At 46.6% G+C, this 121,830-nt stretch overlaps 2 protein-coding genes, 2 long non-coding RNA genes and 1 pseudogene across 9 annotated transcripts; 2 read left to right on the forward strand and 3 right to left on the reverse strand.

The window, feature by feature from the left end:
- Positions 1-18,172: 18,172 nt before the first annotated feature.
- On the reverse strand, positions 18,173-30,034 carry LOC105472328 (uncharacterized). Of its 4 annotated transcripts, none has more exons than XR_981528.3 (4): positions 29,356-30,031; positions 28,193-28,819; positions 23,488-23,620; positions 18,173-18,591 (listed from the first exon to the last, which is right to left on the reverse strand). It is a non-coding gene; the product is annotated as an uncharacterized lncRNA (long non-coding RNA). The 4 variants fall into 4 exon arrangements; XR_981527.3 differs by lacking the exon at positions 18,173-18,591 and adding an exon at positions 18,601-18,902 and having other exon boundaries at positions 23,488-23,719; positions 29,356-30,034; XR_981526.3 differs by lacking the exon at positions 18,173-18,591 and adding an exon at positions 18,601-18,902 and having other exon boundaries at positions 29,356-30,030.
- A 3,941-nt stretch (positions 30,035-33,975) lies between these two features.
- On the forward strand, positions 33,976-38,347 carry LOC105472326 (homeobox B13). 3 transcript variants are annotated; one of them, XM_011725461.2, is made up of 4 exons: positions 33,976-34,818; positions 35,051-35,182; positions 35,757-35,986; positions 36,605-38,347. In XM_011725461.2, the coding sequence occupies exons 1-4, from the start codon at positions 34,218-34,220 to the stop codon at positions 36,638-36,640; spliced, it is 999 nt and encodes a 332-aa protein (XP_011723763.2). In that variant the 5' UTR covers positions 33,976-34,217; the 3' UTR covers positions 36,641-38,347. The 3 variants fall into 3 exon arrangements, with proteins under 3 accessions (XP_011723763.2, XP_011723764.2, XP_011723765.2); XM_011725462.2 differs by lacking the exon at positions 35,051-35,182; XM_011725463.2 differs by lacking the exons at positions 35,051-35,182; positions 36,605-38,347 and having other exon boundaries at positions 35,757-36,404.
- On the reverse strand, positions 38,078-38,987 carry LOC105472327 (PRAC2 small nuclear protein). The gene is given in 2 exon segments (XM_011725464.3): positions 38,078-38,237; positions 38,240-38,987. Coding segments are annotated over 2 exon segments (273 nt in total). The 5' UTR covers positions 38,417-38,987; the 3' UTR covers positions 38,078-38,141.
- Positions 38,988-55,921: 16,934 nt separating this feature from the next.
- LOC105472428 (uncharacterized) lies at positions 55,922-111,557 on the reverse strand. Its single transcript, XR_011615779.1, has 7 exons — positions 108,989-111,557; positions 106,655-106,708; positions 106,114-106,217; positions 88,541-89,207; positions 80,948-81,114; positions 76,544-76,592; positions 55,922-57,203 (listed from the first exon to the last, which is right to left on the reverse strand). It is a non-coding gene; the product is annotated as an uncharacterized lncRNA (long non-coding RNA).
- On the forward strand, positions 71,730-72,306 carry LOC112424981 (large ribosomal subunit protein uL6 pseudogene; annotated as a pseudogene).
- Positions 111,558-121,830: the final 10,273 nt, after the last annotated feature.

The raw sequence follows: 121,830 nt of genomic DNA on the forward strand, positions 1-121,830 counted from the left end.
AAAATATGTCAGGAACCTTTGAAGACTTTCTTGGGACAAGTGGTCTACAGTAAGCCCTGCCCTCTTTACTAGGAGCCCAGGGCCTGCTGTTGCCCTCTCTGGGGCACTCTGACTCCTCCAACTGTGCCCAACAGGGCCTGGCCAGACCCCAGGCATAACATCTTTCCTTATCTGCCAGCTCACTCTCTGCCCTTTCCAGGAATGTGATCCATTTTGCTTCATTCGCTCTTCCTGAGTCCGTTCCCTGGTGAGACCTTTGGGGTGTGTGGGGCAGAGGTGGAAGAAGTAACTTCTGAAGACAAGCACTTGCTTCACAGTGTTGACCCGGCTTTGCCTTAAGGATTTCCAATAGAATGAATTTCTGGCCTCAAGAATGTCAGGGAAACCTGGGATGCTTGAAACCCACAGTACCCTTCAGGCAAATGACCTTAATTATCCAAGATATTGAATGGAGACGTTAGACTCAAGTCATTTGTGTCCAGCTCTGAAACACACATGTGTACACGTCATCCCCATGTGGGCCTGGTTTTCAGGGATTCCGGGATAGTGTTCTTTTTAGTAAGTAGTCAAGGCCCACCAGGATGGCAAAAGAAGCCAAGGCCTGGTTATCCCAGCAGACAAGTAAAAACTTAATTGCCATCCCAGCCTCCACAAGCCCATTCCTGACGCCATTCAGAAGGCTCAAAACAGACTGATGTGAGGCCACTTTTCCCATTGTTCTCATCAGGTTGTCAGAGATCATAGCCTGGCCCAAGCAAAAGATGTAAGACTTGCTGAAAAGGGGCTTCCTGGAATCTCTACATCTCTCCCCTTTTCTCCCTGGTCACCAGTTCCAGCCAGTCAAGGTTCCTGAGCTGATAAAAAGGGAGTCTCTTAATAAGATGATGCCAGAATTATTTGGCTTTCTATGGGACACTGTGGTGCCAGCACCTTTGCTCCTAGAGACAGGGCATGCAATCTGTGCAGTCGCACAGGGTCCTGCACTTAGAAAAGCCCTGTGTTTGGCTTAAGGCCTTATTGCCACCATCTTGAAATTCTGAATCATTTTTGAACACGGAACTCTGCGTTTTCATTTTGCAGTAGGCCTGCCAAATTGTGTAGCACATCTTGTCTAGAGGCTTTAACAGCTCAGGTTATCCAATGAGAAGGCGCAATGTCAGGCTGCCTTCCCAGCCCCACCCACTTCCTGCCTGTTCATAGGGCTGTGCAGAGCAACTGTCTACTGAGTGCTTCTGCCAGACAGAAAAATGCTGTGGCAGTTCCTGCTCCCGAAGTGTGTGCAGTGGAGGAAGGTGGGTACGCAGATAACTAGCCTGAGTTAAGTGCCACTAAAAAAGAGTGTCAGTAGATGAGAAGGAAACACCCTCACACCTAGTTGGGAGGACTAAGTCCACTTCATTGGAGGAGGCGATATTTGAGGTGGCAGAAAAAGATAAAGAGGACTTTATTTTATTTTTTGAGATGGAGTCTCACTCTGTCGCCAGGCTGGAGTGCCGTGGTGTGATTTCAGCTCACTGCAGCCTCCCCCTCCCGGGTTCAAGTTATTCTCCTGCCTCAGCCTCCCGAGTAACTGGGATTACAGGCGTGCGCCACCACACCCGGCTAATTTTTGTATTTTTAGTAGAGACGGGGTTTCACCATGTTGGCCAGGATGGTCTCGATTTCTTGACCTCGTGATCCGCCTGCCTCAACCTCCCAAAGTGCTGGGATTACAGGCGTGAGCCACCGTACCTGGCTGATAAATAGAATTTTAAAAGGTGGAAGTAAGATATGGACTGAGGTATAGAGGCCTGGAAGAAACTAAAAACCTTGCACATGATCAAGAGGTAACGTCTAGGCTGGGCATGGTGGCTCACGCTTGTAATCCCAGCACTTTGGGAGGCCGAGGAGTGTGAATCACCTGAGGTCAGGAGTTTGAGACCAGCTTGGCCAACATGGCAAAACCTTGTCTCTACTAAAAATACAAAAATTAGCCAAGTGTGGTGGCGGGTGCCTGTAATCCCAGTTACTTGGGAGGCTGAGGCAGGAGAATTGCTTGAACCCAAGAAATGGAGGTTGCAGTGATCTGAGATCACGCCACTGCACTCTAGCCAGGGCAACAAGAGCAAAACTCCATCTCAAAACAAACAAACAAAAAAACAAAACAAACAAAAAAGTAAGGTCTAGTCCATTTTGGCTGAATCAGAAAGGAAACTGTGAGATGAAGGTGGAAAGATAGATTAAGAGACCATATTGGAAACCCAGGGACCCTTTGTTTGTATTACCATTATTGCACTCCTCATGATAATGAATTTGTGCAACTGTCTGTCCACTGGAATGTACCATGTCTCTACATCTTTATATTCTCTACTTTTAGTTTAGTACCTAGGACATAATAGGAATTCAGTAAATATTTGCTGAATGAATAAATATTGCAGAGGATCTAAACTGTTATCCTGGGTAGTGTTTACCTTATTCAGCAGGCAGTGAGAAACTGCTGAAGGTTTTTGAGTGGGAGATTTTATTTAGCGTTAGGAAGATGAATCTGGTAGTAAATGGTAGAATGGCTTGGCAAGGGGAGGGACCCAAAGGTGGGAGAGGGCTTGGGAGTCTCATACAGTGGTCCAGGATTCAAGCTCTTGCAGCCTCTATCAGGATGGCTGGCTGGGGGAAAGAAAAGGAGGCAGATATACCTCGATAAGCTGGAAGAAAAAAAAAGAGGTAAGTGAGAAAAATATCATAGAGCTGGGACTTAGCAGCTGACTGTGTGGCAGAGGATAAAGTAAAAATAAAGACGGTTTCAGAGAAACTGAGTTCCCTGAAAGAAATTGGGAACATTAGGAGAAGGAGCTTTGGGAAGATAGAGATCAAGGAATCTGCTCATAAAGCAGTTGGATGAACTCCTGTCCCCAGACAGATTTACGAAAGCAACACTGAAGGAAAAGTTTCCAAGTGCAAAAGTGACGTTCCTGAAGACCAAGTTGTTAAAAATAGCCATCTTGGATGGGGCAAGTTTTCTCATCTCCAGGCTCAGAGATATCTGGGCAGTTGTAAGGACCTGTGGTTCTCCCTAGACTTTATTAGTCACTTCGGAGCAAGGGTGAGGTCAACTTGGATTTAAAAAACTCTGCCTGGCTGAGCGCGGTGGCTCACACCTATAATCCCAGCACTTTGGGAGGTCGAGGCAGGCAGATCACCTGAGGTCGGGAGTTTGAGACCAGCCTGACCAACATGGAGAAACCCCGTCTCTACTAAAAATACAAAATTAGCCGGGCGTGGTGGCAGGCACCTGTAATCCCAGCTATTCAGGAGGCTGATGCAGGAGAATCACTTGAATCTGGGAGGCGGAGGTTGTGGTGAGCCAAGATCATGCCATTGTGCTCTAGCCTGGGCAAGAGCGAAACTCTGTCTCTAAATAAATAAATTAAATAAAATTTAAAAAAATGAAAAGATCTGCCAGGGAGTTCTGATGCTTAGCCAGGTTTGGGAACCACTTGTCTGGCTTACCCCACAATGGATTAGGCTACTTTAGACAGCATGGGTAACTCTTACTAACCATAAAGGGTGCCTTCAGGCTGGGTGTGTGGCTCACACCTGTAATTCCAGCACTTTGGGAGGCTGAGGTGGGAGGATCACTTGAGCCTAGGAGTCTGAGACCAGCTTAGGCAACATAGCAACCTCGTCTCTACTAAACAACAACAGCAGCAACAAAATTTGCCAGGCATGGTGAGGCACACCTGTAGTCCCAGCTACTCGGGAGACTGAGGTGGGAGGATTGCTTGAGCTCATGAGGTGGAGGCTACAGTGAGCTATGATCGTGCCACTATACTCCAGCCTGGGTGACAGAGGGCGACCCTGTTTAAAAAAAAGTGATTTTAGATTCCAGCTTTCCTTCCATCCTGGCAGAGAGTGTAAGCAAGGCAGACTGGCAGCTGTTGCAGGCTCCCTCCCCGTTCTCATCCTGGATGATTACATGAACTGAATGAATCATTCACAACCCTTGCCTTTACAGCTGGCATGTCACTTAGCTTAATTACAGCATGCAGTGGTATTTCAACTCGAGGAATCTAAAAAAGCAATAAAAAGAGTTTTGCAAATTGTTAGGAAGGCAATGAAGACCTTGAAACTGCAATTTACTAAGCATTGCTTTCAATTATTTTGCATTCTCCAGCCATGACTAAGTTATTCACTAGCAGCCTAGAGCCAAGCAGGTAGTGTGTCATATGGAGGGTATTTCATGTCTCCTGAATGCCCACTGTGTGCTGGGGAGGTGGCTGGAGGCTCTGGGAGTTGCCTTGGGTATGGGAGAGGACGTGATTATTCTGAACACATGCTCTTCCCATCAGGTACATGATAATCATGCTTCCTCCAAGACTCTCCAAACGTGGGCTCTGGCTGGTCTGGGGTGACCTTCAGCAAGGGGCTCCCTTCTCCTTTACTCCCCACTATCTACTATTGTCCCCAGAAAGCAAGAGGAAAGAAGTGTGGAAACCAAAGCAAGTGCTTTAAAGATCTAGGGTTTGTGCCTGTTTTTTTTTTTTTTCTGGCTGGCTGTCTCATTTCTTTTCCTGGCATACTTCCTGATTCATCTTAGTCCTTGAGTATGTACTTCTTGGGGAGCCATTTGAAAGGGAAAGTCTGTGGCCTCTTTTCACCACCCTGCTTTCTCAAGCATAGGAGTCTTGTGACAATCATAACAAAATAGGACCCCATCCGTCTGAGAAAGGGGAAACAGCAGCAGCAGGAAGTCTCAGCCAGCATGATAAGTAGTAGCAGAATGCCAGCTGCCTTAGCAGCCATGCCAGGCGGGAGAGCAAACACCTAAATCCTGTTGGCAAAGTCAGCAAGACACCATCACACTGCAGCCAAAGCAAACAGGAGCTGAGACAGGCCCACTGTAATGGATTCTCACTTCCCCCTGGATCTGGCAGAGGGTGAGACTAAGCCGCTGAGCCCACGTGACAGGGCATCAAGTAGCCATGGGGATGTTCACACCCATCCCTGAGCTGGGGCCCAAGCTGGACCCTTGCCTTCTTTGCCATGGACTCTTTCTTTTCTTTTTTTTCTCTTTTCCTTTCGTCCTTTCTTCCTCATTCTCTTTCTCTCTTTCCTTTCTTTTTTTTTCTTTTTTTTTTTTTCAGTGTCTTGCTTTGTCACCCAGGCTGGAGAGCAGTGTCTAGATCATGGTTCACTGCAGCATTGACCTCCTGGGCTCAGTGATCCTCCCAACTCTCCCCGCTGAGGAGCTGGGACTGCAGGCATGCACCACCATGCCTGGCTATTTATTTATTTATTAAGATATAGAGTCTCACTATGTTGCTGAGGCTGGTCTCAAACTCCTGGGCTCAAGGGATATTCCTGCCTCGGCCTCCTAAAGCACTAGGATTAGAGGCTTGATCCAAGCCACCTCGCCTGGCCCACAGTCTCCTTTCAGTTTGATCCAGGCCAAGGAAAGGCTGATAATGAAAAAGTATTGTCACATATATTATGTTGTTGATTCTTCACAGCAGTTCTGTGAGATCAATATTATCCTTATCTTATAGATGTGAACATTGAGGCTTGGGGATATCAAGGACACAGAGCCAGGCCTTAGTCTCAGGCCTCTGACTCAGTGTCTGCTGCATCTCATTTCCTCCACCCTTCCACCTCTCCACCCCAAACTCTCCATGTCAATTCCCACAGTCCCTTCATGGGCCGAGCTCCCACAGTCTAAATGGGACTTGAGTTCTTTTTTTCCATTTCGTAGTTGAGAAGCAGACTCCAGAGTGGGGGTGGGGCTGGGGGTATTTTTTGTTTCTAAACCAGGAAACAGCTTGTTGACTTACTTGATTCTGTCTACCACACCCACCAACATGAATGGAGGTCCAGTGAGAAGTATATGTTTACAAATATTTTCAATCATTTTGCTTTATCAGCAGCATCCCCCTCCCTTATTAAAACATGAAAGATCTGAATCAAGACCTCTTGTTTCTGATGCCATAATTTGGTTGTCCTTGGACATAGTCTGAATAGACCCCCTTATGACCTGAAGCTCCTTGGTGTCTCTAGGGCCCAATGTACCTATGAAAATTCATATCCCTCACCACCTAGTTGAGAAACTTATATTTATTAATGGAGAAATGCACAGTAGCTATATTCATATCTAAAGGAAAGACTGGGCTTCTATTGAGAGAAGAAAAGCCAACTGTTGGATAGCACATTCCCTTCTGGTTCTCCATTTCCCAGCAGATTTGCTGATCATTGAAACGTTTCTCAATCGCTCTGTTGAAAGGGAAAGGACCGGAGAAGGAAAGAGGAATCGTTTATTGGACTCAGAGCCAATTCACCGGTTCTTTTTTTTTTTTTTTTCTTAGCCTTTTCTTTTGTTCTGCTTCTAGGGGCCCTAAAGGAAAATACCATTCAACAGAAGGGGCCGTGGAAACTGTAGGTGGAGGGCATGATTGGAAATCTCCTCCATTCCCCCATACCTGAAGTGGGTAGTTATAGGGCAGGTGGGGATTCCGCAGGAGGGAGCGAGGAATGCGTGCGTGAGGCTGGCTTGGAGGTCCTGTTGGAGAAGGCGCGCTCGGGAAGGTTCTTAGCGAATTTGCCTGGAATTGGAGTAGGACGCACAGAGAGGAAAAACCTTGCACCCCACAGCCCAGTCCGGAGTCCTTGAGCCCCGCTCTCCTTGGCGGAAAAAGATCCTGGGTCGACGAGAAAAGTGCTCCCAGCCGCTGAGTCTCGCAGGCGGGGCCCAGGCACCCAGGCTCCAGCGCAGAGCCCGAACCCGCACCGCGGCCACGTGCAACGCAGGGCCAAAGGGCCTTCGCCCCAGCTGGGGCAGAGAGAAATCCACCGGAGGCTGGAAGAAGCAGGACCGGGGTCTCAGCAGAAATGCTCAGGGCAGGGCGGGACCAGCCCGTTCCTTCTCGCCCTTCTGCTCGCTTCGCCCAAGCGGCTCCAGCTCTGAAGCCCCAAAGCCTCAGAGGTGAATTCGGTTCCAGAATGAGCGTGGAATCGGATTCCTCCGGTTCCTGCGTGTACACGACGTTGTTAATGTAGCGCGTGTGATGTGCCAAGCACTGGGGCAAAGCGCTTTTACAAGCTTTATTATCCCCAAAACCACTTCCTGAGGGGGATACCAGCCCCATTTACAGATAAGGAAACTGAACCCGAGAGATAGTGTAAACCCAGTATGTGTCCCGAGCAAGACTGGATGAGGCCGGTGGCTCCACGGCCACGCGGGACCTCTGTAGCCCTTCCCCGACCACAGTAGTTTGAACTTGAACTGCAGAAACGGAATTCTAGTGTGGAGATCAGTGTGAAGCCACGGAGGGGAACAGCGCTTCGGGTTCCAGCGTGGTCACCTTCATTCCGTCACTGTTCCCATTAGGACTCCAGAGGAAGACTGGCAGGGAATAGTGGTTACTCCAATTTTACAGTGTAGGAAACGGGTTTACTATGTCCAGGTCATAGCTACTCCAGAGACAAGATCCCATCCCGGGAAGGTCTTCTGATGTCCCAAACCCAGGAAGAGCTTCAGCCAGGGCATTCATCCTGAATTTTTCATGTGCCACCTAAGTGGGGTGCTGAAACAGGCCCTGAGGAGTGTTGCTGCCACCGCGCCTGGCCCTCCTCAGAGCCCTTAGGTCTCCTGGTGTGGAGGACCACCAGGTGAACCACGAAAGGGAACTGAGCTCTCCCTTCTTCCCTTCCTCCCTTCCTTCTTTCCTTCCTTCCTTCTGCTCACCTGCTGTGGAGCAGAGTGGGCTTAGGTGATTTTCCTTTGATTCAATTCCCAGTCATCCTGGTCACTGGGCTGAGACGGGCAGAGGTCAAGTGTCCGAAGGTTTTTCTCTGGGACACGCACTGTTTGGCCTTGGCAAAAATCCTAGAGGAAGATGAGGCAGGCAGGACATTATTTTGGTCACTAAGCACGGGGCTCTGCAGCGCTGGGCTCGCCACTGCATTGATTTAATTCCAGCATCAACTCTGCAGTTATTTTACCTATAAGGAGACTGTGCTCTGGGAGATGAAGACCGTTCCTCCGGCCTGAAGCTGCTGGGGAATAGGACTGGGGTCTAAGCTGGGTCTATGTAACCTCATAGCTTTGCCCTGTCCTGCTGTGCCTTGCCAGTGGCCCAAGAATGGAAATAGGAGTCAAAACAACCTCCCTCCACACCATCAACATTAAAAATGACAGCCATGAGATTCTTTCTTCTCTTCTTTTTGACGAGAGTCTCGCTATATTGCCTAGGCTAGAACTCCTGGCCTCAATCGATGCTCCCACTTCCATCTACCAAAACGTCAGGATTACAGGCATAAGTAACCAAGCTCAGCCCTGTAACCATTTTCTTAAAGTTCAGTGACAAAGTCCCTCTCCAAGGAGTATGATTTCCACTCTTGTGCTAGGGAAAGTTGACAGTATGTGCCCGTAACCCTTCACAGATGCCCGCTCTCCCTTCAGAGACACATCCTTCAGGTGATTCTTAACAAACGGGATTCTGGAAGCTGTGCCCTCCAGCTTCCCCCGCCACCCAGCCCTTCCAGCTTCGTCGTCATTTCCATAGTCGCATTCCCCAGGCCCGCGTGAGCCGTTCTTTAGCCTGAGAGAAACCACGCCCCATGTGATTGATGCTCCTGCTTTGGTCTCAAGCAGGCAGCCTAGCTGCCGGATCGGAAGGCCGCCCTGGTTTTCTGGCAGGAGAGAGGATTTCAGAACGTCTCCTCCGTTCAGAATCCCTCCCTTCCCCGTCCGTCTCCCTGCCGCCCCCTCCCTCTCCCTGCCGCCCCCTCCCTCTCCCTGCCGCCCCCTCCCTCTCCCTGCCGCCCCCTCCCTCTCCCTGCCGCCCCCTCCCTCTCCCTGCCGCCCCCTCCCTCTCCCTGCCGCCCCCTCCCTCTCCCTGCCGCCCCCTCCCTCTCCCTGCCGCCCCCTGTTTTCTAGTCCCACCAGTTTCCAAAGCGCAGAGGATGTTTACCCTGCGGAGCGAGGCCTGGACGGCCTGAGGTCACAAGCCTGATTCACCGCAGGGAGGCCCCCGAGCCTGCCCCCACCCGGTGTCCCCGGCTCTGCCAGGGCGAGGAGATCACGCTTGGAAGCCCCACCCTACCGGGCCAAGAAACGCCCCCGCCACTCCCCAGCCTCCCAGGCATCCCTACTGCGCCCAGGCCCTTCCTCCCAAAGGCGCTCGCCAGGCCCAGATGCGCGAAACCGTGGGAGAACCCGGAGGGAGCCCTGGGCGCTCTTCCACCCCACCCCATAACTGCCCGTCGCTGCCAAAGATTGAGGGTCGGGGCGGAAGAGAGGGTAATGCGCTCCATTTCACCTCCGAGTCATTTTAAGACTCTCGTGAACCAGGCTGGGGCATTCCCCGACGAATGACTAGAGGTTTCCGGTTTATCCCCAAACCGGGCTGAGAGACTCTCCTTCAGGCTTGGAGACGGGTGCTGGAGGCAGAGACAACTTGCTCTGTTTCACCAGCCTGTAGATAGGAGTTCAGGGGATTTCCAAGGGAATCTCAGGATGAAGGGACGTTTGTCTTCTCACTGTGTCCTCTAAGGATGTTCCCCTTCCCTTCAGAACCCTGAGGGGGTTAATGTTTCACCAGTCACTCCCTTCCTCCCTTTCCTCTCACCTGGGGGCTCCAAGATGCACCCCAGTCCCTAATCCAGCCACTACCTTGTCCCAGGTTGGGTCAGTGGAGCGGGCTGTCCCCCAAGCAGCCCCTCTTCATCCGCACCGTCCCAGCCCCCGCTGGCGACTGCCTGAGCTTGTCGCCTCGGCCCCCACCTGACCCCGACGCACTGATAAGACCTCAGACAGCCAAACATCGTTAACTTCTTTGCCTTTCTAGACTTCTCAGCCTGTCCTTTTCCCGACCCCAGGCTGCGGGGTCGCCTGGAGGTGCGTCTGTGCTTTCCTAGGCAGTGGACTCCACCACACCACCGTTGTCTTTCACCATACACTCCTCCACCCCAGCCCCCATCCCTCCTTTAAGCTTCTTGACTGCAGCAAACTTTCTGTGACACCCAGGTGGTCTAACTGTGTCCTCTCACCCTCTACTGCGCCACACCCAGGTGGTCTAACAGTGACCTCTCACCCTCTACTCCGACACGACTCGCTTGCCTGCCTAGACAGTGACTGCCTCAGAAGAGTTCCAGGAAACAGTAAAACTAAAGAGAAAGAAAGGGGAAAGTGATGTCAGGTGCAGTGGCACCCACCAGGGAGGGTAGAAGGTCAACATGATTTCAGAAATTGAAGCTTAAAATTATTCCCCCCCTCCCCTGAATATGAGGGGAAGAGGGAAGAATTGAGTTGTCCACTCAGACTGTTAATATTAAGACATATTCTCATCTTCTTATTTCCGTTTGCTTTTAAAGATCTTGCCCACAAATGGGATCAGACTGATAGGAGACAGCATCTTCAGTGAAACAACCAGTTGATGTGAAGCATCGGGATGATTTTGGCTTCCCCCTGGTATCAGGGAGTGTGGACAAAGCCTGTGTGAGTTAAGGCCCCAGGTTCGCAGACTATCTGTCCAGGGTGGAGGGAGCTGCCATTATAAATCCGGTCTTTCTTGCTGCAGCTGCTTGCTTCGGGCACCCCCACTGCCACCACCGTGCAACACTAACTCCACCCTTAGATTCTTCCCCAGCTCTTTCCCCGACACTCTGGAAGACAAGCTGCGGACAGAGAGGCAGAGTGGAAGCATGGGGAATGGCATCCATGCACACCTGAGGGCACTGGCACCTGCAAGGGAGGGCAGAAATGTGTGTGTTGTAGGGATGGGAGCTTTTCTTTCCTGGAAGGACCACCTCCCTTTCTAGACAGGAGCAGACATCTTAAGCACAAGTGTTCAGTTTACACTAACTCGCGCAATTGTTTGGACAAACCTTTTTTTCACCTGAAATAACCTGATAATGGGACCAAAAAGTTAAATGTTGTTTGGTCAGAAATCAGATAAGAAAGCCCTTCGGGCCACACCTGGCAGAGGACTTTTGGCAAAATAATTATAATAATTCATTATCTGAATAAATCATTATCTGAATAATTGTTTGTTTGTTGGTTTGTTTTTGAGACAGTCTCCCCATGTCATATAGCCTGGAGTGCAGTGGCTATTCACAAATGTGATCATAGCTCTCTGCAGCCTCCACCTCCTGGGCTTAAGCAATCCTCCCACCTCAGCCTCCCAAGTAGCTGGGACTACAGGCAAGTGCCACCACCCCAGCTAATAATTTTTGCTTTGTTGGCCAGGCTTGTCTCTAACTCCTGGCTTCAAGTGATCCTTCAGCCTCAGCCTCCCAAAGTGCTAGGATTACAGGCGTGAACCACCGCACCAGGCCAAAAATGATTTTTAAATAAAAACTTAAAAATTTAATTTACCAAATCCTGTACTCCGCGTCCAATAATTCTGAGGGGGTAAAACTTATTAACAAACCCTTGGGGGAAAGTCTATCTCTATTTCAAACTTTAAACGCTGCGGTGAGGCGTTTGAGGCTGACTGAAGCCCCTTCCACCTTGGAATCTGCTGGCAAGTTCCTAACACACAGAGCATGCTCAGGAAATGGGAGTGATTTCCTCTCCTGGATTAGGTAGACCAGGCTCGGGGCCATGGAACTCTGTAAGGCCGACTTCTCTCTGCCTTTCCTCTAAAAATCTGCCTTCATTTTTTGTCCGTTTCTTGTCTGTGCTCCAGGTAGGATACACGGGCACAAACCATTCTGTCTTCCAAATAATTCATGGAAGTGACTGGAATGCGGGGTTGAGGCATAAACCCCGGCAAAATGCTGGCGATGGCGGCTTTTCACACCAGGGGAAATTCGGTGGGGTTGAAAGGGCTGCTTTTGCGACCAAGACTGGGAATGCCGAGCCCCCGCCTGGAGACTTTGGGGCGATTGGCTGAGCGCGGGGGTCCGGAGAAAGATGCGGTGCCTCTTGAAAGAGCCAGAGTGGCCTCTGAGGTCCCTAGGATCGATCCTTTCGACCCCTGGCTTTCCTACCTGGCCCCCAACTCCTGCCCCGCCAGCCCTCCCGACCCCAGCCTAGTCCTTACTGTCCCACTCCTAAGCAGCCGCTTGTCCTCCAGGGAACATACATAAGCTCATGGCGATCACCAGGTCCCAGGAGCTGAGAGTGGGGACCGGCTACTTTCTCTCAGTTCACTGGGAACTGGAGGCCAAGGCGATCGACACCCCTCTGCCTGGGAGGAAGGGGTAATGTCAACAAGCCAGCTGCCTGGAGGGGCTACAGCTTAGACCCTAACCTCCTTTTCTTCTAGTGGTTTTCCGTGAGGCTCCGGCGTCGGAGGCTGATAACCTGCGGAGGGGAGCTTGCTCTAGGCTGAGGCTTAGAGCGAAAGAGGCTGCCGGGGCGGAGATGGGGACGCCAGGACTGAGATCTTTGTTCTGCAGTGATCCAGCCTTTTCCATCCCGGTCCAACGTGGAACTTTTCCGTGTCTTCTAACCTTAAAGACAGTCAGAGATGGCGAAAAAATGATTAAGAAACAAAGCAAACCTCTCCCCATCTTTTTCAATAAGGTCGGAATTCCATGAGAGAAAAAAATCTAAGCTGACGATAGTCCACATTCGGCATCCCCTCCATTTTGTCCTCCCTCTCCGGGAAAAATTGTCGGGAAAATTCCAATAAGTATAGACGGATAGACTTTGCATTAGTCACGAGCATAACTTTTATTGACAAAACCAAACCGAAACACAATCTCACATTTTAGCAAAATACCATAAAAACAAATTATGAGAACAACGAAACGCAAAATACAATAAAGACAAATCATGAGAACAATGGAAAACAACAGAAAATGGGAAAACATGAACAAAGTTTTCTGGAAAAGAACATACAAATTGCTTGTAATTCGGAAAATATGTTCAACTACTTCAAAACTTAAAAATGCACAAGTCCTTTGAGATCACCCATTTCTAAGAATATATCATACAGTTATACTTCCATATACACAGAATAGTGTATATTGTGTGCACCACCCGAAAAAAGAAGCAAATAAAATTGGAAACAATCTAAATATTTCTCAATTGTTATCTAGTTACATAAACTAAAATATATTCAGAATACAAAATGGAACCATTATCAAGGAAGAGACCGTAGTAAAGGTACAAAATCATCATTAAGATGCACTGAGTTTTCAAAATACAAGGCAAAATATAAAGCACGATATATGGAATGTTGTCATTTGTGTTAAAAATTTTTATTTATACACATTTCTGTAAGGATACTATGGGAATAGTAGTTGCTTTTCAGAAGGGAAGCTGGGATAAGAGGTGAGAGGAAGACTTATTTTGCTTTTTAATGTATATCCCCAATGTAACTTATGACGCTTTCCTTTAGCATACATTACCTATTTTTTCTTTTTCTCTATTTTATTTTAAAAAATAGAGACGGGGGTTCTCACTCTAATGCCCAGGCTGGTCTCGAACTCCTGGCCTCAAGAGATCCTCCAGTCTCAGCCTCCCAAAGTGCTGGGATTACAGATGTGAGCCACTACACTGGCCCCTATTTTTTAAAGATAGATCAAAATCGGGAAATTATTTTAGTAGTGCTTGTTTTTATATATGTAGGTAATAAAACTACTATGGACAATTTTGAAAATGTGAAAAATTTTAAATTAATTACATTTCTGCTTATTAAGGTCTGGTCTACATACTGTTTATCACAACTAAAAGGCAGAGTTTTCTCAGATAATTAAAACCAATGAAAATCAGACTGCTGACCTAGTAATTCATTTTTTAAAATAAAAACTTTTTTCTGAGGCACGCTTTCAGAGCTTAATTCAACAAGAACGATATCTAAGCAGTTGCTTAAGCTGGTAGCCCGGGTTAAAAAAAAATTGTTGGAAGGGGTTGGGGAGGAATAGATACTAATTTCCTTTCAGCTCGCAGAGCAGCTCTATGCAGCTGAGATCAACTGAAGAGTGAAGAGGAGAAATTATTTGCACCATTCACACCAAAAACTAAGCCAAACTGAAACCTATTTGTCGTTGCTGGGCTTCCCGAGTTCTCCAGTTCTTTCTGGCAGTGTAGATCTTCGGACCTTTTCGCCCTGGGACCCAGTGGAGCCCGCTCTAGGAGATCCTGTTTCGGCGGGACTTGGCTGGCGGGAGTCAACGCGCAGCACTGGGGCTGCTGCTTCTGGGTGGACGCCTTTGGAGGAACCAAGGGGGCCCTGGGAGTGGAGCGTGGGCCGAGATGGCATTCACCATGCCCCAATGGGAATAGATACTCCTGGAGGGCAATGCCTCCCTCTGCTCCCCTCTGCGCCCCTCTGCGCCCCGCTTCTGCTCGGGTAGGCGATGGGTGACCGAGCAGCCGGAGGAAGGAAATGGGGAGACCCTCTTTCTCTAGACCTACACTCTCGACCGCTGGGCCCCGCTTCGGGCCATCTAGCTGGATTGGACTGTCGCCGGTGCGTTACGCAAAACACAGCCGGCCCTCTGTGCCTGCGTCAGTTCTCAGGGATTTGGTGAGGAAGCTCGCAGGCCGAGAACTCTCACGCTCTCTCCATGGAGCTGGAGGCCCAGGAAAAACATGGGGCGGGAGCGGGGAGGCGGCTGGAGGCCCCTGTGGGTCTGCTGCTTCCCGCTGGACCGCGGCGCGGGCTCTCGGCGGTGCGGGCTCTCGATGTTCCTGGAGCGACCTGAGACAGACTCCGACCCACGCAGGAGAAACACTGGTCTTGGGTCTGGGCCCCTACCCACAGATTTGCCCGAATTCTCCCTTTTCCTCCCCGGACAATAGCCTCAGTTGTCTTCTAAATCCTCCGCAGCGAAAATATAGGGAAACCGAGCATGGAAATATAAAGAGATATGCCTGAACCGGGTCAAGAAGGAAATCCTGGGGATGCTTTTGTAGTCAGCAGGAGCCTTGGCTACCCCAGAAGATCAATCGTGATGGAGAACAGGGAGATAAGGATGGCCCAAGGTGGGGGTGCGGGGCATCTATGCCAGGAGAGGAGCTGCAGGATGGACAGAGAGACCCCCCTGCCCCAGAGTCCCCAGAAGGAGCCACGGGAAGGGGGACTCTGACTTGAGAACCAGCAAGCGAATTTCCCAGGCTTCTGGTGTCTCCTCAAAACGCAGCCTCTGAGAAGCCAAAATGATGCAAACATCGTGGAATTATGAAGGGACTGATTTACCCCCAACCAGCAACCCCCTCTTTCCTTCTTTCTCCATTTCACTGATGGCAGCATTCCACCTCCTCCACTCCCTTCCTGGGGATTCTGCTCTCCCTCATCAGTCCCTCCGAAGAAACTACTAAACGAAGGAAAGACCACTGTCAGCCAAGCGAATCTTGTTCCTCAATCCCCTATTCCACTCCCATTCCCCTCCCCCGCCCTCTGACTGATGGGGCTAAATGGAGGGGTAGGGGGTTGGGGAGTAGACTGGAATCTGCGTATTTGCCCAAATGCTTCAGCTTTCTTTCTTGTGAATATAGCTGTGACTCTGTCACATCAAACAAGTAGAGATAACCAAGAATAAGACTAATGAAGAAAATGAAAATAAAAATAAAAACTTCCCAATACAGGCTACCAAACACACACACACACACACACACACACACACACACACACACTCACGTATAGGCTTTCTAGGGCTTTAAAAATGTGGGTGGGTCTCTAGTACTGTTTTTGGGCCTATAACTTGATGAAAGAGATTAGAGCTGATAAAACTTCTGGATCACTCTAGATTGTTTTGTTTACAAGCAACAAACCAAAACACTTTCCTCTCAATATTCAGTCAGTAGAGGTGAGTGATTGAGAGATTTTCCCCCACTGACAGGTCGATCAGCTCTTGGCTGGGAGAGAAGGCTCTGGGGTCTACTCTTAGCTAAGCACAGGGACCTTGACTAGCTCCCGGCAGGAGCTAACAACTCAGGGAAAGTGAAAATTCCAGCCAGTCAACTATTGTTTGGTCAAAGAAAAGCCAAACAATGGCACTGGCTGATTTCTCCCAGAATTGGCAGGGCTGGTTGGTTATTTTGTCATCCTAGAAAGCCAACCTAGCGGGTGCTGAGCTGAGCGAGGTCTACCTGTGTCAAAACAAGTTCTGGATAATCCCAGCCTCCACTACCGTCCTATCCAGCTCTTTGGGACTTCCCATCGGCTCTGATCTGAGTGCCCTGAAAGTCCCTGATTTCTTTAACTCCAATTTTCATGCTGCTTCTCTTCCCTATGTGAGCTCCCATCTGTCCCTCTGTCCCTCTGCCTGTCTGTCACAGACTGCTTCCATTTCTCTGGAGTGGGGATTATCTGGATTCAATACCTCGGGTCTGGCGAAGGAATTAACCCATCTCTGGTTAATTGGCTCCTTCAAAGGCTGGATCAGCTCATCTGCGTGTGAGGACGCAGCTGCTGTTGTTCCGGCACTGTATCTTTTTGCAGGTGGGTGCTTGTGGGCACGGTTTCGGATGGCACTGTTTCAGATGCCTCGTGGGGCAGACAAAGCTGTCTTCATGGGGAGAGTGACCCTCCACAGCCTGCATTTATTAAATTCCCACATACTTTGAAACTACATCACATTTATTTCTTTCCTTCTGGAACTGAAAGTTCAAGTAGGTCAGAGAGAGGAAGAAAATTTTATTTTTTTCAAAAGTTTAGAGTCCCTAGGCCTGCCCATGCATGAAAAAGAAATTCCAGGCTGAGACTCTAGCTGAAACCCAGACTTTATTCACTGTTTGGAAGGCCCAGAGGAGCTTCAGAGACCAGTCAGGACAGAGTTCTAGGGTCCACAGGGAGCTGAGGGGGTATTTGCAATCTAGCCTCTCTTTTACTTAGGGAAAAAAAAAAATGTCTGGCTTCCAGGTCAAGAACGGGAATTAAAGGAGGCAAAAGGGAAAAGAAAGCCAGGAAGAAGAAAAGCTGAAAGAGGCTTCCTCTACTTAGAACTGGCTGAGTGCAGGGTCCCTAGCAGAGCCTTCCGCTTCTAACTCAGGGGTCAGACAAAAACGGAGAGAAAATAAGCCATCCCATTCTTCCTTCAGTTTCTCCTTCCTTCCCCGAAAAAAATCAGATCTTACCTTCTTTTCTGGGGCAGAAACCCAGGTGCAATGCCAGAGTCTCCCCTTTCTTCTCTGGCTGAAATCTGGGTAGGGGGCTCACAGTCTCCCTTGGATCCCTTTCCCTCCCCCACCCCACCCCCTCCTCTGCATTGCCCTGGTCTAGAGAGGGCACCTGGCAAACAGGTGGAGCTACATAGAGTAGCCAGATGCACTCCCTCCCCATTTCCAGATTCTGTTTACATGAACAGACTCAGCCCCTCAACCCTACCATCCCAAAAAGGTTTCAAAAACGTAGACTCTCTAATGCTGTAGACCAAGAGGCTCTGCAGTGTTAATGGTTCTATGGGAGAGGCTCACACCCATTCTGAACAGAAGCCTGTTTTGTAGATGTGGGGCCTGGAGTTTTTAAAGTTACACAGAAAGGAGTATAAATCCCAGGCAAGAGCAATTCCACACTGCACAGGAGAGACCTTGAGATATGAGGTGAACACGGATCATGGGTGATAAAGACCAAATTTCAGAGGCCCTGGCAGTAGGAGGAGCTTCGGCTGCCAGGTTAGCTATAGAAAAACTCAGCATCAATTTATATTCTGCAATGAGATGGCTTCACATATCCTTTGCAGATATTGCAAAACAAATGATTAAAATATATAAATGTATATGTGTGTACACATGTATACATATATGTTATATGTATACTATACATATAAAAATACCAGATGTTCTAAGAAGTAAACCTCATCAAATCAGCAGTTGAGAAAACAAGACCCAGTCTCTTGGCACTCCTAGCCAGCCGAGTGAGCTCTCTTTAAACTGAAGTCACCCTTACATTTTGCCCCAATACCCTCAAAGGATAAATATGAGTTTCATGTAAGTCTCTGGAGAGGATAGCTCGCAGCCAGTTACTTAGAATGGATTATGTGAGATTCAGTTTACGAGTGCAAATTGTGTTTCACACATGAGTCACCTTGAATAACCCAATAATTAATTAAAACCATGTCCTGCAGGGGAGAATTTATTACATTCCCTGGCTTTTTATGAGCTAGGTGTAGTTTGGAAATGAAAAATGTGAGGCCTCTTCAATAATGTCTGTGCTGCATTCTGCACTCACGGAGTCACCCTCTCACCCGGTCCCAGTGAACAAAGTTTTGGACAAGAGAGACTTCAGCTTAGAAGGGTAAAGCAGGTTTATTGCAGCCTGGTTGGGGCCCCTTCAACTTCTGGAACCAGATTGGTCAGTGTTTCTTGAAATTCCTCTTGGAGAGAAGTTGGGGCTTTGAGTAGTTGGCGCACCAAAGCTAGGAGCCCTAGAAAGAAGGAAGGGGGGAAGCCGGGCGTGGTGGCTCACACCTGTAATCCCAGCACTTTGGGAGGTGGAGGCGGGCAGATCACCTGAGATCAGGAGTTCCAGACCACTCTGGTCAACTTGGTGAAACCCTACCTCTACTAAAAATACAAAAATTAGCCAGGCGTGATGGAATGTGCCTGTAATCACAGCTACTCGGGAGGCTAAGGCAGGAGAATCACTTGAACCTGGGAGGCGGAGGTTGCAGTGAGCTGAGATTGAGCCATTGCACTCCAGCCTGGGTGACAGAGCAAGACGCCATCTAAAAAAAAAAAAAAAAAAAAAAAAAAAAAAGTTAGGGGTGTGCACGCTGGGAGAGGGGTACTCAGGGCTGAGATAAGGCCAGGCTCCAGACTCCTTGGTGGTTCCTGGGGAAGAGGACTGGGCATCCTGGTACTCTTCCCCATGCTAGGATGTCACAGCTTCTCCAGTGGGTCAACATCCGGCCCAGGTATCTTCCTAGCTTGAGGGATGTGGGGTGTGTTATGGCTTCTTTTTATACACAAGAGAACAAGTTTGTCTGCTGGTTCTTCTTCCAACCAAAATCTTCATCTTCTCCTCAAATACCACCAACTATGAGAAAAACAATACTTTGTTATATAGGCGTAACACTCTTTGTAGAATCTCAATTTCCCTCATCGTGATTGATTGTCTCGAAGCAGTCCTGTAAGGAAGGATGGGCAGAGAGGATCACTTCCATTTTATAAATAAGAAGACCGAGGGCTGCAGAGAGGATATGGCCAGTCCAAGGACACACAGCTTGAGCACAAGCCAGAGCAGAGACAGCAGTTCAGGCTTTCCACCTCAGTGGTACCCTAAGGGTAGGAAGGAGTGAGAGATGGCAGAGCTAGACTGGCCACTCCACCTCTGAAACAGACCACGTTCTTTCTTTGGTTCCCTTGGGAAGCATTCAGGCCACTGGGTGCATCCCCAAGGCAGGAAATGAACAGTCCTGCCCCTAGAGCAGCAATCATGGCTTTAGATCTGGACCTATGTATCCAGTGTTTGAAACTTTCATAATCCAAAGACCCACCAGAGAATCCCATTCTTGGCTGCCTCCAGTGAGAGAAGGAGTGAGGTCTCTCACTCCAAGAGCAATGAAGGGACCAACAGGAGTCAGAAAGTGACTAGTGGGTGGGCAGGGAGGGCGCTGCCTGTTCCAGCTCTCCTTTCTTTGGCAGGGTGCGGAGGGGAGGATGCAGCTCTCCTGTCCATACCTGGCTGCCGCAGCCAGAGGACAAGTAAGAAAGAAACCTGTAAGAATCAGTTGTTTGGTTCAACATAGAGCAGTCATGTTTTCTGAGGATGTCCAATACCTTTTGAGAACTGGGTTGGTCCAGGTTTTTAAATAAAGTAATGGCATGAAAAACAGGGATTTGGAGCAATTGTTATAGGTTATAAGACAGTTAAGAGACATCAAGCAAATGTAATGTGTGAACTTTGTTTAGATCCTGACTTAAACTAATTGTAAAAAGACATTTTTTGAGACAACTGAGGAAATTCAAACAGGGACAGTATTAAGGAATTATTCTTAATTTTGTCTTGTGTGATAGTCACATAAAGGTTATACATAAAAAAAGAAAAAGAACAGTGGCTTACGCCCATAATCCCAACACTTGGAGAGGCCAAGATCAGAGGATCCCTTGAGGCCAGGAGTTTAGAGACCAGGCTGGGCAACAAGCAAGACCTTGCCTCTACAAAAAATAAAATAAAAATAGGCTGGGCACAGTGGCTCATGCCTACAATCCCACCACTTTGGGAAGCCAAAGCGGCAGACTGCTTGAGCAAGGGAGTTTAAGACCAACCTGGGAACTCCTGTCTCTACCAAAAAAAAAAAAAAAAGTACCCAGGCATGGTAGCACATGCATGTAGTCCTGTAGTCCTAGGCATGGGATCACTTGAGCCCAGGAGTTCAAGGCTTCAGTGACACTGCACTCCAGCCTGGGTGACAGAGCAAGATCCGTCTCTAAAAACAAACAAAAAATTTTTTTAATCTGTTAAAGATTCAAACTGAAGTATTCTGGAGGAAAAAAAAAAAAAGTCTGGGATTTGCTTTAGAATACTCCAGAAAGAAGGCTGGGCACGGTGCTCTTAACTTTGGGAGGCCAAGGTGGGCAGATCACGAGGTCAGGAGATTGAGACCGTCCTGGCTAACACAGTGAAACCCCGTCTAAAAATGCAAAAAATTAGCCAGGCGTGGTGGCAGGCTACTGAGTAGTCCCAGCTACTCAGGAGGCTTAATGGTGTGAACCCAGGAGGCGGGCGGGGGTTGCACTGAGCTGAGATCGCGCCACTGTGCTTCAGCCTGGGCCACAGAGTGAGACTCCGTCTCAAAAACAAACAAACAAACAAACAAAAAAAAAAACAACCTCCAGAAAGAAATGCAATACAATGGGCTATGAGTTGATTATCGTTGAAGCTGGGTGATAGGTATGAGCAGTTGAATTACACTTTTTTTGTTTACTTTTCTGTATCTGTAAAATTTGCCATTAGAAAACAAATCACTAAGCTGGGCGTGGTGGCTCACACCTGTAATCCCAGCACTTTGGGAGGCTGTGGCGGGCAGATCACAAGGTCAGGGGTTCGAGACCAGCCTGACCAACATGGTGAAACCCCGCCTCTACTAAAAATACAAAAATTAGCCAGGCATGGTGGCGTGTGCCTGTAATCCCAGCTACTCAGGAGGCTGAGGTAGGAGAATAACTTGAACCTGGGAGGTGAAGGTTGCCGTGAGCCGAGATCATACCACCACACTCCAGCCTGGGCAACAGAGTGAGACTCCCTCTTCAAGGAAAAGAAAAGAACAGAAAGGAAAGGAAAGGAAAAGAAAAGAAAAGAAAAGAAAAGAAAAGAAAAGAAAAGAAAAGAGAAATCAATAAAGCAGTGGGCTCCTGTCCTTAAAAACCACACATATACACCAATGTTTACCCTCAATTTTAAAGGGTGAGACTTTGAGAGCCACCCATAAAATCAAATTCAGAATCCTCAGTGCCCACCAAATACCCATTTTTTTCCCCCATGGAAGGAACAGGCTTGGAAGGTGTTTTGGCACCAGGTTGACCCAACCATACTTCCCTTTCTGCTGTCAGTGTGGGTAACAGAGCCATTAGAGGAGGTTGAGCCTCCCACAATTCAACTCTAGGTGAACATTTGCCAGGTATAGCTCCTTTGTTACTCACATGGACTCAGCCTCCAAAGTGAAACCGGGTGGCATGAATGGGGTGGGAGGAAGAGGACAGAAATTGGTCTCCACTTTTGTAGTTTTAGAAGTCATGGGGGGCACTGATAAAAAAGATGACAGTGGCCGGGCGCGGTGGCTCAAGCCTGTAATCCCAGCACTTTGGGAGTCCGAGACGGGCGGATCACGAGGTCAGGAGATCGAGACCATCCTGGCTAACACGGTGAAACCCCGTCTCTACTAAAAAAAAATACAAAAAACTAGCCGGGCGAGGTGGCGGGCGCCTGTAGTCCCAGCTACTCAGGAGGCTGAGGCAGGAGAATGGCATGGCGTAAACCCGGGAGGCGGAGCTTGCAGTGAGCCGAGATCGCGCCACTGCACTCCAGCCTGGGTGACAGAGCCAGACTCCGTCTCAAAAAAAAAAAAAAAAAAAAAAAAAAAAGATGACAGTGTATTAAAGGGTTTTCTTTATTTTATTTTTATTTTTATTTTATTTTATTTTTTGAGACAGAGTCTCACTCTGTCACTCAGGCTGGAGTGCAGTGGCTCGATCTTGGCTCACTGCAACCTCTGCCACCTGGGTTCAAGCGATTCTCCTCCCTCAGCCTTCCGAGTGGCTGGGACTACAGGAACATGCCACCACGCACGGCTAATTTTTGTATTTTTGTTGTTTTTTTTTTTTTTAGTAGAGACAGGATTTCACCATGTTGGCCAAGCTGGTCTTGAACTGCTGACCTCAAGTGATCAACCGCTTTGGCCTCCCAAAATGCTGAGATTATAGGCATGAGCCACCACTCCCCGCCGGGTTTCTTTTCTTTAGAGTTCATGTTTTGATTTTTCCAAATCCCTCAATTTTTCCCTTTTCCCTTTAATAATTTTCCAAATATCTTAGGTCTGTTTTTAATATTAGTTTGAGATACTAATGAGATTTAATGAAATTTATTTCCATTTTAAAACTTGTCATGGCCAGGTGCAGTGGCTCATGCCTGTCATCCCAGCACTTTGGGAGGCTGAGGTGGAAGGGTCGCTTGAGCTCAGGAGTTTGAGACCAGCCTGGGCAACATGGCGAGACCTCGTCTCTATAAAAAATTTTAAAATTAGCTGGGCGTGGTGGTAAGTACCTGTGGTCCCAGCTACTCAGGGGACTGAAGCGGGACGATTGCTCGAGCCCGGGAGGTCGAGGCTGCAGTGAGTCGTGATCGCACCAATGCACTCTAAGCTAGGCGAGGGAATGAGACCCTGTGTCAAAATAAAATAAAATAAAATAAAATAAAATAAAATAAAATAAAATAAAATGTGTCAAAGATTTGTGTTTGGAGAGGGAAGAGAAGTAAAAATATCGGAATCAGGATTTGGTGCCATAAAGAGTCGATTTGCCTCTAGAAGTTGGACAAATTAATCTCCTAAACCTCAGCTTTCTTATTTTATTTTTCTTTTTTGAGACTGGTTCTCGCTCTGTCTCCCTGACTGGAGTGCAGCAGCGTAATCACGGCTCACTGTACCCTCCAGCTTCGGATTCAAGCCAGAAGTTCAGGGTTCAAGCCAGGCTGGTCTGGAACTCCTGGGCTCAAGCGATTCGCCGGCCTTGGCCTCCCAAAGTGTTGGGACTGCAGGCGTGAACCACCGCGCCCCGCTCAGTTCTCTTATCTACAAAACGGAAGTAACAGTTTCCCCCCCCTCCTGCCCCGTTCTTTTGTTGTGCGGATTAAATCAAAGGCACCTACAGGGTACTTAAAGTACCCGGCACTTCGCAGACTTTCCAAAGGGACCGCCCCAAGGAGCCTTAGAGGGCTATAGGATTAGAGATGTAGGGGTCTGCGCGGCCCAAGGTGCTGGCCATAGTGGCGTCAGGGAGTGCAGCTTCTCAGTCCCGGATCAAGCAGGCGGCAACTCGCCACCCGCCAACGCACTAAGCGGGTTTTCGCCTTGAGGTACGACCTCCGCTCAGGGTGGGGATCGGTGGAGGGCAGGTGCACCTACCAGCAGAGAGGAGATCTTTGCGTGCGTGAGTAGAAGGTAGGGACTGCAAGAAGACTCCCCAGCTCTCTAGCTGCGCTGGCTGGACGGTTAAAGACCTCACTCGCGGGCCGCAGAGCGCTTTACCATCGAGGAGCTGGGGAATAAACCCCAGCCGGTGAGATGACTCAGTCCCATTACTGAAAAATCTGCCCGACCAGGTGTTTACACACGCGGAAGGAAGGAAAGAATGTCTCTGGGACAAAAAGGGGAAAAATTCTTTAGGCTGGCCTCTAGTCTTGATGAAGAGTTGGCGGGTTCCCCTTAGTTCCTATGAATTCTCCCACCTGAGAGCTATCCACCTTGCCCGCTTGACCTGCACTGATCTCGGGCCATGCAAGGCCGGGGAGGATGGGCTGGTCGGCGTCAGTCTGTGCCTTCCCGTGTCCAAAGCTTGGCCTGCACTCCCGGGGCAGGTGATTCCCCAGGCTAGAAAAACCATGCAGATGGGGGTGGAGGACAAGCAGGCAAAGGAGGCAGAATCTACCGGTAGACTGGTGTAGGGGATTCCAGTTCAAGGGCAGAGAGCACCCCTGCCCCCACAATCCCTATCTGCATCCCCCACCCAAGGCAGCCGGAGATCTGGGCTGGGCCTGGGCCTGACAGGTTATTGAGAGGGTGGAGGGATTGGAGAGACCAGGGTTTGCTGACCAGGGTTTGCTTCCCACGGTTCTTCCCCAGCTCCCCCACCTAAGTCTCTGGGGCTGAGCACCATTTCCAGGGGAAGTTTCCAGGTTCATCTCAAAATTAAGAAACTAGGAGGCCGGGCGCGGTGGCTCAAGCCTGTAATCCCAGCACTTTGGGAGGCCGAGACGGGCGGATCACAAGGTCAGGAGATCGAGACCATCCTGGCTAACACGGCGAAACCCCGTCTCTACTAAAAACACAAAAAATTAGCCGGGCGAGGTGGCGGCGCCTGTGGTCCCAGCTACTCGGGAGGCTGAGGCAGGAGAATGGCGGGAACCCGGGAGGCGGAGCTTGCAGTGAGCTGAGATCTGGCCACTGCACTCCAGCCTGGGCGACAGAGCGAGACTCCGTCTCAAAAAAAAAAAAAAAAAAAAAAAAAAAAAAAGAAACTAGGAGCCCCGGCTTTGCCTCATAGAGCTAGACCAGCAGTTTTTCAACCTGGGAGGTACTACCCTTGTGACCAAGCTTTGGGTTCTTAGGACTTGGTGGGCATTGAGCTGGAACCAGAACACCATCCTGAATGTGTGAGCTTCTACATATGCAAGTCCCAGCCTGCCTGACTTTTTGGACTCCCCTGGGCCAGGCATGGAGAATAGTCAGGGCATCACCAGAAACTCTGAAACTGCATCCAGTGGCCATAACTGTCTGCCTTTTGTATTCTTATTTCTTCTGCTCCCACTTCAGTAGCTCAGAGCTGCCTGGTACCACAGAACTGGCCATGGGTTGCCTGAGGTCAGTTCTCTCTGAACTGGGCAAGACATCAACCTTGCCTAGGCATCTGCCCCCAGCTACCCAAGCACAATGCTGGTTAGCACTGAATGATCTCTAAGGAGTCTCCTGACCCCAAACACCAACCGACCCGTTTGGGGAGCCAGGGAATGCGGAGCTCTCTGCTCATTAAGAGAAGGGAAAGGCAGGGAGCTCTACATGTCCCCTAAGCTGAGAGTCCTAATTAAGGACTTCATAGGGGGAAGCTCATTCCTTCCTCTCTCTCCTCTCTCTTCTTTCTTTCTTTCTTTCTTTCTTTCTTTCTTTCTTTCTTTCTTTCTTTCTTTCTTTCTTTCTTTCTTTCTCTCTTCTTTCTTTCTTTCTCTCTCTTCTTTCTTTCTTTCTTTCTTTCTTTCTTTCTTTCTTTCTTTCTTTCTTTCTTTCTTTCTTTCTCTTATTTCTTCTCTCTCTCTCTCTCTCTCTTTTTCAAAGAAGTCCCTCTTAGTTACCTGGGCTGGAGTGCAGTGGCACCATCTCAGATAACTGCAACCTCCACCTCCTGGGTTCAAGCGATTGATTCTCGTGCCTCAGCCTCCCAAGTTGCTGAGATTACAGGCACCCACCACCATGTCCAGCTAATTTTTTATATTTTTTAGTAGAGAGGAGTTTCACCAAGTTGGCCAGGCTGGTCTTGAACTCCTGACCTCAGGTTATCCACCCGCTTTGGCCTCCCAAAGTGCTGGGATTGCATGCTTGAGCCACTGTGCCTGGCCAGGAGGAAGTTTTCTAAGCTTCTAAGCTTCCCCTGGTGTCAGTTGCAACACAGTAGCCTCCAACATTGGAATCTCCTCTCAAATCCAAGCCCTACCTATGAGCAACATGAGGGGAGAGCAAAGATCTTCACTGTCTCTTCAGTAGTGGCTAGAGTCCCTTCCAATTATGAACAAAACTATAGACATTACAGGGACCAAATAGAAAACAAACAAACAAAAAAACCTGTGAGTAATTTTTCTCTTTTTTTTTTTTTTTTTTTTGAGACATGTTCTCAGTCTGTCACCAAGGCTGGAGAGCAGTGGCACAGTCTTGGCTCACTGTAGCCTCAACCTCCCAGGCTCAAGTGATCCTCTCACCTCAGCCTCCCAAGTAGCTGGGACTACAGCGTGTGCCACCATACTGGGCTATTTTTTGTAGAGATGGGGTTTTGCCATGTTGCCCAGGCTGGTCTCAAAATCCTGAGCTCAAGTGATTCTCCCACCTCGGCCTTCCTAAGTGCATGATTTTACAATTTAAAGTGAAAAGCATTTTACTTTCCCTCTCAGAACTTTTAGAAAACCTCTGAAGGAGTAGAAGGGAAGAATGATCAGTTTAAGCTCAAGTGACTCACAGCCAAGGCAGATTAAAAGCCCAGAGCTCTGTTCCAATCCCAAATCCCTCTTTGATGAGGAGTCCTATGTGTATGGTCCGATATCACCTCTGGACTAGTAGGGTCAATGCAGACAGGCTGCAGACAATCAGCCAGACTTCTCCAGTCTCAGAAGGTGTCAGGATTTGGGGTAAATGGCTGGCCCAGAACCTTGAGGGCCTGGCTAACATGGACTTTCCTCAGGTTAGAGTCCTCAGGGCAGTAACTAGGAACTGCCCAGTGCTCATCTCAAGCTGGAGCTGAGATTCAGAAAGGCAGATATTCTTGGAGCAGTGTTATTTTCGAGGCTTCATTGAGTCCCAAGAGGGGTAGTCTTTTGTGGCACTCAAGAGCAGGAACCCATGAACACCATGAACTGGACAGTACTTGGTAGGGATGAATTATGGACGATTTTTTTGCTCCACCTTGTGTGTCTGTGTGTGTGCGAAATGCCTGCCTTCTTCCTCTCCCAACTTTGTTTCTTGGAACAGAGATCTTAGTGGGAAGAGAAAGGAAAGGCTTTTGCTATAGGGATTGGGGTTGGGGGGACAGTGAGGAGGGAGGTAGGTCACAAGATGGTCATGTTCTGGGTTTTTGGAAGGATCCCAGGACTTTCATTAAGGTAAATGGGGGAATCAAAGTAAGAAATCAAATCTTTCAAACTGTACTTTCCCCTAGGCCTTAACTCTACAGCTCCACTTCAGGCCAAATAGGTGGGTTTGGGACTTGAGGGGCCAGGGCCCTGGTGCTGACATTCTTCTTGATTTAAGGAATGAAGACTCAATCTTTATCTCTGGCAGAGTCTATACTAGCAGTCCTGAGAGCAGCCAGCATTTTCCTAATAGTCATATCATCAACACCCACATTTCCTGAAAGGAAAAACAAAGTGGAGGTGGTGGGAGAGATGGAAGTGACTCAAATTGCTTTCTTCAATTTGCACATAGATTTTTTGATACATTCCTCATTTCTGAGTCCTATCTAGGATCTCAGGGGTTGGAACAAAGAAAGCCCAGTCTCCCATGACCCTGGAAGTTGCTGAAACCCCTAAAGACACTAACTGTGGGTCCCCATTTGAGTATCCCATTCCTATTCCTTTACTTCCAAGTGTCTCTGTGCTGGGTGACTGGAGGGATTTATAGGAAAAGTATGGAGGAGGTGATCTCCCAGGCAATTTGGTCCCCTTTAATGAGCCACTGCAGAATTTAAACTGTGAGGCTGGCTGCCCCAACTGAGTCAGAACATGACAGTTGCCTCCACAGTGGCTGGGCTCCCTCAAAGCACTAATAACCGTGCCTGCACTAGACACACATGGAAAAATGCGTGGCAGCTTCCTGGACTCTTTATTGTTCCTTCTACTGTTTTCTCCCCTCTCCTTCCGGTAAAGCTCCCTTCCCTTCTGCTGCCCGCCATCACTCTTCTGTTCAAGGTGAACACTGGCAGGGATTCAAAGGTCTGCTGATCCAGTCCTTCCCTCCTTACACAGTGCAGATAGGAAAACTGAGGCACAGAGAGGGCTACTGACTTGGTCCAGCACACTGAGCTAGAACAGAACCTTACATGAGACTCTGGATTGCTCTGCAGTGCGGCCATATAGGACCAGACTTCCTAATGGTTGGGGTCTGATCTGGGCTGAGTTTCTCCTAATTGGGTAAATCCCCATTAAAGCCCAGGGTTGGAGAAGGGGGCTGGGGACCCTGGGGCCAGCCAGTCTCCCTATTCAGCACATGTGATGCGTGATAGGCAAGAAACAGCTGGCTTGTTCACCTAGACCTGCAGGACTAAAGGGAGACTCTTGGTCTCTGCTCAGTGACCCTCATATTTGACCCCCTTCCTCCCTCTCTCCTCCCTCCCTCCTCTTTGGACCCCACTCACAGTTCTCTGGGCTTGGCTACGCCCTCCTCTGGTTTCTAGGCCGTGTCAGGGTGCGCAGCAGCTGCCGTGGTCGCCCTGAGGTTGGAGCAAGCCTCTCCCTTCAGCTGTCCATCCTTTGATTCCTCCTCAGATCCATTTGTCCCATGGTTTTGAGGCCATGATGGGCTCTAATTTCATAGCTGGCTCCCTCAGCCCTGGCCTCAGAGGCACTTAGGCTTGTCCTGAGAGGGTTGTAATTCCTGAGGATGTCGCAGGGCTGACTGGGTTGGGGAAGGAAGGAGGAGATGACAGTGGCCTCCTCCTGAGCAGCCATGCCTCCATCCTCTGAGCTCTTAGCTCTCGGATCCCGCTGTCAAGTTGTCCAAAAGATTTTCCTCTAAGGCCAGGAGAGACCACGCTTGACTTCATTTCAGGGAGAAAGGCCCAAGTCACCCTTCATCTCCAGCCGGTGCTGTTCTAGCCTCAGGCAGAGCCCCAGGGCAGGGCTCCAGGGACCCACCAGCCACACTAGGTCGTCCTCCAGGCCGTCGTCCCCTGCCAAGCGCAGGCTCCGGCCCCTGAGAGCTGTAGCCTCGCAAGCCCTTTCCAGACTTCAGAGAAGAACAATGGAAAAACTGGGTGAGAGTGCTGCAAAGGAAAAACGTGTATGGTGGGGTGAGTAAGTGAAGTAAAACGGAGATGAGAGAAAGAAAAAAGAAACAGAGAGGAGAGAGAACAAAAGGAAGGAGGAAGGAAAAATGAGAAAAGAGAAGAAGGAAAAATAAGGAAGAAAAAGCAAACAAAGAGAAAAATAGTGTAAGTGAGATGAGAGACAGGGAGAAAAGTACTAAAGGGAAAATGAAGACAGAGCAACGGGTGGGTGGCGGAACCAGAGTGAACAATAACAAGAAAAGAAAAGAAAGAAATCAAGAAAGAGCACACAAAAAGCAAGATAACTGAAATGGAAGGAAGCAAAGGCGGTGAGAAAAACACAAATATAAAAAGAAAAGAAGCTATCAAGACTAAAGACAGAGGAGATAAAATGCAGACGGAAGGAAAAGATGAAAAGAGGAAGGAAAGAAAAGAGTACACCTCAATTAGGCCATTTTCATAAAACCAAGAGGAGCCAGGCGACCCCAAGCAGTTCAGCCAGACCCGCGCCGCCGGCGGACCGCGGAGCCCACCTTTCGGGAGAGCGGAGCGTCGCGCTGCGGAGAAATCCTCTCTATTCATCACCACCAACCTGACAGCCGCCATCGTCGCCGCCACAGAGGTTGCTCCAGTTGGGAGAACGCAGGCAGCGGGCACTCACTTTACAAAAAATAAAACATAGTTTAGCAAATGCCCTCAAGTGCGGCGGGTGGGCGCCTCCCGCCCCCACCCCTCGTTGGCGGGTCCCTAGCCCGGGCGGGGGCGGGAGCTGACACGGAGGTGCCAAGTCCCCGTTGCCGGAACCCCCGGGGACGCGGCGGCTGCGCTCAAAGGCCGGGCTGTAAAGGTCACAGGCGGTCTGTGGGGCCGAGCTGAATGGGCTCCCGGAGGTAAACAGACTCTTAACTTTCAACTTGGCCTTGACCTTCCTGGAGGTGTCTGGCCGGTATGTAAAGGATCACGCTGAGGCTTTCAGCGCTTTTGGTTGGGTCAGTAAAGAAAGCTGGGGGAGGCTCCGGGCTCCCGGAGGGTCTGCCAGGAGGCTCCCAGCAAGACACAAAGGCATCTGTGGGGCTGGGGGAAGGGCAGGCTCAGTCCAGTCAGTCTGGAAGATCAGGACGCCTGGGTTGTGCAGGGACTTCCTCGCTGAACTCATGTAGAGCCCCAGGGAGGACTTGGAGGCTCTGAGCCTCAGTTTCCCGATGCAAGAACTATGAAGCTTATGCAGGGCTGAGGGGGTGAGAAGTGACTGGCACTCTTTAGGGCAACTCTTAAGGCAATTACAAGCAGGTTGCTTGTAATTCATTAGAAGCAGATACACATGGAGGCATACAAATAGAGCTCATATTTATTCAGATTGGGAAAGGCTTTTATGTGCAAAATCTCATTATATCACCACAGTATTTATGTGAGGAAAGAATTATTATCCATATTTTACAGATAAGGAGACTTAATCTTACTTTAACTGATGCCAGTTGAGGTCCATGATAGCTCATGGGCAGATGCACACACATACCTATGTACAGGAAATAGGGGCACATACCCAAGTGTTAATAAATATGAGATCCAAGACTGGGTGTGGTGGCTCATGCCTGTAATCCCGGCACATTGGGAGGCCAAGGCAGGGGGATCACTTGAGGCCAGGAGTTGGAAACCAGTCTGGCTAACACAGCAAAACCCCGTCTCTACTAAAAATATAAAAAATTAGCTGGGCCATAGTGGCACTCACCTGTAATCCCAGCTACTCAGGAGGCTGAGGCATGAGAATCACTTGAACCCAGGAGGTGGAGGTTGCAGTGAGCTGAGATGGTGCCACTGCACTCCAGCCTGGGTGACAGAGTGAGACTCTGTCTCAAAATGAATGAAACAAAATGAAATAAAACAAAATAAAAATGAGATCCAGAACTGTTCCCTGGGATCTAGCAGATGCTAAATAAATTGTAAAGCAAATAAAACAAGCACTATAGAATTTATTTGTACTGAAACGTATCCCTTTACAGGAGGGTCTCCAGCATAGCTGGTGACCTTCTCCCCACTCCCTCCACGTTTAAGTTAACCATCTCTGCATTCCACAACACTGCAGTTACATGCACTTAGCTACTTATTTCAATGAACATGGATAAGAACGCTATATATCCAAAAGCACAATTTCAGGAAGTGTTGAAATGAATTTAAAAAATTTTTGTTTTTAATTATTTTTCCTTAGTATTTGAGATACAGCTGACATGCAATAAAGTGCAGAAATCGCAAATGTACAGCTTGATGAATTTTCACATCAACAAAGTCTTGTAACTAGCATACAGATTGAGATGGAGAGTATTTCCAGCACCCCAGAAGCCTTCTTTATGTCCTTTTCCAGTCAGGAGACCTCTCCCCATGGCAATCTCTATTCTGACTTCTATCACTATACCATAATTTTGCTTGTTGCATAGAAATGTAGAAATTGAATCATACAAAAGCTACTCTTTTGTGTCTGGCTTCTTTCACCCACATATCTGTGATTCATCAATGTTGTGTATAGTAGTGGTTTATTCTTTTTCAAAACGCTGTGTAGTACTTCATTGTTTAATTATACCATGCTTTCTTTACTCATGCTACTGTTGACAGACATTTGGGTTGTTTCTAATTTTGAGTTACTATATTTTGGTTTCATTTTGAGAAGGGGTATCCCTATTATCCCTATTACCCCTGTTGCCCAGGATTTTTTTTTTTTTTTTTTTTTTGAGACAGAGTCTCACTTTGTCACCCAGGCTGGAGCGCAGTGGCATGATCTTGGCTCACTGCCTTCCAAATTCAAGTGATTCTTCTGCCTCAGCCTCCTGAATAGCTGGGATTACAGGTGCCCACCACCACACTTGGCTCTTTTTTTTTTTTTTTTTTTTTTTTTGGTATTTTTAGTAGAGACAGGGTTTCACCATGTTAGCCAGCCTCGTCTCAAACTCCTGATGTCAAATGATCCGCCTGCCTTGGCCTCCCAAAGTGCTGGGATTACAGACCTGAGCCACCATGCCTGGCCCCAGGCTAGTCTTGAACACCAGGGCTCAAGCGATCCTCCCACCTCTGCTAGGATTAGTTGCTAGGATTACAGGCGTGCACTGCCCTGGGTGGGTTTGAGCAACTATGGATAAAGCTGCTGCGGACCTACTAGTACATGCCTTTCGATGGATATAAACATTCATTTCTGTTGGGTTTATGCCCAGGAATGGAATTGCTGGGTCATAGGGCATGACTATGACTATTACTATTTTTTTAATTTAGGGATCTATTAATCCCTCTACTGTACGAGGATGAATAAATGTGCTTGTGTGTGTGTTTGCCTAGTGGAAGCTAAAACTGTGGACATGCCCTATGTATCTATCATCTACCAAGTAAAAATTGGTGAAAAATTCTTAGTGTTTAGGTAAAAATCTGGATATTTCTGCAGTTCATAATTAGACAAGCAAGAAACTCTGGTGAGAAACTGGAAAGCACTGAAGAGACGACGTCTCCCTTTTCTTCCATATTGTTTTCAAATGCAATAAAATCTAGTGAAGATTTCGTGCTTGGTGTCTTCAGTTACAGCAATGCTCATTAGGAGTGATGTGTACTACAGCCTGTGGGCCCTTTCCCACAAAGTGGCTTAAGTTCAAGGTCAGGTTGGTGGGAGGCTATGATTGAGTCCGCCCAGAGTTTAGGGTAATCCATTCCATATAATTGCCAAGACCCTCGTGTAGAATGGAAACATTCCTGTCTTCTCCAGAAAAAACGGGAGTTCTAGAAAAAGCAGACAGAAGAATTTGATTTGGGAGGGGTAGTAAAGGAAGCGGAAAACCTCTAAAGACAGATTTATGAAACAAACCGTTTGATTCTTCTGAATTGCACTGCACAATAGGCCCCAACAGAGGGGCCTCAAGCAATTCTGCCAATGGTTGGGGCTTCCCCTCCCATTCCCTTTTCCTTCTAAGGAAGTTTAAAACTTGGAGAAGGCAGATAGGGGTCTTGGACTTTCTGGGCACTCAACTTGGGTGGGAGTGTGCCAGCATCAGGACAGTTTCCTAGGCTCCTTGCAGACCGTAGGGAGAGGGCTGCAGGGCAGGGAGACTGGCATCTCCACACAGGCGTCTGTATTCTTGGGGTCCAGAACTCCGACAGCTGGTTTCTGGCAGTCAGCCAGGCCTGGCTTCCTCAGACTTCCTTAGATCCCAAAAAAGGGGGAAAGCGACTCTCTTTTCTTTCTCTTTTCTGACTGGCACTTCAGGATTTTACAAGATTGTGTCCCATCCCCTCTGTCAACTTCTCTCTTTCCCTCTTTGTGTTGCTGTTCTGGGTCTCATCTCTCCCTCTCCCAGTCCCTCCCTCAAGTCCTGTGGGTCTCCGTTCCTCTGTACGTCTTTCCCCACACTTAAAGGGAAATCCAGACCCTTCCACAGGCCACTCTAGAGGCTCCATTTCCCCTTCACGTCCCGACGTGGAGTGTCCTGGGCTCCGTCTAGATCGCGCGTCTTCTACGTCTGAGTTCGTGTCTCCCGCCTCTTCCCTCAGCCTCACCCGAATCAGGGCCTCCAGAGCATTCTGGGCAGTAGTGAGTCCCTGGGCAAGGGGCGTCCAGGGCACCTCCCTGGGGCCCGGAGCAACTCATTCCAGGACATCTGGGACAGGAAGCGTACCGGGAATGAACCAGAGTGCTAGTACCCAGGACCCAAAGCCAGGGGCTGCCAGAAATACCCATTAACCCCCATTTCCCAGCCTCCTCTTACACAGGCGCATTCCCGGGTTCTCCTTTGAGGCCGGGAGCGGCCTCCAAGCCCCACCCCCGACTCCCCTTCCCCCCCAGGAGATGGACACTTTATAGGGAGAGCTTTTTATTCTCTCGTTAAACCTGCCAAAGCGCAGGAGACAGAGAGCCAGGGAGGGAGGGGAGGAGAAAGAGGTGGGGACCTGCTCCTCATCCCCTCTCCTCCGCCCACCACGCCTCCCCTCCCCCCGGACGTGGAACTGGGACTCTGCAAACTGGAAAGCAGCGAAAGGACGCCTCCTTCCTTTTCTCTCGTGTTGTTTTTAAGTGCAATGAGAGACAGAGAAGAGTGGAGAGGGAAAAGAGAGAGAGAGGAGAGAGCTGAGAGAAAGAGAGAGAGAGAAAGAGCGAGAGAGAAAAAATAAGCTGGGGTAAAGTATTTTCGCAGTTTCTGCCTTTAGGATTTTATTAGCTTCTCTCCCCCAGGCCGCAGCCAATCAGCGCGTGTGCCCGGGCCCCTGCGTCTCTTGCGTCAAGACGGCCGTGCTGAGCGAATGCAGGCGCCTTGCGAGCTGGGAGCGATTTAAAACGCTTTGGATTCCCCGGGCCTGGGTGGGGAGAGCGAGCTGGGTGCCCCCTAGATTCCCCGCCCCCGCACCTCATGAGCCGACCCTCGGCTCCATGGAGCCCGGCAATTATGCCACCTTGGATGGAGCCAAGGATATCGAAGGCTTGCTGGGAGCGGGAGGTGGGCGGAATCTGGTCGCCCACTCCCCTCTGACCAGCCACCCAGCGGCGCCTACGCTGATGCCTGCTGTCAACTATGCCCCCTTGGATCTGCCAGGCTCGGCGGAGCCGCCAAAGCAATGCCACCCATGCCCCGGGGTGCCCCAGGGGACGTCCCCAGCTCCCGTGCCTTATGGCTACTTTGGAGGCGGGTACTACTCCTGCCGAGTTTCCCGGAGCTCACTGAAACCCTGTGCCCAGGCAGCCACCCTGGCTGCCTACCCCGCGGAGACTCCCACGGCCGGGGAAGAGTACCCCAGCCGCCCTACTGAGTTTGCCTTCTATCCGGGATATCCGGGAACCTACCAGCCTATGGCCAGTTACCTGGACGTGTCTGTGGTGCAGACTCTGGGTGCTCCCGGGGAACCGCGACATGACTCCCTGTTGCCCGTGGACAGTTACCAGTCCTGGGCTCTCGCTGGTGGCTGGAACAGTCAGATGTGTTGCCAGGGAGAACAGAACCCACCAGGTCCCTTCTGGAAGGCAGCATTTGCAGGTAACCTCTATTACCCTCGGTCCCCCTGTCTCTGAGCCTGGGATTGTGGGTCCCACTGGCATTTCCCTGGGAGGAGGAGGAGGAGGGAGACTTGGGCTGGTGAGGATGAGCTTGGTGCTCCTACCTTGGTAATTAGGACTCTGAAGGAGGGTCCAGGCAGCTGGATGGAGGTCTGTGTGAGGGTCCTGAGCTGGGTGCTATCTGAAGCCTGAGGGCCACCTCCCTTCTCCAGGAGGCCCTGGGACCAGCCTTTCAACATGTCTGAGAGGTTTGGATCTCTTTGCTGTTGAGTGGGGATCAGGGTGTCCCTACCCAGCACAATTCCAGACTAATTCTACACAAAGGCTAAATAACTCTCAATTCGGTGAGTGGGGAGTGGGTGTGGGAGATAGGATGTACTGTAGAGAATACAACCCCTCACGTTCTTTTAGATGAGTTTTCCAATTCCAAAAAGAAAAATTTAGGTTTCCTGCAGTCATGACATAGATGTGTGCATTGGGATGGGTGGATGTGTGTGTGTGTGTGCGCGTGTGTGTATATGCATGTAGTGGGAGTGGGAGCAGAAACGTGTTTCCAGAATTTGCCTGTAGAATCTAAAAGAGTGGTCAAGAGTCTGGAAATGCATGAAGAGTGGACGTATGTGATGGTGGGCAAAGGCCTGTGTGTGGTGTGGGGGTATGTTTGCAGATTCGTGGGTGTGAGAGCAGTGATGGGTGAGGATGGCCTTCAGGAACCAAGGCGGCTGAGCGGTGGTGAGAGAACAAGCCGGAAGCCAGGGTGGTGTCCCGGTATGCTTTGGAGGAACAGGATTGCACGTGTGCCTGTAGGGTGACCTGTGTGCACCTGTGGGATGACTTAGCTTGGGGCTTGCAGGGTCTGGGTCTGCATGGGTGGGGATCTGACCATGCCTTTTCCTCCCTCTCTTTCCCGCCGTGCAGACTCCAGCGGGCAGCACCCTCCTGACGCCTGCGCCTTTCGTCGCGGCCGCAAGAAACGCATTCCATACAGCAAGGGGCAGTTGCGCGAGCTGGAGCGGGAGTATGCGGCTAACAAGTTCATCACCAAGGACAAGAGGCGCAAGATCTCGGCAGCCACTAGCCTCTCGGAGCGCCAGATTACCATCTGGTTTCAAAACCGCCGGGTCAAAGAGAAGAAGGTTCTTGCCAAGGTGAAGAACAGCGCTACTCCTTAAAGAGATCTCCTTGCCTGGGTGGGAGGAGGGAAAGTGGGGGTGTCCTGGGGAGACCAGGAACCTGCCAAGCCCAGGCTGGAGCCACGGACTCTGCTGAGAGGCCCCTAGAGACAACATCCTTCCCAGGCCACTGGCTCCTGGACTGTTCCTCAGGAGTGGCCTGGGTACCCAGTATGTGCAGGTAGAGGGAAGCCCCTTGTGACAGCCCACTCCACCAGGGTCCCCAGAGAATCTGTCCCAGTCATCATCATTCATCCTGACAGTGGCGATAATCACGATAACCAGTACTAGCTGCCATGATCATTAGCCTCATATTTTCTATCTAGAGCTCTGTAGAGCACTTTAGAAACCGCTTTCATGAATTGAGCTGATTATGAATAAACTTGGAAGGCGATCCCCTTGCAGGGAAGCTTTCTCTCAGACCCCCTTCCATTACACCTCCCATCCTGGTAACAGCAGCAAGACTGAGGACAGGGGAAAGGGCAGATTCGCTTATGTGGCTGTGATGTCCGTTTAGCATTTTTCTCAGCTGACAGCTGGGCAGGTGGACAATTGTACAAGTTGTCTCTTCCTCCCTCGTTGTCCACCCTATAGGTTGTACCCACTGGTCTTGGAAGCCCCCATTCTTAACATGATGATTTTGCCGTCGTGTGAAAATGAAGCCAGCAGGCTACCCCTAGTCAGTCCTTCCTTCCAGAGAAAAAGGTTTGAGAAAGTGCCTGGGATTTCCTCCCGCAAACCCTGTTTTCTTTTAGTATTTCTGGTGGTTCTGACCAAAGCAGGTCATGGTTTGTTGGGCATTTGGGAGCCCAGTGAAGTAGATGTTTGTGACCTTGCCTACTCAGCCCTTCCCAGGCACAAACAGTGGCAGAGTGGTGCCAACCCTGTTTTCCCGGTACACGTAGACAGATCCACAGTGCGGAATTCTGGAAGCAGCAGACAGACGGGCTCTTCGCAGAGCCCGGACCGTGAGAGGGACATGGGGACCTCTGCCTCTGCGTTCATTCTCTGATGTCCTGTACCTGGGCTCAGTGCCCTGTGGTACTCATCGCCTGGCCGCACAGCAAAGCCAACGGCTTCGTGCTGGGCCCTTCTGCATCTTAGGCTGGGGGTGGGGGGTGGAGGGTGGGAGTGAGTGGGCCTGCAGGCCATTCTCCACAATTGAGCCCACAGGCCTGAAGTCTGGAGAACCCGCAGAACCGAAGTTTCGAGCAGCGGGTTGGTGGGTCGGTGGCAAGCAGTGGGTCGGTGGCGAGCAGTCGGTAGGGGGCCGCGTCCGCCACTACCTCGAGGACCTTTCCCTTCCGGAGCCAGCTCTCCAAGAAACCCCGCGGCAGCCGCCGAAGCCAAGGGATTCGAGTGTTTATGGCCTGCGGTCGGGTGGGATCCTAGCCCTGGCTCCTCTCCCGGGAAGGGGTGAGGGTGGGATGTGACTTAGACTCCTACAAATCTGTTTACCAAAGAGGAGCACGGGGCTGAGGGAAAAGGCCAAAGAGTGTGAGTTCATGGGGACTGGGGGTTCGGGGGAAGAGGACCAGGAGGAGGAAGAGGGGGTCGATTTCCTGATTTAAAAAATCGTCCAAGCTCCGTGGTCCAGCTTAAGGTTCTCGGTTACATGCACCGCTCAGAGGAGGTCATTTTCTGCCTTCCACGTCCTCCTTCAAGGAAGCCCCATGTGGGTAGCGTTTAATATCTCAGGTTCTTACTCCTCTGTCTGTATATGCTCAAACCCGACCAACGACCAACGATCCAGCAAGTAAACCCCTCCCTCGCCGACTTCAGAACTGGCCAGAGTTCAGCGGAGATGGGCCTGTGGGGAGGCGGCGAGATAGATGAGGGGGAGCGACATGGTGCGGGGTGCCCCCTTGGAGAGAGGAAAAAGGCCACAAGAGGGGCTGCCACCGCCACTAACGCAGATGGCCCTGGTAGAGGCCTTTGGGGGTCCGGGACCTCTGGACTCCCCGTGCTCTAACTCCCACACTCTGCTATCAGGAACTGAAACTTAAGGGTCTTCTCTGTTTTTCACTCGCAATAAATTCAGAGCAAACAAAAGATGTGGAATCTTAGAGATTTATTCCACTAGTGTGTTAGTACCATTAAAAAGACAAGGGCGCCCCCTCCCGGCAGAGGCTCACCACTCCAGGAGAACTTGCGGGCAGTCTTTCATCTCCCGCGGAGCTACCGGCTTCCCGCAGCCTGGGGCCTCCTGGGTACTTACTGGGCTGCGTGTGGCGGCTCCAGGACGCGATGTCGCCTGCCATTCGGCCAGGGCATCGGCAGATGTATTGGTCCAGCCCCTGAGAGACCCAGGAAGAAGGCAAGGAGGTTCGGTACGAGCGATCTCGAATGGAAGAAGGCGGTCGGGCTCCGGGAGCCAGGCCGCAGCGCCATCCGCCTTCTGTCCATGTCTTCGTTAGTAATATATTTATCTTCCTCGCCATAACAATTCGCGGTGGACCCCCTACTTTTTTTTCGGATTTACTTGTATGGAATCTGTGCAAAGGATACTTAATTTCGTTTTGTATTAAACCCTTTTATTGGAAATCCCTTCCCAAACAATTTTAGTCTCCCACCTATCCCCGGCCGACCACATTGAAATCTCTCACTTATTTGTGTTTAAATAACAACAAAATCTACAAACCTACACTCGCCTGCAGCTATTTACTGTTAAATAAGGGCTATGTTAAGCTACAGGAGGAAATGTTTTGCTTACCATTCGGACAAACACGTGAACACAATGTCACAATAGGTGAATCCAGACAACGGTCTCACAGACGAATAAACGCAGAGGCACACACATATACTCCGGAAAATAAGCAGGGTGCCTTTTCACCAACAAGGCGCAACTGTACTCTGAGCTGCCCTCCAGACCTTTCCCCTCCCTCAGAGCCAAACGCCGCCCCCCGCAGCGGGTCTTTCAGCAAGCTACCAAACGGGATCGGAGGGTCGCGTCTACGCGGACTCTAGACCTGAAATAATTTCTAACTCCAAAGCAGGTGGATGTTATTAGGCCTCCAGAGCCGAGTAAGGGAGTAGTGGCGCAATGCGTAGAAACCACCTCCGGAAGCTCTTTTGGAATCTCGGTTCCGGCACCCGCAACGCAGAGTGCGAACCTGAGACTCCATCTTTTGGGTTTTACTCCGGCTGGCGAGAGCTTCGGGGACCCTGCGAGGCAGCCGCCAGCCGAGAATCCACCCCGCCTTCCCTGCACGCGATCCGTACTCCAAGTAGTAGTTCCGGGGCCGGAAGGTGGAAAGCCCCCGAAGCAGGAAAAAGCCTCATCCAGACCCCCCAGTTCTCGGGAGTAGCTCCAGCTTTCCTTCCCCAGCCCAGAGCAAACTTCTCTTCCCTGCAGCTCCCCTCCTCCCCTTCATTAAACTTGTATTCAAGGTTCTAAGTGCTGCACTCTAATTAGATTTCCTTCAGGGGAGACCCTGTGCCCCCCAGCCCCACCCCGTCCTGTCTAATAGAAACCCCCAAGCTCCAACCGCGAATTAAATAAATGAACTCGTTACCGTAAACTTGCAATAAAGCCCGGAGGCGACTGCTGCGGAGGGGGCAAAAGAAGATTTCGTTGTTTTTGAAATTTATACCATTCTCACCCTCCCGAACAGTCGCTCTCCAGGAAAGAGGGGAGAAAGCTCAGGAGCAGCCCTGGGCCTCTCGCCCAAGAGCAGGACACCCCGCCCCTCCCCCCCAGGCGCTGGCCTGGGCCTGAGACAGATTTAAAACATCCAATGGGGAACCAATGACAGCCTTTCTTCCTCTCTCCTTGCCAGTTAGTTCTGTGTAGAGGGGATGAGGGGGAGGGGAGGAAGTGGTAGGGAGAGTGAAGGAAAGAATTCCACCATTACCCCCTCTCCTCCCCTAAAACTGCCCCCCGAACTGGGAGGGGCACAGGGGGTAGCAAAATAGTTTAATCGCTCCTAGAATAATGCTGGCGCCAGCCTCGGGGGAGGGTCAGGGACTTTGCCGTTGGACTTGAACTTCCAGGCTGGTGGTCTCCACCCCCATTTTCCTAAACGTTTTTTTGGGAAGAGGGAGGAAGGTGAGGGGAAGAGAGGACATCTCTGGCCTTGGGAAAGAGGGAGGAAGCCAGTCAAGGGAGGAAGGGCCACAGCAACCAGGAGTTTCCAGGGAGATTCGGAGGTTTGCCGGGAGGCGAGGAGGCTGCTGGGAGGAGACACTCCAGCTTTCGCCCCGACTTGCAGCTATGAGGTGGGGAGCCACCAACCGCAGGCCTGCTCACTGAGCCCCGCCCCAGACTTTACAGGGAGGGGGGCACCCAGTGCTGTGCTCCCGTCCTTCCTTTCCTAGCCTAAGGTGTGTGAACAGAGCGCCACTGGGAGGCCGAAACCTTCAGGTCGATGCCTGCTTGCGAGTTCAGGCAAGCTGGATTCTGGGCCCCACCTTTGCAGAGAGAACAGCGATGTTGTGCGCCCATTTCTCAGATCAAGGACCGGCCCACCTTACTACCTCCAAGAGTGCTTTTCTCTCTAATAAGGTAAACTAGCTGATCGGTGGGCCAAGGGCGTTACCGATGGATCTCTCAGTATGGTAGCTGCTTCAGGAGGCCCTAGGAGGCGGTCTTCCAGGATTTTGGGAGCCTTCACTGGTTTTGGGAAACAAGAGATGGGTGAGCAGCAGGCTTTCACCGATACCACTTGGCGGGAACACCTACTCGCTGTTTCCTGGGGAGACCAGCAGCCGCCCTGGGCAGAAAGGGACAAAGAAAATATTTCGCAGCACGCGGGACCTGCAGGGCCTGGGCGGGGGAGAGGCTTAGGAGTGGGAACTAGTACCCGCTGTAAGGTCCGCCATAAGACTTAATATTTGTCTCCAATCGGATGGAGTCCTGGCACAAGCAAAATTAATATTGTTAATGTTATTATTATTTAAAACTATAATATTTTACAAAACATCTACTTTGAAAACTGGACGAGGCCGGGCATGGTGGCTCAACCTGTAATTCCAGAATTTTGGGAGGCCGAGGCAGGCGGATTCCTTGAGCACAGGAGTTCGAGACCCGCCTGGGCAATGTAGCAAGACCCCGTCTCTAGTTATATAATAAAATTTTTTTAAAAAGGAAACTGGGTGAAAATTAACTGTGATTATAACAATTATTATTATTCTCTTTTACAAACTCATCCTTAAGGCAAAAACTCCGGCCCTTAAAAAAATAAAAACGGGCCAGGCATACTGACTCATGGCTGTAATCCGAGCACTTTGGGAGGCTGAAGTGGGCAGATAACTTGAGGCCAAGAGTTTGAGATCAGCCTGGCCAACATAGTGAAACCTGTCTCTACTAAAAATACAAAAATTAGCTGGGCATGGTAGCTCACACCTGTAATTCCAGCTACTCAAGAGGCTGAGGCACAAGAATTGCTCACACCTGGGAGGTGGAGGTTGCAGTGAGCTGAGATTATACCATTGCACTCCAGCCTGGGTCACAGAGCGAGCCTCTATCTCGAATAATAATAATAATAATAATAGTAATAATAATAATAATAATAATTGCACCTTTTTCTCTAGGCCCCTGGCTTCCTTATTCCCTTCCCTGCACCCTCTCAGAAGCTCTGCCTTGGTAAGTGTGAGATCAGTGCCACAGCAGGCATGTGTGTGTACAGGGGCTCTGGGCCCAGCACAGAAGCAGACTGGGGGCCACATGCTCACATCTTCAGCCAGCCACTGACAGGACTGGTCTTGGGGTGGGCACAGTAATCCACAAAAACACTCAGGACTCACCTAACTCTCTTCTCCCCACAGCTGGCTCCTTCCCTGCCAGTTCCCCCTCCCATAATGACAAAATCCACAATTGAGTGAGCACTTTATAACCTAAAGAAATTGAAACTAAGAGGGTAAGTTACTTGATCTAGGTCCCAAAGCAGGAGGGCTTAACCTCTACCACCAATTGGTAAAATAGAAAGCCCAGTGGCTCCTCCATTGTCAACATACCTCTCCCCACAAGGCCCTTCAGATACTAACAAGCACCTGCTTCCATCTGAAGTCACCCAGCTGAGATCACACAGGTGCACCCAAATGCCCTAGACCCAGTCCCTCCTCAGGCACTGGACAGATCTGCATATATGCAAGCTTGGGAAGCACGGGGGATTAAACACATGTGGACATTTATGTCAACCAACTACTCATTTATCGAGTAAGCAAAATCTTCCACTAGGGGTGGAAGACAGGAGGAAAGAGATGGAAATATGCTCTCCCTTCCCACCAGGCCTGACTCATATGCTGGTAGATCTTGGGTCTGCAGCTTCCCCATATGTGACCTGAGGCCAGAGGATTATATTCCATGACCAAATGACCACAATCAGAACAAATGGGGAATAGGGCGGGGAACAGGGAATGAGAAGGACACACACACACACACACACACACACACACACACACACACACACACGGCTTCTGGGAGGCTTCCCTGGAGAAGATGCTTGGAATATCGAATCCGGGAGGGAAGATGTGAGCAAAACTTGGAGGAGGAGGCCAGAAAATGCAGGTCGCGGTGGGTAGAAGGACGGTGTGGATCCTTGCTCCAGGTGAGCTAGAGCTGGACTGGCAGAGAGCAGGGGCATCTCACAGGGTCCTGGACCCCCGGGCGAAGCCTGGGCAGTAATCAGACGTCCCCTTGCCCACTCAGACGCTGATCGCCTTACCCCCACCCAGGCGGGCACGCACCCGCACTACCCGCCAAACTACGCAGACCCCAGGCGGAGGGCAGAGAAGCAGCTCTCGGTCCGCGGGGTCCGTACCCATCCTGTGGACTCTCAGCTGCCTGACTCTAGGTGGGCCCAGCCCGTCGTCCCCGGCCAAAACCTGCGCCCAGCCTTTGTCAGGTTGATGGCTGAAGCTCACCTCACCTCCCATTCCAGGCAGGGTTTTGTCATTGAACTTGAGTCAGGCAATAAACATTCCTTTACCCCTCCGGAGCCAGGCCGAGACGCGGAGGGGTGGATGGGAAGGGCGGAGGGGGCTATGGAGGGACGCGGGACCCACCAAGCCAGCGCGGCTTTATCAAACAGCTTCCAATCCTTGCCTTCCCGGGAACACTCGCCGGGTCTGCAGCTGAAAGCCGGATTCTTGAGGCCATCCGGCAAGTCAGGCCAATGTTTTGGTCAGGATCGACATGGTGTAACTTTTTCTGTTTTTCTCCTTGGCATTTCATGTTGGTTTACCTTATTTTAGGCAGTCCAATCGTTAATTTATTTTAATAATCAGGATAAACAAATGCGTACACGAACGAATACTAGCTAAGGCCGATGAATTATTAGAGAGTGTTCGAGTCAGTCGTAACGAGGCCGTCGCAGCTCGGTTTTACAAGCGCCCCTCCCTCGGCGGGATTACCCGGGGGGCTGTCGCCCGCCGCGCTATCCGATCCCGGGCTGCCACCAGAGGCTGCCGAGCCCCGCGGGTCTCCCAGCCGCCTTCCCAGGACCTGGAAACTTCAACTTCGCAAATGGGGCGTCACCCTACTCGGTGGCGGAGGAAATAGCGGCCTGGAGAGCCGTCCGACCCGGGAAACCGGCGCGTCTTTCCCGGCGATCCGCCGACTGCGGAGGCTGCTAGGAGCGGCCTGCTCAGACTGTAGTAGTGCTGCGTGTGTGTGTGTGCGCGCGCGCGCACGCTCGTGTGCTTAAAGAATTCAGGATCCTGGAGCAAGGGAAGATCAAACACTCGATCCCCGGGTCTCTCCCTGGCTCAGTAACATCCAGTTGAAGGTGAACCCGGCGCGCCGGGGCTCAGGGAGGCGCGGGGGCCACTCCGTCTGGCATGGGGCGCTCCGAGCGCGGGGCTTCCTTTCCACTCCGGAGCCCCCCGCGGCTCAGCGACACCGGCTAACGAGATACCAAATCCGGCGAGGCAACGAAAAGCTCCCGGCCTCGGTATCTGGGGCCAGAGACACCGCAGGGAGGCAGGTCCCCGCCGACAAATCGGAAGAGGCCTGCGGGAGTTAGCCGGGTAATGCTCTCTCTTTCCTACCCGCCCCCACCAATTTGGCTTTTACCTGCCACAAAGCTTGCTTGAACCAAAGGGGTTTGCAGTCTTCTCTTCTTCTACTTTTGATCCCCAGGCCTTCGCGGCCCGGGAAAGAATCCATTCAACCCTTCCGCCTTTGTCGGACCTTCGGGAAAAAGAGGCGTGGGCGCCTGGGTCAAGTTCACGGACCTGGTCTGCGTCTTTTAGGACAAGCGGCGGCACCGTTCCCATTCTGACGAGGAGGGTTCTAAGCATTTGGGACAGTGTGAGGGCGAAAATGAAGCTGCGAGAAAGGACTTTCAATTTTAATCTATTGCCTTAGTCTCACATCCCCTCCCTCTCCCTCAGCCCTGCAGAGGAGAAATAATCAGATCCGAAGGGAGGCCTTTTATTTGGAAAAATGCGAAGGTCTTATGGAATGAGCTTCCCAGAAATGGTCTTTGGCACGCACTTGGGTAGTTTTGCGTGAGTTCGGTGTCGGCGTTTATAAAAGTTAAGGTTTTACAGTATTCGGCACAACGGTTTCTGTGGAATTCGATTCAGAGCAAAAAAGATCGCATCTACACTGCTTTCCAAAAAGCTTCGGACTCAACACATTGAAGTAATTTTCCCCAACACCCTGGTTCCTACCCTACCCTTCCACCCCCCTTTTTTTTTACAGCGCCTGATGCAAAATGATATTCCTGCCCCTTAAAAAAAAAAAAAAAAAAAAAAAAAGAACCTCAAAGTGGAAAAAAACTATCTCGATCGCAGCAAGTAGAATATGGGTCTTAAAACACAGAGCTACCTTTAAAACTTTTTTATAAATAGCCCCTTTTAAATTAAAAAAATTTGTTTCAATGTGTATGTGTTATACTTTTCAACCACTGTTAATAGTTACTTTTTGTTTCCTTTCCCCTCAGCCTAGTTATATACAACATAATCTGGTTTGAAAACATAGTGTACATTTTCTGTGTCATAAGCAATTCCTCAAGTTATTGCAGTCTTCTAAGTGCTGTTTTTAGATTGCATATATGCAGTGAAAGAAGTTGTCATAATTTAGAAAACTATTTCCCTAAGGTTAGGCTGTATCCATATTTTTAAAGAGGAGTTTCAGCTGGACACGGCAGCTAACACCTATAATCTCAACACTTTGGGAGGACAAGGTGGGAGGATTGCTTGTGGCCAGGAGTTCAAAACCACAATGGGCAATATAGCCAGATTCAGTCCTACAATTTTTTTTTTTTTTTAATTGGCCAGGCATAGTGGCGCCTGCCTGTAGTCCCAGCTACTCCAGAGGCAGAGGCAGGAAGATCGCTGGGGAGTTTCAGGCTGCAGTGAGCCTTGATCCTGCCGTTGCACTCCAGCCTGGTCAACAGAGCAAGACCCTGTATCTAGAAAGCAAATAAATAAAAAGAAGATTTTTTTTTTCTTGATGAGAAAAGTAACACATTCTTATTATTAAGAATTTCAAAAATATGAAAATAATTATAAAGAAGGAAATAAAATTCACACCATATACTACCATCCAAAGTTTACCAGACTACTCTTTTGTTATACTTTCTTCAGTTCTTTTTCCTTGCACATATGTACAATTTCAAAACTGAGATTCTGCAAGAATTTTTTTGTCTTGCCTTTTATTTAATGTTAGATTATGAACATTTCCCAGTGTTATTAAATATTCTTCAAAAGCATGATTTTAATGATTGCATTTATTTATCTAAAAATCATTTAGATTTTTTGTTTCCATGTTTACTTTTAAAAATAATTCATAAGAGATAAATTGTTATGCCCCTAAGTATGTGTGGTAGAGATGAGAGTAGAATCCCCTGGAATAGGATGCTTCAAAAATTCTAGGTTAAAAATTCCCCCTTCTGAAATAGCCAGGTGTGGTGCATGCCTGTAGTGCTAGCTACTCAGGAGGCTGAAGTGGCAGGATTGCCTAAGACTGGGAGTTCGAGGCTGCAATGAGCTACGATCACACCACTTCACTCCAGCCTGGGCGACAGAGTGTGACCCTGTCTTCTCTCTCTCTCTCTCTCTCTCTCTCTCTCTCTCGATAGGGTCTTGCTCTGTCGCCCAGGCTAGAGTGCAGTAGTGTGATCACTGTTCGCTGCGGTCTCCACCTCCCTGGCTCTAGTGATCCTCCCCCTCCCACCTCAGCCTCCCAAGTAGCTGAGACTACAGGTATGCACCACTAAGCCTGGCTAATTTTTTGTATTTTTGGTAGAGATGGGGTTTTGCCATGTTTCCCAGCCTGGTCTCAAACTCCTGGGCTCAAATGATCCTCCTGCCTCGGCCTCCCAAAGTGCTAGGATTACAGGCATGAGCCACCAGGCCCAGCAGACACTGTGTCTTAAAAAAAAAAAAAAAAAAAAAAAAAAAAAGGACCCATTGTTAGGAGGAAATAAAAGGGGGCCTTTTAAGGTGCCCAAAATGTTCCATGTTTTGATCAAGGTGGTGCTTACGTGCATGTATACATGTGTAAAAATTCATTAAACTAAACATTCAAGATTCGTGTGTTTTACTTTTAAATTTTTAACACTGCTCTCCCACCCGCTGAAAGCCTGTATCTGTTTACAAAGAAAAAGAGCAATGCAGGAAATAGGTGGAGGAAGCAAAGAAGGAGTGGAACCAACCAAAACAGGATTGGTTCACCCCTTCCTAGGGTATTATCTTTGGTTCAGAGACCAAAATATTTACCAAAAGTAAATATTTGACAGTTAGTGATGACGGCTGGGTGGGAGAGGGGAGTGCTTGGCCCTTCTTCCTAACCCCAGCTCTGGCTAGCCCTTGTTAGATAGAGAGGATTTTTTTCCTATTATGGTTGCACTCCTGTGGCTTTGACCTTCTCTAATGAATAGAAGAGGGATAAAAATAGGGTAGAAAATATTTTAAAAGAGTTAAAATGAACAGATACGTAGCTGACTCATCTAATACTGTCATGTGAAATAGAAATGCGATTTTAAAATATAAAAATAATTTTTTTCAGAAATAGATGGATTTTTTATTTATTTTGTAATCTACTTTCAGTTAAAAATACAACAGGCAGAACGTGGGGATTGCAAGGACAGCTGCTTTCGCAGGTGACAATAAGGACCTGGAGGGACTGGAGTGGAGTCTGGTGTCTGAGTCTGGTTTTATTGGCACTGTCGTGTGAGGTCACTCGGGCTGCATGCTGGCCAGAGCATGTGCTTAATCCGTGGGATGCTGAGGAGAGGGGGGAAAAAACCCTCTATGCTATTGGGCACCAGAGTTACTTCCTGTTTGTGCTTCAGATAGGGGACTGCTACAATGGCTTCACACATTCATATTTAGTGGTGACTTCTTATTTTTTTATTGTCATTTTATTCCTTTTCCACTTAAAATCAGGATAAAGTTGGATTTTTAATATATATATATATATTTTTTTTTTGAGACGGAGTCTCGCTCTGTAGCCCAGGCTGGAGTGCAGTGGCCGGATCTCAGCTCACTGCAAGCTCCGCCTCCCGGGTTCACGCCATTCTCCGGCCTCAGCCTCCCGAGTAGCTGGGACTACAGGCGCTCCCACCTCGCCCGGCTATTTTTTGTATTTCTTAGTAGAGACGGGGTTTCACCGTGTTAGCCAGGATGGTCTCGATCTCCTGACCTCGTGATCCGCCCATCTCGGCCTCCCAAAGTGCTGGGATTATAGGCTTGAGCCACCGCGCCCGGCGGATTTTTAATATTTTATAAAGAAAGACATGAGACACCTTTTCGTGTCAAAAAAAAAAAAAAAAAAAAACACTGTGGATGTTTTACAAAACAGCTTTCCTTTTTCCAAGTATAACATATATCCAATAAAGTGTATTAATCTTAAGTGTATAGCTTGAAGTTACCTAGTTACCTAGATAACCACCATTCAGAATAAGACAGAAAACATTTCATTTCCTCTATCCCTGTAGGTTCCCTCCAGACCCTTTCCAGTATAATATTCCAGAGGTAACTGCTTTTTTTTTTTTTTTTTTTTTTTTTTTTTTGAGACGGAGTCTCACCTGTCGCCCAGGTTGGAGTGTGGCTCACTGCAACCTCTGCCTCCCAGGTTCAAACAATTCTGACTCAGCCTCCTGAGTAGCTAGGATTGCAGGCTCCCGCCTGTAATGTAACCATACCCGGCTAATTTTTCTATTTTTAGTACAGATAGGGTTCATGTTGGTCAGGCTGGTCTCGAACTCCTGACCCTAGGTGATCCACCTGCCTTGGCCTCCCAAAGTGCTGGGATTACAGGCATGAGCCACCGTGCCCGGCCATAACTGCCATTCTGATCAGTCTCAAATCCCCACATCTATTGACATTGATTTGTTTTGGCTGTTCTTGAACTTTGTATAAGTAGAATTACACAGTGTGTACTCTTTGGGGTCTGGTTTCTTCCAATCAACAAAATGTCTGAGAGATTAATCCATGTTGTTGTGTATATTGGTAGTTTATTCTTTTTAATTGCCCTCTGCTATTCTATTGTATGGCTATACCACAACTAGTTTATCCATTCATTTGTTGATGGACATTTGAGTTGTCTGTATTTTTGTCTATTACAAATAAAGCTACTATCAATATTGAACAAGTCTTTTGGTGAACAAATTGAATCATTTCCTATAGAATTTCTGGGTTATAGGGTAGGCACTATATATGTTTAATTTACTCTGTGGTATTTTTAAAAGTTAATTATCCATATATCAGTCTCCAATCCCCACAAGCAAGTGGTCAGATTAAAGAACATGATTGATTATATTTGCTTGGATTTCTCTCTCTCTCTCTCTCTCTTTTTTTTTTTTTAAGACGGAGTCTCATTGTGTCACCCAGGCCAGAGAGTGCAGTGGTGCAATCTTGGCTCACTGCAACCTCTGCAGGTTCAAGCGATTCTCTTGCCTCAGTCTCCCGAGTGGTAGTGATGGGTCACCACACCCAGCTAATTTTTTCTATTTTTAGTAGAGACAGGGTTTCCCCATGTTGGCCAGGCTGGTCTTGAACTCCTGGCCTCAGGTGATCCTCCCACCTTGGCATCCCAAAGTGCTGGGATTACAGGTGTGAGCCACCACACCTGGCCTCTTTTTTTCATTCCATTCTTTCTTTCTTTCACTTTCCAATAAGTTTTATTATTAGTCAAGTCATGATTCAGGGTCCCAGGGTGGGGATCATCATGTATCCAGGTCCCCTTTTACTGCCCTGGGAGAAGGATGGAGGACAGAGGAAAGGTGGGGTGCTGCCAGTTCAGATCTTCCCAGGAAAATGTGCCTTCTGCCCAGTGTTCGTCCCAGGCTGAGACTCAGGATATGGGAATGAGGGACTTGTACACAGGCTGGTACTATTTACACACACAGACATTGTCCCTTTTAGCAATCATTGCCTTCTCACAGAGGTGGAAGTCCAGGTAGTCCTGCAAGCAGTTCCTGGGCTGGTTCTGGTTGGGGAAGCTGCTGTCAAAGGGAGCAGTCTTGTAGGTTTTTTGGTTTGTTTTTGAGATGGAGTCTCGCTCTGTCACCCAGGCTGGAGTGCAACGGCACGATCTTGGCTCACTGCCACCTCCACTTTGCGGGTTCAAGGAATTCTCCCGCCTCGGCCTCCTAACTAGCTGGAACTAAAGGCACCTGCCATCATGCCCGGCTAATTTTTGTATTTTTGTAGAGATAGGGTTTTACCAAGTTGGCCAGACTGGTCTGGAACTCCTGACCTCAGATAATCCGCCTGCCTTGGCCTCCCAAAGTGTGCTGGGATTACAGGTGTGAGCCACCATGCCCAGCTGGTCTTATAGTTCTTGATTTGGGTGTTTTTTTCTTGTTTGTTTGTTTTTTAGTTAGGGTCTCACTGTGTCACCCAGGCTGCAGTGCAGTGGTGTGATCTTGGCTGACTGCAGCCTCAGCTTACTGGTATCCAGTGATCCCACCGTCTCAGCTTCCCACGTAACTGGGATTATAGGCATGTGCCACCACGCCCAGATAATTTTTGTATTTTTGGTAGAGACGGGGTTTCACCACGTTGGCCAGGCTGGTCTCGAACTCCTGGCTTCAGGTGATCTGCTCACCTTGGCCTCCCAAAATGCTGGGATTACAGGTGTGAGCCACCGTGCGCTTAAAGACACCCCTGATGCCTCAGCAGAGATGCCAGTGTCTGACAGAACTGCTTAAATTTCTATCGTGAGCTTGTTTTGAAGTCTTCATGGCCTGGATCCTTGGGACAGCAGAGATTTGCATTTGCTCACGGCAGAGCATCAAGACTCAAGGCTCTGGTCCTCCCTATGATCTCCCTCCACTGACCCCAGTCCTGGGGCACAGTCACACCTACAAGTTATGCCCTTGTGGATCTCACCAGACTCCCCTAGATGCAAGCACAATGACTTGGGCAAAGAAGAGCTGTGACTGAGGTTAATGGTCAGGGTCAGCAGGGACCAGGGGCCAAAGGGTTCGTGCCAGAAGGTAGAAGTGATTCTCCTGAGACCTGATTTGGAATCTGAGTTATGACTCAGGAAATTTATTGCCCCATGGTCTTTTAACAAGAAGCAATTTATCTTCCCCGGCAGAACTTCCATTACTGGTGACAGGTGCCTGGAGCCAGCTTATTAAAAACCATCATTTCAACCCCCAAAGCGAAGGCCCCACAGTGTGTTGGAATAGAATGCCAATTTCTAGCTCCATATCATAATCTAGGACATGGGGAGAGTATTACGAGGCATTTTAAAATTCAAGAGGAAGGAAACTCAGTGCTATTTCTGCACTCTGGGTGCAGGCAGCATTAGCATCTTTATTTCACAGGTCAGACTCCCCTGTTTCAGCTGGTTAATACAACTCACCGGCTCTTACCTGCTGCCGTGGGCTGGCCCTGCCCTGACCCAAGATAGAACTGCCTCGTTGCTCAGCAGCTGTGGCAGAATAGAATGAGTGCTGGACTTTGAACTAATGGGTTGGATTCAAGTCCTGCTGTGGTCCAGGGAAAAAGCCCTCTTATATAGGTATGATACTTTTTCATTTTCTAAGTACCTGTCTACTTCACATCTTTTATCTCATGTATGGTGAGGTACAGGGAGAGGGAAAGAATGTCCATTTTACAGAAAGGGTAAATGGGTATTTTGGAGGCAGTTCCTTCTTGTTATTGCAGGTGAGAGGAGCCTCCCCTCATTGGTGCTTTTTTGTTTTGTTTTGTTTTGTTGTTGCTGTTTTTTTTTTTGTTTGTTTGTTTTTGAGACAGAGTCTTGCATGAGTGAAGTGGCATGATCTCAGCTCACCACAACCTCTGCCTCCGGGGTTCAAGCGATTCTCCTGCCTCAACCTCCTGAGTAGCTGGGATTACAGATGCCCACCACCACACTTGGCTAACTTTTGTATTTTTAGTAGAGACAGGGTTTCACCACGTTGGCCAGGCTGGTCTCGAACTCCTGACCTCAGGTGATCCACCCGTGTTGGCCTCCTGAAGTGCTAGGATTATGGGTGTGAGCCGCTGCGCCTGGCAGGCTTTAATTTTAATTTAATTTTATTTTATTTGAGATGGGATATTGCTCAGTCGCCCTGGCTGGCATACAGTGGCACAATCATCACTCAACAGCAACCTTGAACTCCCAGTCTCAAGCGATCCTCCCCCTCCCCCTTTGGAGTAGCTGGGACTACAGCTGGGACTACCACCATGCTTAGCTAATTTTTTGTATTTTTTGTAGGGTTTCCCTATGTTGCCCAGGCTGGTCTTGAACTCCTGGGTTCAAGTGATCCACCAGCCTCAGCCTTCTAAAGTGCTAGGATTACAGGCATGAGCCACTGCACCTGGCCCCCTCATTGGCTTTTGTCTCCAAATCTTTTCTGTGCAGCTTTGAGAGCAGCTCTGAGAAATTTGGATGGGAGGGAGAGGAATCGTGGGGGAGACTGTTCCTGGAGCTCTATCAGGATTGAGCCAGGTTTTCTGCCTCCATAGAGCTTCTCTACCAGTGTGGTCTTCCAGGGAACCTTCCTGGCTGAATTATTCAAACTGTTAGTGAACTTTCCGTGTCACACAGGCCTGGGTGTGCTTAGGCACAGTAAAAGGGAAATCTAAGCAAATGATATGAATGGCCAGGTCAATAATTGGCCACACAATTGAACAAAGTGCATTTTTAGCACGTTGGTAGACATCCCATTGAAAATGCTTGGCATGGAAGCATGGGAATTGAGGAAACTGGTTACTTAGACATGACAATGGCAGAGATCCCCCTAAGGGGTGAAGTTGAAGGATAATTTACAGCTGTATCAGAGCAAAATATCTATGATTTTATGAGTTTTGGTTTCTATCTTAATGATCTGCATGCATTTGACATGGTTGCCATGGAATGTCAGATGTTTCACAATGAATGTGGATGATTTAATGTTCTTTGACAATTTATAGCAGTTAAATAAAACTGCCCTAAAAAGTTTTGTCCCTCTGGGAATTTGGGGAGCACATGCTGTGTCCCTCTTCTTGTCCCTCCTTACCCTGGCAGTCTACCTGATTATTTTCTTCTGCCTCTTCTCCCCTTTATAAAATATTTGGATAAGCAACACAAACTCATCTAAATTTCCAGTTGTTTTAATACCTCAGTAACATGTAGAAAACTAGTGCCTGTGTGTCTAATTGAATTTTTCATCTAGATGTTTGGTGCCACGTGGTCTGAGGCTTGGGAGAGCTGAAAACCTGGTTGTCAGGGGCCCTTGTGGAGTATGTGTACAGGTGACAAAACCAGCATTGGGCTGGGCACAATGGCTCATGCCTGTAATCCCAACGGGAGGCAGAGGCGGGTGGATCATTTGAGGTCAGGAGTTGGCCATCAGTGTGGCCAACATGGTGGAACCCTGTCTGTATTGAAAATACAAAAATTAGCTAGGCTTGGTGGCACACACCTGTAATCCCAGTTACTCAGAAGGCTGAGGCAGGAGAATCACTTGAACCTGGGAGGCAGAGGTTGCAGTGAGCCTAAATTGCACCACTGCACTCCAGTCTGGGTGACAAAGTGAGATGCTGTTTCAAAAAAAAAAAAACAAAGGTAAAAATAAAAACAAAAAAATAAAACCAGTGTTGCTTCATTCCCAGCTTGGCCAAAGGTGGGGCTCACTCGGCCTTAGAGGCGGAACTACTTTCTGGGCTTTGGACCTAAGAATCAACTGTCTCCCTTCCTAATGCCCTTTCTCTGAACGGTAAGCCATGGCTCAAAAACAAAGGATTCCCCATTCATGTGTAAAGCCACAAGGGATTCCCCAGAGGAGCGGCTCCTTCAACCCAGGTGTGAGTAACCGGAGACTGTTGTTTCATTTTAGAGATGATTTAGATGATAGATGCAAGCCCTTTCTCAATAAAAACATTTTATTTGTCCCCCAGAAGGTTTCCCTGGAAGCATCTCAATATGCCCCATATACTATTTTTACTCTGAATGTTTCCATGGCCCAGAATCATATTTGGCACAGCTGTTAGGTATAAGTGTGACTCTGGGCTGAGGGGTCTTCCTCCAACTTGGCAACGGTTTTTCCAGTGGCTGGGCTGAGGGTGCCATCTCTGCCACCTCAGCTCATTAAAGAGGCAGATGGGCTAGGCGCGGTGGCTCACGCCTGTAATCCCAGCACTTTAGGAGGCCAAGGTGGGCGGACCACTTGAGGTCAGGAGTTCAAGACCAGCCTGACCAACAAGGAGAAACCTCGTCTCTACTAAAAATACAAAATTAGCCAGAGGTGGTGGTGCATGCCTGTAATTCCAGCTACTTAGGAGACTGAGGCAGAAGAATTGCTTGAACCCGGGAGGCAGAGGTTTCAGTGAGTGAGATTGCGCCATTGCACTCCAGCCTAGGCAACAAGAGTGAAACTCCGTCTCAATAATAAAAAAAATGAGCCAGATAAGGCTCACTCTGTAGTTTCTACCATACCTCAATCTATATCCTCAGCTCCCTAAAAGCAGAAAACTGCATCACTGCAGGAGAATCTGGTCAGAAAGGCAAGTGGGAATGAAGCATTTCCTCTACTTGGCTTGAATCCCCAATGGGAGAACAGAGCCTAGTAATGATACATCATCAATTCCCAGTTACCTGAAATAAAATGTTCTGCCCTGGACTTCTCTTGGTTTGGCTAATCTTTTTTCTCTTCTCTTCTCTTCTCTTCTCTTCTCTTCTCTTCTCTTCTCTTCTCTTCTCTTCTCTTCTCTTCTCTTCTCCTCTCTTCCCTCCCCTCCCCTCCCCTCCCCTCCCTTCCCCTCTCCTCTCTCTTTCTTCCTTTCTTTCTCTCTTTCGATGGGGGTCTCACTATGTTGCCCAGGCTAGACTTGAACTCCTGCACTCAAGCAATCCTCCTGCCTCAGCCTCTTGAGTAGTTGGAACTACAGGTGTGTACTATTGCACCCAGTCTTGGCCAGTCTTGATCCACACTGTTGACATCAATGACTTTATCCTCTGGACCTGACTCTTCTGTTGTCCTCAGCCCTGCCGTGGTTGACTTCTTCTAAACGCAGGGAGCTAGAAGTCAGAGAAATATGTGATCTTGCTTTCTCTGCCATGATGTTCCAAAGAGGCACTGGGGTACGATTGAGAGTTATGAAACTCAGCAGACCCTCTTTAGTCAGCCTTCGTGGTATGTTGTCTGGTAAACTGACTTCAGGATAGAAGGTATGGCACAAGTGCCAAACTGTTCGTAGGTGCTGGACAAATGTTGGTTGAATGAATAAATAAATGAAGAGTGAATAAATCATATATTCCAAGGATGCCACCATACAGTTACAGAGTTACTACGCACTGAAATTGCATCCCTAAGTGAAACTATCAATCATTTTTATAATAAAGTAAAAGTTTATCTGATGTGTAGTTGTCTTTCATTGGTAACCAAGAGATAAGATTTATAGCATTTCATGAAATGCCTGTCCTACCACCCGCACCTTCTCTCCTTGGTCCTATATGTCATTTCTTTATCCCAAACACTTCACTGTTCCCTTCTCCAAAACCTTCAGTATAAGGCCTGAGCTCTGATTCATGGCCCCCAGGGCCATATAAGATCAAATTCCTATCTGTCTTTTCAGGCTTAATACCTCACACTGTGCAGTCCTTCATTGTGAGGTCTTCATGATGTTGCCTCATTTAATCCTCTAATAATGCAGGAGATAATTTTTATCCCATTCCACAGATGAAGAACTGACTAGCTAGTAGGATTAGACCCAGGACTTAAATCCAGGTGGATGATCCTGGTTCTCTGTTTCCCACTGCACACACTATCCCTCCAGCTGTATCCTCCTCCAACCCCCTGGGCTTCTGCCTTTCACTTCCTTGTATATGCCATGTGCCAGAACTTTCTCACCTTGTCTCTGACCACATGAAACCCTCCACTTCCCCAGCTCTGTGTGTGCAGAATCCCATCCATTCTGCGAAGTTCAGCTCAGACACCATCCCCATCATGAGTCCTCAAGGTTGGATTTAATCTCCTTCCTCTTCTGTGCTCTCATTGTTCCTTGATTTTACTTATTTTATTTATTAGTTTTTTGAGACAGGGTCTCGCTCTGTCACCCCAGGCTGGAATGCAGTGGCACAAACCATGACTCACTGCAGCCTCAACATCCTGGGCTCAAGCAAACCTCCTACCTCAGCCTCCTATGTAGCTGAAACTACAGGCACACACCACCACAACATGCCCAGCTAATTTTTTATTTTTTGTGCAGACAGGGTCTCACTATGTTGCCCAGGCTGTTCTTGAACTGCTGGACACAAGCGATCCTCCTGCCTTGGCCTCCCAATGTGCTGGGATTACAGGGATGAGCCACCATGCCTGGCTGACTTTACTTATTTAAAAATATTCAGCCCTCTATAGCATGGCTGAATGTGGATGAGCCTGTTGGTCATTTGTCACCAGACTGTCTTCAGATCCTTGAATATGGGGATAGTGATTGTGTCTTGTTTACCCGTGTATGTTCCACAGTGCCCAGCAGGCACATAGCACATGGTAATCACTCCACAAACACCCGTTAATAAAATCATGTTTTTATTATCAAGTGATAAAAGAAAGTGCAGAATGGAATTATGGTAGTCTACCTTTTGTGTAGTAAGGGGAAAAATAGGAATATATTATCACAATAATTTTCATTTGCATAAAGACACTCTGGAAGGACATAGAATAAACTAATCACAATGGTTTCCCCTTTCAAAGCACAATGGAGAGACCAGGAGAGGTGGAGACAGTGTGAGAGAAAGATTTTTTTACTTTATACATTTTTATAGTTTCTTCAAATCATGTGAACATATTTATTTAAAAAATAAAAAAGATAGCTGAAGTGGTTTAGACATCAGGGCTGTTTTTGATGCTGTCCCTGCACTTGTGACATAGCAATATCCACAAAATGTCATTAACCTATCAACTCTATGGCAGTGGCAGGGCTGCCCCTGCATAAGGTGATAAAACTTTGCTTGATATATTGAAGGCCAGGCAGGGGGTGGGAAGAGAGGGAGGGAGAGAAACAGAAGGGAAAGGGAGGGGTGAGAGAACAGAGTGAAATATGAGGAGAAAGAAAGAGAAGTGAGAGACTGGAAAAAAGATGGAGACAACAGAGGGAAAAAGGAGAAAATCAGACTTAAGAAGATCGATAAAAGAAGAGAGAATGGGAGAGAAAGCATGTGCCTGGGAAAGGCTTGGAGGGAAACTCCAAAATCAGGCCACTTCCAAAAAAACTCACACACTGGGTGAGAGAAGCCCATCCCGCCAGAGGCCTGCTGGACTGTGAGATGAGGATGAGGCTCCACATTGAGGGAGCAGAGTGTCATCAAACGTATGGTCCCAGCTGCCCCACCGGATGTGGGCAGCCCTCCCCAGTACCGCCTCTACAGCATGAAGCAACAGAGAGAGGCAGGGTCCTCCTGGCTTCCATGGATCTTCTCAGGACCCAATCCCAATTTACCTTCAGGAGTTGATTTCCCAAGGGCAGGTACCTTTGGCAGCCTGAATCATGTGACCTCCGGGGATAGTGTAGTCCATCAGAAACACATCTGTCCTGCTATTGGTAATGGGGGTGATTGCCAGAGGACCACCCCTGGCTTCGGGTTCCTTGCTTAACAACTCTGGGGAGGTGTGGCTGGTACAGTCTTGGCTCCAGAATCTCCCTTCCTGGGTGGAGAGGGTTTTGAAAAGGAAGAGAGAGGGCTAGGGCAGGAGTTAAAGTTGGTGGTGGGAGAACTCTGGCCTTAAGGATGGATGTCCAGTTCAGACAGGATGAGGCTCTCTGCTCCCCACTATGGACAGTTTCCATTCAATTGGCAGAACATCTGCAAAAGAGGAATTCAACAGCATCTTGTTAAAAGGAGTTAAAAAAAAAGAAAAGTTGCATTCTGACTTTTGCCCAGGATGCCCTCCCTAACTAAAACCAGCTAGGAAGTTCTCTTCTGTCACCCACCACCTGGGTGCCCGGCTTCTATCCCCTTCTACATATTTCTCTCAGTGAAAGTCCTATCCTCAGGCTACACACTGGATTTTGGGTGAAGGGGACATTTATTTCCTAGGGCTTTTGAAGCCTTTCCACTCCTCCCTTTGGAGACGACAGAGAGAGTTGCCTGACTGCTAATGGGAGAATGGGGACCCCAAAATCCTTTGAAAGCAGGTAAGATCGTGTGTTCCTCCATTTAAATCTTACGTGGTTTATACCTCCTTGAGCTTTTAGGAATAACAGACACTAGTCTTCTACGACCATATACTTCTCAGCTTCATCTTTAGAGGCTTTGGTTCTTCTCTGACTACCTGTGTCCTTACTGAGGCTAACTCTGCAGATCGTCTCCACTCTAGACCACGAGGATGCTGATCAGATTCATGTTTTCTCTGATCTCTCCCTTGACCTCCAAGCTCTTGTTTCCTGCAGTCTTGAAACTTCCTTCTATCCTTCCCGTCCTGCCCTTGCTCTCCTCGGAGGTCTGCTGGGGAGGTGCTCTCCTCTGAGGAAGGAAGGCTTCTGAATGGTTAAGATAACTTTTCTTTAAAGATATACCCGACCTGCCTTTGTGGACCCAGCTGTCAAGGGCAGCACTGTGTCTGGATATGAGCTATATTTGCCAAGATGTAGCATGAAGCTGAGTTGGGGAGGATGTGGGGAGCAGCGTGAAGAGGGAGCAGGATTAGAGAAGCAGGAGACTCTAGATGAACACCCTAGATTTTATTTCTATCTCTGCCCCAGTCCTCTGACCAGTTGGACCCAACATCTGCATGTAAGCTGGAAAAAAAAAAAAAGAAATGAAAAAACGAGCTCATAATCCAGACATTTGGTTTGCATGCCACTGAACATCTGGACACCGGAAAGTATCTGGTTTGGGAACTGTGACTTTCAGTTTCCTTCAAATTTTTGGAAACCTGTAGTCATATTGGATTGCTTGAAGAACTTAAACACATCTTTAACTCTTGTACATCTTTAGAGGATCATTATCTAGCTAATTCATACTTTTCAAGACTTCACAGCAGGTAAAGGAAAAATCCACAGTCCAAGAGATTCAGATCACTGAGTGTGGTTAGGGAAGACATGACCTCTATTTACCTCAGAGGACAAAGAGAAATCTCTAGAGAGCATTCTTCCCCTTCTCTCCGCACTCCCACCACTCAGGATATGGAACATATATCCTGATGGATATATGGAACATCCTCTCCTTTGTCCATCAGGCAAATGAAATCCCAGGCAGACTGGTGCTTGGATACCAGGGCAGCGATGAAGCCTGAGTTCGTTGACTTTAATAAGCTCTGCTTTATTGGCCATCCAGTAACCACCTAAGGAGCTGGTCCAGGAAATGAGGCAGGATCCAGGCCACTCTGGGCTCCATGCAGCCTTCTTTTTCCAGGACACTGCTTATCTTGGCTTTAGAGTGGTTTTCCCAGCCCATCTCTGACCCGATGCAGAACATAACCATTAGCTCTCTTGCCCAAATCGTCAGTTTTTCTGTAACAGCATGATTCTTCTCCTCCTCCGGGAGGAGGCCAGGGTGGGATAGAGATGACCTTGTCCAAATGGTCTTGGGAAGTTTGGGCCCAGCCGGAAGATGCTGAGAAGGTCTGACTCTGACGGGCAACATCTTCCTAAATGCCAGTTGAATAGCTTTGTAGATGCCTGCAGCTTCTCAGTTCCCTCTCCTACTAATTCCTCTCAGAATCCTCAGAACAACTGATAACATTGTTATCAGTTTTCTCATTTTGCAGGCAAAGAGACTGGGGCTCAGGGAAGTCACACGCAATCGGCCTAAAGTCACGCAGCTCTTTAGCACTGGAATTGGGGTCTGAACCTGGACTGCCTGATTTGAAGCCTTGCGCTCTCCATTCTACCCTGAGGTGCACAATATTCACTGTAGAGACAGCACCAGCCTTCGTGAGGCAGGAGTCAATAGCTAAATGTGAGAGGAAAAAGAGAAGTGAGTTGGGGTAGTTATGGGAGGCTTTCATGAAGAGGTTCTACTTGGGACTCGAAGGAAAAGCAGGATTTGGCTAGAGGAAGGGGAAGGCATTTCAGCCAGTGAATGATGTGAGCAAAAAATATAGGCAGAAATGGGCATGGGCAGTTCACAGCCCAACAGGTGAGTTGGTTGCTTAACTGGTATTCTTTTTTTAATGCTTTAATTGGTATTATTGACTAAGTGGTATTCTTTATTTTATGCTTGAGTTTTATTTGAAATGCTCCTTTTCTATAAAATCATCTAAATATTTAACAAATAATTTGGAACTTTTGACAGCATTCTAAATATAAACTTTTAAATATTCCTTCTAAACAAAAATATTCTTTCTAAAACCGAAAATGTGTGTGAAATAGATTTTTTTCCAGACCAGAACAGATATTCCCTTGCTTGAAATGCTATTTCTTTTTAATTATTGGTATTCTGATTCCAAATAATAACCAGAAATGGGAAGAACTGAAAAATCCACAAATGGGCCCCATGGAAAAGAGTTAGCCTTTGGCTACATCTGGAGAGCTCCAACACCTGATTAAAACTATAACAGACACAGGATCTTTTCCTGCCCCGTATTTCTCCTTGATCTCTCTCACTTCAACACTAGTGGAGCCAGATGTAACACAGAAAATAAAGGGGAGCTGAGTGCTGTAGTCCCAGCTACTTACGAAGCTGAGGCAAGAGGATCACTTGAGCCTAGGATTTGAGTCTAGCCTGGGCAATATAGCGAGTCTCTAGCTCTAAAAATAAATAGAAAAGAAAGAGGGAGACAGGGGAGGAGAAAAGAGTAAGGAGGGGAAATAGTAAAGAAGTTAACCAAGACTCCCAAGACCCCCTCTTTCTACCACAGATATAGATAGGCCCTGAGATAGGTCCAAGTTTGGGAGGGCAAAAGATTAGATTAGACAAGAGTTCAGAAGATTGATGTTAATACAAACAAACATGCATGCACATATTTATAACTGAAAGGGATTGAAAAGGCTATGAATCTGCCTAAAATTTCATCTAGAAGAATGAGGCCACAGGCCAATTTGAAAGAGATAGTTGTGAGAAAGAATAAAATTGCTTTCTGCTTGCCCTCTTGTGAGTTTGGCTTGTTTAAAATCAGAGAGGCAGAGAATTCCACTCCAGGAAAACAGAGGAGCTGTACTTCTCCCTATTCCTCCTCCTAAATACAGCTAAGAACTCTGGACATTGTCTATAAAACAGACATTAGAACACTAGGAAAGATACGAAGACGGCAGACAGGCTGTGGACCTGGGCTGAGGAAAACATGGTGGTGCATTCCCTCGATTTTCTTATGGTGTCATATATCCAAGGCTTGGAGCAGCAACCCAGAGATGCCAATGGGTTCAGACAGGAGGAGAAGAAGAAGGAGAAGGAGGAGCCTGAATAAAAGCCTGCTCTCACTAGCCAAAAGACTAGGAAAAGGACAGCCCAGCAAGACAAAAAACTTTGAAGACAATAACTGTTCTGCTCCAATCAAACACTACAGAAAAAACTGTGGTCCCACCCACACCAGCAAAGGTTGAGGGAGAAGCTGAGACTTTCATGCTTTTGAAGGCAAAGCTGTAACAAGGCCCCCCAGCACCTCTACTGGGTGGTGTCAGAGGAGGCCATGTAGAGATCAGGGACTTTTATCCTTGTAGGCCTGTATCCACATCCCTGGGTCCCACCCCCACCTCCCCAATGTAAACCAATGTCAGTGGAAACTACATGGGAAACCTACTCTTCACCTGGAAGCAATGAGATGTCCTTCTCCCTTTCCACTAGAGTAGAGACCTAGTAAAGAGGCAGGACTTTCACCATTATGTAGTAGTAACAAGGCTATCCCCACCATGATATCAGCAGAAACCATGTGGGGAGGCAGAACTCCCACCCCTGACCAGCAGTAGTGAGAAATATCCACTCCTTCAAGTGTGAATGGAGGCCAAGTGGAGAAGCTGGACTTCTACCTCTACCTGGCAATAAAGAAGTAACAGTCCCCCACCCGTCCTGTGTAGGAGCAGAGAAAACCAGCTAAGACTGAAGACTTAAATAAGATCCAGAGCCTATAAAATAATATGAGATATCGAGGTATCAATTGAAAATCACGCATGATACCAAGAATCAGAAAAATCTCAAACTGATTTTAAAAAAGACAATCAACAGATGCCAATACAAAGATGACAGATGTTAACATTATCTGACAAAGGCTTTAAAGCAGCCATCATAGAAATGCTTCAACAAGTAATTAAGAACACACTTGAAACAAAGCAAAAAAGTAGAAAGTATTAGTAAAGAAACAGAAAATATAAAGAAGAGCTAAATGGAATGTTTAAACCTGAAAAACATAATAACCAAAGTAAAAAAAACCTCAGTAAATGGACTAAACAGTAGAATGGAGGGGACAGAGGAAAGAACAAGTGAACCTGAAAATAGAATAATTAAAAATCACTCCATCTGAAAAACAGAGAGAAAACAGTTTGAAGAAAATGAAAAAAGCCACACGGACCTGTGGAACTAGATGAAAAGATCTAAAATTCATGTAATCAGAATCCTGGAAGAAATGAGAAAGAGGGTACAACTAAAAAAAGTACTCAAGAAGTAATGGCTGGCCTGGCGCAGTGGCCCACGCCTGTAATCCCAGCACTTTGGGAGGGTGAGGTGGGTGGATCATTTGAGGTCAGGAGTTTGAGACCAGCCTAGCCAACATGGAGAAACCCCATCTCTAATAAAAATGCAAAAATTAGCCAGGCATGGTGGCAGGTGCCTGTAGTCCCAGCTGCTCAGGAGGCTGAGGCAGGAGAATCACTTGAATCCAGGAGGCAGAGGTTGCAGTGAGCCGAGATTGCGCCATCGCACTGCAGTCTGGGTGGCAGAGCGAGACTCCATCTCAAAAAGGAAAAAACAAACAAAAAAAACCCATATTTGGCAAAAAAGAGCCACATTAGCCTACAGATTCAAGAAGCTGAGTGAAAAGGATAACACATCAAAACAGGATAAACTCAAGAAATACATACCAAGATATATTAAAGTCAAACTTCTAAATATTAGAGGCAGGCCGGGCATGATGGCTTATGTCTGTAATCCCAGTAATTTGGTAGGCCGAGGCAAGAGGATCACTTGAGCCCAGGAGTTCAAGACCAGTCTGGGTAACAGTGAGACCCTGTTTCTACAGAATTAAGAAAATAAAAATAGGCCGGGCGTGGTGGCTCAAGTCTGTAATCCCAGCACTTTGGGAGGCCGAGACAGGCGGATCACAAGGTCAGGAGATCGAGACCATCCTGGCTAACATGGTGAAACCCCGTCTCTACTAAAAAACATACAAAAAACTAGCCGGGTGAGGTGGCGGGCGCCTGTAGTCCCAGCTACTCGGGAGGCTGAGGCAGGAGAATGGCGTAAACCCGGGAGGTGGAGCTTGCAGTGAGCTGGGATCCGGCCACTGCACTCCAGCCTGGGTGACAGAGTGAGACTCCGTCTCAAAAAATAAATAAATAAATAAATAAATAAATAAAAATAAAAATAAAAAGTAAAAATTAAAGGCAAAGAAAACTCTTGAAAGCAGCAAGACAGAAATGATACTTTACCTGTAGAGAAAAATAATTCAAACAACAGCAAATGTTTAAAAAGAAACCACGGGGGTCAGAAGGAAATAGCACAATATTTTCAAGTGCTGAAAGAAAACAAATAGTCAACCCAGAATTCTATTGCCTGTGAAACTATATTTCAGAAATAAAGAGTAAAGCAAGATATTCCCAGATGAAGAAAAACTAAGAGAATTTGTCACAAGCAGACATACCCTAAAAGAATGCTCGATAAATTTCTCTAAAAAGAAAGAAAACAAACATCAGGAAGGGAGAAAGAACATAGTGAGCAAAGACATGGGTAAATATAAAACACTTTTCTTCTTCTTCTTTTTTTTTAATTATACTCTAAGTTCTGGGGTACAGGTGCAGAAAGTGCAGGTTTGTTACATAGCTATACACATGCCATGGTGGTTTGCTGCACCCATCAACCTGTCATCTACATTAAGTATTTCTCCTAATGCTATCCCTCCCCCAGCTCCCCACTCTCCAACTGGCCCTGCTGTGTGATTGCCCCGCCCTGTCCACGTATTCTCATTGTTCAAAAACACATTTTTTCTTCTTCTCCGTCCCTTCCCTTCCCTTCCCCTTCCTCCTCCTCCTCCTCCTCCTCCTCAATATAGGGTCTCACTCTGCCACCCAGACTAGAGGGCAGTGGCACAATCTAGGCTCACTGCAACCTCCGTCTCCCAGGTTCAAGCTATTCTCATGCCCCAGCCTCCTGAGTAGCTGGGATTACAGGTGCCCACCATCACACCTGGCTAATTTTTGTATTTTTAGTAGAGACAGGTTTTTGCCATGTTAGCCAGGCTGGTTTCAAGCTTCTGACCTCAAGTGATCGGCTCACATCGTCCTCCCCAAGTGCTGGTATTACAGGCGTAATACCAAGCTCAGCCTCTTCTCCTTCTCCTTCTCCTTCTTCTTCTTTTCTTCTCCTTCTCCTTCTCCTTCTCCTTCTTCTTTTTTTTTTTGAGACTGAGTCTTGTTCTATCACCAGGCTGGACTGCAGTGGCACTATCTCGGCTCACTGCAACCTCTGCCTCCCGGGTTCAAGTGATCCTCGTGCCCCAGCCTCCCCAGTAGCTGGGACTATAGGCGCCCACCACCATGCCTGGCTAATTTTATTTGTATTTTTAGTAGAGACGGGGTTTTGCCATGTTGGCCAGGCTAGTCTTCAACTGATCTCAAGTGATCTGCCTGCCTTGGCCTCCCAAAGTACTGGGATTACAGGCGTGAGCCACCTCATCTGGCCTCCTTTTCTTCTTGAGTTTTCTTTCTTTCTTTTCTTTTCTTTTTTTTTGAGACATAGTCTTGCTCTCTAGCCAGACTGGAGTGCAATGGGTGTGATCTCGGCTCACTGCAACTCTGCATCCCAGGTTCAAGCGATTCTCCTGCCTCAGCCTCCCAAGTAGCTGGAACCAGAGGCATGCACCACCATGCCCAGCTGTTTTTGTATTTTAGTAGAGACAGTGTTTCACCATGTTGGCCAGGATGGTCTCGATCTCCTGATCTTGTGATCCACCTACCCCGGCCTTCCAAAATGCTGGGATTACAAGCATGAGCCACTGCACCTGGCCTCTTCTTGAGTTTTCTAAATTATTTTTGATAGTTGAAGCAAAAATTACAATACAGTCTGTTGTGGTTCTAAAAATATGCAGAGGAAATATTTAAGGCAATCATATCATAAATGAAGGTGGGCAAAGGGATGTAAAGAGAAGTAAGATTTCTTTTTTTTTTCTTTTTGAGACAGGGTCTCACTCTGTTGCCCAGGCTGTAGTGTAGTGGCATGATAATGGCTCACTGCAGTCTCGACTTCCTAGACTTAACTGATCCTCCCATCTCAGCCTCCCAAGTAACTGGGACTACAGGCACACCACCACACCCAGCTAATTTTTAAACTTTTTTACAGACAAGGTCTCACTATGTTGCCCAGGCTAATCTTGAACTCTAGGTCCAAAGGATCCTTCCATCTGGGCCTCCCAAAGTGCTAGAATCACAGGAGTGAGTCACCATGTCCAGCTTGGGAGGTAAGGTTTCTATATTTCACTTTAACTGGTAAAATCAGTACACTGTATTAAGCCATGTACATACAATGTAATACCTAGATAAGTCACTTAAAAAGTTACATGTAGGCCAGGTTTGGTGGCTCACATCTGTAATCCCAGTACTTTGAGAAGCCAAGGCGGGTGGATCATGTGAGGCCTATAATTCGAGACCAGCCTGGCTAACATCTCTACTAAAAATACAAAAATTAGCTTGTCGTGGTGGTGCCTGCCTGTAATCCCAGCTACTTGGGTGGCTGAGGCATTAGAGTCACTTGAACCCAGGAGGCAGAGGCTGCAGTGAACTGAGATGGTGCCACAGCACTCCAGCTTGGGCGACAGAGTGAGATCCCCATCTCAAAAAAAAAAAAAGTTACATGTAAAGAAATACCCCCAAATACTACAGATAAATAAAAAAAAGATTCTAAAGAAAATGTTCAAGTAGCCCACAGGAAGGTAGGGAGAAGAAAATAGAAAAATTAAAAGTGGACTGGGCATGGTGGCTCCTGTCTGTAATCCCAGCACTTTGGGAGGCTGAGGCAGGTGGATCACTTGAGGTCAGAAGTTCAAGACCAGCCTGGCCAACAATGAAACCATGTCGCTACTTAAAATACAAAAACTAGCCAGGCATGGTGGCAGCTGCCTGTAATCCCAGCTACTCAGGAGGCTGAGGCACGAGAATCACTTGAACCCGGGAGGCAGAGGTTGCAGTGAGCCGAGATCATGCCACTGCATTCCAGCCTGGGAAATAGACCAAGACTCCATCTCAGGACAAAAAAAAAAAAAAAAAAAAAAAAGGGGAGAAAACAAACATAAAACAAAAAAATAAAACAGTAGGCTTATTCCCTAACATATCAATAGTTATATTGAATGTAAATGGTCTAAATGCAATTAAAAGATTGATATCTAATTAAAAGATAGAGATTGGTAGAGTGGATTAAAAAACATGACCTAACTAGATGTGGTGCATAAGAAAGTCATTGTAAGTATAGCAATAAAGGTAGATTGGAAGTAAAAAGATGAAAAAAGATATGTTATGTAAACATGAAACAAAAGAAAGCAGGAGTGGCTATATATATATATATATCGTGTATGTGTATATATGTCAGATAAAGTGGGCTTCAAGCAAAGAAACTTTTCTAGAGACAGAGACATTGTACAATGATATAAGAGAAGCGAGAAAACAAATCATCCTAAATGTGTATGCACCAAACAACAGAACTGCAATCCATATGAAGCCAAAACTGATAGAATTGAAAGGAGAGATAGAAAAATCTGCAACTGTGGCTGAAGACTTCAATCCTCCTCTCTTAATAGTTGATATGACAGCTAGACAGAAAATCAACAAGGATATAGAAGAGTTCAACAAAACCATCAACCAACAGGATCTAATAGAATATTTATAGAACACTCCACCCAACAACAGCAAAATGTTCATTCTTTTTGACTACTCAGGTAACACATTTCAAAATAGACCATATCCTGGGCCATAAAATAAACCAATGAAAAACAACTGAATTAATACCAAGTGTGTTCTCTGACCACAATGGAATCAAACTAGAAATCAATAACAAAAAGGTAACAGAAAAATTTCCAAATGCTTGGAAACTAAACAACACACTTCTATGTACTTCATGGACCAAAAAGGGAAGTCTCAAGAGAAATTATATATGTATATATAAAAACTATTTTTATATACTATATATACACACATCTATATAATGTATGTGTATATATAATACATGTATAAATATACACATATATATGTATATGTATTACATATATTATTATATATTATATAATAGTATACTATTATAGTATACTATTATATTATATTAATATATAATATATTAATAGTATACTATTATATTATGCTATTATATAATAGTATACATAGTACATATAATAATATATACATTTATTTATTTATTTATTTATTCTTTTTTTAGAGATGGGCTCTCGCTCTGTTGCCCAGGCTGGAATGCAGTGGCACTATCACAGCTCAGTGCAGCCTCAACCTCCCGAGTGTCTAGGACTACAAGAGCACATTACCATGCTTGGCTAATTTTTGGATTTTTTTGTAGAGATGGGGTCTCCCTGTTTTGCCCAGGCTGGTCTCCAACTCCTGCACTCAGGTGATTCACCTGCCTCTGCCTCCCAAAGTGCTGACATCACAGGTATGAGCCACTGCATCTGGCAAAGAGAAATTGTAAAATACACTGAAGCCAGTGATATGAAAATATAACGTAACAAAATCTGTGGGACACAGATGAAGAAAATGTATAGCATTAAATGCACATATTAGAATAGTAGAGGCTGGTATGGTAACTCATGCCCGTAATCCTAGTATTTTGGGGGGCCGAGGTGGACAGATCGCTTGAGCCCAGGAGTTTGAGACCAGCCTGGGTAACATGGCGAAACTCCATCTCTACAAAAACACACACACACACACACACACACACACACACAAACAAACAAACAACAAAAACCCAAATACAAAAATTAGCCGGGTATGGTGGCGTGTCCTTGTGGTCTCAGCTACTCAGGAGGCTGAGGTGGCAGGATCACTTGAGCTGGGGAGATCAAGGCTGCAGGGAGCTGAGATTGTGCCACTGCACTCCTCCAGCCTGGGTGACAGAGCGAGATCCTGTCTCAAAAAGAAAGAAAGGAAAAAAGAAAATAAATGAAAAGTAGGAAAGTCTTTATTAAATCAATGATCTAAGCTCATACCTCAAGAACCTGGGAAAAAAATAAATCCAAAGCAAGCAGAAGGAAGGAAATAATAGGATAAGAGCAGGGCTGGGCATGGTGGCTCACACCTATAATCCCAACAGTCTGGGAGACCAAGGTGGGGGAAGTGCTTGAGTTCAGGAGTTTGAGAGCAGCCTGGGCAGCACAGCAAGTCCCCATTTCTAAAAAACATTAAAAATTAAAAATCAACCAATCACGGTGGTACACAGCTGTGGTCCCAGCTACTTGGGAGGCTAAGGTGGGAGGCTCAGTTGAGCTGAGGAGCTGGAAGCTGCAGTGAGCTATGATCATGCCACTACCCTCCAGCCTGGGCAACAGAAAGAGACTTTGTCTCAAAAAAAAAAAAAAAAAATCCATGAAATTGAAAATTAAAAAAGAAACAAAATCGAAAAGAAAAAGAGAAAACCAACGAAACAAGGAGCTAATTATTTGAAAAGATCAATAAATCTCTAGCAAGACTGACAAATTTTAAAAGAGAGGAGAAATATATTAGCAATGAAAGAAGAGATATATGGACCCTGTAGGCATCAAAAGGATAATAGGGAAACACTATGGAACTTAATAATAGGGAAATAAAGAGAAATAGAGAATTATCTTTGGAGGCCATTAGTCAGCCTCAGTAGGCCTCCAAAGCATTAATTAGGTCCTAATACTGGGAACCTGTAAATATTACCTTATATGGAAAAAGGGTCTTTGTAGATGTGATTAAGTAAGGATCTTGAGATGAGATTATCCTAGTAGACCTTAAGTGCAATGACAAATGTCTTTATAAGAGAGAGACAGAGGGACTTGTGGACGAAAGAAAAGGGAATGCAACCATGGAGGCAGAGATTGAAGCAATGTGGCCACCAGCCAAGGAATGTTGGTTGCCACCAGAAACTTGAAGAGGCAAGAAATGAATTCTTCTATAGAGCTTCTGAAAAGTGTGTGGTCCTGCCAATGCCTTGATTTGACCATTGATGCTGACTTTGAACTTCTGGCCTCCGTAACTGTGAGAGAATAAATTTCTGTTGTTTCAAGTTATTAAGTTGTGTTAATTTGTTGCAGCAGCCCTAGGAAATTTATATCCTCCAAAAAATCTCTACACACATAAATTTGGCAACTTAAATAAAATAAACCAATTTCCCTGAAAACACAAACTACCTAACTCATCCAGTATGAGTTTATATGTGTAGAGGTTTTTTTTAAGGGTATTAGCTTAAATTAGTTTAATTTTAGGGTATTAGTTTAATTTGAATAGCCCTATAACCATTAAGAGAATTGAATTTGTAATAAAAACCATCCTCCCTCCCTCTCAATATTTCCTGATCCAGATGGTTTCACTGGAGAATTCTACCAAACACTCAAAGAAGAATTTAATTCTTCACAATCTCTTCCAGAGAACAGAAGAGAGAAAATGTTTTCCAATTAATTTTATAAGGTTGATATTATCAAAACCAGATGAGGACAGTAGAACAAAAAGAAAACTATAAACCAATATCCTATATGAATATACAGGCAAAAATCCTTAACAGAATAGTAGCAAATGGACTCCAGCAATATAGAAAAAGGATTATACACTTGCATTTCAGGGATGCAAGGCTGATTCAATATTCAAAAAGTGATCAGTAATCCACCATGTTAACAGTATAAAGAGGAAAACCCACATAATCATATCAATGATGCAGAAAAGACATTTGATGGAATTCAACACCCATTTAATAATTAAAAAAAAAAAAACTGGCGGGGTGTAGTGTAATCCCAGCACTTTGGGAGGCTGAGGCAGGCGGATCACCTGAGGTCAGGAGTTGGAGACCAGCCTGACCAACATGGAGAAACACCATCTCTACTAAAAATGCAAAATTAGCTGGGTATGGTGGCACATGCCTATAATTCCAGCTACTCAGGAGGCTGAGGCAAGAGAATATCTTGAACCCGGGACGCAGAGGTTGCAGTGAGCGAAGATCGTGCCATTGCACTGCAGCCTGGGCAACAAGAGCGAAATTCTATCTCAAAAAACAAAAAACAAAAACAAACAAACAAACAAAAAACATCTGTCAGAAAAAATAGGCATACAGGGGAATGGCCTCAACTTGATAAGGAGCACCTGTGAAAAACCCACTAACATTATACTTAATGGTAAAAGACTGAGTGCTTTGCCCCTAATAGTGGAAATAAAGCACTGCTTTTATTCAACATAGTGCTGGTACCTCCAGTCCGTGCAATAAGATAAGACAAGGAAATAAAAGATTGGCAATGAAGAGGCAAAACTCTTCCTATTTGCAGGTGACGTGATTATATATACAGAAAAATCTCAGGGAGTCTACAAAAACAAACAAACCTCCTAGAAATAAGTGAGTTCAAGAATGTCACAGGATATAAGATAAACATGTAGGCTGGATGTGGTGGCTCATGCCTATAGTCCCAGCACTTTGGGAAACTCCATCTCTACAAAAAAAAAAAAAACCCAAATACAAAAATTGGCCAGTTGTGGTGGCGCATGCTTGTAATCCCAGCTACTTCGGAGGCTGAGGCAGGAGAATTGCTTGAGCCTGGGAGATCAAGGCTGCAAGAGCTGTGATTGTGCCACTGCACTTCAGCCTGGGTGACAGAGTGAGACCCTGTCTCAGAAAAAAAAAAAAAAAAAAAAAGAAAAAAGTAAAAAGAAAAGAAAAAAAAAAAACCTTTTAGAAAAAAAATAGAAGAAAATCTTCACGGTCTAGGACTAAGCAAACAGCTCTTAAAGTTGACACCAAAGTACAATCCATAAAAGAAAAATTGATAAATTGGAAATTATCAAAACTTAAAACTTTTGTGAAATAATCTGTAAAAAGACAAAAAGACAAGCTAGAGAGGAGAAAATATTTGCAAACCACTTATCCAACAAAAGACTAGTAAATAAAATATTAAAGAACTCTAAAAATGCAACAATAAAAACACAAATAATCCAATTAGAAAATGGGCAAAAGACATGAAGAGATACTTCACAAAAGTGGACATACAGATGGCAAATAAGCACATGAAAGTTATTCAATGTCATTAGTCAACAGGGAAATGTAAAATAAAACCATAATGAGATATGGCTACACACCGATCAGAATGCTAACATTTTTAAAAGTGACAACACCAAATGTTGGTGAGGATGTGGAGAAACTAAGTCACTCACACATTGATGGTGGAAATGTAGAAGGATACAGCCACTGTAGAAACAGTTTGGAAAATTTTGTGTGTGTTTTGAGGCTGGAGTGCAGTGGCGTGATCACTGCTCACTGCAACCTCTGCCTCCCAGGCTCAAGCGATCCTCCCACCCCAGCCTCCAAAGCAGTATGGAACAACACGCATACACCACCATGCATAGCTAATTTTTTGTATGAGATGGGATTTTGCCATGTTGCTTAGGCTAGTCTTGAACTCCTGGGCTCAAGCGATCTGCCCACTTCGGCATCCCAAAGTGCTGGGATAATAGGTGTGAGCCACCACGCCCAGCCAGCAGTTTCTTAAAAATACTAAACATGGAACTACTGTATGGATTCTTGGGAATTTATTCCAGAGAAATAAAAATTTATGTTCACAAAAAAGAATACATGAGTGTTTATAGCAACTCTAAGTGGCCAAAAACTGGAAACAACTCAAAAGTCCATCAATGGCTGAATGGTTAAAGAAACTGTAGTACATCCATACCATGGAATACTATATAGCAATAAAAAAGAATGAACTGTTGACCCATGCAACAAACTGGATGAATCTCCTGAGCATTATGCTGAGTGAAGAAAGTCAATCCCAAAAGGCTACATACTGCTTGATTCCATTATATATATAACACCCTTGAAAAAAAAAATTGTAGAAATGGAGAACAGATTAGTAGTTGCCAGGGGTTAAGTGGGGAGCAGAAGGCCTGGCACAGTGGCTCCCACCTGTAATCCCAGCACCTGGGGAGGCCAAGGTGTGAGGACTGCTTGAGCCCAGGAGTTTGAGATTAGCCTGGGCAACATAGGGAGACCCAACTCTAAAAATAATTTTTAGCCACGTCTACTGTGAGAATGAAGACCATTCTCAGCAATCAGACTGTCAACATTCCAAAAAATGTTGACATTACTCTGAAGGGACACAGTTATTGTGAAGGGCCCCAGAGGAACCCTGTGGAGGGACTTCAGTCACATCAGTATAGAACTCGGTCTTCTTGAAAAGAAAAAAAAGAGGCTCCGGGTTGACAAACGGTGGGGTAACAGAAAGGAACTGGCTGCTGTTCAGACTATTTGTAGTCATGAACAGAACATGATCAAGGGTGTTACACTGGGCCTCAGTTACAAGATGAGGTCCGTGTACGCTCACTTCCCCATCAACGTTGTTATCTAGGAGAATGGGTCTCTTGTTGAAATCCAAAATTTATTGGGTGAAAGATATATCCACAAGGTTCAGATGAGACTACGTGTTGCTTGTTCAGTATCTCAAGCCCAGAAAGATGAATTCATCCTTGAAGGAAATTACATTGAGCTTGTTTCAAATTCAGCAGCTTTGATTCAGCAAGCCACAACAGTTAAAAACAAGGATATCAGGAAATCTTTGAATGGTATCTATGTCTCTGAAAAGGGAACTGTTCAGCAGGCTGATGAATAAGATCTCAGAGTTGTCCAGCTACAGAAACAGGATGCTGGATGATTCCTACCTATTTGTGATATTTAAATAATACAATAAAAGACCAACAGATTTGGAAAAAATAATAATAATAATTTTTAAAAATTAGCCAGGCATGGCGGCATGAGCCTGTGATCCCAACTATACAGGAGGCTGAGGCAGGAGGATCGCCTGAACCCAGGAGGTCAAGGCTGCAGTTAGCCATGATGGTACCTAGTGATCGACAGCCTGGGTGACAGAATGATATCCTGTCAAAAAAAGAAATAAAGAAAGAAAGAGAGAAAGAGAGAGAGAGAAGGAGGCAGGGAGGAAGTGAAGGAAGGAAGGAAGGAAGGAAGGAAGGAAGGAAGGAAGGAAGGAAAGAAGGAAGGACAAAGAGGGGGGAAAAACCTCTCTTTCGGTGGCTGAATCCGGAATGTCACATTTTTCCATTGAGATTTGGTGGTGTGAGGAGCTGGTCTGCAGATAAAGAAAAATGCATCAGACCTGAAGAAAAAAGAAGCAGAGATGAGAAGTAGATTACAACTTGCTCTGTGAGAGGAGGTCTGGATTGAGTGCATTCTATTTTCTTTTCATCAATTCCCCCTCTTTTTGTTCTAGCTATATATATGTGTGTGTGTGCATATATACACATATGTATATATGTGTGTGCATATATACACATATGTATATATATGTGTGCATATATACACATATGTATATGTGTGCATATATACACATATATAATTATACACATTTATGTATGTATAGATACACACACACACACACACACACACGGCTCACTGCAGCCTCGAACTCCTGGGCTCAGCTTCCCCCAGAAGCTGGGACTACAGGCTGGGACTGTGTATATATATTTTTGAGACAGGGTCTCACTCTGTCACCCAGGCTGGAGTGCAGTGGTGCAATCATAGCTCACCGCAGTCTTGACCTCCTGTGCTGAAGTGATCCTCCCACCTCAGCCTCCCAAGCTGAAACTACATATGCACACCATCGTGCCCGGCTAATTCTTTTGTGTTTGTAGAGATGGGATTTCTCCATGTTGCCCAGGCTGTTCTTGAACTGGGCTCAAGCCATCTGCCCGCCTCAGCCTCCCACAGTGCTGGAATTACAGGCGTGAGCCACCACGCCTGGCTAAGCTATCTTGTTTTTCGTACAATCCATGGGGTACATGTGACATTTTATTACATGTATATAATACATAACAAACAAGTCAGGGTTTTTAGGGTATCCATCCCCCCAATACAATACATTTTTATTAACAGTAGTCACCCTACTCTGCTATCAAACATTGAATTTATGCCTTCTGTCTAACCGTATGTTTGTACCCTTTAACCCACTTCTCTTCATCCTCCCCTCTGCCCCCAACTTGTTTAAGCTATCTTGAGTTGGTTTCTGGTGTTTCAACAAGATTCATAACGAATGCAACTGCTAATATTCCTCAGTAGTTTGTCAAATACCATTTGGCATCTTCTGTTGTTCAGTCATCGACTCTACATCTACTCTCGGGTCTCCCTGAACTTCTCCACTCCGTCCATCCTCCTCCTCCTCCTCCACATTCAGGGACCCTTTCATAATTCACGTCAGGCTTTCACATACACTATCTGTGATTGTTCCAGTAAGCCTGTGAGCTAGTTCTTGTTCTTATTTCAGTTCAGCAGTCCTTTATCAAGTACCTACTAAGTGCCAGGAACCAAGCTGTAGGGTCCATTCTCCTGTTCTCCCATAGCACGAGTACACAGTCCCTCTCTAAAATCTCTGGGGCTCAGCCAGGCACGGTGGCTCATGCCTGTAATGCCAGCACTTTGGGAGGCCAAGGTGGGTGGATCACCTGAGGTCAGGAGTTTGAGACTGAGACCAGCCTGACCAACATGGTGAAACCCCGTCTCTACTAAAAATACAAAAATTAGCCAGGTATGTTGATGGGCACCTGTAATTCCAGCTACCCAGGAGGCTGAGGCAGGAGAATCGCTTGAACCCGGGAGGTGGAGGTTGCAGTGAGCCGAGATCGCGCCATTGCACTCCAGCCTGGGCGACAGAGACTCCATCTCAAAAAATAAAACAAAATAAAATAAAATAAAATAAACAAAATATCTGGGGTTGATGTACAGACTCACTTGAACACACAGGCCTGGAGGCCCACACATCCATGCCTAATATATTTACGATATGTAAATCAAGTTAATAAGCTACTAAATAAGAACTGTCTTCTGAGCTGCGCGTGGTGGCTCATGCCTATTATCTGAGCACTTTGAGAGGCTGAGACAGGATGATCACTTGAGCCCAGGAGTTCAAGAACAGCCTGGGCACCACAGTGAGACCCTATCTCTATTTGAAAAATAAATAAATAAGAACTGTGCTCTGTCCTACGTTGATAGGTATGGCCAGGGTCAAATTTACAATTTTGGATAACTACTCTGTCCCCTTTCTCTTTGCACACTCGATTCTATCCTTACCTTGAGTGGTTTCATGGGCACGTGTGTGGACATTTTAGTTTGCACAACCAGCCTCTATCCATACCTGCTGCAAACAGCTGCTCTTTGGTTATGTCTTGGGCTTAAGAGTGCATATGACAGCAGTAACCCCCACCCTGCACCCATCCAGAAGGTTGACCTATTAAAGAGATCTACACAGGCTGCGGACCACTTGGGCAGCAAACTCCAGTGTCTCAGGTACCTGGGACATGGTCTAGAGTTGAGGGGTGCTCAGGTGGTTAGAGGCCCTTCATTTTGCCTCACAGGCCTACCTAATTAGCAAGGGCTATCTAGAAGAAGGGCAAAGTAAGGCCCTCCAAAGTGTGGGGTCCTCTTGCGTGGGTCTAAGAGGAGCCCTGAAATTTAGAAGTGTTTGGTTTTCAGAGAGATAATATGCTCCACACACTGCATATTATTCAATCCCCCAGTGGGGTCTGGGGAGAGCTTAAGCAAATATGTTGGCACTTCTGCAATAAAATACATTGATATTCATTCTAAGAGAATGAAATAAAGACTATAAAGACTATAAATAGTCTTTATAGATGTCTCTATAAATTTCTCATGTCATTTCAAGTCAGATTTTGCCACCACTTGAGTCTGTGCCAAACTTAAGAAAAAACTTTTGGCTGGCCTCATGCCTGTAATTCTAACACTTTGGGAGGCCAAGGCAGGACGATCGCTTGAGCCTGGTGTTCAAGCCCAGCCTGGGCAACATAACAAGACCCCGGTCTCTACAAAAGTAAGAAAATTAGCTGGGCACAATAGCATACACCTGTAGCCCTAGTTGCTTGGGAGTCTGAGGTGGGAAAATCCCTTGAGCTTGGTAGGTTGAGGCTGCAGTGAGCCGTGATCATGCCACTGCACTCCAGCCTGGATGACAGAGAAAGACCTTGTCTCAACAACAACAACAACAACAACGACAACACACACACACACACACACACACACACACACACACACAACCTTTCAATTTTCACAGCTTTTGAGATTTCAGAACTTGGAGATAAGGAATTATGGAACTATAACAGAGTTGTAATACAGTCATTGCTGTTCAATTGATGACACATTTCTAGCCTTCCTTTCAACTAAGTGTAGCCATGTGGCTAAGCGCTCAGCAAGAGAATATGAGCAGAAGTTATGAGGGCCGCTTTGGGTCTGAACTTTTAGGCACCAGGCATGTATTTTCCCACAGTCTTTTCCCTCTTCCTCCAACCTGGAAGACAGATGTGCCTGTTATCCAGCTTCTGTCAAGCAGATGAGGACAGAGTCCTTATATTTGCAGCACAACAATCTGGAAAGAACTAGAGTCCTCAGATGGCCAGGTGGGGCAAGATCCTTACCGAACTGCACTGCTCGACTCAGGACTGCTATGAGGGAGGGAAATGAGCTTCTATTCCTCCTTAAGTCACTGTATTTTTTTTGTAAAGATGAGGTCTGGCTCTATTTCACAGACTGATCTTGAACTCCTGGGCTCAAGTGACCCTCTGCCTTGGCCTCTCAAAGTGCTGGGATTACAGGCATGAGCCACCATGCCTGGCAAGCTACTGTATTTTTGAGCCTCCAACCCACTTAGTCTTGAACTAATTAATATAAGAGACAAGTGCTGGGCATATTAAAGATGGAAAAGATACAGTCCTTACCCCCAAGGGATGATAAGGATATTTTAAGTAAGGAAAACCAACCCATATGTGGAGACAACTAAATGTGCTGCGTGCTGATGTGGCCGCCATGGAAGAACACAGGCCTACCTCAGGGCTTCAGGGAAAACTTCCTCAAAGAGATGGCGGCTCAGCTGGCCTGTGAAGGTTCAAGAGAGGTTGGTCAGATGAGAAAATGGAAAAGGGTATGTTATGGGTTAAATTGTGTCACCCTCCAGCAAAAGACATGTTGAAGTCCTAAATCCCAGTACCTCGGAATGTGACCTTATTTAGAAATAAGGTCATTGAAAATGTGGTGGCTTATGCCTGTAATCCCAGCACTTTTGGAGACCGAGACAGGAAGATCGCTTGAGTCCAGGAGTTTGAGACCAGCTTCAGCAACATGGTGAGACCCCATCTCCACAAAAAATAAACAAAATTAGCAAGGTGTGGTGACACACATCTGTGGTCTCAGCTACTTGGAAAGCTGAGGTGGGAAGATTGCTTGAGCCCGGGATGTTGAGGCTGCAGGGAACCTTAGCATACTGGAGTAGGGTGGGCTAGAATCCAATACAACTGGTGTCCTTTTTTGTTTTTTCTTTTTCTTTTGAGACAGAGTCTTGCTCTGCCACCCAGGCTGGAGTGCAGTGGTGTAATCATAGCTCACTGCAGCCTCCATCTCCAGGGCTCAAGAGATCCTTCTGTCTGTCTCCCGAGTAGTTGGGACTAGAGGTACATTACTAACGCCCAGCAAATTTTTGTATTTTTTGTGGAGAACGGGGACTTACTATGCTTTCCAGGCTGGTCTTGAACTCTTGGCCTCAATCCTCTTGCCTCAGCCTCCCAAAGTGCTGGGATTACAGATGTGAACCATCATGCCTGGCTGGGTGTCCTTTTAAGAAGAAGAAAATTTAGACACAGAGACAGACACTCAGGGATAATGCCATGTGAAGATATAAAGACACACAGACTCAGAGACGATGGCCACATGAAGATGACCACATGAGTTTGGTGTTGTGCTATACAAGTCAAGGAATGCCTGGGCCTACCAGGAACTGAAAGAAGCAAGGAAAGATCCTCCCCTGGAAGTTCTGGAAGGGGCATGATTTCAGACTTCTAGCTTCCAGAACTGTGAGTGGATAAATTTCAGCTGTTTTTAAGTCCTGCACTTTGTTACTTCAACCCTAGGAAATTAATACAGGGCGTATCAGGCATAAGCAGAGGCAGAGAGGTGAGAAACAACATGGTGTACTAAAAGAGACTATAGGCAACTCTGTATTTACAGCTATAATGTGCAAGGCAAGGCATGTCCTGCAATGAAGCTGGAGAGTGGAAAAAACCCACTCACTGCATGTATGATACATAATTTTTAAAAACAGGAATGAAAAATGCAAAGAAGAATGATCACCAAAATAACATAGTTCTTTCATGGTGGTAAAATTTTAGGCAAAGTTTACATTCTTTTTATTTTTTTCCTTATTAATTTTTAAAATGATTATGTCTTTTGTTGTTGTTTTCTTTGAGACACGTCTCGCTCTGTCACCCAGGCTGGAGTGCTGTGGCAGGGTCTTGGCTCACTGCAGCCTTGACCTCCCGTGATTCAAGCTATTCTCCCACCTCAGTCTCCCCAGTAGCTTGGACAACAGGTGTATGGCACCATGCCCGGCTAATTTTTAAATTTCTTATAGAGATGAGATCTCACTATGTTGCCCATACTGGCCTCAAGCAATCTTCCTGCCTCAGCCTCCCAAAGTGATGGCATTACAAGATTGAGCCACCATACCCGACTGAACATGTATTTTTAATGTAATCAGAAAATAATCTATTTCATTTAGGAAAACAAAGGCAGATGCTGCCAGCAGTGAGGACAGTAGATTAGCGGAGCAGGACTAGAAGCAGAGAGACCAGCTAAGAAACTATTGCAGGCCAGGAGCAGTGGCTCACACCTGTAATTCCAGAACTTTGGGAGACCGAGGCGGGCAGATTGCTTGAGGTCAGGAGTTCAAGACCAGCCTGGCTAACATGGCGAAACCCTGTCTCCAGTAAAAATACAAAACTTAGCTGGACACTCCAGCCTGGGCAACAGAGCAAGACTCTGTCAAAAGAAAAGAAAGAAGAAAGAAAGAAAGGAAGGAAGGAAGGAAGAAAGGAAGGAAGGAAGGGAAAGAAAGAAACTATTGCAATTGCAATGTTCCAGATCTGTGAGGAGGGTCTGAGCTCAGAAAACTGAAGTAGCAACAGACAAGAGAAATATTTAGAAGGTGGAATTAGAGAGACATGGTGAATAGCTAGAAGTATTTGGGTTGGCGATAGAGAGGGAGGATTCCAGAATGATTCTCAGATCTCTAGGTGGGGTGACTTGGTAGATGACAGCCCCTTCATGGGGACTAGGAGAAGAGGAGATTCAGGTTTTCAGGGGAAAATGATGAGTTCAGAGGAAGATGGTGAAATACCCGTGGGGGTATCCAAGTAGCAATGTCCTCAGCTGGTAACTTTACATGGTGGTCTGTCCAGCACTCCACTCTAGGCTTCCTCTGGTAAATTCTCCTGCCCCATTCATCTCCATGATTCTCATGGTGGTTCGTTGTGTTTGTAGGACTCCACTTCCCTAGCTACAGCTAATTGGTCAAGGATGGATGCTTGACCCAAAGTTGGGTTTTGTTTGTTTGTTTGTTTGTTTTTTGAGACAGTCTCACTCTGTCATTCAGGCTGGAGTGCAGTGATGCGATCTCAGCTCACTGCAACCTCCGCCTTCTGGGTTCAAGTGATTCTCCAGCCTCAGCCTCCCAAGTAGCTGGGACTACAGGTGCTTGCCACCATGCCCAGCTAATTTTGTATTTTTTATAGAGATAAGGTTTTGTCATATTGCCCAGGCTGGTCTCAAACTCCTGGCCTCAAGTGATCCGGCTGCCTCGGCCTCCCAAAGTGCCAGGATCTCAGGCGTAAGCCACCGCACCCGGCCCTTGTTTTCAAATTTAAAGAGTAGTAGAGAAGACAGGACTGGCGACATAAACCTGGGAATCACCCCACATGGGCAGCAGTTGGATTCACAAAAGGATGAGATTTTCTAATGAGAGCATATAAGAGGAGAAAAATAAAAGTCAGCATAGAATCTACCAAGGGTGCAGGAGAGAGCAGCAGAAGATCTCACAACCAAAATGAAAAGAATGTTCAGAGAAACTGGAGGAAACCAGGAGAGAGGAGAGAATACAGCCCCAGTTAGAGTGGAGGAAACTGGAGCCTGGAGGTGAAGCTAAGAAGCTCACTGATCCAAGACTCAGATTCAGGTCTTTGCTCTTTGCATGGCACCACTACCCATGGCTTTGATGGTACTGAGCCTCTTTTTTCTTTAAATGGACTTCTAGGGAGACAGTCTGTATAGACAACTTGTTTTCATTTCCCAGTTTCCTTCTCCAAACCTACGCCTGCTCTGAACTGAAGCCTACCTCTACTCTGCCCTCTCGATGTTGCTGTCCTGTGGGTTCATGCATCTGCCTAGGATTTGATATTTTAGGCCTGTGCGCCTGATTAACACAGGGAAGAAGAGCAACAAGGTCCTCAAAAATGCTTTGGACAAGGACAAATTGATTATTGAAGCGGAGTGAGGGTGGACATGGGACTGAAGGTTGCTGAAGCCCCTAGAGCCACATGGGAGAGCATTCAGGGCCACATGCCTATGACATTTTCTCAGAGCCATCGGTTTTATCACATTTATCATTACCCCACATCTTATTCTTAATGTCATAAGTCATGAAGATGAGTCATTAAGCTGGGTTACTCAGTTTGTCTTGTGAACATACCGATAAAAAGACTGTTATTGAATCCCCATGATTTAGAGGATTGTAGGAGTTTCAGGGGATCCAATAAAACCGATGAATTAAACTCAACAATGGTCATGAGAACTAGTAATTGGCATCACTTGCCTGGTACTTGCATGGTTGGTATGAAAAATGACTCTGTGTTAGAAACTATCTTATAATGAAGGTAGGAGGTGTACACATGTATACATTTCTTCATATTTCTTGTGCATCTACTATATATCAGGAATTATGTGAGCAACAGACTCAAGACAAGTGAGACCTCTGCCCTTCTGGAGCTTGTATTCTAGTGGGCTATTTCCATTTCATACCCCACTAACTGAGGATGTTTCTAACCATTGAAAAATGCCTTTCCCTGCTTCCCCCGTTAGTAGAAGTGAAAGTTCACCCACCAGGATCCAGGCCAAACTGCCAGAAGAGAATAATATACATTCTACGTTTAAATTCTCACTACAGCCCTGCAAGGCAGGTTAACATGATAGAAATAGATAGACCTGGGTTCAGAGGCTGGTTCTGCTACTTCCTGCTGCTTGTTCATCTCTCCGGGCCATAGTCTCCTCCTATTAAACCCTCGAGATGATAACACACACAGTGGATGGCATATAAATCCTTGGCATGTGGCATCATAGCCATTCCTATTGAGATCAGCTCATTTTTGAAGATGAGAAACTTGACACAGAGAGGTAAAGCGACTTACCCAACATCATACAGCTGGTAATTGGCAGAGCGGGAACTTGAACCCAAATCTTCTGACTCCATGCCATGTCCTCTTTCCAGTCTCGCATCACTGTCTGGTATAAGGCCAGGAAGTAATTATCCATGTGTTCAGGGATCTATGCTTCTGGAAGGGTGCAGGCCTAGTGACTTAGGAAGGACAGTATGGAGGTAGTGGTCGGGGGGTGGGGAGAATATGAGGAGTCTCGATAGGCTAGAACAAATTAATGGCCGGGGGACAAGTCCAGGCAGATTGGCACGGGCAAGACCCAGCTAGAAGAACCCGATTCAGCCCCGGCCGCTGCCTGCTCACCTGCGGCCAAACACTGACCCCTGCCGACCGCCCAAGGGAAGGCGGCGCAAGGCCCAGCTCCGGGAGTGTTCGGGGGCCCTCGCGGCTGGAGCGGGCGGGGGAACGCTCATCGCGCAGGCAGGAGCCTAGGGGGCTGGGGGTCACAGCGCGTCCCCCTCCTGGAACCTCGAGACCTGAGTGACTGCCTTGGCCACCCAGGGTGACGTTGCATCACCTCCTTCGCTCCCCTGGCTTTTGACAAGAGAAAGGGGACAGAGCTGAGGGTTTTCCCTGCCCTGGGCCCCGACCCCAGCATCTCCTGGGTTTCTCCTTGCTGCGCAGCCCCCCACCGTGTTTGAGACTTGAGGCTGGAGGCCTGCCCTTTCTGTCCTGTCTAGGGCGCTGGCCACCTGGAGCAGGTGGGGGGGCGTTTCTAGGGCTGGATTTGAGTCTCGTATCGGGCAGATGGACCAACTCTAGACCAAAGGCCACTTGCTGGGGCTGAGGGGACGCTGTGGCAGTGCCACCAAATACGGCTGCTTCTTGCCCCTCCTGGCTGCTCCCATCCAGATGGGTCCAGAGATGTTGTCCCTGCAGAAGGAGCTCACTAAGGACTCTTTACCTCTTCCCTCCTTGTTCAGAACTGAGAGAGAGAGAGAGAGAGAGAGAGAGAGAGAGAGAGAGAGAGAGAGAGAGAGAGAGAGAGATGGGGGAGTTCTCTAGCATCCTATGCAGGGCTCAGCATTTTATTCTTTAAGATAAAAACAAGGCAGACAGGCTTGTTAGCAATTCAAATATATTGATTTGGGAGGATTTTTTTTTTAAATTTCAATAATATTTAGAAAGTAACAACATGCTTTCAAGAGTAAGGATTGATGTCAGGTCCTTTATCTTATTCTCTCCAAATCAAGAATCTCCATTTGCAATGGAAGGGATCTGACTCTTAAGTTTCCTGTGAAAAGGGAGGGAGGGAGGGAAGGAGGGAGAGGAGGAGGAGGGTGGAGAGGGGGAGTTGACTGAGCTGACCACTGCTCGGGGTGAGAAGCCTGTAGCCAGTTGCCTGTAGAGTGAAGGCAGTTGAGCCTGACAGGAGTAGGCAACTCTCATTTACAATGCATAAAGAACTTTCTAGTGCATCCTTGGGTCATCTGAACTTCAGTTTGACCCTTTGAGGTGGACCTGGATGCTAGTGCTATTCTCATTTTCAGATTAGAAAGAGGGAACTTGAGGTCAGGCTTAGTGGCTCATGCCTGTAATCCTAACACTTTGGGAGGCCGAGGTGGGTGGATCACCTGAGGCCAGGAGTTCAAGATCAGCCTGGTCAACATTGTGAAATCCCGTCTTTAGAAAAAATAAAAAAATTAGCCAGGTATCTGACACACACTTGTGATCCCAGCTACATGGGAGGCTGAGGTATGAGAATTGCTTGAACCCAGGAGGTGGAGGTTGCAGTAAACTGAGATAATACCATTGCACTCCAGTTTGGGTGGCAGAGGAAGACCCTGAAGAAGGAAGGAAGGAAGGAAAGAGGGAAAGAAGGAAGGAAGGAAGGAAGGAAGGAAGGAAGGAAGGAAGGAAGGAAGGAAGGAAGGAAGGAAGGCAGGCAGGCAGGCAGGCAAAAACCCATCTCTACTAAAAATACAAAAAATTAGCTGGGCATGGTGGCGCATCCCTGTAGTCCCACCAGGGGCTAAGCGGGGAGGATCTCTTGAGCCTGGAAGGTTGAGGCTGCAGTAAGCCCTGATTGTGTCACTGAACTTCAGCCTGGACGACAGAGTAAGATCCTGTCTAAAAGCAAACAAACAAACAAATAACAACAACAACAAAAACATGATAGACCGACTGAAAAATTTACGGTTTCAGGTTCCACATTGCAATTAACCTTTAAGAAACTACACTTGTCCAGTTTTGGTGTGTAATCTAAGAAAAATATCCACAATTATTTGAAAAGGCTATTAAGATAGTCTTCCTTTTTTCAACTACATAACTGTGTGAAGACAGACTTTTTTCATATATTTCAACCAAAACAACCTATCTCAACACATTGAATGTAAATAGAAGCAGGTATGAGGACGCAGCTATCTTCTACTCAGCTCTAGACATTTAACAGACAACAAAAATCCAAAACAATGTCACTCTTCTCACTAATTCTTTTGTTTTGGAAAATACAATTATTTTTCAACTGCTACTTATGCTAATATGTATAGCATATGGTTTATTAATGCTATTTTAAATGAATTAATACATATTTTTAAAATTTCTGTTTTACTTTCTAACATGGTAAATTTAATGGATATTGAATATAAGCACACAAAAACAAAAACAAAATACATAAACAAGAGCTATTTGGGGCTATTTCAGTAATCGTTAAGAGTCTAAAGGGGTTTTGAGGCCAAAATGTTTGAGAATCATGGAGTTATCTATGAAGAAAATATCAACTTTTTTCTCTTTTTTAAATTGAGCTATAATTCATATACCATAAAATTCACCATTTAAAAATATATGACTCAATGTTTTTTAGCAGATTCACAAGGTTGTTCAACAATCACTACTATCCAATTCCAGAGCCTGTGCCTGTGTGCAGTGATTTCTCATTGCTCCCTACTTCTAGCCTCTGACAACCACAAAGCTCAGTGAATGCGCCTATCTGAATATTTAATATAAATGGAATCATATAATATGTGGCCTTTTGTGACTGGCTTCTTTCACTTAGCATAATGTTTACAAGGTTCATCCATGCTGTAGCTTGTATCAGTACTTCATTCCTTTTTATGGTAGAATAATATTTCACTGCATGGATAGACCACATATTTGTTTATCCACTCATTGATTGATAAACACCTGGGTTGTTCCCTGATATGGTTTGGCTCTGTGTCCCCACCCAAACCTCACCTTGAATTGTATTAATCCCCACATGTCAAGGGTGGGACCAGGTAGAGGTAATTGGATCATGGGGATGGTTTCCCCCATGCTGTTCTCGTGATAATGAGTGAGTCTCAGGAGATCTGATGGTTTTATAAGCATCTGGCATTTCCCCTGCTTGCACTCACTCCCGTCCTGCCGCCCTGTGAAGAAGGTGCCTGTTTCTCCTTTGCCTCCCGTTTCTCCTTTGCCTCCTGCCATGATTGTAAGTTTCCTGAGGCCTCCCCAGCAAAGCGGAACTGTGAGTCAATTAAAACCCTTTCCTGTATAAATTACCCAGTCTCAGGCAATTCTTTATAGCAGTGTTAGAATGGACTGATACATTCCCACTTTTTGGCCATTATAAATAATGCTGCTATGAGCATTCATGTATACTTTTTTTTTCTTTCCTTTGAGACAGAGTCTCATTTTGTTGGCCAGGCTGGAGTGCAATGGCACAATTTCGGTCCACTGCAACCTCCACCTCCCAGGTTCAAGCAATTCTCCCATCTCAGCTTCCTGAGTAGCTGGGATTACAGGTGTGCGCCATCATGCCCGGCTAATTTTTGTATTTTTAGTAGAGATAGGGTTTCACCATGTTGGCCAGGCTGGTCTCGATCTCCTGATCTCATGTGATCTGCCCACCTCGGCCTCCCAAAGTGCTGGGATTACAGGCATGAGCTACTGTGCCCAGCTACACATTTTTTTTTTTTTTTTGAGGCAGAGTCTTGCTGTGTTACCCAGGCTGGAGTGCAATGGTATGATCATAGCTCATTGCAGCCTCCAACTCCTAGGCTTAAGCAATCCTCCCACCTCAGCCTCCCCAGTAGCTGGGATTATAGGCATGTACCACCACACCCCGCTAACTTTTTATATTTTGTAGAGATAGGATCTCATTATGTTGCTCAGGCTGGTCTCAAATTCCTGGGCTCAAGGGATCCTCCTGCCTTGGCCTCCCCAAGTTCTGGGTTTGTAGGTGTGAGTCAATGCTCCTGGTCTCATGTACAAGTATATATAATGTTCTCAGTTATCTTGGGTATATAGCTAGCAGTGGAATTGCTAGGTCTTATGGTAACTCTATGTTGAACTCTTTGAGGACCTGCCAAACCGTTTTCCACAGAGGCTGCACCTCTTTATATTCTCACTAGTAATTTATGAGGGTTCCAATTCATCTACATCCTTGCTAATACTAGTTATTGTCTTTTTGACTATAGCCATGGTAGTGGGTTTGAAAGTTTTGATTTTCATTTCCCTAATAGTTAATGATGTTGAGTTTTTTTTTTTTTTTTTTTTTTTTGAGATGGAATTTCGCTCTTGTTGCCAAGGCTGGAGTGTAGTGGTGCAATCTTGGCTCACTGCAACATCCACCTTCCGGGTTCAAGCAGTTCTCTTGCCTCAGTCTCCCTAGTAGCTGGGATTACAGGCGCCTGCCACCACACCCGGCTAATTTTTCTATTTTTAGTAGAGGCGGGGTTTCACCATGTTGGCCAGGTTGGTCTCGAACTCTTGACCTCAAGTGATCCACCTGCCTCGGCTTCCCAAAGTGCTGGGATTACAGGCATGAGCCACCATGCCTGGCCGACGCTGAGTATCTTATCACGTGCTTCTTTGCATTTGTATATTTTCTTTGGAGAAATGCTTATTCCAGTCATTTGCCCAAATTTAAATTGGGTTATTTGTCTTTTTATTATTAAATTTTAAGAGCTCTTATAGGCTGGACGAGGTGGCTCACTCTAATCCCAACACTTTGGATGGCAGAGGCGGGAGGATCGCTTGAGGCCAGGAGTTCAAGACCAGCCTGGGCAACGTAGTGAGATCTCGTCTATACAAAAAAATTTAAAAACTTATCCAAGCATGGTGGTGTCACCTACAGTTCCAGCTACTCGGGAGCGAGGTGAGAGGATTGCTTGAGCCCAGGAGGTGGAAGCTGCAGTGAGCTATGATGATGCCACTGCACTTTAGGCTGGATGACAGAGCAAGACCCTGTCTCAACAACAACAGAAAACAGCTCTTCTATCTTCTAGACACAAGATCCTTTCTAGATCTATGATTTGCAAAGATTTTCTCCCATTCTGTGATTTATCTTTTAACTTTGATAGGGCCTTGACACTCAAATTTTTAATTTTGATGAAGTCTAATTGATCTATTTTTTCTTCAGTTGATTGTGCTTTTGGTGTTGTATGTAAGAAACCATTGCTTAATCCAAGGTAATAGAGGTTTACACCTATGTTTTTTCTAAGAGTTTTATAGTTTTAGTTCTTTCTTTCCTTTTCTTTCTTTTTTTTTTTTTTTTGACAGAGGTTTGCTCTTGTAGCCCAGGCTGGAGTGCAGTGGCACCATCTCAGCTCACTGCAACCTCTGCCTCCCAGGTTCAAGCGATTCTCTTGTGTCAGCCTCCTGAATAGTTGTGATTACAGGCATGCACCACCATGCCCGGCTAATTTTTTGTATTTTTAGTAGAGACAGGGTTTCACCATGTTGGCCAGGCTGGTCTCGAACTCCTGACCTTAGGGGATCCGCCCACCTCGGCCTCACAAAGTGCTGGGATTACAAGCGTGAGCCACCGCACCCGGCCTAGTTTTAGTTCTTATCTTTAGGTCTTTGATTAGTTTTGAGTTAATTTTTGTAGACAATAAAAGATAGGAATCCAAATTCATTCTTTTGCATGTGGCTATCCAGATGTCCCAGCACTATTTGTGGGGGAAAAAATTATTTCCTCATTTAATTATCTTGATACCTTGACCATAAACATACAGGTTTATTTCTGGACTCAATTCTATTCCACTGATGTACATGTTGATCTCTGTGCCAGTACCACATTGTTTTATTACTGTAGCTTTTGAAATTGGAAAGTGTAAGTTCTCCAACTTTTTTTTTTTTTTTTTTTTTTTTTTTTTTTTTTTTTAGACAAGATCTTGCTCTTTTGCCTAGGCTGGAGTGCAGTGGCACTATCTTGGCTCACTGCAGCCTCAGCCTCCCTGGGCCCAGGTGATCCTCCCACCTCAGCCTCCTGAGTAGCTGGGACCACAGGCGAGCACCACCACACCAGGCTAATTTTTGTATTTTTTTTTGTAGAAACTTTTTTTTGTAGAAATTTTTTGTTTTTTTTTACCACATTGCCCAGACTGGTCTCGAACTCCTGAGCTCAAGCAATCCACGTGCCTTGGCCTCCCAAAATGCTGGGATTACAGGCATGAGCCACTGCACTGGGCCAAGTTCTCCAACCTTGTTCTTTTTCAAGATTTTTGCAGCTGGATAATATCAACTTTAATCTTTTTTTCATGCCAGGTGATGAGTACATGGGTGTTTGTTATATCATTCTCTTCACTTTTCAGTACTAGCAATGTACTAATAGAAAGGATGACATCTAAGTGTATAGCAATTAAATGACTTAAATGAGTTAATAAATGTAAAACACAGAAAAGTATCTGGCCCCCTCCATACTGTTAGTTGCTGTTGTTGTTATTCTTTTAAGTGAAAATTTTTATTTATTTTTATTTTTATTTTTTTTTTATTTATTATTATTTTTTTTTTTGAGACGGAGTCTCACGCTGTTGCCCAGGCTAGAGTGCAGTGGCGCGATCTCGGCTCACTGCAAGCTCCGCCTCCCGGGTTCCCGCCATTCTCCTGCCTCAGCCTCCTGAGTAGCTGGGACTACAGGCGCCCGCCACCGCGCCCGGCTAATTTTTTGTATTTTTAGTAGAGACGGGGTTTCACTGTGGTCTCGATCTCCTGACCTTGTGATCCGCCCGCCTCGGCCTCCCAAAGTGCTGGGATTACAGGCTTGAGCCACCGCGCCCGGCCCTAAGTGAAAATTTTTAAAAGCATCTTTTGCTACTAGACTATCTGGGTTCAAATACTGTCCTGTCACTCCCTGATGGTGTGATCTTGGGCCCGTTATCAAACCTTGCCAAGTTCTAATCTGTAGAATGCGGATAATAACCTTAGTCTCAGAGAGTTGTTGTAGGGATTGAGATAAAGACACAATTAAATCAGATAATGGAGATTATAGGAGATGCTTGAACCCAGTAGGTGCTAAACTATTATTTGCCTTCCTATAAGTCTGCAGGGAGCGATCAACTTAGTGAAAAGCCTAGAAATCATTCCACAGAAAGGACATGAAAGAAATGGAGCAGGAAGCTGTTTTTAAATATCCAAAAGCCAGATGTGGAAGATCTTTTCTGTGTACTCCAGAGAGTGCCAGGGCTCCTGAATTTCAGGAAGCCATTCTGGCCAGTCATCCCCAGCCCCCATTCTTCTGGGAGAGCCCTTAATGCTCTGTGATCATCGTGCCAGCACTCCCCAATTCGGAATTATAATTATTTAGGTCTTAGACGCCCCCATCGGTTGGTCCCATTCCATAAATATTTACAAAGCGCTTACTATCTGCCAGACACTATGTGTGCTACACCCTGGGACTCCTGGGTGAATGAGACACTGCTCGTATTCTCCAAGTCACAGTCCAGCAGAACGCCAATTGGTGAAAGTTTGGAGGAGCCCCATTTCTGCTCCATGTAGCCGCTTGCAGTCTCCTCCTCCTTCCGTAAAAGCCTTTAGTTTCAGAACCAAGGCAGCAGATACTTCTCCCCAGTAAATTACCAGACCCAAAGAGAAAGTTTCAGGACCGGCAGTCCAAGCGCTTCCTGGCAGAGGTCCCAGGCCTGGCAATACGCGGCTTTCTGAGCGAGGAGCACCCTCTAGTGTCTGTCCACGGTAAGGCGGGTCCAACGTAAAACCTTTCAAACATCCCTATTTATTGCGAAGAATTTCTTCGCTTAGTTGAGTGCTGCTCATGGTTAAGCTGCTTTCAGGTCTCCGCTATAAGACAACAACATTGACAGTTTAAAAAATAATAAATACCATAGTTGCCAACATCTTTTGAGCACTTACTATGTGCCAGGCCCTGTGTTAATTGTCTTACATGGCTTACCCAGGAGGCAGGTACTATTAGGATGATGATGTCCCAGATATTGATGAAGAAACTGAGGCAGGTGGGGCAGCCAGCTCAAGCAGTCAGACTCCATAACCATGCGCTTAATTTTTTGGTTTACTGTCAAAAAGAAGCAACAACCAGGGGCAATACCAAGATAGTTCTAGTCAAATTTCTCCTGGTTATTTGGGCGAATTGTAATTTAGCTAAATCCAGCAGATTTATGTCAAAATATCAAATATGGAATGATGATGAGCCTTTCTCATGTTCATACTGAAGGGAGTAGCAAGAAAAAAATCTAGACTAGGGTTTTCAAACTGTGGGTTGTAACTCGTTGATGAGTTGGGTAAACAATTTAGTGGATTTTTATTAGCACTTTAGAAATTGAAATAGCCGGGCGAGGTCTGCAATCCCAGAACTTTGGGAGGAGGCCAAGGTGGGCAGATTACTTGAGCTTAAGAGTTCAAGACCAGCCTGGGCAACATGGAGAAACCCCATCTCAAAAAAAAAAAAAAAAAAAAAAAAAAAAGCCGGGCATGGTGGCGTGTGTCTGTAATCCCAGCTACTTGGGCGCTGAGGGGGAAGGACTGCTTGAGCCCAGGAAGTCAAGGCTTCAGTGAGTCCAGTTTGCACCACTGCACTCCAGCTTGGGTGACAGAGAATGACCCTGAAAAAAAAAAAAGAGAAAGGAAGAAAGAGAGAGAGAGAGAGAGAGAAAGAAAGAGAGAGAGAGAGAAAGAGAGAGAGAAAGAAAGTTCAGGAAAGAAAAAGAAAAGAAAGAAAGAAAGGAAGAAAAGAAAGAAGAAACTGAAATACAGTCATGTGCCATTTAGCAAGAGGGAAACATTCTGAGAAATGCATGGCTAGGTGACTTTATCGTTGTGATAACATCAGAGTATACTTACACAAACCTAGATGGTATAACCCACTACACACCTAAGTTATATGGTGTAGCCTTTCGCTCCTAGGCTACAAACTCATCCAGCATGTTGAGTACTGTATACTGAATGCTCTAGGCAACTATAACATAGTGGTGTTTGTGTATCTAAACATAGAAATGGTACAGTGAAAATATGGTATTATAATCTTTTTTTTTTTTTTTGAGATGGAGTTTTGCTCTTGTTGCCCAGCCTGGAGTACAATGGTGGGGTCTAGGCTCACTGCAACCTCCGCCTCCTGGGTTCAAGCGATTCTCCTGCCTCAGCCTCCCGAGTAGCTGGGATGACAGGCGCATGCCACCAAGCCCAGCTAATTTTTGTATTTTTAGTAGAGACAGGGTTTCTCCACATTGGCCAGACTGGTCTTGAACTCCTGATCTCAGGTTATCCCCCTGCCTAGGCTTCCCAAAGTGCTGGGATTACAGGCGTGAGCCACTGTGCCTGGCCTGGTATTATAACCTTATAGGATGACTACCATATATGTGGTTCATTGCTGACCCAAACACTGTTATGTATCACATGACAGCATAACAAATCAGGACTATACTAGCATGCATAACGAGGCAGTACATATTCTCCTGCCCCACCTGCCTCTCTCTCTCCACACACACGTGATACATGATATATATTTAAGTGACTCAAATCTTCCATCCAGAAACCTTTCAAGAAGGTTCCACCTGGCAGCCCACTCCTATCCTGAGGTTACTGATTGCCTTAGGCAGTTTGAGCTGCCATAGCAAAAATATCCTAGACTGGGCAGCTTAAACCACAAACACTTCTCAGAGTTCTAGAGGCTGAGAAGGACAAGGTGAAGGCGCTGGCAGACTTGGTGTCTGGCGAAGGCCTGCTTCCTGGGTTGTAGATGGTCATCTTCTCAGTATCCTCACATGGCAGATGGGAGTCTCTTTTATAAGGGCTCTAATCCCATTCATGAAGGCTTATGACCTAATTACCTCTCAAAGGCCTCACCTCCAAATACCATCACACTGGAGATTCTATTTCAACATATACATTTTGGAGACAGATAAATGTTTGGTCTACAACATTGATGAAGCACTACATCGTTTGCATCTTCTCTTTCAGCCAGGGTGAGAAGCAGCTTTCCCACCCAGCACAGTGCTGTGGATGTGTGGATGCTTTGCTGATTGGGTTGGAGGCATGCTAGGCCCCTGTCCTGTCACTCTCCTCTGCCCCAGCACACAGCAGCTCCCCAGTTGCTCCACTGATCCACCATCATTTCTCCATAATTTTGTATGCACTCCTTGTCCACACATATATGAGCCTTTACTTATCCTTTAATATCCACTTGACCAGGTGAACTTATCATGACGAATGTAAAATATTCATAAAATGGTACAAAAAAGTGAGCATGTGTGATTATGTGCTTTTTTCTGTGGTGAGGGTCTGTAGCTTAGGTGAGATTCTCACAGGAGTCTGTGACCCCCAAAATATTAAGAATTAACCACTACATTTGCCTGGAAGCCCCACAGGGTCAGGATCTATCTCTTTTATTAATCTGTTATTTCCCTGTCATGTGTTTCTAGCTGACAAACACATAGTAGATATTCGAACACCGCTAGTCCCTAAACACTTCTGCCTACTTCTGCTGTCACCACCTTTATTCAAGTCACTATTTGTCCACCTTGACTACAACAGCAGCTTCCTAAATGGTCTCTATTTCTGCCTTTGCCCCCTAGAAGCCATCATTCATACAGCAATGTGATCTTTAAAATCAGATCATGCCACCCTCTTGCTTAAAACCTTTCAGTGACCTCCCATTACACCTGGAATAAAATCCAAGCTTCTCACTCTGATGTCCCAGGCCTGGCATCATCTGGCTTCTAGCTGGCTCTCTAATCTCATCCTACACCACTCTCCTCTCTTCCTCTGCTCTGGCCACATCTAGCCAAGTTCCTATTCCTCCAATGTCCCAAGCTCTTTCTTCCCTGGCTTGGTAAAAGGTTCTTGGGAAAATCTTCCAGAGACGAAATCACCTTCAAACCAATTAAATATACACTTAAGTAGGTGAAGCAGGAGAATTGCTTGAACTCAGGAGGTGGAAGTTGTAGTAGCCAAGATCATGCCACTGCACTCCAGCCTGGGCAACATAGCTAGACTCTGTCTCAAAATATATATAATAATAATAATAATAATAATAATAATAATAATAATAAAGCTAGATACATCTAAAAGTTTGAATTATAGAGCCATTTCAGTACTTCATTTGAAATATTAAGTACATGGTTGGGTTTTAGACATGTATTTTATTTATTTATTTATGTTTTTTTGAGACAGAGTCTTCTCTGCTGCCCAGCTAGATGCAGTGGTGTGATCTTGGCTCACTGCAAGCTCCACTTCCTAGGTTCAAGTGATTCTTGTGCCTCAGCCTCCAGAGTAGCTGGGTCTACAGGTACATACCACCATGCCCGGCTCATTTTTGTATTTTTAGTAGAGATGGGGTTTCATCATGTTGCCCAGACTGGTCTAGAACTCCTGGCTTCAAGCAATCCACCTGCCTTGGCATCCCAAAGTCTTAGGATTACAGGCATGAGCCACTGCACCTGGCCTAGCCATGTATTTTAAAGGGATCACTGTGGGGCTTCCACTTCTGCGCATGAAGGATAAACTGTTGTAGAGATTGCTTCCCCCACCGCACACACCCAAAACTAGTAAATTAAACAAAATATATGAAACAACTGTTTTCACTCATTGGACAGCAGGCAGTGCAAGACTAAGATCTCTGAGAAAAGAAAAATAAGTTCAGCCTCACCAGAGCCCCAGCTTACTACAAGGAGACAGTGAAGAGAGTGCTACATGGAGTACCCAAACAAAGCCCCGTGGTCTCACTGAGTTTAGGAGACAGGGTTTAGAGTTCAAGGATGTGAAGGCAGCTAGAATTTGTGGGAGAGAGTGCCAGAGAAGCAAGAGCTGCATGGGGGGAGAGAGAGAGAAAGCAACAAAGTCTCATAGATCATTAGAGATTCCCTCAAGTCTTTGGGGACTGATCTACACAGGTGTGGGGTGAAATTCCAGACGGTTAGAAAAAGTAAAATCAGAAAGCAGAAGACTGAACAAGTGTTGGAGTTTACACAGGGCTGGGCATAGTTTGTGTTTCCATCAACCAGAGTGAAGAGACCTCATAACACACAGGTATTGGGTAGAGTCTTCAGGAGGATAGAGACTTAGTGGGGCTAAATTATTAACAGCTCTAGAATAGAGGCCAACCTGGGCTTTTCCTAACAAAGCTTAATAGCAAGACTTAAAAGAAGAAAACAAATCACAAGTAACTTAATTATAGGCCAGGACAAAATTCAGAACTCTGTTTTTTTGTTTGAGTGTTTGTTTTGTTTTGTTTTGTTTTGAGACAGAGTCTCACTCTGTCTGTCACCCAAGTTGGAGTGCAGTGGCATGGTCTCGGCTCACTGCAACCTCTGCTTCCTGAGTAACTGGGACCACAGACGTGTGCCACTATGCCCAGCTAATTTTTGTATTTTTCTCCAGTACTCTTTAAAAGAATACAACAATATCTTGCACTCAACAACCCAAAATACACGATATTCAGCATCCAATAAAAAATTGCCAGGTAGTCAAATAAATGGGAAAAAATTACCCATAACCAGCAGATAAATGAAGCAATAGGAACAGACCACAAAATTCAGAGATGATGACATTAGTAGGCAAGGATCTTAAAATAGCCATTATAAATCTCATAAATTATGCCCAAGGGTATAAAGAAAAACATAAATATGATGAAGAGAGAAAAGAAATATATTTTTAAAGTACCCAAAATGGAACTTCAAGAGATGAAAAGCATATGATCTAAAAATGAAAGATGCACAGGAGGAATTAACAGCAGATTATACACTGCAGAAGCACTGCATAAGAAAAGATTGGTGAATTTAAAAATATAGCAATAAAAACTATTGAAAATAAAGCACAAAAAATCCACAAAAATAACAGAGCATCAATGACTTATAAGATAGTATCAAAACCAAGACACATCATAATCAAATTATTGAAAATGTTGACTGGGCACGTGGCTCAAGCCTGTAATCCCAGCACTTTGGGAGGCCAAAGTAGGTGGATCACTTGGGAACAGGAATTCGAGAGCAGCCCGGCCAACACAGCAAAACCTTGTCTCTAGTAAAAATACAAAAATTAGGCGTAGTGGTGCATGCCTGTAGTCCCAGCTACTCGGGAGGCTGAGGCAGGAGAATTGCTTGAACCTGGCAGGCGGAGGTTGAAGTGAGCTAAGATTGCACCACTGCACTGCACTCCAGCTTGGGCAACAGAGTGAGACTCTGTCTTAAAAAAATAAGTAAGTAAAAACAAATAAAAGAGGCTGGGCATGGTAGCCCATGCCTGTAATTTCAGCACTTTGGGAGGCCGAGGCAGGCAGATTACATCAGGTCAGGAGTTTGAGACGAGCCTGGCCAACATGGCAAAACCCCATCTCCATTAAAAATACAAAAATTAGGCTGGGTGAGTTGGCTCACACCTATAATGCCAGCACTTTGGGAGGCTGAAGTGGGTGGATTATCTGAGGTCAGGAGTTAGAGACCAGCCTGGCCAACATAGTGAAATCCTATCTCTACTAAAAATACACAAATTAGCCAGGTGTGGTGGCAGGTGCCCGTAATCCCACCTACTCAGGAGGCTGAGGCTGGAGAATCACTTGAACCCAGGAGGCGGTGGTTGCAGTGAGCTGAGATTGCACCATTGCACTCCAGCCTGGGTGACAAGAGCGAAACTCTGTCTAAAAAAAAAATGCAAAAATTAGCCGAGCATGGTGGCACATGCCTGTAATCCCAGCTACTCGGGAGGCTGAGACAGGAAAATTGCTTGAACTCAGGAGACAGAGGTTTCAGTGAGCCAAGATCACACCACTGCACTCCAGCCTGGGCAACAGAGTGAGATTCCATCTAAAAATAAATAAATAAATATTAATAAAAATTAATAAAGAAAATCTTAGAGTGCCTAGAAAAACATGAACACATTACCTAGAAGAGCAAAGAAGACAAATACAATGGACTTCTTGTCATAAACTATGCATACCAGAAGATAATGGAATAACATCTTTAAAGTGCTAAAATAAAAACTATTAACTTAAAAATTTTTCCATCTTTAAACTATGAACATGAGAGACCTATTAGCATCCTGTACCTCATAATGTCATGAACTGAGATGGGTACAACATCACATCTGTGGTTTTCATGCGAAGAGGTATGCTTATATATTTAGTCATGAGGGATATCAAATTCAAATTGAGATGCATTTTACAAAATAATTGACCAGTGTAATAAATTACTTGATTCCATTTTTGATGTTTGACTGCTGAGTTTTCAAGTCCACAGCCCCACTCTTCCTTTCCCTTTTACCCAAAACCTGGGCAAGCCAATAATAAAGGCAGAAGCTGGGCATGGTGGCTCACACCTCAGCACTGTGGGAGGCCAAGGTGGATGGATCACCTGAGGCCAGGAGTTTGAGACCAGCCTGGCCAACATGGTGAAACCCTATCTCTACTAAAAATACAAGATTAGCTGGGCATGGTGGCGCATGCCTGTAATCCCAGCTACTTGGGAGGCTGAGGCACAAGAATTGCTTGAATTTAGGAGGCAGAGGTTGCAATGAACCGAGATTGCACCACTGCGCTCCAGCCTGGGCAACAGGGTGAGACTCTGTCTCCAAAATAATAATAATAATGATAATAATAATAATGCCAGGGTACTCTCCTCCTTTAATGCCAGGGTACTCTCCTCTCTTGCACCAGTAGGGAAATTCAAACCACAAAACCCTGGCCTGTGCATCAGAACCCTCACCCCGGCTTTACTCCCTAACAATAAAACCCAGAGCCACTTGCCTCTCCTTGTTCTCAAGCTGTTTTTAGGCCTGCTTAAGAGCCTGCCCTGTTCTGAACAGAAAACCTCATAACACGAGTAATTAGCTTTGCCAAACCCTCCGTATGTGTGTATTTGGCATCACCAATCTTGACGTCTAAACCAAATCTGGGGTAGAGATTTGATCCCTTCCCCTGTGGGGCAATCACAAGACAGCTGGCACAGAGAACAGCGTGCCTTAGATGATAGCCACCTACCATCAGGGGTCTCTCTCCTCTCGCTTTGGCTTGCTATTGATTCTGCTGCCTATTGGCAAGCTCACACTTTGAGCTGTGCTGCTTTGTTCCACATTTGCTGAGTACTACTAAATCTCTGTTATGGATGTAACTGACCTGAATTGAAAGTTTCTGTAATTGGCATTCTGAGACAGAAGTATAAAATTGAAGATGTCCTTAAAGTGGCCCTAAAATATGAGCCCCATCTGGACCTATCTGTGCGTCTCAGATTGAATCATATGTCTTGATTCTGGCATAAACCATGGCTGATACTAGACTCAAGGGCATGACACTTAATATTTTGTGACTATTGGTTGTGTGTCCCAACTAGGCATTAGCCTATGTTCTATAGAGTGTGCAGGAGAAAGGCTGATACCCTGTGCAATATACAGGGCCATCTGGTGGTTGCTCTGGTGAGGAAGCACAGTCACCAGGATTAAAGATAAAAACACTCAATAGCACTCCATGGCATGAACCCTTATAAAAACTAGGCCAGAATGCATTACTCCATCTCTCTTAAAGGGTCAGAGGACACCATCATCACCCTACCAGATAACTATAAAACAGACCCAGAAAGAAGCTGGGTTTGATTAAGTGCTTCAGCTTAACCTATCAAGGGATTCATTCAAATCCAACTCAAGGCTGGGTGCAGTGGTTCATGCCTGTAGTTCTAACGCTTTGGGAGGCTGAGGTGGGAGAATTGCTTGAGCCTAGGAGTTCAAGATCAGCCTGGGAAACATAGTAAGACCTCGTCTAGGCCGGGCGTAGGGGCTCACCCCTGTAATCCCAGCACTTTGGGAGGCTGAGGCAGGTGGATCACGAGGTCAAAAGATTGAGACCATGCTGGCCAACGTGGTGAAACCCCATCTCTACTAAAAATACAAAAATTAGCTAGGTGTGGTGGTGCGCACCTGTAGTCCCAGCTACTCGGGAGACTGAGACAGTAGAATCGCCTGAACCCAGGAGATGGAGGTTGCAGTGAGCTGAGATTGTGTCACTGCACTTCAGCCTGGCAACAGAGCGAGATTTTGTAAACAAACAAACAAACAAACAAACAAAAAACACCTCATCTATATAAAAAGATTTAAAATTAGCCAGGTATGGTGGCATGTACCTGTAGTCCCAGCTACTTGTGGGGGCTGAGGTGGGAAGATTGCTTGAGGTTGAGGCTGCAGTGAGCCATGATTGTGCCACTGCACTCCAGCCTGGGTGACAGAGTAAGACCTTGCCATTAAAAAAAATCCAGGGGTTGGGTGCAGTGGCTCATGCCTGTACCTGTAATCCCAACACTTGGGAGGCCGAGGCGGGCAGATCACTTGAGGTCAGCAGTTTGAGACCAGCCTGGCCAACATGGTGAAACCCCATCTCTACCAAAAATACAAAATTAGCCAGATGTGAGGGTGTGCCCCTGTAGTCCCAGCTACTCAGGAGGCTGAGGCATGAGAATCACTTGAACCCAGTAGCAGAGGTTGCACTGAGCTGAGATTGTGCCTCTGCACTCCAGCCTGGGCAACAGAGTAAGACCCTGTCTCAAAAAAAAAAAAAAATTCCACCAGCCTGGGCAACACAGCAAAATCCCATCTCTACAAAAAATACAGAAATCAGCTGCGTGTGGTGGTGGGTGCCTATAGTCCCAGCTACTCTGGAGGATGAGGTGGTAGGATCACTTGAGCTGATGAAGTTGAGGCTTCAGTGAGCTGACATCACACCATTGCACTCCAACCTGGGAGAGAGAGTGAGACTGTCTAAAAAAAAAAAAAAAAAATCCAGCTTAAGTCCAGGGTCCCTAAATCAAATAAAATAACAATCGCCATGAAAGTGGCTGCCGCGAAAGTGGCCCCTTAACCTGAGGGTACTGATTTGTGACTCTCCAGAAGAATAAACATAAATATGAGCAGAGAAGAGAAGCTCCCTCCTCCTGAAGTACATCCAGTAACTCCCCCAGACACACACACACACACACACACACACACAACTTAACAGAGGTTCATGATTTAACCCAATTGTAAATCTGAAATTTACTCTAAAACCTATACAATAAAAAAGATATTTAAAGGAGGAAGGCGGGGGGTCTCTTTGGCTTTCGCACTTGTACAACATAAATTCTAAATTAACTTTAGGCCAGGCACAGTGGCTCATGCCTATAATCCCAACCCTTTGGGAGACCACGGCGGGTGGATTACCTGAGGTCAGGAGTTCGAGACCAGCCTGGCCAACATGGTGAAACCCCATGTCTACTTAAAAAAATACAAAACTTGGCCAGACGCAGACTCACGCCTATAATTCCAACACTTTGGGAGGCCATGACAGGCGAATTATCTGAGGTCAGGAGTTTGAGACCAGCCTGGCCAACATGGTAAAACTCTGTCTGTACTAAAAAAATACAAAACTTGGCTGGGCGCGGTGTCTCACACCTGTAATCCCAGCACTTTGGGATGCCGAGGCAGGCAGATCACGAGGTCAGGAGATCGAGACCATCCTGGATAATACAAAAAAATTAGCCAGGTGCGGTGGCAGGTGCCTGTAGTCCCAGCCACTCAGGAGGCTGAGGCAGGAGAATCGCTTGAACCCAGGAGGCGGAGGTTGCAGTGAGCCGAGATCGTGCCACTGCACTCCAGCCTGGGCAACAGAGCAAGACTCCGTCTCAAAAAAAAAAAAAAAAAAAAAAAAAGAACTATTGATTTCCCTAAATTCCCCATATTCATAGTGCCTGTTGCCCTAAAATATTCTACAATGGGCATGTACTCTGGCCTAGTCAGTACTAAACAAAAGCAAAATTAAGTTTTTGGCAATTACAACTGGCTTAACAAAATGAGAACCTGAGCCTTTATCGTAACCTATTAAAACTGTTCACACAGACCAACATAGATTAAACTAGGTATCCTGAGAGTGACTCTGTATAAAATACAAATAAATAAAATGAACTAGGACCTTTTAGAGACAGGGTCTCACTCTGTGGCCCAGGCTGGAGTGCAGTGGTGCAATCTCGGCTCACTGCAGCTTCCCCTTCCCAGGTTCAGGTCATCCTGCCACCTCAGCCTCCCAAGTAGCTAGGACTACAGGCACATGCCACTTGGCTCGGCTAATTTTTGTTTGTTTGTTTGTTTGTTTGTAGAGACGGTTTTCCCCCCATGTTTCCCAGGCTGGTCTCAAACTCCTGGATGTAAGCAATCTACCCGCTGCAGCCTCCCAAAGTGCTGGGATTACAAGTGTAAGCCACCGCACCCAGCCATAAGCTCAAAACCCATTACATAAGACCTATTTAGAGAAGGGTGATTGTCCCCAGTTTTTCTCCACTCCAAATTGTCCTGGTCTTACTAGAATGAATGAAGGATGCCTGATGGTGGATTACCACAATCATAATGCTGCAGTTCCACTTAATGAGTTCCTGGCACTCCTGAAACCCTTGAAATCTTTAGGCTAATACATGTCTTTTGCATGTTAATGAAATGATTAGCTGGGGGTGCTAGATAGCTTCAAGATGGGAGCTGATGATCAGAAAGACCAAGGCATTAAAAGGTTGGAACTTTCAGGCTCATCTCAGACCTATGGGGCGGGGAGAGGGCTGGAGATTGAATCAGTCACCAATGGCCAATGATTTAATCAATCATGCCTATGTAATGAAACCTCCATAACCCCTCTACCCTACAGGGTTCTGTGAACATGTGGAAGTCCTGGGAAAGTGAAGCACTCAGGGCATGGAAACTCTGGGTGTACCCTCCCCGACCCCCGCTCAATATCCTGCCCTGGGCATCTCTTCCAACTGGTTGTTCCTGAGTTGCATCCTTTATAATAAGCCAGTAAATGTAAGTAAAGTATTTTCCTGAGTTCTGTGAGCTATTCCAGTAAATTATGGAAACTGAGGAGGGGGTCATGAGAACATCCGATTTTTAACTGGTCAGTCAGAAGTACAGGAGGCCTGGGACTTGTGATTGGTCTCTACAGATGGGGCAATTTCATGGGAACTGATGCTAACTCCAGGTAGATAGTGTCAGAATGAAACAGAATTGCTGGACACCCAGCTGGTGTTCAGAGACTTGGAAAATTGGTTGGTGTATTAGGCTGTTTTCATGCTGCTGATAAAGATATACCTGAGACTGGGAAGAAAAGAGGTATAATGGACTTACAATTCCACATGGCTGGAGAGGCCTCACGATCATGGCAGAAGGCAAGGAGGAACAAGTCACATCTTACATGGATGGCAGCAGGCAAAAGAAAGAGAGCTTGTGCAGGGAAACGCCCATTTTTAAAACCATTAGATCTTGTGAGACTTATTCACTATCCTGAGAATAGCACAGGAAAGACCCACCCCCATGTTTCAATTACTTCCCACCAGGTTCCTCCCACGACACGTGGGAATTGTGGGAGTTACAATTCAGGATGAGATTTGGGTGGAGACACAGTCAAACCATATCAGTTGGTATAGGGGGAAAAAATCCATACATTTAGTGTCAGAAGTGTTGTGAGTAAAAAACAGGACAGCTTCTATATTACTAAAATTACTGCCTCCCTCCAGTCAGCAACTGGCAAATACTTTGCTATCATATATTTGAGCTAATATGTTCCTTAAGTTCCCATTTCAACCAGCTTGTCCATTGCATGGACACAATATACTTTTATCTAGCTACCCATGGGACCCCCAACAGACCTGCCATTGCACACAGTCTTTACAAACAAAACCTTAACTGCATCCAACTGTCTCCAGAAACACAAGTATGATGTTAGATTGATGACATCCTTCTCAGAGGAAATTAATTTTTTAAAAAGACAGGATCTTACTATGTTGCCCAGGCTGGAGCACAGTAGCTATTTGCAAGCACAGTCATAGCACACTGCAGCCTCAAACTCCTGGGCTCAAATGATCTTCCCCTCTCAGCCTCCTGAAGTAGCTGGGTGCAATGGAAATTCATTTGACACACTAATTTAAGGCATACAAACATTCAAAAGGGAGCTCATAAAAAAGCATGGGTCATTGCTTCCACACAAAGTACAAGGTAAAAGCACAAGCATACCTCAGTAAAATTTCTGGGCATTATTTGGTAAACAGAGCTGTTTATCCCTGGCATTGTCAAGAAATCTCTGTTGATCCTCTTAGCACCCATAATGCTAAAAGCCCAGTATCTTTTAGAACTTTGGGGGTCCTGAAGCAACATATTCCTCCTTTACACATTTTACTTAAGGCATTTTTTTTTTTTGAGTCAGAATCTCCCTCTGCCACCACGGCTGGACTGCAGTGGCATGATCTTGGCTCACTGCGACTTCCACTTCTCAGGTTCAAGCGATTCTCCTGCCTCTGCCTCCCAAGAAGTTGGGATAACACGCACCCACCACCAGGCTCAGCTAATTTTTTTTGTATTTTTTTAGTAGAAACGGGGTTTCAGCATGTTGGCCAGGCTGGTCTCAAACTCCTGACCTCAAGTGATTCACCCGCTTCGGCCTCCCAAAGTGCTGGGATAACAGGTGTGAGCCATCACACCTGGCCCTACTTAAGCCCATTTTTGCTGTTCCTTACAAATTTGTTCACCTAAATGGGGTCCGCTATAACAAAAGGCTTAGAACCTATTCAAATTGCAAAAGGACAGACCCTACTGTTAGTGCTCCCCAGAAATTCCTTCACTGTAGAGGCTTTAGCAACCTCCTCTCATACTTCTATAGTCTTTGGTTCACTTGTGATGGCCATAAATTGCGGGTTTCTGAGGCAAGAAATCGCCTTCCTCAGCCCAATGCTATACATCATTAGAGTGACAATTGCTGATTGCATACTGGACTCTTCCAAAAAGGGAGGCTCTTACAGGCCTTGAGACCATGGCACACTAGCTGCCCGCTATGCCTTGGGCCATGGAAGCCACACCTCCAAAGCTTGGCATGGCTATTGAGGCTTCCTTGCTAAAATGAAAATAATATCTATAGTATGGAGCCAAATCTGGATCCTGTAGCATATCCCACCTGCAGGATGCCATGGGCTCCCCTGTCCTCGGTTCCTGACCAGATACCACAGTGCTGAAGGAGGCCATTCCTTTCTCAGACCTCTTGGCTCCTTGGGGATCCCTTGGGATCAACTAAGTGAACAGCAAAGGGAATTCGTATACTTTAAAAATGGCAGTGCTACCGTCATATCTGATTCTACGTTTTCCATCTCTTAACAGACATCCCTGATAAAAGACAGGACCCAAGGATCCACACAATTTGCCAAACTTCAAGCAGTCATCGTGGCAACAAAGGATGCCCTGGCCAATAAGCGACCCCATCTTAACATTTTTCAGACCCTAGGCCATTGCCAATTACCTGGCTATCTGGTCCGACTAATGGCAACAACAGTTCTTTATCCAAAGTCATCCTCTTTGGGGTAAAGAACTCTGGAAATGTCTTGCTTGAAGATACCCAGAAATATAAATCAAGGTCAGATATATCTCTGCACATACTCAAGCCACAATACAAGGCCTCGCCAAGACACTCCTTATCCCCTTCAGAGTTCCACAAATCTTGAGAGTGACCAAGGCATTCATTTCATTTCTCAAAATACATAACATTGGGTTCTTTAATAAGAAGGAATTCAACAGAAATTATCCCTGCTTTACTGGCCTCAGGCTGCAGGTGTCATAGAGTACCATCATAGCATACTTAAACAAGTTTAAATTTAATTAAATGAAACAGGACACATTTCAGTAATCCATTAAACATCAGGGGTGAATTGTAACAGAATCTGATTCCATATTTGATGTTTGACCACTGACAGTTTTGAAGCCCCACAACTCCTCCTTAATCTTTGCCTTCCATTTGGTAGACAAAAAAGCCTACGTGTTTCCTCCCTTGGCTCCAGCAGGTAAGTTCAAACACTGACTTGTGCATGGGAAAACCATGACCTATCCCCAGCCCTTAACCCCAATAAGACCCAAGGCAACTTGCCCCTCCCTTGTTCTCAAGCCATTTGGGAGCCTTTTGGGGAGCCTGTTGTGCTCTGCCCAGAATGTCTCATGCCGTCTTTGTGTATATGTGGCATTATCAGTCTCCACATTCAAACCACATTTGGGTAGAGGAGCTGATCTTTGCTCTGCAGGGCAACCGTAAACAACCGGCACAAGTGTCAAGAAAGGAAACCTGAGGAACTATCCCAGATTAAAGGAGACTAAGAAGAAAAGACAATTAAAGGCAATAAGCAACCCTGGACTGAATACTGGTCAAGAAAAGGGGCAATAGTAGGACAATGGACAAAACTGGAATGAAGTCTCCAGGTGAATTAATAGTATTGTATCAATGTCAATCTTCTGGTTTGGATGGTAGTTTTGTTGATGTTACCATATGAAGAAATTGGGAGATACGTTTATGGAAATTTTTTGTGCAATTTTGTAATTCTTCATAAGTATAATATTATTGCAAATTGTAAAGTTTTAAAATGTTTTAACTTTAAATGACTTTTCCAGACAAAAACTGAAAGAAACTGTCACCAGCATACCTGCGGTATACAAATGTTAAAGAAAATATATCAGGAAGAAGGAAAGTTACAAAGATGGATATTTGGGTCTACACAAAGGTATAAAGAGCACCAGAAATGGCAAATATGCACATAAACATAAAACACCTTATTTCATTTTAATATGTTTAAAAGACAATTTACTATTTAAGCAAAACATAATAGCAATGTACTGCAGGGCTCATAGCTATAGACAAATTATATGTCAGCAATAGCCACAAAAGAGGAGGAAATAGAAGTATACTATCGTATCACTCACTATACATGAGGTAATATTCTTTTTATTTATTTATTTATTTTTTTAGAGACAAGCTCTTGCTCTCTCGCCCAGGCTGAAGAGCAGTGATGTGATCACAGCTCACTGTAGCCTCAAACTTCAGGGCTCAAGCAATCCTCCCCACTTAGCCTCCTGAGTAGCTGGGACTATAAGCACACAGCACTACGCCCAGATAAGTGATATAATATTCTTTGCAGAAAGACTGTGATAAGTTAAAGACGCAAATTGTACATCTCAGATGTGATGGTTAATTTTATGTGTCAACTTGCCTAGGCCATGGGGTGCCAGATATTCAGTTAAACATTATTCTGGGTATGTCTACGAGGGTGTTTCTGCATGACGTTATTTGAATCAATAGACTGAGTAAAGCACATTGCCCTCCCTAATGTGGGTGGACCACATCCAATCATTTGAAGAACTGACAAGAACAAAAAGGCACTCCTGCCAGAAGATGAAGGCTCTCCCTGCTTGTTTTTGAGCTGGAACACTGATCTTCTCCAGCCTTTGGACTCAGATTCAGACTGGAGTTATGCCACTGATACTCCTAGGTCCTCAACTTGTCAACTGCAGATCTTGGGACTTCTCAGCCTCCATAATCATGCAAGCCAATTCCTTATAATAAATCCTCCTCTGTCTATGTATGTATGTATGTACGTATGTATGTATCTATCTATCTATCCATCTACCCATCTCCTATAGGTTTTGTTTTTCTTGAAAAATCTGACTAATACATTAAAATAACAGTAACCACTAAAAATTAAAACAAAAAAGTAGAGTTAATAAGCCAACAGTCAGTTGAAATGAAAGAAATCCTGGCCAGGCCCGGTGGCTCACACCTGTAATCCCAGCACTCTGGGAGGCTGAGGTTGGCGGATCACCTGAGGTCAGGAGTTCGAGACCAGCCTAGCCAACATGGTGAAACCCCGTCTCTACTGAAAATACAAAAATTAGCCGGGTGTGGTGACATGCACCTGTAATTCCAGCTACTCAGGAGGTTGAGACAGGAGAATCGCTTGAACCCAGAAGGCGGAGGTTGCAGTGAGCCAGGATTGCGCCATTGCACTCTAGCCTGGGCAACAAGAACGAAACTCTGTCTCAAAAACAAAACAACAACAACAAAAAGAAATCCTAAAACATATTCAATCTAAAAAAAGGCAGAAAAAGAGGAAAAGGGGAACAAATAACAGATAGTATAAATAAAAAGCAGATAGCAAGATGGTAGATATCAATCTCACCAAGTCCAATAGGTTTAAATATCAATATAAGAGTCAGATTGAATAAAAACACAAGACTCAACCATATTCTGCCCACAAGAAATTGCTTTTAAATATAGAGACACAGATAGGTCAATAATAAAAGGATAAAAATTCCCATTCACATAAAAAAATCAAAAGAAAGTTTGAGTGACTGTATTAATATGATATATATACATATATATATATATATATATATTTTTTTTTTTTTTTTTGAGACAGGATCTCTGTTGCCCAGGTTGGAGTACAGTGGTGGTGATCATGGCTCACTGCAACCTTTGCCTCCCAGGTTCAAGAGATTCTTGTGTCTCAGCCTCCTCAGTGGCTGGGATTACAAGCACACGCCATCATGCCAGGTTATTTTTTTATTTTTATTTTTATTTTTTGAGACAGAGTCTTGCTCTGTTGCCCAGGCTGGAGTGCAATGGCGCCATCTTGGCTCACTGCAACCTCTGCCTCCCTGGTTCAAGTGATTCTCCTGCCTCAGTCTCCAGAGTAACTAGGATTGCAGGCATGCACCACCATGCCCGGCTAATTTTTGTATTTTTAGTAGAGATGGAGTTTCACCATGTTGGCCAGGCTGGTCTTGAACTGCTGACCTCAAGTGATCCACCTGCCTCGGCCTCTTAAAGTGCTGTGATTACAGGCGTGAGCCACCACGTCTGGCCTAATTTTTATATTTTTAGTAGAGGTGGGGTTTTGCCATGTTGGCCAGTCTGTCTCAAACTCCTGGACTGAAAAGATCTGCCCACCTCATCCTCCCAAAGTGCTGGAATTACAGGCGTAAGCCCCCACGCCTGTAATTCCAGCACCTCCTAGGAGCCAAGGGAAGAAACACCTATTTTATACATATAAAATAGAAAACAAGTTACACTTTAGAACAAGGACTACAGCCATGAATAAAGAAAAGCATTACATAATGACAAAAGGGTCATTTCACTAAGAAAATATATAAATCCTAAATGTGGTACATACCTAAAAATAGAGCTTCAAAAATACATGAAGCACCAAAAATGATAGTATTGAAAGGAGAAATCCACAAATTATAGTTGGATATTTCAACACTCCTCACTTGGTAACTGATAAAAGAAGTAAAAAGAAAATCAGTAAGTATACAGAAGATTTGAACAACATTAAATACTTTGACCTTATTGATCTCTACAGATATTCCACTCAGTGATAGGGGAGTCCACATTCATTTCAAGTGCACATGGTGCATTCACCAAAATAGACCATAATCTGAGCCATAAATTAATTCTCAATAAATTGAAAAGGATTGAAATTATACAAATTATGTTCCCTGACCAGAACAGAAGTAAACAGAAAATCAATAACAACAATAGCCAAAACTTCTGGAAATGAAACAACACAATCTTAACCCGTAGATCAAATTAGAAAGCATGAAGAAAATTAGAAAATATTTTGAACTAAAGGAAATTGAACAATACCACATGTCACAAAGTGTGAATGCAGTTAAGGAAGTGCTCACAGGGACATTATAGCATTAAATACTTACATTACAAGAGAAGAAAGGTCTAGCAGCAACACTTTAAGCTTGTACCTTAAGAAGCTAGGAAAAAATAAAAGAGCAAATTAAACCCAAAGTAAGCAGAAGGAAGGAAATAACATAGATGAGTGAAAATCACTGAAATAGAAACTGTAAGCAATAGAGAAAATGAAACCAGCCAGTTTTAAAAACAGCCAGTTTTTTAAAAGGCAGACTGATCAAGAAAAAAAGAGAAAACACAAATTACCATTATCAGGAATGAATGAACATCACTACAGATCATATAGACATTAAAAGAATACTAAGGAATATTCAGAACAACTATATGCAAATAAACTCAACACTATGGAATACATTAACAAATTTATTGAAAAACACAAACTACCAAAGCTTTCCCAAGAAGAAATATATAATATGAATAGTCTTATGTATGTACAGAAATTGAATTGAATTTGTATCAAAACTCTCCCCACAGCTGTGCATGGAGGCTCATGCCTGTAATCCCAGTGCTTTTTAAAATAAGCCAGGAGTGGTGGCATATGCCTGTAGTCCCAGATACTTGGGAGGCTGAGGTGGGAGAATCACTTGAGCCCAGAAGTTCAAGGCTGCAGTGAGCTATGATTGTGGCGACAGAGAGAGACTCTATCTTAAAAAAAAAAAAAAAAAAAAAAAAAAAGCCAAAGAACAAAAAACTACAGTGAGACATCACCTCACACCCATTAGGATAGCCACTATCAAAAAACAAAACAAAACAAAAATTAACAGATGCTGACAAGGATGTGGAGAAATTGGAACTCTGTGCACTATTGGTGGGACTGTAAAATGGTGCAGCCACCATGGAAAACAGTATGGAGGTTCCTCAAAAAAAAATTAAAAATAGAATTACCATATGACTCAGCAATACTACTTCTTTTATTTATTGACAGATTTTTTTTTTTTTTTTTTTGAGATGGAGTTTTGCTCTTGTCGCCTAGCGCAATGGAGTGCAATGGTGTGATCTCGGCTCACTGCAACCTCTGCCTCCCAGATTCAAGCGACTCTCCTACCTCAGCCTTCCGAATAGCTGGGATTATAGGTACCCGCCATCATGCCAGGCTAATTTTGTGTTTTTAGTAGAAATGGGGTTTCACCATGTTGGCCAGACTGGTCTCAAACTCCTAACCTCAGGTGATCCACCTGTCTTGGCCTCACAAACTGCTGGGATTACAGGCATGAGTCACTCCACTTGGCGGATACTACTTCTTAATATCTACCCAAAGGAACTGAAAGTAAGAGAGAGCTTGAGGAGATACTTGCACACCCATATTCATTGCAGCACTGTTCACAACAGCTAAGAGGTGGAAGCAAGCTAAATGGCCATCAACAGTTGAATGGATAAGCAAAATATAGTATATAAATATAATGGAATATTACCTAGCCTTAAAAATAAAGAAATCCTATTACATGCTACAATGTGGGTGAACCTTGAAGACATGCAAAGTGAAACAAATCAGTCAGAAAAAGACAAATACAGTATGATTCCACTTATATGAGGTATCTAAAGTATTCAAACTTATAGAAACAAAGTAAAATGATAATTGCCAGGTGCTGGGGAAAGGGGGGAATGGGGCGGCAACTTTTACTCAGTGGGTATTGAGTCCCGTTTTGAAAGATGAAAATATTCTAGAGATCTGTGGCACGACAGTGTGAATATGCTTAACATACTGAACTGTACACTTAAAAAAGGTTAAGATGGGCTGGGTGTGGTGGCTCACGCCTGTAATCCCAGCACTTTGGGAGGCCAAGGTGGGCGGATCATGAGGTCAGGAGATCGAGACCTTCCTGGCTAACACGGTGAAACCTTGCCTCTACTAAAAGTATAAAAAATTAGCCAGGCATGGTGGCAGGCGCCTGTAGTCCCAGCTACCCGGGAGACTGAGGCAGGACAATGGCCTGAACCCGGGAGAAGTAGCTGGCAGTGAGTCAAGATCATGCACTCCAGCCTAGGAGACAGAGCAAGACTCCGTCTCAAAAAAAAAAAAAAAAAAAAAAGGTTAAGATGGAAAATTTTATTACATGTTTTTACCACATTTTTTAAAATGTACAAAAAAAAAAAAACCCAAAAAGCAAACAAGCAAAAAACCTCATTGCAAGATTACCACAAACCCACCAGAATGAAGAGACAGACAGTGTCAGGTGTTGGTAGGCATATGCGGTAACTGAGTCCTCTTTGTCTTTTTTTTTTTTTTTGTAAAGCTTACTTCTCTATGTATCTCACACATTACTAGTAGGGGTGTAAACTGGTCAACCACTTTGGAAAACTGTCATTATTTAGCAAACATAAACATATTCCTACTCTGTTACCCAATATTGTCCACTCCTGGGTCTCCAAGTGCAGGCATCCATCAAAAGACACAGATGTAATGTTCATAACAGCTTTTTCATAATAGTTCCAAACTGAAAACAACCCTTAAGGCCACCAAGAGTCAAACAGGTTAAATACATTGTAATAAGTTCATACAATTAATATAACACAATAATAAAATGAATGAACTACTGCCATATACAGCACCATGGATAGGTCCCACACAAGTAATATTGAGCAGATGAAGCCAAACAAAATAATACATACTCATGTTTATATGAAGTTGAAGGATTAGACAAAACTAATATATGCTGATAGAAAGCCAAATAATTGTTAGGGGGTATGGAGGGATTGACCAGAGGGCTATTAATTGGAAGGAGTTACAAGGGGCCTTCTGGTAAGCAGGAAACATCTTGATCTAGGTGGTAGTTACACAGATGGGATCTATGCAAAAATATATTGAGCCAGAGGTTTAACATTAGATTCTTTACCTCATGTATACTATATATCAACAAAAAGTGAAGAAAAAGTAGAAAAATAGACCCAAACAGAAAAAATTCTGGGGCCGGGCACGGTGACTCACGCCTGTAATCCCAGCTACTCAGGAGAATCGCTTGAACCTGGGAGGCTGAGGCTGCGGTGAGCCGAGATCGCGCCATTGCACTCCAGCCTGGGCAACAATAGCGAAACTCCGTTTCAAAAAAAAAAAAAAAAAAAAAGGAAAAAAGAAAGAAAACATTTTGGAAGCAAAATTTAGTTTTGTCATACTTCTACATTCATGTTTAAGTGGATACAGAATAAAATTCCCATTTGGACGTATTTTCTCTCAGCAGTTCAAGCTCAACAGAACCTGCAAATGAGAGGAGGCTGCAGAAGCAAAGGATAAGAAGACACACCATGGCTGGCGCGGTGGCTTATGCCTCTAATCCCAGCACTTTAGGAGGCTGAGGAAGGCGGATCACCTGACGTCAGGAGTCAAGACCAGCCTGGCCAACATGGTGAAAACCCGTCCCTACTAAAAATACAAAAATTAGCTGGGCGTGGTGGCGCACGCCTGTGGTCCCAGCTGCTCGGGAGGCTGAAGTGGGAGAATCGCTTGAACACAGGAGGCGGAGGTTGCAGTGAGCCGAGATTGCACCACTGCACTCCAGTCTGGGCTGGATCAAGACTCCATCTCAAAAAAAAAAAAAAAAAAAGAAGAAAGAAAAAGAAAAAGGACACATCAATCCTAAATCTAAATGTGGTACACACCTAAGAAGACACATCAATCCTAAATGTGGTACACACCTAATAACAGAGCTTCAAAAATACATGAAGCACCAAAAATGATAGAATTGAAAGGAGAAATGGGCAAATTCACAATTATAATTAGATATTTCCACACTTCTCACTTGGTAAAATCACTTGTAAAACCACTCTGCCCATTTTACAGAGGAAAAAACTGAGGCCTAAAAGGATAAGGGGTGGGGGCTGAAGTCAGTGGCAGAGCCAGGCTTAGGACCCAGACCTCAGACACTCTCTACCTGCCTCCTGGACAACCACCTGCAGGAAGGGACTAGATTGTGAGGGGGTGTCCCCAGTCCCATGCAGGCTAAGGAGGAAGCAGGGTCTCAGGGCTGAGGTCAGGCAGGGGGGCCACTCCTTAGATACCAACCAGCCAGGAATGCCACTGTTTGTCATAGTTTCACTGATTGTAGGTAGGTTAGAACCTCTATTTGCGTCTCAGAAATAAAGAGAAGAGCCTGCAATTCCAGGATAGCACGCTAACGAAGGGCCAAAACGCAAAGGCGTCCTGAGGGCTGAGATGGAAAGTGAAACTTTCAAGCTCCTTCTCTGACCTTGGCCAAGGTCGTTCCCTCTGGGTTCATAGAATAGGAATGAACCCATGTAAGGCACAGGGAACAGAAAAAGGAGGCAGGTAGAGAGACAGCCTTCAGCCTGGTGCAGCCATCCCGGTGGGACAACCCCAGGCAGGAGCCGCTCGGTGTCCGAGGATGGCGGGAAGTCACTGGGCTGCGGCTGGGGCCGGAGGTGGGCGGAGGAGGGTCCGGCGCTCTCTTTTTCTCCAGATACGGAGCCCTACGTGTAGATCAGTCGCCTCCCGCCCAGGGTGTGAGCGCCCCCTCTCTTCTCAGCCTCCTTCGGCCTCGCCCCTCCCTCTCACATTTCCAACTCCCAAGGATAACTTGTCGCTCGCTTCAGGCGCCCATGGCTTCTTTCAGTCCCTGGGACTCGGCTTTCTCCTCTACCTCTTTTGTCTATTTGTGCATTTGATGGTTTCTCTGGGCGCGCCCTTGGATCTGCTTCTCTCTTGCCTGTTATATTCTCTCTCTCTCTCTCTCTCCCCCTCTCCCCCACCCCGCTCTTCTCTCTCTCTCTCTCTCTCTCTCTGCTCTCTCCGGCCATCTGGGCGCTGCTCCTCCGCGCCTCTGGCCTTCCCGCGGCGCGCCAGGCCCATCTCCTCACCAGCCGCTCTGGGATCCGACGGCGCCGCGGGTGGGGGCAGGTGAGACGGCCGAGCCCCCCCCCGCGGGCGGAGGCAGGAAGCGCTCGCGCCAATCCCCCTCCCGGACCCTGTTCTCGCCCGCAACTCACCGGCGCCAGGGGGACGCAGGAGCATGAGCCCCTTCGCGCCCCAACGCCGTCGGCGTCGCTGCCCCAGACACAGACACTGCCTCGAGAGGCCTCACAGAGCGGGGGGGCAGAGGGCGGTGACCCGGAGCCGCCTTATCCCCCGCCTTGGGCGCCGTCACAGTCCCCAGAAGCCCTGGGCTCCTGCAGTCTACCAGGACGCGCGGCGGACGGCGTGGTTCCGAGAGGTAGGTGAGGAGGCGGGCGCAGCCCTTCCTCTCGCAGCTGGGGACTGCGGCGTGAAAGGCCCCTCTCTAAGCTGGCCAGCCCCGTGGCCTGAGCTTTCAGGACCGACCGCCCGTGGCAGGCGTGGGCTACCCAGGGCCACCGGCTTAACCTTGATCTCCAGACCGAGGCAGTTCCCCGGGTGGGGCTCGGGGCGCACCCGAAACGCCTTGGCCTTCCCATCCGCTCGCACCCGACCCTACCTCTCCAAGAGAAGGTTTGTGTATGGGGAAAAGGGTTGCCTCCCCTCGTTCTACCGGAAACCCTGGCTCCCCAGAGCCGGGTGCTCAGTGCCCCGCCCAGCCTGAGGCCCTGCGTCCTGGGCCGCCTGCTCACAACCCCCGATTCCAGGCGGATGAGAGAGGCATGGGCCAGCCACCCTGAGCAGCCTTGGGGATGAGGAATCGCTTGGGAAGGAAGAAGGGCCACTTTTCCTAATGGAAATTAGAAATTGGCCTGGAACTCTTAGTCTAGACAGAAGCCCCCAGGTCCCCAAGGTGCAGAATCAGCTCTCCCGCGCGCTGTCTCTCTAGCTGCCTCCTAGCGTGGAAGGGGCAGAATACTTGGGGGATCCTCTTGCTTTAGCTTTTGGGGGCCGCATAGGTTTCCTTCCCCTCTGGACTGTGAGCAGCCTCCTGCCTGAGAGACTGTGTATCTGAATCTAAGGAATGCCAGGAGCCGCCATCTTATTTGAAACTCACACTCACAAAAACAGGGCATATGCATTTTTGTGGAGGGGCCTGTTGTTTATGGGAGTGGGCAGAGGGCATCCAAAGGATTTCAAACTGTATGGACTGACTCATGGGTCAATACAAAAATTATTCGCCTTTGAAAAGGCATGTAGAGAAAAGCAAGCATAAAGGGGTGTGCATCGTGCATCGTGGGTATTGTGGAGTCTGGGAGGAATTAGTAACCCGCAGGAGTCGGCTAGGAATCTTATATGACAGCAACTGTGCCTCTCGGAGTAGTTAACCACCGTTTAAAGATTAAGGATTTATACAGACATGCGAAAGAGACATGAAATTATGTGCTCCCAATTGTGCTCAATAATAAAGGCAGTAGAAGGGAAATTCATATTTTCATCTATATGCCTCCTCCCTCCCAAAGTAGACCATTGTTTGGTATATTTCACATATTCCACATACCAGAGGTGGAATGTGCAACTGACTGCCCAGGACTGTGCTTTCCAGTACAAATGGAAGCACAAAGACGCCTAATGGAGAAGACTTGAGTTCTCTTTTCTCAGTGCACTTCCCTAATCCTTTGAGGAAGCAAGTCGGGGGAGCCTTTCCTGATATGATCTTCCCTCAAAATCCCCTTTTGGAGCTGCAGCTCCTCGCTTTCCCTAAAGTCTGGTGCACTTGGCTCCAAGTCCCCATTTCCCCAGTTCAGAAAGGATGAAGCCTCCGCCACCCCAAACATATAGCCCTTGGCTCACCAGGAGAATTGCTCACCTTCTGCCGTGGTTTAGAACACCACCCTACACAGGCATACACATACACACTGCCCCAGAAGAAATACAAAGAAAAGCTTTGCTAGTCCAAGCAAGGTGTTGTGGGAGACCTCAGAGACCCTTAGAAAGAGCCTTATTCTCCACACTGCAACTTGAAAGACCCAGGACATCCCTCCCACCCCCACAACAGACATGGTTCTCACCACCTGGGAAGGCACCAACCCCATGAGGACAGGAGAATCTGTGGGGCTGGGAACTTCACATCCTACCCACCCTGCCTCCAACTTCTTTTTGTTTCTGGCCGGATTAAAAGTCAAGCTTAAAGTGCTGTTGGGTTGGAGAGTTTTGTTATTTTAGTCTATTGATTCCTCTCCCTCGTTTTCTTCTCCCTCATCTTCCTTTTACTCCCAGGTTTTGCCCATTTTTTTCTCTCTCTCCAAACAGAAAATCTGTGAATTTTCTGGGCTTGAACAGAAGGAATGAGGAGGGAAAGGAGGGAATATTTGACCTATCCAGGCAGCAATCAGAACTGTAATTGACACCAAGTCATCCTAGCAGACCTTGTCCTCACAGGCTTAGAGGATATTTGATTCTACAATCCCCCACCAGCACCCCAAGATCGAATGGTACCTCCTTCCTCAAGAGGGACTAAGGATTTGGGGCTTCTGCAGTTTTCAAAAATGGGAGAAGACAAAAATGCCATCATTATTCCAGTGGCCAGGTGTGGAAGGAGTCTGCAGTTTGGCCAGAGGCCTGGTCTCAGAGAAAGGAGTCTTGAGGGCTGACCTAGGGCCGACTTGGTTCTGACCCTGCCTGCCAGTGGGGAACCTTGGGCTCTTCACCAAGTAAAGGCAAGATCAAGGAATTGTAGGTCTGAGTCCCTCTCTTGCCTAACTGCCCCAAAGGCCCCAGAAACTACTCTGGGCCAAAACTCATGCATAGTTGAAAGAAAGAAACAAATACTGGAAATACCCAGATTTATAATCTGCTTAGACACCCAAACTCATCCTTAAAGCGGTAAATACAATTTATCTCCTTGGCTGCCTTGCAACTTTCCACTCAGTTTGGCAATGTGTAGATGGGGTCAGCTTGAGTTTCAGAGCTTGGGGGTCCAGCGCTCAATGTCTAGAGAGCTAGATCTGGGGCCTCTCACCTCCTTTCCTCATGTACCTCCTCTTGCGTCCTTCCCCTCCCAGGGCTTCTCAGAAAGTGACAGCTGACTTTCTTGTAGAACTGTGAAATCCCACAATTTCAGAGGATTTCAAATTCCTTGAACTTCAGGTTGAGAACTATTTGGATTAATCAGAGAAGTTTGTGTCTGGAAAATGTTGAGACCAAATGTGGGTCTTTACTTTTTTTTTCCTTTAGCTGATCTCAGTGCTTACCAGGTCAACCTTCACCTTTAAAAACACCCTGGTGGCAGTGTTTCTTTGCCACCACTGTCTGTAAAGCAAAGGGCAAAAGCATCTCGGAGCTTTTAGTTGGGCCGGGAATTCAAATGCCTCCTTTCTCAAGAAGATGCCAAAGTGGCCACCCTCGGCCCACTTTCCATCCTTGCCTCCTCTGCCCTTTCCCCAGCTGCAGTTATAGGAATAATGGCCTTTAACTTGCAGAGATCATTAAAGCCAAAGCCCCCACTCTTTCCCATCACCCCTCTTGGGGCCGTCTGAATCGCTTCTTCCACAGCCCTCCTCTTTTGAAGCACTCTCTAGTACTGTTAAAGGTCGAATTTCGGCTGGAGCGAAGGTGGGGGCTTAGTCCAAAATAACCTAGATATTAAGTAACAGTAATGACTTTTTAAAAGATAACTATGAACTCTCAAGCCTCGACCACCCAGAAAAGTTCCTCCTTAAATTGTTGACGGCGCTGGGTGCAGACACGCAAGGACTGGCCAGAACGCCAGAACCTCCTTTAAGGAGAGAGAAGTCAGTGCCCAAATTCCTCATGCTTTAAAGCAATATAAGAGGAGACAGTCCAAATTTTTACTCGTTAAACCTCCTCTTACCTCTTCCTCAGGTCTGTTCACTCCTTGGTCCAGGGAGCTCCTGGGCTCCAAGGTGAACTAGAGGGAACCAGAGGCTCCCCGCAGCAACCTTCTCGCTTCTGGGCTCCTCCTGGGGGCTGAGTGGTCCCCTTTGCCTTGCTATTCCCGCTGCGGCTCCTAGGGGGACAGCTCCACGGGACCAGGTCTCTTCGAGGGGTGGAGGGTCGCGGAAGTCGTGACCAAGGGTTGGAGACCGCTGAGTCCCTCCGCTGCGGACCTGCCTGGGACTGCGTGGAATGGACCAAGTCCTCCGTCTAGGATTCACTAGTGCACGACGGCGAGCACTCCGCAGTGCTCCGCTGGCGATCTGCACCTGTGTCCCGGGGCTGGGCGCAGAGTGAAGAACTCCGTGCAAGCTGCTGACCGGCTCCGCTACTGCCTCCCTGCTGTGAGCGGGAGAACAGGAAGTCTGCCCCATAGGGAGATGGCCGGGCGGGAGCCGCAGAGTCAGCGTTGAGAGGAAGGTCAGCGGCACCTCGGGATTCCGCGCACCTTCAGCTCCCTCTCGCAGACAGCCCAGCCGCGGGTTGGCGCCGCAGTGATGGAAACTGGGGAGGGCCTAGGTTGGAGTCCCAGCAGTCCGGAGGAGGGGGCCAAAGCAGAGGATTAGGAACCGGGCTTTCATATCCAGCCTCGGCGCCCGGAAGCGGTACTTAAGGGGCGAAGTGAGGCCACAATTACAAAGGTGCGCCCTCCGACGCCTCAACGTCAAGGGCCTGTAGATTCACAACCTCCGCCGTCGGGGAAGGGGGAAGATGAGGTGTGATAGGGAGGCTATGTCCAGCCACCAGCGCAGGGAGTGGCTCTAAACGCTGACCCAGCGCCTCGCCCCAAGCGGGATCTTGGCACGCGGATAGACCGAGCCCGGGGTGGGGCGCCTTGCAGGGCTCCCTCGCCCTTACCGAATGAGCATCTTCTTCCGGATTTGCTGCTCAGAGAGGGAGTGGGTCCTGGTCTCTGAATCTCAGCGCTCCCGACTACCTCGCTGCTCCTAACGAACAGTTCATCTGCTCCCTCCTGGCCGCCTGTGCCAGCGCCGCTCACCCACTTTTCCAGCCCTGGATTTCCTCTCCCCGAATACGACCTTCCTTCCCACAATTAACAAATGATCTAGCGAAACCCCGCCAGGTCCCCAGCAGAGGAGCACCTCCATCCGCCCGAACCAGCCAATTAATCAGAGCATTAAGGAGCCTGAGGAGTTGTAATTGGGTGGTTTGGGACGAGGGGGCGCTGAGGAGGTCATTAACCCCAGCGTAAAGATGGGGAACGGAGACGCGCCTGGCCGCCTCTGCCGCCCCTCTGGACTCTTCTTAGCACGCGGGTTTTGGCCACTCCACCTGCCTGCTGCGCTCCAGTTCCCGCCTCCAGTCCAGCTACTTCACTTCTCTCTTTGTCATTGTCCATCTTTTCTCTGACAGCCGTCCAGGGCCCCTTTCTTTGTGCCTACTTCTGTCTACCTGTCCAGCTGTCTCTTGCACCCTTTTTGTGGCCCAGCGGCCAAGAAAACTCAAAGGTCATGGCTGTTGGCCCCCGCTGATGGTCTCTGGACTCTGGGGTTTCAGACAGTTCCTCAGGGCTGGTTGGAAATGATGGGAGTTGGAGATTTGGACATTATACCCATTCCCCAAGAGAAGGGCATTTCCACAGGGGAGGTGTTTCCTGAAACGTTCAATTCTCTTTCGGTATGAGATGGCTTTGGACAAGGTGGCAAATGGCGGAAGGTCCAGGCCCCAGTGGATAAAAGCTCCATATCACTTTGATTAGAGACACAGAGACCTTGCATACTCCTTGTCTGAAAAGGCAAATACGGAGGAGGTAGTGACTGGGTGTTGTGGCCTGCCTGGTCTCAGTCCAGGAGTCCCCAGCACCTGTGACCTGGTGCCTGGTGTTCCAGGAAATCCAGGTGACAGTGTCTATTCAACCTTGTGGAACAAGAAATTGTTTGTCCTTTTAATTTGTCTTGTCAGATACCCAAGTCTATTACAACGCCTCCCTTTGCATTACGTTTTTGGTTGGTTGTATAAGATTAGCGGATGAGAGGTTCTTAACATTTTGGGGGGCCGCTCCCTGATAAGATAATTTAAATTTTGATGAACAATATTGATTTCCCTCTACCGAGAAAAAAAAATGCACTTATGTAGTACTCACCAAATCCCACAATTTCAGAGTTTCAGTCTCCTCAGACACCAAGTTAAGAACTACAATTTGGATAGATCAAAGGAGCTGGTGTCTGGGAAATGCCGAGGCCAAATATAGTCAGTTTACGTAGCTCTTCACCCTTTCTCTTGGCTGACATCTCCATTTTGCCAGGTCAACCTTCACCTTTAAAAACAGTCCAGTGGCAGTGTCCTCTCCCCACCATTACCTGTAGGGTCTGGTCTCCCAGTGGGAGTCAGTCTTTCCTTCCCAGCGGGAGTCAGTCTTTCCTTCCCAGCAGCTGGGAGCCTGAGAACGTGGGAAGAGCTTTGCTGGGGAAAGCTGATCTTGCACTGGCCAGCAGTTGGAAGTGCAATGGAAGGAAATCAGGCTTAAGCAGCTTCCCAGGAACTTAAAACCATACCAGAACTCCTGAAAGGGAAGACTATCTGGAAACAGCCTCCTAACTAAAGCTGTCTGTAAGTCAAGCAAATGGGGATTGGGCAATAGAATGTTCCTTTGTGTCCCTTATTGACTCACTTATTACTTTTCCTCAGGGACCCCGGCTCTACTTGGGGCTGATTTAGCCAAGGTTAGAGGCTGGGGAATACCAAATGCTGGACTTAAAGGGGAAGGATTTGCTCCCTAATATTTTAGTAATCTTGTTTGTAAGAGATAAATAGCATGTGACCCCTGACTATCCTGGGGGACCTCCTAATTACGCCCAGCCTCATGCGTTGTGGCCTGTTTAGACACAGAGTGTAAAGAAGGACTTAGCTGTTCTTCCCCAGCCTATTAAGTTTCCTGACCATCTCCCCACCTGTGTGAATTGACCAAGCTAAATCTCCCAGGAGAAAAATCAGGCTTCTTTGGGGTCTGGGAAGTAAATAAACTTCATTTTTCGAGGACTATGTTAAGACAAATTAGGATAACTGGAAATTATCTGGCTAATTGTACCCTCCCCCTCCAAACATACTTATACTCCAAACCCAAGCCCTCCTGGCTGCTCCTCAATTGTCTATATATTTCAAACAAATGTGACTTGGCACAGGAAAGACTCCAACTCATTTCTAGTTGCCACTCTCTGCGCTGTACAACCACCACCCACCTGCCCAGCAGTTCGAGGCTGTGACAAGAAACCAATGGTTGGCTAATAGTATTCAGACCCCTGCCTGAAAATACAAAGAAAAAAATAAACAATTCTCTTCTTGGGACAGCTTAAACTGGATAATCCTGGCTGTGAAAACCTGACCTAAATGCTTTTAATCAGAGCAGAAGAAATATATGCTCATTGGCTCCTTACTTTACTAATTAAAGAAAGCTAATTGGTGTTCTCAGAAACTTCCGACTGAGGGTCAGGAGCCTCTAGCCATCTCTTTGCCTGCCCCACCCCTCCCTGCACTGGGCCCTGCACCGTGGAGTTGGCCTTTTTCTGATAGACAATTGGAAGGGGGTGCTCCCGACCTTCTGGCTCCGCCCCTGCATTAGGACTTTGGCCCTGAAAAGGCAGTGCTGCTATTGGCCAGAAGTTTTTGCCCAGCAGGCTTGTCCCCTTTCTTGTGTCCTGGACTTGTTTCTAGGAGCCAAGACCTCTTGCTGGCTGCCACATCAGTACTGCCAACTGGTAGGGTGCAGCCCTGCTGAAGCTCCAGAGCTCAGCCCAGTGCTGGGCACAGTAGGTGCTCAGGAAATGATTGCTGAATGTGGAATGAAAGTCCCCAGCAGGCAAAAGCCTATGACTTCTTTCGGTGGGGCGGTGATCCTCTGGGGAGAGTGGGTAAGACCTGGTTTTTGTCAAGCATTTCTCAGATGTTCTGTTTAATTCCAGCTTCCTGGCCCCCTATTTCTTGTCTACCCATTTTCTAAGGCAGGACCGTGCTCACCACAGCAAAGAGAAAGAACTCCTTGAAAAGTCAAAGGAATACAAGTCACCACTTCTCAGACCTTTCTCCCATGAGATCCAGATACTTCAGGCTAAAGGGAGTTTGAACCTGAAATGAGCCAGATAATTGCCCCAATTCTCTGTACCTTATTGAAGAGGTAGTTACAGGTCAAGGGGTCCAAGGGGCCTCACTTTTATAGACATTGCTCTAAGTCAAAAGAATACATTATACATATACAGCTGAGACACACACTCTCCGTCCTAGGCCGGCTCTCTGTGAACAAAGCAGATTTCCTCCTTGCCACTCACCCCCTATTCCCGTTTTCCCCCTCCTCTTTTCTCTTCTTTCTCCTCCTTGTTATTAGTAGTTACTGTTTACTAAATGCTGCCTCTGCACCAGGTGTTGTGCTAAATGCTAGACACATAGTAAATCATAGTACATTAATTAATCCTTACATTAACTTTAAGAGTTAAGATACCAGATTTTACAGATGCAGAAACTAAGAGTTACTTTTCAAGCATGAAACACGTGTGTGTGTGTGTGTGTGTGTGTGTGTTTGTGTGTGAGAGAGAGAGAGAGATACGGGCAGATCTGAGTGCTCAAGTGTTATAAAGATAGAAATAAAGAAAATTGAGAATGAGGAGATCTTAAAGTTTTGAAATATAGAATGCTTTAATAGGATGCAGATAGTTTCTCCTGCCCTAAAGTGAACAAAGAAGTGAGGCAATTAACTGGCTAATTCCAAGACCCAAATGCTTTCCCTTGAAATGGGCGGATAATGAGGCTGACAGTATGTTCGCAGTTGAATTCGCCTGATGTTGCTCCATTTTTTCCCCTTAACTTTAGCGAATCCATTGGGCAATCACAGTGAGATGCACAGACGTCGCCCCGGACGTGCACATATTCACACACACACTCACACACAGGAATGCTGACACACACAGACCTGACTTTATTCTGCCTCTAGAGTCTTTTATGACTCAACCTCCGGAATGAAAATAGGGGTTGGAGTGAAATAATGTGTCCGAGGGCGCAGCTGCTCCAGATGTGCGCTGGGTAATTAGGCATCCTCAAGAGCTCGTGCCCGGCTGGGAAATGCACCTCTTGTGGGACTGCAGATACCAGCAGGCACCCCATCGTAGTCTGGCCCATAGTAGGTGCCTGTCCTTTGCTGCCTGGTCCCAGCAGCCTGTCCCTCCTCTTCTTCCCTTCTTCCTCCGCAGGTGATTCTCTGGCGCCTCTGTTTTAGGAATAACTGCAGAAATGTCTCTCAGAGGGCTCTGCAGTATAAAATGGCATCTCTGCCACAGGGGAACGGGAAGAGGGACCCTGGTTTCTCCTATCCTGCTCTTCCTAGGCCCTGGACGTCTCTGAGGGGCTCATTCCAGAATAAGACCTCTCTTTCCTTGCTCCACAAGAATTTAACAAAGAGGCCCTATTTGGGTCAAGTAGGAGAGTGGCCTGACTGGCCCTAACACCCCTGGTTTGGGGGCTGCGGAGCAGTTCTGTTGCCGGCAGCTTCTCTTAGTTGTGGAGCCTCTTTCACAAAGTGTTCGCACTTCTCAACTTCCCTGTCCAGTAGGTCTTAATCTGGGCACCTCGGGGCCTAAGGCACTTGGCCAGGGTTGTGCAGCCAGGGAGGTCATAAGTGAGGAGTTAGCATTTATTGGAAGAGAGGGGACTGGATTTGTCCTGGCTCTGAATCCTGGCCCAGCTGTCCCTATGTCCGCCTCCAGTTTTCTCATGGGCCTCCACAAATTTGAAACTCAAGAAACGCCAAACGTCCAACATAGAAAACACCAAAAAGCTGCCTTTCTGGAGATGAATTTTGCTTACAAGAAAGACACGTTTTGAGGGGGTGAATGGTTGTGGTAATTTCGGATAAAGAACATTACCCTTGGAATAGAGGGCTCCCCCTCCAGCCCTGCTTCACCACTTTTAATAGCTGCTCTGATCTTGGGCTAATCACTTAATTCCTTCGGACCTCAGTGTCTTCTTTTGCAAGCTGGGGGAGGGGGTTAAAGATGCTGGCGCTGCCCTCTAGCCTGCTGCTGGGGAGATCAAAGGAGATTCGGGCTGTGGAAGGCTCCCTAGCGTAGGAGATGGGGTTAGAAGGTAAGGGCCAGGGGGTGGGGGCGGATGGGGCCTTGATTAGCTGTGGATTTCTGTCCCAGCGCACTCATTTAACCGTGTTTCTCTTGGTTGGCAGAGGGCGCCAAAGGCGACATGCCGGCGGCCAGCTCCAGGCCGAGCCCCGAGCGCCTGCGGGAACAGGCCCCTTCACCCGGCGCGGGACGCAGAGCTGGGCGAGAATCTTATTCAGCGCGGACTCAACGCCAGGGCGCCGCCTAGAGGTCGGTTTCTCTCTCGGCCTCACCCGCCGGGAGACCACAAGAGCTGCTTCCCCAGCCGCCCGCCGCCAGAAATAGGAGAAAAAAAAAAAAAAAAAAAAAAAAAAAAAAATCCAGC

Source organism: Macaca nemestrina, chromosome 17 (genome assembly GCF_043159975.1).
Source record: "Macaca nemestrina isolate mMacNem1 chromosome 17, mMacNem.hap1, whole genome shotgun sequence".
Taxonomy (NCBI): Eukaryota; Metazoa; Chordata; class Mammalia; order Primates; family Cercopithecidae; genus Macaca; species Macaca nemestrina.

Excerpts from the sequence above, each read along its gene's own strand:
- LOC105472326 (XM_011725461.2), top strand. The coding sequence starts at position 34,218 with ATGGAGCCCGGCAATTATGCCACCTTGGATGGAGCCAAGGATATCGAA. Across the intron at positions 34,819-35,050 it reads CTGGAAGGCAGCATTTGCAG|GAGGCCCTGGGACCAGCCTT; the intron begins GTAACCTCTATT and ends TCCCTTCTCCAG. Across the intron at positions 35,987-36,604 it reads AGAAGAAGGTTCTTGCCAAG|GTTGTACCCACTGGTCTTGG; the intron begins GTGAAGAACAGC and ends TCCACCCTATAG.